The 101796-nt window shown below is 36.1% G+C and overlaps 1 protein-coding gene across 2 annotated transcripts; it reads left to right on the top strand.

Moving 5' to 3' along the window:
- Nucleotides 1-252: 252 nt before the first annotated feature.
- LOC145677706 (major facilitator superfamily domain-containing protein 12-like) lies at nucleotides 253-89604 on the top strand. 2 transcript variants are annotated; one of them, XM_081748119.1, is made up of 9 exons: nucleotides 253-341; nucleotides 35303-35714; nucleotides 52637-52844; nucleotides 61226-61340; nucleotides 70110-70481; nucleotides 71654-71765; nucleotides 85073-85223; nucleotides 85680-85810; nucleotides 89164-89604. In XM_081748119.1, exons 2-9 carry the CDS (start codon nucleotides 35405-35407, stop codon nucleotides 89178-89180), a joined length of 1416 nt encoding a protein of 471 aa, XP_081604245.1. In that variant the 5' UTR covers nucleotides 253-341; nucleotides 35303-35404; the 3' UTR covers nucleotides 89181-89604. The 2 variants fall into 2 exon arrangements, with proteins under 2 accessions (XP_081604245.1, XP_081604244.1); XM_081748118.1 differs by lacking the exon at nucleotides 253-341 and adding an exon at nucleotides 17278-17447.
- The last annotated feature ends 12192 nt before the right edge of the window (nucleotides 89605-101796 follow it).

Raw genomic sequence — 101796 nt, 5'->3', positions numbered from 1 at the left:
ATGGACCTATAGCATGATATAATTCATTTTAAGTGAGAGCGAGAAGCTTCAGTGTGGTAATCTTAAATCACAGTTGATCTAATATCCGCTTGAACCTTCTCTCACATTGAGAAAAGTTTAGTGAGCTCTCAAGTTTTTCGCATCTTCTTTTTTTACTCCCTCGATTACAGTATATTTGTCTTCTTCCTTTCTCATATACAAATTTTCCCTCTCTTCTGCTATTTTGAGGGAAGAAGAATACACATGGCGGACATCGTTGACTTTGTACGGCTTCTGCCGTAGGCTATAAACAGATTAAAATACGTTTGCATGCAGACGGAGTAGCACTGACTTTGCCTCAGGTATGTTTTCTTGTTTTCGACTCGTAGTTTGTTCTATGGTGATTTTTGTCCTTTCTGTGTTACTTAGCTGTCTTCTGTTCCTGCATTATACAGAGTAGTTTGTATAAAGTAATTGACTTAGTTTTGAGTTAAGAGATCTACTGTGAACACCTGTAAAAGTAGGGTTAGATCTTTTTCAGTTGCATTTGATCAGTTGATCATTTTTTTTCTTCTTTTATACATCTAGGTTTTTAAAAGTAACGTTTCATTTGAGTGACTATTAAAACAAAGTAACTCGAGTAATTTCCTCTAAAATTCCACTGTTTGAATAGATAGTATTAAGCTGTATGTAATGATCAGGTCGACTGATTTTAAACGAGTTTCTTCAAGATCTAGCATACCCAGACATCTTTGTAACCATATCCTGTTGATCTATTTTTAAGCTGTAAAACAAAGGGGTAACTGATGTCTCATTGGACGCCCATTATATATAGGCCTATAATAGCTACTGTGTGCATCCAGTTAGGTAAATGAGAGTAAGAAAGTTGATTTTATTAATCAGTATCAATGGCGTACGCAGAAGGCTGCATGACTCTGCTGAAAACCTTCCTCCTTTAGCACAGTCATACAACTGTAATGGATTCTGCTTTCATGTAATTCCGTTTGTGACTCTTTTATATAGACATGTTACGAGTCTTTTATATTGATATTTTGTCACGAGAAACAAGCTTTACTAAGACATGTTTCAAGAAAAACATTTCCCATAAGCTCAAGTTATAACCCTATACAAGATTTCAGCAAATTAGTGTACTGTATTCTTAATCTTTTTCAACTCTTCTTTCGTTACCATATGCATCAAAATTTACCATCTGTGGGTGTGAATAGAGATCATTGAAAACGAAAGTTGATGTTTAAATGTATTATTATTATTATTATTATTATTATTTAGCTCCGGTATTAGCATATCTGACCTCGATGTCCATGCTCCCTGATTCTGTTCTCGCTGAGAGCACTAAAAATTTTCTGGTATAGATCCAACATCGTGAGGCAATTGGGTAGTGAACTCCGGTTCAGAAAGCCAGAAATAGTTGTGCCTGGGAACTGATGCATTGGCCACTGATCACACAGTTGAACGTGAGCCGTCTGGCTGGTCATAGTCTTTCATGGCTGTAGCGGCAGAAAACTTAATTTATTACTTCTTAACAACTTTCATCAGTATTTCAATACTGTGTAATTGAAGAAAACTGAAAATTCTTTAACTTCTGTCATATCTGTCTCACCTGCAATTCGCCTCACTCTATGTACTGAAATAAAATATTAAATTTAGTGTCACCACAAAAACCCATTGGCGACCACTCTGGCGACCATATGGTCCACATTTCACCCGGCGGCACCACGTAATGCCCATTGCTGTATGTATATATGTAAGAGCATTTCTTCGTTATGCAAATTATTAGTGCTCTCCATGATATATTTCTAGCTACGCCCTTGATCAGTATTGCACTAATTATTGCATCTAGAAAGTTCATAAATATTATCTGTTGACGTTGTTTAGAAATGTTTTCCTTTAATATCCATACTATTAAAAGTGACTTACTCATCAACACAGTGGCGTAACTACAATGGAGCGAGTGGACAGTTGCCCCAGGGCGCACAGTAAAAGGGTGCAAGGAAAAAAAAAGAATACGGAAAACTGTTCCTTATGCAAAGAACGTTTGAAAACATTTCAAAAGTTACGCTATGACTATTAGCAGTTAATTGACAACAGCCGATACCGGGGGCGGATCCAGGAATTTTTAGCGGGGGTGCGCAGGTCTGAAAAACAAACTTGAGACATTTTTCGAAATTTGGTTCGCTAACTAAAAATGTGGACTGCAGTGCTTCATAATACGTATTTATCTCCGCCTCTCTGGAGGCGGCATTGAGGAAAGCCATGTTGTTCTACACGAGAGAATCGCGGATAGGGATGCATTCGAGTCGAGTCGAGTCGAGATTTAAGCCTGTCTCGACTCGTCTCGAGAAAATGTTGTCTCGACTCGAAAATATGTTTCTGTCTCGACTCGTGTCTCGACTCGACAGTCTCTGTATCGACTCGACACGAATTCGAGTCGAGACGTCTCGAAATTCGAGTCGAGACAAAATGTACGAGTTAAAATATACGCACACATCAGCCAGACCATCATGACTACCTACCTAATTGTCAGTATGTCGACTTTTGGCATGGATAAAAACGGCGACACGTCTTGGCATACACGCAATGATCCTTGATAGGTCGCTGGAGAGAGTTGGCACCACCTGTGCTCACTCAGGTCACCTAATTCCCGTAAATTCCGGGAAGGGGGGCGATGTGCTCTGACGTCACGTTCAATCACATCCCACAAGGGACATCACTCAAATGTCCGGCTCCAATTTCAATGAAACTTTTTTTGCTGATAGAAGGCATGTATGCATCATTACTTGTGATGAGAAATTTTTGCCATGGTGCATGTTTTCTATTTTTTTAATAACTTTTAAGAGTTGTGATGTGATTATTAGAGATTACTACAGAAGTCCCTTACTAACCTTTGTAAACGGAGCGTTAATGAAGAAAAGTGAAGAAAAACCATGTGGATACATATAAGTCCTGGGGGGAAGTCGTATGGTAGATATGACCTTGATGGCAGCCATCTTGAAATCCACCATTTTGAATTAAGGTCAAGTTTTCAAAATGGGAATAGGGTAATATGATACATAATTTCGGGCTAGAATTTAATTAGAAAAAATAATGGTGAGGTTAGTTTTAAGATACACCCATTTGGGGGAAAGTTACAGGCATATTAATTGTTTTTACTTACTGTTTGCGTAAGTCCCTTCTTACTTTCGTCTCAAGATCTGTAAATCGATCGCAACGGCAGAGCCCGGTTTCGTACTAGTGTTTAGAAATCTTTAAACTCACTTGAGGCAATATTTGTGGATTATTGTATTGTATTTTGCCTTTAATTAAATTTGAACCCACTTCATGATCTTGTGTAAAGTATCACTAAAAGAGAATTTCTGTTTTTACGGAGGACGTAAGCATGGCAATTATAAAAGGTGAGTAACGTGCGTATGTATTTATAAGAAAGTCTTTTCTGGTTCCGCCAACCTATTCTTTAGTTGTTTTTTTTAAATACTCATATATCATAAATAAAAGAGCTATTATAAAATTTCTTACCACTATTCTTTAATACTTATAAAATTTTATTTATTGTAGAAGCACTGGCGAGATATTTCTTAACGCCCACTAAAATTATGGTGGAGCTCCTTTGTGACTAACGGTTAGCATACTTGCCTTTGGCGTGGGAAACTTGGGCTTGATTCCCGGTGGGAGTTCATGTGGTTCGGAATTCACGTTAATCAGTAGGTCCACGTCTCACATAGCCTCGCTGCTGAACGGGACGTTAAACTCAGAATCAGTTCAACTCAAAATTATGGTTTTGACTTTATTATGATGTCATTAGTTTAAACGCCCAACTGCCCAGTAATTATAAACATTGACTACATTATAAAATTGTAATTTGTGACGACTAAAATATCAGAAATTAAAGATTATTCTTTGGGTTTTGGAACATTTTGAAAAACGTGAGAAACTGGTACTGCACCGATACAACACACCTTTTGGATTTGTCATAACATGTCTTACATAGCTTTGGTTCGATTCTCAACACGGACTGCAACTACCCGTTAAATTGTGCATCCGAAAGGCACTCTTTGTTAAACCTCGCTTATCACCGCTCATCTTAATAATATATATAACTTCACCGCGAAGCAAATGTTGCATTTCTCTCTTTCATCCTAACACAAAACAAAACTAACCACAGCTGTGACACGAAGGAGCTATTTCGGAAAGAAACAAGCTGTGCTTCATAGAGATGTGTACAAAATGATAGAAGTATAAAGTATTGTTTTCTTTCCTGTTTATTGATATCAGTTGGTGTTCTTAATGAGTTTACTCATTAGTTTAGAAAGAGTATATATGGAATTTGGACATATGTTGTACGTATTCTCCTGAGAAATTGATGAGACCAGAAAAGTTATAAGGACAGATGGAATAGGTTTAAGCGCATCTACGTGACTTTATCAAATATTTATTCTCCGTAATGGTACCACGCGGAAAACTTGGTATAGGCCTACTTTTATCTTTGCCTCCCTCTGTTAGCTGTTTCGTATCATATATATCGGATGGTTTTGATATTTCTTCTGATCATTAAAACAACAATGGTACCTGTGTGCGTGCAGAAATGCAAAAGCACAAGGTAACTTCCTATTTGTTTTGGAAACAACAAACCCATTTCACGTGTGCGAGAGAAATTGAGCACAGCGAGATCGGGTGTTTACTCACGGTCAGTTCGCAGCAGGAGTCCATGGTAAAAGATTTGGCTATCTCGAAAACACTCACAAAACCTTACAAATACAAACGACTGCGCTTCAAAGAAAGTTTAGACACAGATGTTTCAATTTTCTTTTAACATCTTTCTTCAGCAAAAGAGTCGGTTCATTGTATTCGAAAAAGGAAAGGGAGAAAGGGTGAATTTATATTTTATGTGGGGGGTAACGTTGTAAGTAGTATAAACAATACATACCGCTTCCGACTCTGTACTGAAGCACTTCCTTTAGCGGTATATCACTAGATCTATCCTGACCCTCATCCCACCTCAAGTTGTAAAGTAGAAAGGGACAGAAGTATTCAACATGACTGCGCACTTGAGTTTCAGTTCACAATACGAAAACCAGTGAGCAAGTAAACCGTCTTTTGTAGGATCGTGTTTTACTTCTTGAATTTATTTTTGAACATTTCTGTGAATTCAACAACAGAACGCAGTAGAAATACGGACTAGTTTTTACTCCAACCATTACTTTCGCTCCAACCCAGGGATGCCACATTTATGATTTCGTACTAGATTTAGTGATTTTACTATTGAACTAGTGATCTAGTACGTACTTTGGGTAAATAGGCACATTCTAGTGATTTTTTTGCATTTTTTTTCTGATGCAGACAAATGAGAAGGAAATGGTTCTTAAAATAAAAGGAAGAAGTATATTGCAGTTTAAAACAAATGTAGAAACCTTAAATTATTTTTTCTTTTCCCTCTGACTGAATGAAAGCCCTGCTGTGTAACGACCTTAGGTAAACAACGGCTATCTTTGGTCCGCTACCTCCTTTTGTTAGCCGACATGAGATGGGTTACTTTTTTTTCTGGAAGAAAGTGAAGAAATAATTATCCAGTACATTTACGTTTTGTCAGGCACACAGGCGCAGTCTGTACTTGTTTCCTAACGAATTTTAGCAACATAACATAAATGAAACATATGTACCAGAAAATAGAGGCAGTACAAACGGAAATTTTCATCTGTGACACATTTGATGAGAAATATAGTTAGATGTCACGTGCAAGCAATCTAAACATGTCCTATCCTGTAATTCTATTCGTATGTTTATGTAGGTGAAACTGAGAAATCAAGAAACAATAATAACTGGTTTTCTTCCAGGGGAAAAATCTAAATGTGAAGGGGTGTTACACTGGGACTTTAATTGCGTCCTTTGTACAAGATTAACAAGTAATAGCAATTTTTTAATTTATTTTAGTTCTTGGGGAGAGGAAGATGGAAGCGAACCCTCGTAAGGACCTCTGCAAGGAAACATGAATACTATCCGCCACTGTTTGTTACATTACACAAAATAGTTTTATATATATATTGAGTTTTAGTCAGGGTTTTCATTCTGCAGGAGAGGGGGGATAGTAATACCTGACGAACATTTTCTATTCTCAGAGTGTTGCAATGATAGCATTTCCTCCATTATAACTTGGCCAAGCTAGTTGCATTATATGTAAGGATTAAGTTAGCCTAAAATGCTTAAATTTCTATGGCTGTTTTACTCTGTACCCATGTTTCTCATTTTCGGTCTACGGGACTCTGTGTCCGGAAATTTTCGATGGCTTTCAAGTCGAAAAATAAGTGTATCAAAGGCATATATATTATATCTATGGTTATATGAGGCATGGATCTACAGTTTAAAGTGGGATACCGGTAACAACTTCATGAGCTTCCACCGTAAATCGAACCAGAGTCTCCCGCAATCAAGGCGTATGTGTTAACCATACAGCCACGAGGAAATTCACATAAGCACACACACATATATATTGTTGAGTTGATTTTGACTTTACCGTCTCTTTCAGCAGCGAGGATATATGAAATGTAGACCTACTGATTAACGTGGAATCCGAACTACATGAGCTCGCGCCGGGAATTGAACCCGAGTCTTCCACGGCAAAGACGCGTACACTAGCCGCGGAGTTCACACACACACACACAGAATCAGAGTCCTCACACACCAAGGGTGAGAGCTGTGCCACTGAGTCACAGCGGCCACGGGGCTAGGTCGAGTCCACTTTACGTTCATAGTTTCTTAGTACATAAATGTTACGATTATGAAATAGATTTTCCTTAATGAGCTGCATAAAAACAAAAGCTTTCGAAATGCATTAAACAATGAGCTCGATTTGAGTGTGAACTTAAAGTTATATCAGAGTGTAAATACGGATACGCACCAAAGCTCGAAAACTTAATACACTATTTCTCCTATATAGTCAGCATGTATCAAGCAATCGTTCAGCTTTCATTTGAGAGGATGGAAATCGAAGGCCCCTGAACAGCTATGTTACTAATGTGCGGAATGTATTTATCTTACAGTGAACTGCTTTGATGCCAAGTGGCCTAACTCCAAAATTGAAATTTTCCAGGAGTGAAAGTTGAAGTTTAATATCTCATGAACAATCCATATTTCTTTTATGTTGGGAACCAAAACCATAACTACTGTATGTAGTTCATTGTTTTATAACTTAGTGTTTACAAAAATCCTTTTAAAAAATACCTATTCATAGAAGTGAATGGTACTTATCTGTACTAGTTCTTGGCATCCAAGCAGTCCATTTATTGTAATACTAGCTTAAAATACACATTCTTCGCATGGGGGCTGTATTTGGAAGTCAACACCTGTGGAAGTATCACCATTCATTTCAGTGACCGCGAAAACTATGGATTTGACACTAGTATCAATCAATATGGGCTATTTATACATGTCTCGGTATTCCTCACCCGCTGACACCCGGCTTGCATACAGTAGTAGCTGAATTTGCAAGTCATCGCTGATGGAAGTGTCACCATTGATCTCAGCGACCGTGAAAACTATAGATTTGACACTAATGTCGATCAATTTGGATTACTTTTACTACATGTCTCGCTAAACGCCCCCCTGAGACACCCTGGTTCCAATTTTGACAAAAACGCTTCGCCTTAGACTGGACCTGGACCAAGGTATCCGTGACCAAGATTTGGTAACTCTCGGTCAACTTGTCTGGTCCCCAGGTCGGTCCCAGTAAACGTCCCCCCCGAGACCCCCCTGGTTCGCAATTTAAAAAAACGCTTCGGCTTGATCTGGGGCCTGGACTAAGGTACCCGTGAACAAATTTTGGGAACTCTCCGTCCACTCGTCTGGTCCCCAGGTCGCACACAGACAGACAAACACACAAACAAACTCTTTATTTATTTATATTAGATAAGATATACTATGTAAAATATTCTCGTATCATAATATGTGATTTACAACAAATGTTACATTATATATTATCCGTAGCTCGTGATATGCTGCAACATATTAAAGCCTCAGAATAGTTGGGCAAGCGAATAATCCAGAAGTTACGTAACCCTATTGCGTTCATGGGAACGAAAACACAATAATTATAACTATGCTAAATTACTATAGACTACCAACTGCTCATTCAGAGAATTTATGAAGTTCACTTTATCGCAATAGTTTTATACAAACTAGATTTAGACTACGGATAATAGTTTTATACAAACTAGATAATCAATTATTATTATTATTATCATTATATTTGCAGTACAACCAAATACAACGACATTAACTATTAGTTCTAATTAACTGAATTGAGCTGAAAATTAAATCTTGATCTTTAAAGATTAACAATTAATTTTATGCGTTCTGTACCTTTCTGAAGGAATAAAAGCTGGAATTGGTTTCAAGGCTGTTTCTGAGTGAATACTTTCTTCAAAATAATATTAAAAATTATAGAAAGATTTTCGAGACATTCGAGTCGAGTCGAGATTTTTAAGAGCCGTCTCGACTCGACTCGTGTCTCGACTGGAAAATTCGAGTCGAGAAATACGTTTGTCTCGACTCGTCTCGAATTTTACAAAGTGTGTCTCGACTCGAATCTCGACTCGAATTCGAGTCGAGTCGAGTCGAGATTCGAGACATGTCTCGACTCGAGCGCATCCCTAATCGCGGATTACCATGAACTGGAAACTCATACATTATCTGCAATGAGTGGAGAACGGGGTACGAGTAAATCAATGATCGATCGATCCAGGGCGCAGTACAATTAGTTACGCCGCTACATCAACATAAAGGTAATTGAGCTACTAAACTAAAAGTAAAGTGCTTTTAGTTTTGTTTTCTTTCCTTTGTAAGTTGGTGTTCTGCTATGATCCACAGAAAACAGAAAAACTATATCAGGTGTAGGTAAATTTAGGTTCTTTCTGCACCTTCTGGTCAATAGAGTTCTATTGTAAACAACAGATTATGAATTTAGTATCTGAATTTCGTTTCCTTCTTACGACAATTAAAACGTATATTGCGATAAGTAAAATTAATATAGTATTTATTTCTTGTTTATCATAGAACTTGAAAAATACCTTTAATATTTTTTTCCGCGAGTAAACAGGTTGTTAATACACAATATTACAGACTATATTTTCTTTAGTTTATGTAAGCTTACGAATGCAGTTTACATGAGAATTTCTCTTGGTTTATAGCAATATACTGTATATATATGGGGCCGCGGTGGCTCAGTGGTAGAGCGTCCACCCCTGGCGCTTGGGGTCCCGGGTTCGATCCCAGCCCCCGCCAAGTGAACTTTGTGGTGGACAAACACGGTGTGCGTGGGTTTTCCCGCGGTTCTCCCGTTTCCTCCCACTTTCTTCATTCCACCATTTCATTCATCACTCATCATCACCGTCTCCTTTAGCCTAACCGGCATAACCATGGGACGTAAAACTAAAAGATTTCACTTCATTTTTGTATATATATATATATATATATATATATATATATATATATATATATATATATATATATATATATATACAAAAATGAAATGAAATCTTTTAATATAATATTGTACAGTGACAATATCTGCCAACAAATTATTAACAAGTTAGAACAACCTACCCTCTCAGAAGAGCTGTCATAAAAGAAAAAAAATACGCTGAGTTTGATTTAAGATGCGTTTGGCTTAAACTAAAAATATCATTAGCGTTTAAATTTTACTTTTTGTTCAACTAAACTATTATCTAAAGTTAAGATATATAGAATACATCAATCGATAGATCAGATCAAGCTGAACAAAATAGCATGCTTTAGAGTAAATTTTCATGCATAGTTTTTGATCAAATCGAAAAATGACCTTTTGTGATACTAAATAGTGTATCATTCATTTTCCAATAATAATCGACAGTTTTTATTTTGCTGGAAGACATTATTATTTCATTTCGTACTGTATATGTATCAAATTACACTCTTAACTAGCAGATTGTAGATGTTGATGTTTGTCGTATGCTAACGATGACATATATGCTCCTTTACGCATATATTACTTCCAAATAACCAAAAAATTACTAAGTAATCTTTTACGGTTTCTAATTTCATTTCAAATTAGCAATAGTCTTATCTAAATGCTAATGATTTTTATGCGAAACGAAAAAAAAAATGTGCAAAATACAACCGGCAATTATTTCCTCCTCTTCAGTTTCGCATCCTATATTCAATCGGAAAGAACAAGGAAATATAGCAAAATAATTTCTTTTTTCGTTTTCTTCAGTTGCTAATAAACCAAACAAGTTTTTTGAAGGACGACGCATTCCGTGCTAAAATGAGCAATGAAAAATACGAAAAGAACATGGTTGCCAACTAAAAACTCTAAGACACTATTTCCAAAATAGTATCTTCTCGAGCGCGAGGCATCAAGATTCAGTTCACGTTAGGAGCTTACGTGGTCCACATACGCTTGCTGCTGAAAGGGACACAAAACTTTAATTAAAACAATTATTATCCTCTGATTCCTAACATAAAATCATTTCGTAATGTTTTCTTAACGAATAGAATAGTTCATTTGTTCCTTTTAATGCATTTTGAAATGTAAAATCACAACTTTTGTTGAAATGTCTGAAGAAATACAGTATTTACGTTGTTGTTATAATTGTCGTGTATAATACTGATTTCCGCGGAAGTGTTTTGTATTGCGCTTTAAAGTTCACTCTTATATAAAAATAGTGCTGGAAATTGACATTAAATCGCAATTAATTAATTAACCAGCTTAATATAGTAACAAATATAGCACAATGAGTCGTAGAAAAATAAGTGTAATATCAAGTATAGGTAAATTAGGATTTGGTCGTATCAGACTGTCTAAAAAGTATTGAATATTTGAAGGTCAAAATTAAGGGGACATTTATTGTCATTTAAAAATAACATTAGAAACCACATATACACCATTTTAATCGATGAAATTCTGCCATTGTTCCGGCAGTACCGTAATCCTGTTGCTATAGAACTTGCTGTTTCTGTTTATTTATTTACTGTATTTATTTATTTATTTATTTATTTATTTATTTATTTATTTATGTGATTCGTGATTTTTAATTACTTTGTTTCAAACTAATTTTCACCAGCCAAATAATTCTGGAGAGGCCTAAACAAATGATAGTCTGATGGTGCAAGATTTGGGGTATACGGTGGATATATTAATACCTCCCGCCAAGTTCTCGCAACTTCTGATGAATCGTAAAAGATGTATGGGGTCTTGCATTGTCAGCGTGATATATGACACACCTGTTGACTAGTTTCAGGTGTTTCTTTCAAATTGCTAGGTGCACTCAAGCTAGTTGCCCGAGTGCATCATTCTGCCCGTAATGATGCACGATAACCTTCCAATCCACCAATGCAATCAAGTTCTATAGTGACAGAATTATGGTATTGCCAGAACTATGTTGTTTTGTGTAAAATAGTTTTCTGTTCCACTTTACGTTTTTTTTTTTAAAAATCACACACGACTGAGTTTGCCACGTATAATTATTAGTTACGTTTCTTGTAATGTATAAGTATATTTTTTGCACAAGACATATTTTCTTATACGTGACTATAGAATAACTGGTGTAAAATAGATTGAATTTGTGAAATTATGGAGTTGGGTTGGTCGAAAGCAATAATAGAATGACAACAAATGAGTTTGGTTACACAGTGTCAAACTACACTAAATTTCTAAACTATGGGAATTCAATACTCGAACTTGAAGCAGTATATCTATAATTACTGGTTGCAATAGATTAATAAGATCAAAGGTAGAGCCTGTTCCTCCGAGAAGCTGAACCCATATCAAAAACCCATTACTCGCTATGCCTTGCTGTTTTTGTTTTATAGCATAAATATTAAAAGTAAAAACAGTTAATTTTAACCACTTCCGGATGCAATAGATGGTTAAAGGAGGAGGTGGAACCTACTCTTGGGAAGCTGAATCGATTCAGAAAACAGCATCTCGATATCCCTTGCCGTTTTCGTTCTATGAAAATCAGTATTGAAATCAGAAGTAGTAGCAAATTTCAACTACTTACGGTTTTGATAGAGTGTTCTAGTTTGTAGTGGTAAGTTCTCTTGAGACTCTGAATAGTTTGCATAAAAGCACTTGCTGCTATCTAATGTCGTTTTGTTACATGGTGATTAATGTTGAAATCGGAATTGTTAATTTGAACCACTTCTGGTTTGGATAGAGGTTTAACAGAGGATAAGAAACCTATTCTTGGGACGCTGAATCAATTCCAAAAATACGTATCTCAATCTCTCTTACCGTTTATCCTCTACGGAAATCAGTATTGAAACGGAAGTAATAATAAATTTCAACCACTTCCGGTTTTAATAAAGTGTTGCGGGTGTTGATAGTATATTCTCTCGAAACCCTAAATCGTTTGCAGAAAACCGATTGCCGCTAGTTATTACCATTTTTTTTTCTATGGCGATAAGTGTTGAAATCGGAAATGACTAATTTGAACCATTTGCGGTTTGAATAGAGAGTTAACGGAGCAGATGGAACGTATCCTTGGGACTCTGAATTGATTATTTAAAAAACGTATCTAGAGATCTCTTACCGTTTTCCTCTGATACCTATCGACGGACGGACAAAGCCGTGCTATAAGACTTTCATCACTTCTGCACAACAGTTTGGAAGTCTAATAACAATTACCGTAACAATAAATTTTGATGAAAAAAATTAATTAACTCGATTAATGATCGTGTCTTCAGACAGGCCTTACATGAAAAGTTTAGCTAACAGTTTCTGTAGAACATCAAGTAAGTGATCGGCATAGGTAAGTGGTTAACGCATTTGATTTCTATCAATGACAGGGTCGGGTTCATTTTCCCGTAGGTCCAAATATGCTTCAATTTCAATTTCAGTTTATCCTCAGTGTGATAAACAGGAGATTAAAAGTTACGAGAATGAGGGAAATTGGAGTAGAAGCATGAATAGACACAGAGATTTACAAACGTATTTGATTCAGTGTTCCGGAAGTGATATTTTCAGTTAATTTCAACCATTTTCCAACTCATGTTCAATCAGCGTTATTTTCATTCTTCTTACATGCAATATGTAGTGAAATAAAACATTATACAAATAACGAAATATAATATCTTTGATATATAGCACTCATTGGACAACACAGTCCAAAGAACAGATGAATCTTAAAATGGAGAAAATTCTCCGTGCATCAACTCCACAGCAAAAGTCTGTTTCAGCATTCCATATTCTTATCAACTGTGGTCTCCTGGTTCAAATGTTAGGGGTAAAGTTGGAATGCATCTGTCCAGGCATTTGTGAAAGCAGCAGAATTACTGGACCCAACCTAATGGAGTTAATAGCAGTCAGAAAGAATATACTTTTGCTGTTGACTGCATATTCAAAGAGTAAATTAGTAACCAAGGGCGCCCATCAAGGGGAACAAGGTAGGCGCTCGCCCCCCTCTAGAGGAAATTGTACTTCGGAAGATCGAAAACCCAATAGATTTTTTTAGAATAGGTATCGCAAAATTTGAGACTACATTTGAAATGTCGCTTATACTTGAAATCTGAGTTTGACGTCCCACGATTATGCCGGTTAGGCTAAAGGAGACGGTGATGATGAGAGATGAGTGAAATGGTGGAATGAAGAAAGTGGGAGGAAACGGGAGCACCCCGAGAAAACCCACGCACACGGTGTTTGTCCACCACAAAGTTCACTTGGCGGGGGCTGGGATCGAACCAAGGACCCCAAGCACCAGAGGGGGGGACGCGGTGGCTCAGTGGTAGAGCGTTCACCTCTGGTGCTTGGGATCCCGGGTTCGATCCCAGCCCCGCCAAGTGAGCTTTGTGATGGACAAACACCGTGTGCGTGGATTTTCTCGGGGTGCTCCCGTTTCCTCCCACTTTCTTCATTCCACCATTTCACTCATCTCTCATCATCACCGTCTCCTTTAGCCTAACCGGCATAACCGTGGGACGTAAAACTCAAAGATTTCATTTCATTTCTTTCAAGCACCAGAGGTGAACGCTCTATCACTGAGCCACCGCGCCCCCTCGCTTATACTTGCTCCCCGTGGAAACCACAATATGGGCGCCCTTGTTAGTAACTATTATCACTCTTTTACATCATTTTTCAGTATTTACTAAATTTATTTTCTAATCGATATAATCTTTGTGTAATATATTTAGATTTCATCTTGTAAACTCGTGCACTGTAGAGTACAGGGGCGCACTCACAGGGGAATCAACCGATCCGGACTGCCCCAAAACTTCCTAATTCAATATACATTTGTACTCTTTCTCAATAAAACTATACTTGTTTAACAGCGAAATGATTGAAGTTGCATGAAAATTTGATCCTACAGTTTATCTGTACTGCTTTTCTTATAGACAATTTTGATCTATCATTTTTTCCTAAAAATATAGGTAAAAGTATTTTACAATTACTTATCGTCTTTTCTGGGTCAGAAGAATAATACCCATTCAATACTATATAGATGTAGTGATTTGTAGTATTGGACCTCTGGAAGCTTGGACCCTTCGCAACAAAAATTTCTGGGTGCGCGCTTGGTACACGTGGTAGTAATTAACAAATAAACTTGTTTATTCAATAGTATATCATTACTCCTATCAATACTGCATACAAGTTTAAACATTGATAAGTTAATCCTGTTTTGTTTCAAGTAACGTTATATACAAAAATTATTGAACTCGGTTTTTTGACATATGGCTTGGTTTAATGTCCCCTTTCTGCAATCAAATTATATGAGACATGAATTTAGAGATTAAGGTGAAATCCCCAACCATCGTAATTCGTTCAAATTTCTTTGCTCTCCCGCCGAGAATTGTCCCCGGGACCCCATGCAACAAAAGCGCGTGTTGGCCACTATACCTGTGAAGGAAGCGTGTGATTTCGAGATTGATAATTGAATTGGAGTTTAGAATCCCTTTCTACACAGAGGCTGTGTGAAACCGGGATCTACAGTTTAAGATGTAGAGCTAATCGAACCACTGTAATGCCTTCATACTTCCTTGATCTTCCACCGAGAATCGAATTCGGGACCCATGTACCAAAGGCACACATGCTAGCGACTAGACTAGCGGAGAAGCCATGATATGCAGAGAAAAGGTGAATTATATATATAGTCAGAGAGAAGGCAGAATGTTCTTCTAGCAGCTATACTTCTATAAAAAATGTTAGCCTAAAAGCAAGCATGTGTACTACTACGGGCGCAGATTGTCTCAAATCTTTATTATGCTTACGCTTTACCAAATCATTCAAAGAACTCTTTATTGTCAAGAGTTCCATTCTTGATTGAGATTATTGCATATAAGTACTGTTTACTTTTCATTACCTATTTTGATTCCAGTTTTAATTTTAATTGTCATTTATTTCAAGACTTTGTTTGCCTTTAGAAATGAATGAGAAGCAAATCGAACATTTTATAGCAAATTATGACTTCTTTTACAGAAATTTTATTTTGTTGCATTAATTCTATTGCATTATCCTATTAATAGTTCAAGGAAATAATTTACAGTGATGCTCACCTCGCTGATCTAGTAACTAGCACCCACGCCATTGATGCACGATGTCCTGGAATTAAGTTCTTAGAGAGAGAGCATTGACATTTGAACGTATTAACGGTAGTTTAGATTCCACTCCAAACTGTAGGTTCATCTCTCCTATAGCGTCGATGTTGCAAAGGGACGCTAAATCCGAAGAACCAAATTACAGTGATTAACAAATTTTGGATACACATCAGGTCTGGCCTTTGACTTTATTGGTCCCCAGACAAAAGTTTCTGTAAAGGACCCCAAACTTGCAAAAAATACAGTTGAATGAAACAAACTTTAAAAGAAAAATTACTTCCACGAGCCTCTTATGGGTAACCCTGCTCCTAGTCGAATTGAGAAATTGCAGAAGATGTAAGAAACTGGACAATTTGTATATTACAGACTGAATAAGGTGGAGAAAATCATTATTCAGTGTATTGTCTCTTGAAATCAATATCCGGAATCATCCACACGAGAGACGTGTATCTATTCCCTAGCCTTGGTCTAGTGGCCAATTTGAGTCGTTGATGCATGTGGTCCCGGATTCGATTCTCGGTGGAAAAATGCATTACAGTGGTTCAGAATCCATTTTAAACTGTAGATTCATCTCTTATGCTGAAAGGCCTCAATGCCGAATAGGGACCCTATAACTTCAACAACAACAACAACAAATGCATATGCGGTAAACTGCTCAACTCAAACGATGACAGATGATGGAATGTGCAGGCTTTACAGAAAGCGGATCCAGGTAAACATTTATATACATGAGCATCCATAGAATTTGTCTCAGGAGAGAACGAAGTTCTTATTAAAAATATTGATAGTCTTTTAATATTTGGTACCACCGCAGTGGCTCAGTGGTAGAGCGTTCACCTCTGCATGGGGTCTTTGGTTCGATCCCAGCTCACGCCAAGTGAACTTTATAGTGGACAAACACCGTGTGCATGGGTTTCCTTGGGGTTCTTTCGTTTCCTCTCACTTTCTTCATTCCACCATGTCATTCATTTCTCATATTCACCGTCTCCTCTAGCCTCGCCGGCATATTCATGGGGCGTAAAACTCAAAAAATTCATTTCATTTTCATATATAAGATGGTCGTAACTTGGGATGCAGAAAGAGAAAGGAGGCGGAAAGGAGTCGCCCAGAGCCTGATTTGCGTAGTAATATAATCAAGATATTCATGGCATAGTATTCAGCAAAAAATATAAATACTTGAAATTTCGTAGACTACCCAGTACCATTCTAACAGACACAGTACCCAAGGGCGCCGATTTCTCTGTAAATTTGTGGGGGCGGCATTCAGATGCAGAAGGCATAAATGAGGATTTGAAGACAAATTGCATTCAAATTACGCCAAATATTGTACATTATTAAATACAATATTGGACCCACATCAGCTTTGGGGGACCGGGAGCCCTCGGCCCCCTAGGATCGGCGCCGTTGACAGTACCTTTACAACACAAGTTGCAAACTCAAAGAAACAAAACATTGGAGAATTAAATTTAAAAATATTCCTCACACGCGAAAAAATTCAAATTATTCGTTCACTTGATTTCCAGGGAGAGATTACAACCTCCCCTTTCCCCTTCTGGACGTCCATGATAATGTTATATAAGAAAAATATTGCGAACATGTAAGAGAGAATAACAGCAAGAATGAGTTCAATAAGACTTGAAGAGTAGAACAAAAATCAAGACTTAAATGAAACCGCTGTTGTTGGCAACCTTGATAGAGAGGTTATGTTACTCGTCATTGACCTTGAGATGAAGAACCTGCACGTGGATCACCGCATTCGTGAATAGATCAGACCCTATTAAGCTATAAGGTGGTGCATTCTTTCATGGCCTTTAATCGTTTATTTATTTGTTTGTTTCAATTGTTGACTTCTATGTGCGTAAGAAAATGAATTAAGTGAGCTTTATTTGGTAAGTACTAGTTTTTATAATTTGAAATTGCTTTTTTTTTTCATCATTTAAAATTAAGAAATAGTTATTTAAAAAAGAAACAATATTTTACAGCGTAAAAAAAGTAGTTCCCAAGTAGATAGGAAAATGTAGGTGAATGCTAATATATTCATTAAAGACGTAGATTAAAATCTAAAATACTCGTATGTATGCAGATAGAGCAATGGTTCCCAACCGGAGTGACGCTCAGTGCCACAGGGTGTGTTGAAATATTTGAATTTAAAAATATTGAAGCATTTAATAGTTAAAATCAACTCTGGGGCAGACTATAGGGCCTACCAATCAACGCCTCCAGCTTCAGCACTACTTTATAGAAAAGCTCAAACAGGTATATCACGACGTCCTAGACGTTCAGTAAAATGGCATGTGAGACAAAAATGGTTGGGAACCACTAAAGTAGTGAGTGGATAGTCGGTTTGGAGTTTAATGTCCCTTTACGCCACCAAGACTATATAAAACGTGGATTAACAGCTTAACATAGGATCTCAACATACTACGTATGAAGTCCCACTGTAATCCAAGGAGGTTCTTCCAAGAAATTCATTTTCTATTATTGTTTGTTTGTTTGTTTGTTTAAGTTCAGCGTCCTTTCTCACCGCCTAGGTTAAATGTAGGAAAGTGAAATAAAATCCTTCAGTTTTACATCCCACGACTATGCCGAGTAGGCTTAAGAAGACGGCGATGATGGAATGAAGAAAGTGGGAGGATGAAGAACCCTAAGAGAACCCACGCATACGGTGTTTGTCCACCACAAAGCTCCATTCGGCATGAGCTGGGATCGAAGCAGACACCTCATGCACCAGAGCTGAGTGCTAAATCACTGAGTCACCGTGGCCCTGCTATCGTATATGAAGGGTTACTATCTCCAAATTGTCGAAATGACGGACATCCTTTCATAAGAAAATTCGGGGCTGAACAGAACTTGGAAAAATTAGTAGATGTATGTAATCAGTACTTAATTTAGGATTTTTATATTTCTGGGCTTTCGGCATTTAGCTCGTCATGTATGAGAGATGATGTCCCTCAGCAAGCACACTATCTGGGGAAAGGGAAGGAAGAAAGGATTGGGGAAGGAAGGAAGCGGCCTGGGACCTATAAGTTAGGTACCATCCTGGCATTTGCCTGGTATGAATGAGGAAAACCTGATTCAGGATGGTTGGCCTGGAAAAGCTTTTCACACTTTTTCGACCGAGTGCCCCGCCGGGAATCGAACCCGGGACCGCTCGCACCGAAGGCGAGAGCGTTAGCAACCACACTACACGGGGCCAATTCAGTACTTAATGAAATACATTGGCAACATGAAAACATCATCCTTTGAAAACATGTTTATACCATTATAGGCATGATGTATCTTGTGTAATTTGTCATGGAAATACTAGCTGATTGTGGCTTTATTTACAGGAGTATACATAAAAGGGAATGAGAACTAGATATCTGTCTGCTACTGAGTCTATAATGTTTTTCCATCCTACATAAGTTCTTTTGAACAACACACAACTTTATATACGCAATAACTTTTGTTTTTTGGAATGACTTAAAAAGAATGCTTCCCAGGTGTAAAATGCCTTTTTAAAAATCAGAAAAGGAATTTAGATACCCCCCGATGATAAAACATCATATTCTAGATTTGCAGTAGCAATGAACATAAATTATAATATTATGGCGATTGGCTTACATAAAAAATTGAGGATCATGAACCCAGACAATGGTAGTGATGAGCAAATGCAAGACCAAGACCAAGACCCGGGTGGTCTTGGTCTTGGTCTTGGTCTTGCACATGCGGTCTTGGTCTTGGTCTTGGTCTTGCAGTGGAACCCTCGGTCTTGGTCTTGGTCTTGGTCTTGGTCTTGCACACCTAGTCTTGGTCTTGGTCTTGGTCTTGCACACCCAGTCTTGGTCTTGCTTGCAAGAGTCTTGCAAGTTTTGCTTTTAAGAAATCTATGATTTTCATAAGTAAATTTTACTCTGGATATAAGGGATAATAAATCCTACATTGCGTCAATAGTGAGGGAAATACAATGTATATTTCTAAATGTAATATAGGGCCTATTTTACCTTCGTGTACGTGTGATGATACTGTACAACATAGGCGATGACCTTTACTTTTTTTTCAATGGGTGATCACGCTTCACTACTTATAAGATAAATCACAACATTTCGTAATATTTTTATATGTTTTAACAGATCCAATACTCCACTGGTTCCCAAACTGGGGAGGCTATCCCTGACACTGAGACGCATGAAAGAAAACCAAGACGGCACAGATTTCTGAAATACCATAAACTGCAAAATTATTTTTACACTCTAAAGGCGTCAGATTTTTTCTTTCCAACCACGATTAGCTTATCTTTGTATTGAACAAACTCCCAATTAAATATTGAAATTTTGTTTTACTGATTCTAATATGTACTGTATGGGACAGAAATAAGAACATACACAAAAACGATAAAACAGTTAGACTTTCGAAATGTGGGCATGGAGAAAAAAGGAGAGAATCAGCTGGGTTGAACGGAAAACGAATGCGAAGGTTTTAGAAATAGTAGCAGTAGGGGAGAAAAGAAGAATTTTAGATGTAATGAAGAGGAGGACATTAGCTGAGGAGGAACTGTATTATGAGGGACGTGCTAGAGGGACGAGGCGAAGGAGATTGTAGTTGAAGAAAGATATTACGACAGAAAATTGCTACGTTAAGACGAAGAGACTAGCTGAGGACCACAGTCATCGAAGCTTCTCAGCTGCAGCAAGTGACCTGCCAATAATGGCAGAATAGCTATTATTATGACGATGATGATATGTTTTGCAATATTGACCAAAAAAGAGAGAGAAAATTAAAATAATAATAATTAAACCTCTTAATATTTTAGAATATGAAATGAAATTAAATTTGTGAGTTTTACGTCCTACGATTATGCCGGCTAGGCTAAAGGAGACGGTGATGATGAAAAATGAATGAAAATGGTAGAAAGAAGAAAGAGGGAGGAAACGGGAGAACCCCGAGGAAACCCACGCACACGGTGTTTGTCCACCTCAAAGTTCACTTGGCGGGGGCTGGGTCGAACGTGGGAAACCAAACACCAGAGCTGAACGCTCTACCACTGAGCCACCGCGGCCCCAATATTTTAGAATAATTTGAGTGAAAACTGAAAACGACTCAACTGTCTGTCTTTTTTATATAAGCTCAATTTATATAAATACTTTTGACTACATTAGAAATACATAACAACGGCATCAAACTTCAAGTTATTTGAAATAAGTACGAAATCACTCTCAGTTGTGAATATAGATTATTTATTGTTGTATAATGTTATATCGTTGAATCCTAGATATGCCGTATACCTAAGGGGGCTATAAGTTATATTGATAAACAATTATTCAACGTATAAGCATCCACCTATGAAATCAAACTTGCGGTCACATGCGCTAAGTTTTTTGTCAATGTCATGAAAATGTTATTTCAATATTAATTTTATAAGTACACATTAAAAATTTCCAACGGATGCTTGAACCTCAGAGCCAAGGCCTCGGCACCTATGGTGTACGGAATTGCCGATGTTCAATGCTACATTTCCCGTTAGTTTTGGAAGAAGAACACCGTTAATATGTTTTTGAAATGAAATTAAATATCTACTTTAACGTCCCACGATTATAACATTGAGGCTAAGGGAAACAGTGATGATGAGAAATGGAGGAATGAAGAAAGTACGAGGAAACGGGAAAACCCACGCACAGGGTGTTTGTTCACCAAAAAAGCTCACATAGCGCAAGCTGCGATCGAACCAGGACCCCATGTACCAGAGGTGAACGCTCTGCCACTGAGCTACCGTGTCTATAACATGCTCTAGTTTATTTTTGCTTATCCACTTCTTATGGACACAACTATTCTTCATATGATTTCCCAAAATCCAATCATGGGCCGTCGTGAATGATCAAATGATGACCAAAGTAAATCAGACACTGAAGTTATTATAGTTTGTAACAATTCATAGAATTATGCTGTCGGTCGTCTCGTGAACAACCGATTCAAAAAACGACATACTGTAGCTATATGTTACAGGAGCAGATCGACTCACATGGATTGCATAAACTACTGGGAGCACATTCACTCCGGCGGTATTTTACTGGAGCCAAGAAGTTCACGTGAAAGATGTAATGATTTTTCCCCTTCCTTTTTACATTCTACAAAAAATTCAAGTAGTGTTGGTACTTGTGCAAGACTCTTGCGCAAGAGTCTTGGTCTTGGTCTTGGTCTTGCAGGTATGGTCTTGGTCTTGGTCTTGGTCTTGCACCCCTTGGTCTTGGTCTTGGTCTTGCATCAGGATTCCTGGTCTTGGTCTTGGTCTTGGTCTTGGTCTTGCATGCAAGACTCTTGCAAAAACTGCAAGACCAAGACTCTTGCGCTCTTCACTAGACAATGGTAAAATTTTCAAATTAAAATATCTTCAAATGTACTTAAACAATCTTTAAGCAGCGTGTACAAACTTCCAAAAGCGTTGTCATCATTGCCGAAAGTAATCCAGTACTGTCATCTTGGAATAAACTTAAAAAAATAAAAAAAAAAAATAAAAATAGGTACGGTACGTAAAGTTATGTATACAAAATGAAGCGATAACGGCAAACAAAATTATACGTGTAATACTTAGTATTGTTCCAAACTTTCAGTAGTTTGTAGGGCTCACTGGGCACTGCTCCAGCCTTATCCATAGACTGAAAAATTCATTAGAAGAATTTATGTTTTCTGATTAAATTAGTTCCAAAAATGACTATTTTTTACGACCCTTTTGGGAGAGTAATACAGCCGGGTCTTTTTTCGCGCGCTACCCTAGTCAAATGTTTTAAATTGGTCACAAGGAAGCAGCTGATGTTAAATTTATATCACGGGGTCAAAGTAGAACAAGACGAGCCCTGCGGGGCTCTAACCCGTTCCTACTACTACTACTACTGCTACTGCTACTACTACCTCTGCTATATGTATGATACACTACATAGCGAGAAATGGGTAACGTCAACCAATCAGAACCGTGTATTTAGTTCCTACTTCCGGGAGCATTACTTCTCTGAAGGAGTCTTCTATTTTTAACTCCAAGTACAAAAATATGTACACTTAGTAAACAGATTGGCAGAATATAAAATTATGTTTTAGTGGTTTTCTTTTAAAAAAATGTTCCGAACAGAACTGTTTCAAAACTAACACTGGTTGACACTCAAAAACCCAGCAACCTGTGAACATTATTTTCAACGAACTTAAAAAGTTCATTAGTGAATTCTCTGTGTCTGTTATATATATCGGGTGTTGCAAAATAAGTGTTACAACTCTTGGGAGGTGATTCCTGCCAATGAGACAAGAAAAAAAGTTCTTTTGAACTTTCGGCTATCGGACATAGTTTCAGATCTACAAGGTGCCGAAAGCGTGGGAAAATGACTTTCGGACGCCAATAGTTCGGAAACTATCCAACGTAAAGAGGGCGGGTAAAAAATTTACTGAAGAAGTCGTACCAGCTCTATTGAATTTTGCATATTTCACAATCCTACCACGCACGCGCAAGGGATTCCCTAAAGGAACGTAGGGATTCCCGGATAATCTGCCAAATGAAAATTGCTGTAAATGATATGAATTGATAGGATTTCTACCAGGTAACAATAATTCGTTTGTATCAAGTCGATATCTGGAACGAATACAAAATGGCGGACAACTTCATGCCCGTTGTGTGTGGTTGCATAATCGCCAGGTACGGATGTTGGCCAACAGTGACGTTCTGAGTATTAAGTGTAGTGAATTTGTATTCAAATGCTCTAGAAAGACATCTGGAGTGTCGGTAGAGCGTAACAGATGAAGGAAGGTGATTCACATGTGTGGAAACACGTAACGAAAAATGACCAGAAATATACTCTATAAACGTGAGTTCAAAGAGTCGGAAATGTAAGGAATACAACAAGAACATGAAAGTCATTGCCAATTCACCAATAATATTCCCTCAAACCGATGCAATATAATGTGTACGGTTGCATACCAATAAGGATGCAACAACTGAGGCCAAGGAGACTCACAAAGAAACTGGGGAAACTAAAGGAATGTGACTAGTGGGATCGCATGATCGATATTGAAATGTGGCAAATGTGTATGTTGATATCGACATATAGCTAATGGAAAAATGTTAACATGTCCTACTGCCGTTGAGAAACCGTCCCATGTGGGAAAAATAAGAAACTAACTTTGTACATGCTGCTATTACACTTGGTTCGTATTGTAGTGCAACGTAAAAAGAACACAATTATATCCATGTCCCACCTATACTGGAACATTGTCCCACACTCGAAACATAGGAGAATAACTCTAATATGTTCTAGTACACATAAGTCACATTCTGGTACAACGTAAGTAGAACACAATTGAATCCACGACCCCCTTCGTCTGGAACATTGTCCCACACTCGAAACATGGGAAATAACTCTCTAAATGACATGGTTCAAATTCTGATACAGCTTGAAAGTAACTATACGTTAGCATGTCCCACTTCTTCTGGGACAATATTACGCACTCAAAATATAGAAAAAGTAAAGCCTCAAATTTGTGCACATTTCAACGAAGAATAAATAAAACAAATCGGCACAGGTCCCACTAAAGCTAGAATAGCATCAGAAAGAAAAGAAAATGAGCTGAAGAAAGGGGGACACAGAACAATTAACAATTAGAAAAAAAATTAACAATAAGCTTCAGGATCTGCACTATTTGTATCTTGTACCATGCACTTTAAGAAACTATGTAGTACGAAGAAAGCCTCACAAACACTATAATATTCAGAGACGTTGTTGGAAGTGTTCGCCATTGACGTCAATACAAAGATGACACCGGCGAAGCACAGCTTGTCTGGTAGGCGCAAATCCATGTGGCATATCACTAATGGTCCCAGCAGCGGCATTGATGCGAGCAACGAGGTCCTCAGCACTTTCCACGGGGGTGTCATACACAAGCCGTTTTATTTCCCCCCACAAAAAGAAATCCACCGGTGTGAGGTCGGGTGACCGAGGTGGCCACGGATGAGGTCCACCCCTGCCAATCCAGTGATCGCCAAAAATGTTGTTGAGTACGACCCTGGTTTCCCGGTCAAAATGTGCGAAGACACCGTCGTGCTGAAACCAAATACGTTGTCTATCTGCAAGCGGCACGTTTTCTAAAAGTTCTGGCAATACGTCCTGAAGAAACACACGATAATTCCCACCATTTAAGGTAGTAGGAAAAATGTACGGACCTATCAAATGGTCACCTACGATTCCACACCACACATTCACTGCGAACCTGTGTTGATGATGGCGCACAAGTATTGCGTGTGGATTGTCCATATCCCAGACGTGACTGTTGTGGCTATTCAAGATGCCATCTCTAGTAAACATTGACTCATCCGTCCACAACACTGTTGTTGGAAAATCTGGAATGGTATGTGTTTGTTGCAGATACCATTGACAAAAATCCATCCGCTTGGGAAAGTCCGTAGGTAGTATGTGCTGCACCTTCTGCAATTTGTATGGGTACAAACCCTCTTCCTGAAGAACGCGGAACGCATTAGTATGATGGGTTTGTCTCGGCTGAGCAATAGCACGTGTGCTAGTGTCAGGATCGTCCCATATTGCATCCAACACCTCCTCTTCAAACTGCACAGTGCGCACAGTGCGAGGTCTTCCACAATCCCACTTACGAAGTAGTAGCGAGCCAGTTTCACGCAGTCGAGCATCAAGTCGTGCAAAAAGTGTATGTGCTGGTAGCTGCCTATTTGGAAAGCGTTCCTGATACATACGGCATGCTTGACGGCTGTTTTGGTGTGCCTCCCCGTAGATGAGGTGCATATCGGTGAGCTCGTGGGTAGAGTATTCCTCCATTATCCTGTTCCAGTGCTGATGAACACGGGAGGGGGAAAATTTACGTCCCAGTGACAAATGACAACTATTTCGATTCGCACCCACGTAATGTCACATAGGTGTTCACGCACAAACCCAAAAGGAACACCGAAATACGCACTGAAGGTAGAATACTCCTTGGCGCAATTCAATGACACATACAAGCCAGACTAAACTCAGAACAGCAAAGCGAAGGACGTACAAGACAATCAACTGTCGACTAAAAACAGTTGCTGGGTGTATTCACCAACGCTAATACGTCACAGCAGACATAGGTACACATCCCATGCCTCTAGTGGCGCTTTCTGTATTACATAGCTGAAATCGTTATCAACTTATTCTGACTACATAGCGTCATTTTCAGATGTAGTTATTCAAACATCCTATTATGATTATTATGATTATGTTTAGTTTATTATTATTATTATTATTATTATTATTATTATTATTATTATTATTATTATTATTATTATTATTATTATTATTATTATTTGCCTTTGTGGTCGTGCCTTTCATGGTAGCAATTTCACACCAAGCTGTCATTGAGCCATACGGAACCATTAGAAAGGATGGCTTTTATTCTTTCACTTGTTTGTGGAATGACTTTCCTCGGCAAATCACAACAGATGGTGCTGAAGCTGATGTGGAGTTCTGGATGGAAGTAAGTGTTCGATTCGAAGATTTTTGTGCAAGGTAAAGCTGATGGTTAGCCATTGCCTTCAATGGGATGATCATGACTTTCTACAGTTTAACATAGGATCCGAACCACTTGTGTCTCCACCCCGGACTACTTGGTTACAAACAAGAAATATCCCTGTAAATGCCTCGATGCGTTACCTGTCATCGTGCGTGTTTACTCCACTTTCTCCTTTTGCTTATGTTATGGCGTTTAGTATCTCTTTCAACGACAGGGCTAGGCACAGGTGGGACCTACAGTTTAAAGTGGGATCCGAACCACTACTCCGGTTTTGAATCTGAGACCGTGGGTTCCAAGCAGGATTTGAAACTGCGACCACGCGCGCGAGAGCGAGCTCTCAAGCCCTGAGACTACGAGGGAGCATCACTTTCTTTGTATTCATTTCTTTGAGTAGTACCCACTTTCTTTGGCAAGTACTCTTGTCAGCATCCCGATATGCATGTGTGTTTCATTTTGTTATTCTTATTGCACAGTTGTAAACAATCAGAGCTTTCAGACTTTTTTTTCTTTTGTTTCTCATGTCGATTTATTTTCCATTTGTATGCTGTTCAAGCAGTAGTGATACATGTGCCAAATTGCTTCATTTTCCTCTTTGTCCTGGTATGTACACTGTGTGCAAGATACGAATTTCTGGAGGTATTTTCCTATATTTCGAGTACGTCATATTACCCGAAAACGGAGGGCAAGATACAAGTTTCCTACTTTCACGTTCTATCAGAATTTGAACCATGAATTAAGAGATTTCTTTTCATATGTGTCGAGTGTGGGACAACATCTTAGAAAAGAGGAGACATTGATACATTCGGGTTCTAGTTACGGTTTACCAGAAAGTGCACCAGATGTAATAGCAGAGTTTAGAACGTTAGTTTCCTATTTTTCCCCACGTGGGACGGTTTCTCAACGGCAGTAGGACATGTTAACATTTTTCCATTCGATATCAACATACACATTTGCCACATTTCAATATCGATCATGCGATCCCACTAGTCACATTCCTTTAGTTTCCCCAGTTTCTTTGTGAGTCTCCTTGGCCTCAGTTGTTGCATCCTTATTGGTATGCAACCGTACACATTATATTGCATCGGTTTGAGGGAATATTATTGGTGAATTGGCAATGACTTTCATGTTCTTGTTGTATTCCTTACATTTCCGACTCTTTGAACTCACGTTTATAGAGTATATTTCTGGTCATTTTTCGTTACGTGTTTCCACACATGTGAATCACCTTCCTTCATCTGTTACGCTCTACCGACACTCCAGATGTCTTTCTAGAGCATTTGAATACAAATTCACTACACTTAATACTCAGAACGTCACTGTTGGCCAACATCCGTACCTGGCGATTATGCAACCACACACAACGGGCATGAAGTTGTCCGCCATTTTGTATTCGTTCCAGATATCGACTTGATACAAACGAATTATTGTTACCTGGTAGAAATCCTATCAATTCATATCATTTACAGCAATTTTCATTTGGCAGATTATCCGGGAATCCCTACGTTCCTTTAGGGAATCCCTTGCGCGTGCGTGGTAGGATTGTGAAATATGCAAAATTCAATAGAGCTGGTACGACTTCTTCAGTAAATTTTTTACCCGCCCTCTTTACGATGGATAGTTTCCGAACTATTGGCGTCCGAAAGTCATTTTCCCACGCTTTCGGCACCTTGTAGATCTGAAACTATGTCCGATAGCCGAAAGTTCAAGAGAACTTTTTTTCTTGTCTCATTGGCAGGAATCACCTCCCAAGAGATGTAACACTTATTTTGCAACACCCGATATATATATATATATATATATATATATATATATATATATATATATATATATATATATATATATATATATATATATATATATATATATCAATGGCTTATTTAGGAGTGCTTCCGGGCTTCAACCCCCCGAAACAAAATCGTAAATACGCCACTGATATATATATATATATATATATATATATATATATATATATATATATATATATATATATATATATATATATATATATATATATATATATATATATATAAAATATGTGTGTGTGTGTGTTTGTTTATCTGTTAATTTCGAATATTTCAATTTTGAGCCCTTCATTCAATAGAGTATCAAAAACTATCTGAGAAAATGGTGGCATTTTTCGTGTCTCACTTACCGTTCCCGAGATATTGGTCAAAAAATTTCCGATTTCGGGAGATTTAAGTAGCCGTATCTCGGGAACCGTAAATCATAAAGAGAGATATTTTACGATTTTGTCAATTTTGAGCCCTCCATTTTGAGCATGTGTCTTCGTAAAACAACATATCGTAGAACGCTTTACCTGAACTCTTAAACAAAACATGTGGAAAAAATTTGGTACTCAAGGAAATTGTAAATGGATAAAAATGTTACAAGAATTGTTTAATGGGTATAATAATAAAATACATGAAATACTTGGTATAAAGCCTGTAGAAGTTAATAATAAGAAAATTATTTCTTTTTTAGTTCGTTCTGGCACTCCTCTTGGAGCATTCTCAACTGGTTTAAAATTAGATTAGTTTGTCTCTTTCAGCAGCAACAGAGGAGCTACAGATGTGGAGCTACAGCTTAAGGTGAGATCCAAATCACATGAGCTACCGCCAGAAATCGAACTCGGGTCTCCAGCATCTAAGACGCGTATGCTAACCATATAGCCACAAAGGTAGCTTCTGGGGACTTAGGAGTGGCAGATTGTCGAAAATGAGGGATCTTGTGGTTGTATCGCTCTCCTATACGAAGTGACGTAACTGGTAAAAAGCCAACTTTACAAACAAACAAAACAAAAATGAATTTATGTTTAAATCGTAAAAATGTCTTACAAAATAAAAATGTCTTACGTCTCAGAAACAGTTAGGAATTCCGTTTCGCCGCTTCGTGATATGATCAAGCACGTTAATATATGCCTTATCCAGCGTATCTTGAACTCATAATTCCTTCAGTTACTTCGTGTTTGGAGAGTCGATATACGCTGTATACATTTCACAGAAAATGACTACCTGTACAGTCCTTTAAGGGAAGAAAATTAAACCCTAAATGGAAAGCACATGAAATTTTAATGTTCGACATTTAAATAAACTGTTCTGCAAAATTTTAAAACTATTAAGATAAATTAAATATTTCTTCAAAGCTACAGAACCAACAGAACATCCCCTCCTTGTGTTCGCCATATATTTGTTCTTCCACGCTTTTTTGGGTGGAACTTTCGAAATTACCCTCGAAAAATCTGATATTCGTATTCCGTATATCAAGAAGATCCGAAACGCTAAGTTAGTGTTTACACCCAACAGATCTAAGGAAGGGGAAAAATGGATTTCGTTTCATTGAAAATTGCGAATAAATTAATCGCTGAGCAAAGCAAACCGATTTTTATTATGAAAATATATGTAGCAATTTCGCCAACTAAACACTTTGGCTTCATGAGAAACTACCAGATAGAAGGAATGGGAATAGGAATTAGATTTTTGTGCTTTTGGCAACCATGGCAATGTTTGCCCGTTACGTATGCTATGTACTGATTTCTGTAGTAAGCAAGAGGATTCCGTATATTTGTACAATACACTGCTGTCCGGAGAACAGATTTTTCTCAGCGTAGACTCTTTCCCGCGGAAGTTGAAACCGGAAGAGGTAGTTAATGTCTACTGCTTCCAGTTGTAATAGGGTGATTTCGAACCTTGTTTATCTGCCCCCTTTGTACACCTTGTATTACTTTACGCCTCTCCCTTCACCCCCTTCCTCAGTTGGTGGCATATAGTTTTCTAAAATTATGTTTGCACAACGCGAATTTTTTGTTGTTTGCCACAGTATTTTCATTGCGGATATATCAGATTTCAATATCGTAAAGATTAATACATACCTCACGTAACAGCTAAGGGTTGCCAGGCACTTCTATATTTCATTTCCTGTGAATAAGTGGTAAGTGCTCTCGCCTTCGTAATGAGAGAAGTCTCTTATAGTCTCGCTGCTGAAAAAGAATGTTAAGCTTCAAACATTACGAACACAGAACATCCCTAATTTCACGAAATCTTGATGAATTAACAAAATTCCATTTTCTCTTTTAACACAATTCATATTACCTCCTGTTACCTAATCTATTTTCCCGTTATGGTATGCTATTAAAGAACCAGGTTTAATATACTTAAGAAGTCGCAAGAATAGGAAAAATTACATGTAAAGTGTAAATTACATGTGTATCACCACTACACATGTTAACTTACGAACATCAAAGCTGATCTAATGTAATGTTTCTGCTAATTTTAACTTGTTCTACTCGTCTACAATATTTAATATCGTCATTATTTAGCAAAAAAGGGAATAACTGACAAATTATAAATTTCTCAGGAGAAGGCAAAATGGGTTGATTTCTGTACAACACAGTCTACTTTTGTGTCAGTTATACCGCTAGTTATCTCTGGATTGGTTGGGTTGTAGTTATAACCGTTTCGCATGATGATGGAGTCTTTTATTTCAAGTTCAAAATTTCACCAAAAAAGTCAGTTACCCCCTTTTTGCAAAATACCAACGATATCTATATAGAACACAGTGAAAAAGAGCCTGGCATTTGAGTAGGAGGTGAAATGATTAGGTGTATATAGTTTGCGGATGATGTGGCGCTTGTTTCTGAATCTGAAGAGCAAATCAATAAGATGTTTAAAAGAACTTGAGGAAGGCTTGAAGAATATGGGACGAAAATAAATGTGAGAAAGACAAAAACCAGGATGATTGGAACGAAGCAGTCCGTGTCAAATATAGGAGGGAAACGAATGGAACAGGTGACTAGTTTTCGATACCTAGGTAGTATTATTAGCAATGATATGAAGTGTGAGCGTATAGGGATAGGAATGACGAAAGAAGTCTTTAGGAGGAAGAAAAGTCTATTTTGTGGGACCTTCAATAAAGAATTGGAAAAAAAATCGTAAAATGCTTCGTGTTGAGTATCGTACTGTATGGGTCAGAAACATAGACATTAGGAAAAAATGATAAAGCTTACGAAATGTGGGTGTGGAGAAGAATTGAGAGAATTAGGTGGGTCGAACGGAAAACGAATAAGAGGCTGTTAGAAATGGTGGGGGAGAAAAGAACAATTTTAGGTATTATTAAGAAGAGGAAGAGAAACTGGTTGGGACATTGACTATAAGAAGGAACTGTGTCATGAGGGACGTGCTAGAGGATATGATGTCATGAAAGAAAGAGAGCGAGCGAAAGAAACTGCAATTAATTGATAATATCAAAGCAGAAAAATCGTACGTGAAGACAAAGAGGTTAGCGGAAGAGCGTGGAGCATGGAAACTTCTCAGATGCAGCAAGTGACCTACCAATAATGACAGAAATACCTATGATGATGATGATGATGAATATATTCTAAATCATTTATAACACTTGGATACATTTCTAATTGCGCTTTTCATAAGTAATTTGAGGAGGATGAATCCAATGGAACTGCTTTGGAACCTATCTATTTATACAGTTATAAGAAAAATGACCTCAAATTTGGCCTCTTTGAACTGGCGCTTATGACAATAGTAAAAGTACCCATGCCTGGACATATTTCTCATTGGATGGGACCCAGGTGGCTCAGTGGTAGAGCATTCACCTCTGTTGCATGGGGTCCTTGGTTCGATCCCAGCGCACGCCAAGTGAGCTTTGTGGTGGACAAACACCGTGTACGTGGGTTTTCTCGGAGTTTTCCCGTTTCCTGCCACTTTCTTCATCCCACGATTTTCATTTATTCCTCATCATCATCGTGTCCTTTAATCTCACCGCCATAATCGTGGGACGTAAAACAAAGATTTCATTTCATTTTTTCATTTCTCATTGGGCTTTTTATATCAGTTTCAGGATGCCGAACCTAATGGGACTATTTTAAAACATGTTTGTCCATGGCATCATGAGAAAAGTGGCCTCTAAGTTGAGGTCTTTGATCTCAAATCGTTTCTGATTAACGATAGTTTACTAAACTCTCCCTCGCCTGAAGCAACAGTCACTAGCAGGGTAATGAAAATTCCTAGTGCAATGCAAAGTTCAGGAAATACAAATTGTACATGTAACTTCAACTCATGTCTCACTGAAAATAAGAAATGTAGGACGTTTATTTCCTGTTTACTTGGTCAGATCTGAAAAAAGTAGCTGCATACACTAGCTTACACATTTGTTTTTCATTGGCAAGATTGTCACTAATATCTTCAGAATACATTGCAATTAATTTCTTGATTGTATCACTACCACCTAGAGTGTTTGTTCTAAGAATAGCTTCAAAAGTATCACAAGTATTTCTCATTTCTTCACACCGAGAATCCATCCATCTTAGGTATGATCTTGTGTACGATTATCTCAAAAACCAATATTTTAAATTGTTCTTTAGTTTCTTCTTAAGTGCTTCAGATGTTCCACTGCTATTACAATCAGAGTCATCAAAGAAAATCTTCCTTTTCCTTGCCATCATTTAAAAAAACTGCGTTATTCCTAATATTAGATTTTTTTAGCACTACTTAATACATTAGATCATATACGTCTTACATTCTTATCTATGGTAACTTTAAGACATTTAAAGTTGTCCATTCGGTATCAAGGGAGTTATATTTTGACTGCAGAATCTAACTTCCTTACATTTATGATTGTCTAAACTTTTCCTCCAAATATTCAAGGAAATCAATGGTTCAAACTTTACTTCAGTATTTCCATCATAAGACAAACTGCATTAATTTTGTGTTTTCTATAGCTTTCATATCTTTGGTAGTTTTCTGCTATATAAGTTACTTCATTGCCTCAATTTATTCATACTCCATTTTGTTTTAGAAAGGCTGTTAAGGGATCGTCCATCAATGTATTTTAACAATCTCCGTGAGCTTCAAAATTGCTAAGTAACAATACAAAAGTTACGAAATTCTTGTGTAATTAATGAACAAAATTTTATTCTTGTTACCAAAGGGTGTTTAAAAGATCATTCAATCTAGCTTTGCATCTAAATTTAATATTGTTTAATTTAATCTCTATTAAAATTATGAAAAAATAAAAGATAACTTTTAACACATCTCCCTCCCAAAGGTCTAAACCCCCAAGATTTGCCGGGATTGTTCCATCCCCCTTATGGATGGTCCTGATGATATATCTAGATTCAACGTTGGCTACACATTCAAACACATGCAAACTGTACGTAATATTAATTTGGAAATGCATTTGGTAAGGTTCTAAGCACACAAATGATTACCTCGGAAGCTTGAACTTACTTGAACTTAACTATGACGTTAAAAGCCGATAGCACAATAGCACAATAATAAGAAAACTGGTTGGTGTCGTCTGTATGTATTCCGTTTATAAATACACAATGGATTTGATTGTTTTAATATAGTTATCTGGCAACCGCTAACTTGTGAATGGATTTTGTATCAATCCTCACAATTTACAAGATGAGGTAAATCAACAATAACAACACCAAGGCAAACAAAACCAAAATAAAAAAAAAAAAAATGAAATGAAATCTTAAGTTTTACGTCCAATAGTTATGCCGGTTAGGCTAAAGGAGACGGTGATTATGAGAAATAAATGAAATGGTGGAATGAATAAAGTGGGATGAAACGAAAGAACCCCGAGAAAACCCACGAGCACGGTGTTTGTCCACCACAAAGTCCACACGACGCGAGCTGGTATCGAACGAGGAACTCCAAGCACCGGAGGTGACCGCTCTACCACTGAACCACCGCGCCCCCAAAACCAAAATCGAGTTGTAGCAAACAGGGTTGGCTGGTTTAAACCAGCTGATTTTTTCAAACAGCCGGGATAATAAATCGAAATGCCGTACTCTTTGGGAGGAGGATCATACAAACCCCACGAGAGGCATTTATTGAAATCAGAAGTATCTTTGGTATCTATTTATGTATAAATGGGTCAGAGCCAAAGTGGACTCAAATAATTCGTATCTTCATTCACTTTTCTTACTCATATGCAAATTAAGTCGTCGTATTTCTTTAACTTGGATAATGAAAATCTTCTTGAAATCAAAAACACATGGAACAGAGTACTTGTAGCGTCAGCTTGTTGTCAGTTAGTTGAACTGAAGTTATCAACCATTGAATTAGTCAAAATATAACGTGGGGCCGCGGTGGCTCAGTGCTAGAGCGTTCACCTCTGGTGCTTAAGGTCCCAGGTTCGATCCCAGCCACCGCCAAGTGAACTTTGTGGTAGACAAACACCGTGTGCGTGGGTTTTCTCGGGGTTCTCCCGTTTCCTCCCACTTTCTTCATTCCAACATTTCATTCATTACTCATCATCACCGTCTCCTTTAGCCTAACCGGCATAACCGTGGGACGTAAAACTCAAGGATTTCATTTCTTTTTTCTTTTTTTCAAAATATAACGTCGGCGATAATATCACTGCTACAAAACGAAAATTTTAGCGATGGAACTGTATCGATATGAACTTTGTAAATGTCACTAATAATTTCTGTCGCATATTTTGTAGGTTTTTTTTGGGGGAGGGAGGGAGGGGGTAATTTGACATACTGCCATATAATGTGTCCCTCTTAGACATAATTCCGGACGCCAAAAATTTTGTTAAAGTTCGAGACAGGTTAAAGTTCGAGACCCTAATACCGCTGTAAACAAAACGAAGATCAAAAAGTGTTCGCCAATTACTACAGTATTTTCTCACGTTTATTCTTGACGACTATCGTCACTGGGTGCACTGCTGCTACTAGTTGAATATTCAATCTGCTGTAAAATATTCCTTGTATTATTATTTTTGTTATTTGGAAATCATATGCTGCAAACCATCCTGTAACACTATTACAATTATACAATTGTGGATAATTAAACGCTCAAGGCTTATCGATAAAGCTACAGTCCCTATTGTTGCATAGGTTTAAACAGAAGTATCTCCAACGCACCACAGGTTCAGTTCAACTCTTAGAAACTAGCTTTCCTTAACCACATAATAATAGGATTCAGTCGTTCTTTCAGAAAAAAAAAATGTTCCGGGGAGGAGGCACTGCTGGTACTATTCTATTTATTATTATATTATAGACGTATTATTTTGGTCTCCTGCGGCGGGCACTCTCAGAGCTCCGGGGGGCAGTACCCCCAAAAAACATGTCTGGAAGAAGCACTGATAGGATGTCACCAAACATTGGCCTTCGCTGACGAGTTGAAAAAAAATCATTCAAGTGAATCATGAAAAGTTATTAATTTTGTTTTCTTTCTTTCTTTTTTTTTTTTTTTTTCAGATTGTGTAGCTCGAGTTTGATGAAATCCATATCTTTCGGGAAATAGCCATGGGATGAGCCTTTGTTTCTGAGAAATTTTCAGTTCTCTGAATTCCAAGCACAATGCACAATGGCCTGTCGCTAGAGGATCAGTTAATTGATACGTCGTCACGAAGATACATCCCACTATACGTATCATTTGCTTATGGTGTGGGACATATTCTTAATGACATATGCGCAGCAATATGGTTTACATATCTTCTTTTGTTCTTCGAAGTCGTACTAAAATTCGACAAATCTCTCTCAGCAGCCTTATTACTTATTGGTCAAGTAACTGATGCTTTAGTTACACCATTTATTGGAATACATTCTGATAAAACCACTGGTTGCTACTCACAGAAGTATGGTCGGAGAAAAATATGGCATCTTACAGGTAAGATTTTTAAAATTTAAATTTCTTCTTTAGTTCTCTCACAAACACTATTCTTTTTACTTTACAAGTCAAGGTAAGGTAAAAATAGGCATAAAAGAAATAACTGTCTTTGTATCAATTAAATAGATTCCTTGACAGTAAACACAATTAGGGTCTAGGTTACTTCGATTCAGTTTTTCTAAAAGTTAGAAATACTTAATTGTAATAAAATAGGAAGGTTATATTCTAAAAACAAAACTAGTAGTTTGTATTTGGAAAATTCTCTAGTATTATCAATATGACACTAAATTTATCATTAAGTATTAATGCAAGTAATTACCAGGTGTGTCCAGAAAGTAAGTTTCAATAAGGCGATAAATACAAAGAGGGTACAATGATCTTGAAATATTTATTGCCACAAACGCAGCACAGGTGACTGATGTCATAACAGTTAGCCGTCTGGGAGTAAAACAAGTGTAGTACAGGCATCTGATGTGTCCATCACTACAGAACAGGAGTTTCTAAAGTATAAGAAGACATGAAAATCGCTCTATGGAGCAAGATCCGAGCAATACGACGAGTGACAACCGATTTTCTACAGTCGTTCCACTGGAGCGAGCTTGACCACCCATTGCATAGTCCAAATCTTGATCGGAGTGATTTACTATCGTACTACTCATTGGAAATAAAGGACGAATCAGTATTCCTGTCCGAAATAGACTATGACAGTTAAAATAAAATTGGAGAAATAAGAACACCAGAAATAAGGATTCTTGCAAATTTCTTCATTGCATATATTTACATTAATTACAGTACTGTATCAACACTTCGCTGACCAACCAGTCGCAGATTGTGTTTGAAATGTGTAAACAACTTTTTCCAAAATTGGGAGCGAGCCTTTTAGAAATTGCAATCCACAGACGTTTGAATGCTATCATATCGGTATAGGTCGTACCCAATTTCATGTATTCTAGTTTGTAGTGCTCAGAATTTCTCAATTGGTATGCACTGAAGCACATTTCGAGAATTGTCTTTTCGCTTCACAAACTCAATTTTCTGGCTTAACAAATGTGCCTGGTGTAATGACTTGTAGCCAAGTCTGGTCAGAAGAGTAATTTACGTCTATCAACATATGACTTCACAAATTATAGAAAGAGCTCCTTTAAGATATTGTTTGAGTAGATATCCACATTCAAATTTTTCTTCATAACAACAGGTTCACTGATGAAACCATTTTTATCAATTGCTTGACAGATCAAGAATGTCGCTGGAAATTATTTCTGAACGCTTTACTTTGGGGTCGTCTGGGACGTTCACTCCAGGAACATCATTTCAGAACTGTCTGCAGGGGATCAGACTGGAATCACATGGAACATATGCTTTGTCATCCATGATAAGAATTTTTCACCATAGATTTCACAATATATTTTGTACAGTTTTTTGCAGACCTCTTTACCCTTGAAGCTTGATTATTTTTGCATAATGGGACAATACGCTTTGATCTTGTTACCCTATGAAGTTTTCGTTTCGTTAATTTGTATGAGTGCATGTCAGGGTTGGAAAAAATACAGTTTAAAAAAAAAGAATAAAACATGTGTTTAAAACATGAAAAAGGTGTTCAAAATGTTTTAAACATGTTTTAAAAAACACACACACAAAACATATTTTAAACATTTTGAACAGTTTAAACATGATTTTAAACATATTTCAAAATCGTGTAGTAGCGTATTTATTAAGACTTTATTGCTCTTACAACTGATTTTTTTATTTATTTTATTCTCGTTAAGACTACAGTGTGTTGGGTACAGAATATTTCAGTATACACTAGTAATTCTCAACTTATTTCATATCACAACTCCCTTTTATTACATCCTCTTGCCAGTGACTCTCGTAAGTACTTTCTTGATTGTAATAAGCTTTTTAGGTAGATTTTAAAATCTACCTGCTATAGAGGTTTCATACAATCTATCAATATACATGGCAAAACAAGTCCTCACCATTCTTGTGTATTGAGAACGGGTTGAGGGAGAATGACGAAACTTGGAAGTGGTCTGACACATCAGATGGTGCTATCAAGCATCATGGTGGACATATTTGATTGTTATTCGAAATTTCAAATGCAAAGGGAGTCATGTTACATGTTTCAAGCTAAAATTTTACCATAAATACGGCTGTGCGGTTATTTTAGCCCTAAAGCAAGTCATTTCGGAGTTACCACTACTCAGTTCTCTAGACATGCCTTTAGGGGCTAAGTTTGCGTTTCGTGGAGGTGGTTGAGATTTTTGTTGCAAAATTTGATTACTATTTCAGAACACTGATGCTAATAAAATTATTTTAAAATAATGAATTTTCGAAAAGTAATGTTTGAAGCACACTTCATGTTGTACTAACTTTAGAATATTTTCTGCAAGCATATGTAATTGGTTGTTTCTTAAGTCAATAATTTATTGAAGAAAGGTAATATTTGGGGCGTTCAGAGCACAATGGATCCAAATCCATTTTCATTAAAGTTCAGCTTTGCTCAGCAAATGAATTCTATTTCAAAACGTAATATCTTCCCAGTCAAGACTGCACAAGAAATGTAACTAAAACCATACGAAAGGGCGTGGATAGTTTCATATGACAGCCGCTAGACAGGGGCGTCAGTGGGACAGGAGGCCAACAGTCCCATCCCCACTCTGGATTTCAGATTTTGTGATCAGTAAGGCAGTTTTAGAAATCTTTTGATAAGCGAAGTCCAACAAAACAAGCTTGAGGTCCTTACACCGAATGAATACGGAGAACATACAGATGATTAAAACTGGAAAGTTGCTTAGGCCCGATTTCCAGAATTTTAAGCAGACCCGAAACTCGAAAGTAGAGCCACCTTTGGAATCCTTTCGCCAAAAAATATACAAGAGTACAATATAGGTCTATAGAGCCTTATGGCCAATGGAAATGTTATAACTGATCAAAATCCGCATTTATTCGGTGTAAGGACTTGCTGGACTTTGCTCAAGAAAAGGTTTCTAAATCTGCATTACTGCTCCCAAAATCAGGATAAGGGGCGGATGACCTCTAAACGAACGCTCCTCTCTAACGGCAATTATATAAAATTCTAGATTGCATCTGTCAGGTAATTTTTCTTTCTTTCATCTCGGATTCGTGGTTGTGAAAATATGACGTCTTCTGTCGGTGTACTCTTTTGGACACACCCTGCATTAACTTAACGTAATTATGTATCATTGACTATGGAATTCGGAGCTTGACTTGTTAATCATTCTCACACTGCAGTGTACACAATATAATGTTAATATCTTAAATTTATGAGCAAGGAGGGGGAAATTAACCCTCCTCCCCCAGTCCGTCAACGCTCTCGGCTAATGGTTGTCTATGAAACCCAAGTCCACACCCTTTCACTTGGTTTTTGTTTCATTTATTTCGTACCCTTGACTACGAAGGTACTACGTTCGCTGCAGGCCCGTAGCCAGCCTCGAAATTTAGGGGGGGCTAAATGTAAATTAGGGGGGGCACACACACATATATATAATGTCTGTCTCTGTGTGTGATGATGAATAATTTCTTATGCTCTTAAAACTAAAACTACAGCCTGAAGGAATTACTATTAAAATTTTCCTCTATAGCGTTAGCACAATTGTACCTGAAAGCTAGAATACTGTGTTTCCTTTTTATTTATTTGTTATGGCAACAAAATATTTCTTCCGTTTTCTCATCTTCAAGGAAATAAAGAAATATTAAAAAAATAATAATAATAATAATAATAATAGTTGGCCGAACGAACCAATCATTAAAATTTCCAAAGAATTAGTACAGGAAATACGTTTTTAAATTTTTGATGGACTGAAAAAATATTTGTGAAACTCGAAAACATCTAGAAAGTAATGAGATTTAATACTATCTTCAAAGAGATTCTACAGAGGAGGGCCTCAAAATCTTAAATCAATATTTTGAAATACATGTGGCCTAAACAAATATATGCATATTGGAAAAATGAAATTAACATCTTACCTGTATTACTATTTACATGTCCTTAGATACGAAACTTTACATTTCTTCAAATATTATGGGCTTTATTTTACACTTGTACTTCTAAACATTTTTTGATCAGTTTTTTATGGTGATGTTCGAAAGAAATAATGATATGTTTATGGGTTTTTGCTAGCTACAAATTTATAAATTTTATAAGATTAAGAAACACAAACACAACACGCATATATACACTCCTCGTTGGCACAGTATAGTAGAAACAAGTTGAACATTTGAACAATCACTAACAACACAATCACACTATAAGTCTCCTTGTTTTGGATGCTGCCAATCTTAGAACAATTGTGTCCAGATCGAGATTTCTGGTTATGTCATTGTTGTAACTCAACAAAACAAGATCAACACGGTGCAGTTAATGTACAACTCCTTTTGAGAAAATGCCCTAACAAAGAAGGAAGTAGTCCTACATAACGGTTGACAGGCTTCAGGGCAGAAATTTAGAAAAGAAAATATTCAAATTTACAAACGTAGGTATAATTTCTAATTGCTGTCTTTTTAGTAACTGAAAAAATACATTTTGCATAACAGCTGTGAGTTCCATTTTATCACAACACGTTTCAATTTTTAGACGTCGCGGACCCCGTAGCCAGGTCACGCGGACCCCCGGGGTCCGCGGACTCCAGTTTAAAAACCACTGCTCTACACTCTTTGGAACATACTATCAACAATCATTTAGGACGATTGCTACTAAAGTCATGTTTAAGTAAAAATAATATGTTATGTTTTGGTACTCGAGCATTCAAATAAGAAATAACTCCAAGAAAGTTCCCTGTTCTAGCGCAGTTACCTTCTTTCTCGAAACGAAATTGACAAGAGAAGTAACAATTCATTAAATTTTCTTTGTATAGTGTGATACAATTCATATCAAAGTATACATGAAATTCTTCTTTACATTGTACAAATAAGAATTCGACATCAGTTGCTTTCGTAAGTTTAAGTTAAGAACTAATGATTTAAACAGCTATTTACTTATTTCTATTGAAGATATATCTTCTTCAAAATGAAACTACATTAACAAATTGTTACTTTTGTGGGCTACCCCGTAGCCTCATGGGTACAGCGCTCGCCTTTGGCGCGTCCGGTTTCGGGTTCAAACTGTACTGGGAGTCCTCGGATTCAAACCGATAGTGATTTGGATGTTACTATAAGCTATAGGTCCCGTGTCTACATAGCCTCCCTGCTGAAGAGGGACGCTAAACTCCCCAACGCACCCTGTTTTAAGTCAAAGGTCAAATTTCAAATTTATAAAGCATTATACATATTATCATCCAATAAGGTTCAATTTTTAATTGAAAATTCTGTTTTTCCTATAAGTGCAACTACTACTTCCGTTTAGTTTGCTACATTTTTTGTTTACATACCAGAAGATTGCAAGGTATTCTTTTACAAAATAGTAACTTTGGATGATTAGGTTTACGTCTGATTTGCATGAACATTTGATTCTGGCACCAAAGATTGGCAACAATTATTAAATTATTTTAATAAAGTATCTAATAATTCATCCCCGAGAAAGATTAAGTGAATCGAACTTATCTTTAGTTTAAAGATCTATTAAAAGTATTATTTATCTATTCCAAGTTATTTAACAAATAGTCAAGTTGCTGATACACTACAATTCTCATTCTTCAAGTCAACTTCGGTGCATTTTCAGAAACCTGTATAGATCAACTTTCAATTACAACCATGTTCAACAACACAACAAGAGTAAACACAATTCAGAAAAGGAAACTTTTCTTACTCCGTTATCACGTGACATAAAAATTCCCCCCCTCTCTCTCCATGTCCAATATACACAAAACAAACCCATTCACCTATGTTATGATTAGAACGAAACAGTTGCATCCTCCTGTTGAGGGATGCTGTCTTTTCAATCTCTCGCATATTGACCGAAAGCCAATGACTCACAGCAAAAGGATGTTTTCAGTTGCAAATTCCAAGAAGGACAGGAAGAAGTAAACCATAGCCGTCTTTAGATAGCTATGAGTAGCTATGAGTAAACTCTTCGCCCGCAGATTAAGGTAAAACTATGTTGTTTCTGAACACAAATGCATGTTTGCCGATAGAATAACCATAAATTATTTTTCTCCTGCAGCGAGGGTCGTTTGCACACGAAGCATTAAAAAAAAGATAAATAAACCAGTCTCACGCTCAAAGAAATATAATAATTCAAAGAAGCGTAGCGCATAAATAGGCCAATACTTTAAATGAGGATAATAAAAGTAAATTTTAATTTAGCACTCTAAAGTACATTTGGAAATACAATTTCTTCCAACATTTCAGTCAGGGTTCGAATTAAACTTTCGAACGAGAGGGTTATGTTTATGTATTGTTGCTGTAAATGTAGAAGGCGAAAATTTATCCCAGAAATGGATGTTATGTTACTTCTGTGATACGAGCCGGACATACATTTTTACCGAAGGGGAATTTCCCCGGCATCCCCCGTTAATTCGAACTATGACTTTAGTAGGGGGCTGCAAAAAATTTAGGGGGGGCTGAGCCCGCCCTTGCCCCCCCTTGACTACGGGCCTGGTTCGCTGAACAAAAGTGAACCTTTCTGAAAATGGACTTGAGATCCTTTCTGCTCTGTTCTGAAATATTTTATAAAAACTAAGTTGGAGCTAAATTTATTCTGCAACCCAAGTTTGTTGGAAACGCATAAAATTTGTTTGTTTAGTTGGATTGATTACAATCTTACATTAGCATCAAGGCTATATGAGACAGGGCTTTTTGTTTAAAGTGGGATCCTAACCATTAATTTTGAAATTTTACGTCGGATCGCAGTCAAAATCGTTACAGCAAATTTCGACGTCTCGTGCCTCTAATCTCAAAATTTAATGTTAAAGGATTGAAAGTTGCGCCTTGTAGCGTAGTGCATACAACAGACAGACGAACAAATTGAGATCAAATTGTCCCAGACACTGACTTTCGGCACTGATGTTACTAAAATATCACTCTTTAATGGTTAGTTACGCGGGCGACTGCCATACCTTGCGCTTTCTCGCGTGGTCCGTTCATACAAGCTATGCCAAAGTGTAAAGATTTTAAGAAAATTTAGAACTGAGGTGGGAAAGAGGGACGAAATAAAATTTTCATAATATAATGAAAAAGATATTGGGTTGATACAAAATTAATCTTACCTGAAGTTTCCAGTTGCATCTCAACCATAATCATCAGAAGCAATTTTCGGATCAACACTTTTACCATTTGTTTGGATTTCCAATTTTTTCATAACATTGCATTTTTCATAGTGATTCTTCCTTCTTTGAACTAAACCAACCATTTCTTTCTCACACGTTTCGCAACAAACTCGTATGGTCGTTTTCTTATCTGATGGAGTTTGAGTTACTTTAATAAATTTGCTCCGAATGATGTCCTTTTCTCTTCCCGTAAAACTCATGTTCAACTATTCCAAGTTGTACGGAAACCAGGCCCGTATACACGTGGGGTCTAGGTCCCCTCAAATTTTTACTGACCCCCTAAAATTTTCAGGACAGGCTTGCAAATGAACTATAATATGGTTGAATCGCCCCCTCCTAACTTCTATCGGTTCCCCCTACATTTTTGGTCTGGTTACCGGCCTGACGGAGACTGAGAACCAACATGTACTGAATCAACGAATGCCTGTGATATTTTAATTTAAGAACCGTAATTTAGTAAATAACATTTAGTTTGTTTTCTGAATACAACACGAAAATTTGTTTCTATGATAATTATTTTATTTATTTTTCAATACCAGTTCTACAAGTAGTCCAACCTTCGACTACGACACTTTCTAGCAAGTTAACTGAGAAGCATTTAAATAATACAATATACGTTAAAAATAAGGGAGAAAAGACGAAATGAATTACAGATCACTACATTCACCTGCTGTAGCCACGAGAAATCAAAAATTCACATAAAAAGAAAATAGTCTTCTGAAAGGGGAGCACTTTTGACAATTTTCTTTCTCTGGCAGATTTTTTTACAAAAATAAAATAGAATAAAAATAAACATGTTTAAAACAAATCTTAAAAAAAACACACGTATTTAAAACAAAATGTTTAGAACGTATATACAATTTGTTTTAAACAAAATCAATTATTTAAAACAAGTTTTAGTCATTTGTTTTAAACATTTTGTTTTAAACAAAACAACCCTGGTGCATGTCGACTTCAGAGATATGTATTGTGGATCATCTTCCGCCGTAACTTGTTCAGATTTCTGTTAGTGCTAATGTCAGGTTTTGGACCACACGAGTGTTTTGTGTATAACACTACCAGTCCTCACACGTTTTTGTTAGTGCTCGGTTGATAAATTGTACTTTGAAAACTTTCTAGTTCTGCTGCAGAAAATTATTTCTTTTGGCCTTACGATCCTGAACATGTGCAAGGAAAAAGTGGATGATGAGAGTAATTTTCGTTTAATTCGTTGCTTGTTTTCATTGTTAATAGACTTCAAACGAAGCTTTTCAGTTTGACTTGTATACATGTGTGAATGTAGGTATGTTCGCGATTAAATCGAGAATCATTGGTCATATTTCGATCCGATTTTCACTAACCGAATAAGCTATTCTTACTGAAAGTTCTTACGTATATAATACTTTAAAAATTTTAATAATTAATTTTTACAAAATGAAATTATTATTGCAGTTTGACAAAAAAATCTTATCTTAAAATATTCCGCAACCAGATAATCAATAAAGTTGTGTTGGTTGTATATCACCAAAGGAGTTAAGAACATTTTTATAGTCAACTTTTTCCATATGGTTTAGCTTGTTTCGTGATGGATGTTTAAATCGTTTGCTATGTTATGAATTGCTTATGGGCCAGTCTTACGAGACTTTTACCAGAACATAATCCACTTTTTCAGTGATTGGTCGCCCACTACGAGGACTATCTTGGACGAAAGTGGAAAAATGAAACAAACTTGAAAGAAAAATAACCGACTTCAAAATGCACTCAGGAGCAGAAAATGGACTTTTTTTTAAAGTATGAACTGACTAAAAAACCACTAGAAAATATAAAATAATAAAAGGGCTAGAAAGCAGAAAATAATAATAATAATCCACTTGAAAGCAGAAAATAGTTTCATTTCATTCATTTCTCATCATCACCGTCTCCTTTAGCCTAGCTGGCATAACCGTGGACATAAACCTTAAAGATTTCATTTCAGAGTTCTCGAAATGAATAGTTAAACCTTCCACGTCGTTCAAGTCGAACTTCAGCACCCATCGTTATAAGGGGCATAAAAAGTATCATCAAAAATGAGTGATAATAGTGTCGAATTCATAGTTTTAGGAGTCACTGAGATAGATAATAACACTTCTGACGCCGTTTATGTCCAGCTTTTGCCCCCATCGTCATGAGATTGGGGGAGGGGCGTGAAAAATATGTTCAAAATGACCGAAGTTAGTGTCAAATCCATAGTTTCGGGATCGCTAAACGTATTTGTGACAGTCCAGGTGCCTTTGAGCCCAAGTTTAGGCGAGAAGGTACATGGTTCCCAGTCTGGGAACTGATAGGGACAACGCCGAAGACGTTGCTATTCAGTATGAGTCTCTCAATCCTTTCATCACTTTGTATAACTTCTAGCGTTTCTATTGACAGGGGCAACGCCAAAGGTGTTCCTCTTCCTTATTTATTTCACTGATTTTTTACCTTCAAGTATGATATATTGCATAAATCTTATCGTTCCCGTGCGAAGAACGGAAATTTAAGCTATTATTTAATAATTCGACATTTTCTGTTGATCATTATTATTACTAGAGTCTCCAGATGAAGATAGACTACTTCCTTGTTGATCGCAATTGTCACAGGTCGCAATTTCACTTCACCGTCTGTGCACGTCTCCTCACAGCTCTTTCATTTTCAGAACAGGAATACTGACTCATCCTTTAAATTCCTCGTAACTATAAAAAAAAAAAAAAAAAAAAAAAAAAAAAAGTAAGAAACAAAATTACTTAACTAAAACCTACAAAATATTCTTTGTACAGTAACTACACCGAAAAACATGAATTTATAATAAGAATACTATTGTACAATATATTGGAACAAAAACACCAGAGGTGTAAAAAGTGCAGCCAAGTTCGTCAGCCTTAAAAAGTGTTGAGATGAGGATGGATGAGTCAAGTTCCTTGGCCATGCATCTGAAACGAACACTGAAACTTGGCGCAAGGTGTCTAACACATTTGAATATATTAAGATGCCTGTTCCTAGTTTCACGGTCGGGACATTTCAGCCCTAAGGCTAGTGGTGACCCCCAAATCCACCACACTCACAAACACTATCCCTAAGGCTCGTCAACATCATTTACCTTGATACTTCGTGGAGGAATATAAGTGGACAGATTTTCGCCCATAAAAACTCCCATAGCACATTTCTCACATTTCGGACTTTTTCTATACTCAAGTCATTATAGAGTACCTTTATGCAAAGTTTCACGTCTCTGTCTCATTGGGAAGTACCTAATCAATTTGATGAGTGAGTTAGTGAGCCTGAAAACTGCATATTTTAGGGGTCCAGTACTCGAATACGGTTGAAGGTAGGAATGTGAGATTTGGCATATGAGTACATCTCTTGGATATCTCCTAAAATTCTAAATTTCATGTTTCTACTCTTAATAGAATCGATTTTACAGAGCTTCGAAATCGGTGATTTTACCCAAAACTCTTGTTCGTGTATAATATGCTTAGGGAAGTGCAGGCCAGTTCTCATTTTCTTCGCGGAACTTGGCTGCCATGCACTGCCGTGCATGTTGATTAAGTGGCGTAGTTAAAGGAGGGCTTATGGGGTTGAAGCCTAGTATTATTAGTACTTTGGTAGTGAAAAAGATCATTTTCTTGTGAACCCGAACTAATCGTAAACCCTAGTTACACAATGGTTATATTAGTATACATTTTCTGCGCTGCTGTATGATGTTTACAAGCGCCTGCAACCTCTTTTCTGTTTTGTTGTAACACCATTCTATCATTGAAGGTATTCGAATTGAATGAATTCGTGTCACATCATATTCGTAAATATTTATCCTCATTCTGATTTGTTTTTTGTTATTTACACTTCTTTACTCAACGTAACTGTATGAAAACGTGAATTTACAAGAGTTTACGCACGAAATATATTCTCATCGGAGATCGAATCAGGTATTCCGCACGAAAGACGAGAATATTAAACATTTTACCTGAAGGAACCCTTTTTTCTCTACATAAAAATATTCTAACCTTCTGGGAAATACATTAAAAACAATGTGCCTGTTTATGAGTATTGTAGTTCATGGATAGTACAGAAAAGGGTTTTCTTTCTTCTTTCTGGAATTGAAAGCATGTAGAGATATAAAATACCCACTTCACAATATTTCTACTACCCAGCATATTGGCTTTCAAAAATGAATTATCACGCTTCTATCTTGAACGGATTATGCACAAATATACAGGGTGCTTCAAAACAACACCGACAACGTTTGGAAGGTGATTCCTGACACGAAGATAATACAAAAAGTATAGATCAACCTAGGTGCACAAATGCTTCCTTTCGGAGTTATAGGCTGCCGAAAACATGAAAAAATTAATTTTAAAGGTCCTAGCTCCAAAATTGTGGGACCTATCGTAGTCGGGTGAAGATTTTACTTAGGAATTAATATGTGCACTATCCAAAAATACATGTTTCAGAATCATCAGGTACTCGCGTCACAATTTTTATAGACGGAGTTTTGCTACGGGCATATAATTTGAAGTACTCGCCAACCACCTCTGTAAAAACTGTTACGGAACTACCACAGGATTGTGAAACGTGGATATTTGGATAGTACACAAACTAGTTCCTAAGTGAAGTCTTGAGCCAACTGTCGTAAGTCCCACAGTTTTGGAGCTAGGGACTCTTAAAATTAATTTTTTTCATGTTTTCGGCACCCTATGACTCCAAAAGGAAGCATTTGTGCACCCAGGTTGGTCTGTACTTTCTATCTTATTTTGGTGTCAGGAATCATCTCCCAAACGTTGTCGGTGTTGTTTTGAAACACCCTGTATATTTCTAGACCAGCGTTTTCTCTATTTAAGTGCACAATTTGTAGAATTGTTTAAGCAAAAGCCCAAAAGAAAATATTGCTCACTTAAAGGAAAGAAAAATAGCTTTTTATTTTATTTTTAAATCGTCTACGAGAGCCCTAGGGTCTAATTTTTCCAGTAATATGAAGGTCAAATGTATCATTATAGAAAGCTACGCCATGGCTTATTATGAAACAGTTTCTTGACAATAAGCATAAGAACACTTACGAATTGGAAATAACAATAAGTTCTGTAGTTAAATTATCTTTCTTTAAATCAAAACTATATCAGGGCGCAAAATTTCAAAGGCAGACATACTCGCCAATCCAAATATGATGCTTCCCGGTATCAATCAACGTACAAATTATGAGAGGTACTCCTCCCTCTTCCTTTGGTTTCATAAAAAATGAAATTACATCAGGGCATAAAATTTCAAAATCAGACAATTAGATTCAGGATAATCAATTTTAAACTGGACAGTTCATATACATGTTAAAAAATATCTTATTTCTTTCGATTGAGAGTGGGAAAGCAGGGGCAAATTACAACGTTGTGAAGGCTTCACATTTCGTATTTTCTCCATTATTTTCGTGCGAAACAGAAAATGCGCAGCTCTGTGAGTTTAGGCAGAAACCATTCTCACTGAACACTGGTCGCCAGCTCTAAATTTCTAGTCGCCAATGGCGACTTGGCGACCGGAAATTTTGCACCCTGACTATATTATATACTTTATATACATATTCGGGTAAAAAATGAGTTCAAGAATTACAGTTTAAATGTTAAAAGCAAAGGAAATACAGAAAGGAAAAATGAAATCAGACAAATACTACAAGAAGAGATTTGCAGAGATGCACAGAACCCTTCATTCTTATTTTTATCAGATCATTAATTGTATATAACATTATGTATTAAGATCCGAGTCCATATAACTAAACTAACTCCCTACGGCCTCTCTGATTTTTACAGCTGAAAATTGTGGGGAAAAAATCGTGCCTTTTCCTCCAAAAGCTTCATAGTAAATGTGAAAAATGGTAATCAAAAATAGCAATTACTTCCCTAGAAAAGACGTAGTTAACGCAAGGCTCGTATTGTTCATTCTAAGATGTTGTTATATTGTGTGCATTTTATTCTATTGGTCGAACGCAAAATCATTTTATAATTCCCTCGCAGCTGGGTCATAGAGAGTAACTAGGAAATCAGCTAAATTATCTTTCCCTTGTAAAATGTGCTAAACATCCTACAATACCTAAAAATTCAAAATGCCTATAATATCTAAAAGTGTAGACTAAAGATATTTATCTACTGCAGTACGGTAATAGGCTATGGCACTTTTTCGTAATGTGTTGAACGCGGAGCATGGTACTAAATTATCTAACATCACAGTAGTACGGGAGAAAGTTGAGACGATTTTGTGCCTCTGGCTCATGGGCGTACATAGCACTACCCTTTCTAAATTTTGGCATTAGTACTTTGGTTCTCATCCTTAACTTTAGGACGGATGCACGTGACCAAACTAAAAATGTAAGTTGTCCCATACACCCGTCCCGAAAATTAAGAATATGTGCGAATGGGTTTGGGTACAAAACCTCGCGGCCAGAACCTCGCGGCGACAATCTCGCGGACCAAAACCTCGCTTGGCCAAAACCTCGCCTCCCAAAACCTCGCGGCCTAAAATCTCGCCGGGCCGAAACCTCGCCTAGCCAAAACCTCGCCGCCCAAAACCTCGCGGGACAAAATCTCGCCGGGCCAAAACCCCGCCTGGCCAAAACCTCGCCGCCCAAAACGTCGCGGGCCAAAACCTCGCGGGGCGAAAACCTCGCCACCCAAAACCTCGCGGGCCAAAATCTCGCCGGGCCAAAACCTCGCCTTGCCAAAACCACGTCTTCCAAAACCTCGCGCCCCAAAATATCGCCATACCCAAAATCTCGCCTGACCAAAATGTAAATGTTCCAACAGATGACGGACGATGGTATAAAAGACGCTGTTTCAGAAGAAGTATCACGGGTATTTGACCAAGTCCCGCGATACCATATGAAAATTCTATTTCTGTATTAGAGGATTTCAATGTGAAGGTAGGACGACAGGATGGTTATAGGGAAAGAAAGTCTGCATAAGGAAAGTAATAACAACTAACGGGGTTAGTTTCGTGAACTTTAGAACATCCAAAAACTTAAAATTTTAGCAAAAATCTAATAATATTTATGAAAGTATGAAATAATATATGAATTTTTACGACGTCCCTTGATTATGTCCTGTAGGTTAAAGGAGACGTAGATGACCAGGATGAAGGAAATGCTCGAATAAAGAAAGTGGGAGGAAACGGGAATAACCCGAGAAAGCCCACGCCCACGATGTTTTATATCTTATTATTATTATTATTATTATTATTATTATTATTATTATTATTATTATTATTATTATTATTATTATTATTATTATTATTATTATTTGTAATGTGGAATTGCATATTAAGAAACTCATTGGGTAAATTTTAAAGAAAAGTTTCATTCGCGGCGAGGTTTTGGCCACGCGATGTTTTGGGTGGCGAGGTTTTGGGCGGCGAGGGTTTGGCCACGCGAGGTTTTGGCCCGGCGAGATTTTGGTCGGCGATGTTTCGGCCGCGAGATTTTGTCCGTATCCCGTGCGAATGTACCCATGCTAAAATTTAGACGGGTGGTGGTAGGTATCCCTGAACAATGGCCCCTGAGCCAGGGACCAAGGGCCACAAAATCGTTCCAAACTCTCCCCATAGTACTATCAGTACCATTTATTTATGTATCTAGATCTAGTAAAACAATATATTTGTGGTACAGAACCAACACGGCATAATATTAAATGGTATGGACAATTATAGACAAACCGTACGTCAAGGCCTGTAGTATGTTCAAAGACATTTTTAATATATTTTCTACACAATTTTTGCAAGGAGGCCCGGATTTACTTCTCGGTGATAGGGCCCATAGATGGCGTAGGTCCTTCTGTTAGCAACTCCATTTTTTATGAAAATGATCAAGTTACAATTTGGAAGTTGCTAAATTCCTATATTTATCAATAGACTATAAACTTTATTCCTATCACCAGTGTGCGGATTAGGTTGTTAATATCGGAGGAGATAAAATGAAGCCCAACAGGACACAAGGTCCAAAGGTGAACTAATTTGAAATAAAACAAGACGCTCCCCCTCTCCGCACGCAAATATGATTGATTACCTGACAACAGTAATGAAAAATATTAATAAACTTAGCAACAGTATCTAACTATATATTACCTGAGATACGATACCCATCCCTAACACTCTGAATGCGTTTGAGGATAAGGTTGAAAGTATCTCACATGGTATTTGTGCAACGTAAGACGTTTGCAAGTCTAGATACATGTCAGTTCGTTATACTTAGTATAACACTGACATCCAAAATCATCATCGACGACGGACTGTAGGGTATGAGGATAAGATTTCAAGTGACAACTATCCATAGGCACAATAAAATAGGTAGTTAAACTGGGTGATGGTGAAAAAACAGGGAAACAGATTACCTCTGATGCTTTGGCCCCTGGTTCGATTCCCGGCCAAGGAAGTTTGTAGTGGACAGCATCGTACTCGTGGGTACTCCCGTTTCCTCCTACATTATATTTCCACTAATTCTTCCATAATCATGCACTTGCCTTAATTATCCGTTTCCCTTATCCTACAGAACATAATCGTAGTACGTTAAACTGAAAGTTTTCATTTCATTTTTTCAACAGGGGAAAACAATACACGTATTAGAAAATTAGAAACTAAATATAAGTTGTTTATATCTTTCATTTCGGAATTCAGCTATCAGATTAAAATTCCATAAAAGGGCAAGAAGCAGTGGAATTTGACAATATACGTACTCAAATCTTTTATCGCTAAACATGTTTTGTTGGGGAGGAAACAATCATTTCCGACAGAGGTGCTTCAGTTGGTTTCTTTAAAGGGATTAAAATGTGATTGAAGAGAAAAATTACTTTAATCACTCCGTTAACTTGCACCCTACCTGTCGCCAAAGGGAGTTTAGAAAACTGCCAAATCCATATCTTTTTTAAATCTAATTTTATTTAATTTGCAGTATTTCCTAGGAAACTTACTATTATTTTCCTGTTGTCGGCAATTTCAAATTTGCGAGATCACAATTGATTGAGATTTTTTTTCATGGGACCCTCAAAGGCAGGCCTACGAGCCCTCGGAATTGCCCCCCCCCTTTTTTTTATAGGCAGCCCTGTCAGTGGAAATATGATCTATCTTATGTTAAACTGTAGGTTTACTATAGGAGAAATGATAGCTCAGTGGGAGACCTGGGTTCGACTCCCGGCAGTAGCACATGTGGTTCGGATCACACGGTTAAGGTGAAGATCCACGTCTGCAGCCTTGCTGCTGAAAAGGGATGCTAAACTGAATATCAAATCAAATCAAATCAAACGATGGCTCAAAGGTAGAGCGCTCACCTCTTGTGTGAGGAATGTCTTTCGATCCCCGGCCACGTGAGTTGGTGGTGAATAACATTGTGCCGGCGGGTTTTCTCGTGCTTCTGCCATTTCCTTCCACATTCTTACACCATCAATTATTTTATAATCATTGCTTTTCATCCGTCTTCTTTAACATACAGAATATAAGCGCAGAACGTAAACCTAGAAATTTAATTTTATTTCGATATAGGTCCTATCTTATATAGCCTCAGTATTGAAGAGGCATTAAACTACAGTAATCAAGCGCAATGTAGATGTAGTATTAAAGTAGAAAGCCATGTTTAATCTAAAACAAATAATAATAAATTTGCATATTTCAATCATGTCTAGTAGGTAATAAATTTTATAGCAAAACAATTCCATATTTTCCTTTTTTATTTAAATTTTACAGGTACGCTATTAGTGCTAGTGAGTTTTCCTTTCATCTTTATTCCTTGTATCAACTGCACAGACAGCTCGGAAACATTGCAGTTCTCATATTACGCATTTTTTGTAATAGTATTTCAAACTGGTTGGGCATGTGTTCAGATTTCCCACCTGGCTCTTATACCAGATCTCACACCACGAGAAGACGAAAGGACAGAACTAACAGCCATAAGGTAAGTGGAAGAGGTTTTTTTCTTTAAAATCACCATGTGTTCTACATATGTACGTAATCCCACAACATAAATTTAACATTGAAGACTAGTCTTGCAAGCTACCTAATATGTAGTACATTGATCATTGAACTGAAAGCAATCAATGTTGCCAACAGTTTATCACATTTTCTCACTAGATCAGTCTTCAAACCAGCAGAATACCGTTAAAAATGTTTAAAAGTCACTAATAATCTCATTAGATGTGGAAATAGAAAGCGAAAACCGTAAAGTCCTTCAATAAATTCTTGGTTTGTTTAAGCTTCCTTTACAGTGTAAACAGTACGGTATACATCTCTTGGCGTGATGCAAACCACAAAAACCAAGTACAGATTCATTTAAATAACTAAAATATCCAAGTTTAGTTGTTTGGTAGACATTTACTTGCTGCAGCAGAAGCCAGAAACCCAATAGACTGACAAACAAATTTTACAAGAACCAGAACTAAGACCAGTTTTATTTTAATATTTCATATGCACCATTATTGATGACAATTCCCATAATTACTCTCGCATTGTCAGTACAACACCCTCCAACTTGATTAAGTCTAGATTGCATCCATTAAGGTTAAGTGTTTATTTTACAGCTGCCACGATCGTAGGAATCGGCATTTCTTCCAGAATACAGTATTTTGTTCCGTGATGGGAAGCTCAAAACGTGAGGTAGTTTCATTAGACACTATTTGATAAAGAAAGTGGCATACACAAGAGAGGCATGTAATAGCAATTTAATCTATTTTAGCTCCAAGAACGAGGGAAAATACAGGGTGGCCCAAAAGTAGGTATATATTCTCGTACTAATCAACTCATTGCTTTTTATATCATTTCTTATTGTTATCCATCAGGTAGACAGTTTCTTTCTTATTTTTCTCAATGTAGTTTTACTTATATCTTAAGCTCGGAACAGCCGGAGCAAATAAACCTGTAAACTATTAGTTATTAATTTCCTAAAACTGCGTATTTTCACCCCAAAATAAATAAAATTTCCTCCCTGATCTGTTCGGATTACCGGAACTCGACTGTATCTTATTTTGCTTGGATCGTTCTGTCGCGGAAAATATTATTTCACGAAAAAGAGTTAGTTTCTTCTGTTTGACATGCGAAACCCCTTGGAAGAATAGAGTGGGTAATGATTCAAATCAAAAGTTTTAAATCTATTTTCAGAAATAGCGATACGAGTGGGAACATGAGTGGGTAGTTACTCGTATGATCGCTAACAACTAATTCCAGAAAAGCGTGTATCATAAATGCATTGCAACGATAGCCACAAAACAGAGCTTTATTGTATTATAATACACGCAGGGTTCGTCACTAGTCATGCTGTGTCTAGTAGCATCTTTAAATCCCTTATGCATGATTCAATTTATACAGGCTGTATGTTCTCTGTTTTCCAAAACAATGTAAATATTTATTTGTAAAAATGAAAAGAACTGAATAAAATTATTTGTTTAAAAGATTGTATATAAACCTGAGAATAAAAACTAAGATTACAGAAAAAAACACGTTGCGTAACGAAAACGTTAAAATCCTCCTCCCTCGTGTCATACTTCGTAACGCAAGGTCAAGCCCCTCTTCCCCTTTGCCGCGTTACGTAATATGTGCACGACCCCCTAGATACGTATCACATTCATTACACTCACAGATCCCAGTATCCCGGAATTCATATTCAAATTTCTATCTGCCCATTCAATTTTTGTCTCCACATTGAATTGAAACAATTGAAAGTTATTTGTTTTCACAACAATACAAGCGGGCGGGAAAAGTAAAGAGGTGCTTTCTAATTGGTTTGCTTCTTTCTTTCACTCTTGGTTAAGTCATGCGTGTGTGTGTATTTATGTCTTGCTATAACAAACGGTTCTGCGAACTCGAAATATTTCAACAACCGGTTCTAGCGAACCGGTGCGAACCGGCTGAATAGCACCACTGTAAAAATGTGTTTCATCTCCGTTTACCCTCTATGGTCAAACCAGAAGTGATAGAAATCAATCATTTCCGGTTACAACGTTGATCGCCATAGTAAAGAAACTGCAATAGATTGCGAGAAAAGATTTTTGATATAAATTCAACACATCAAGAATAAATTCCGTCTCTTGCTTTATTATTGTATTTCTACCAGAAGGAGTAGAAATTTACTACCACTTCACAAAGCTAAGCTAGTAATAGGAGGCGACAAATTATTTTTGGTATGGATTCCTGATCCTAAGAAGATATTTCATCTCGGCTTTATTCTTCTACAGAAGCCGGAAATAGTAACAACTGGTATAACTTCCAGTTACTGATGCTTGTGTAGTAATAATTGTAAGAGATAGTGAAAAACTATTTCTATATGGATTCAACTTCCAATGAATTGTTTCTGTCTCACACATTATTCTTCTATGGCAGCCGTAGGCTATAGATCTACTGCTTCCAGTTTTAATATTTAATTCGTATAGTTTGGAAGTTATGTAGTTTCACAATATGAAACGGAAATCAGTCGTTTAATTGTTTATACATGTGTTTCAGCTCCAACAAGCACACAGTTTCATTAACCGTCTGGTCATAAGTCACAAGTAGTGATGAACGCAAGAGTCTTGGTCTTGCAGTTTGTGCAAGAGTTTTGCATGCAAGACCAAGACCGAGACCAGGAATCCCGATGCAAGACTAAGACCAAGACCAATGGGTGCAAGACCAAGACCAAGATCAAGGCCAAGACCAACACTCTTGATCAATAGCCTTGCACAAGTACCGGTACTACTTGAATTTTTTTTATATAGAATGTAAAAAGGAAGGGGGTAATCATTATATCTTTCACTTCAATTTCTTGGCTTCAGTAAAAATGCCGCTGGAGTGAATGTGTTCCCAGTAGTTTATGCAATCCGTGTGAGTCGATCTGCCTTTGTAGCATATAGCTATAGTATGTCATTTTCTGAGTCGGTTGTTTGCGTTTTCTGTAGTTATTACTCGTTTTCAAGTAACACATGTGTCATCATGTACCATGTGAGCTTTTTTGGTGGACAAACACCGTGTGCGTGAGTTTTCTCGGGCCTTTCCCGTTTTCTCCTGCTTTCTTCGGTCTACCATTTCATTCATTTCTCATCATCACGGTCTCCCTTAGCCTTGGTGAATAATAGAGGGACGTTAAACAAGATATTTCATTTCATTTAAAAACATATTGGTTTTTTCATGCGGCGGTCCCGTGTTCAACTCCCGGTTGGGACACTCGGTCGAAAATGTGCGCGGTGGCTCAGTGGTAGAGCGTTCACCTCCGGTGCTTGGGATCCCTGGTTCGATCCCAGCTCGCGCCGTGTGGACTTCGTGGTGGACAAACACCGTGCTCGTGGGTTTTCTCAGGGTTCTCCCACTTTCTTCATTCCACCATTTCATTCATTTCTCATAATCACCGTCTCCTTTAGCCTAACCGGCATAACCGTGGGACGTAAAACTCAAAGATTTCATTTCATTTTTCATTTTTTCGGTCGAAAATGTGTGAAAGCTTTTTCAAGCCAGTCGTTCTGAGTGAGATATCCACTCATTCACACCAGGCAAATGCCGGGATGGTACCTAACACAATGATATCAGGCTGCTTCCTTTCTTCCTCGTTTCTTTCTTCCTTTCCAATTCCCCGGGTTATGTGATCGCCGAAGGACGTCATTCCTCATACGTGACGAACTAACATGACCATTGATACCGAAAGTCTAGAAATCTAATTCATAATCCTAATCGTAAACGTTCTTGGCGATAAGCAAGGTCAGGAGTAATTGTACGGAAGGAACGCAGAGTAGTATATCAACCTTCATCAATTTGTTGATTAGGGTTCGTGCTTTCACCGAGTTATGTTTGGGAAATTATGGGGCTTTGGTTGCACTGGCGGTAGCCGTCCTGCCAGTTAAGACGGCTCGAATAATCTTTTCTAAGAGCATTTCAGTACCTGAAGAGAGCACGTCAACTATGGGAATTCTCTGCCTCCCATCGCGAACACCACCAATGAACTACTGACACAACATGAGATGCGAGCAGCAAATCAACAGAACAACCATCCCATCTCTCTCTGCCTTAGTGTACAAGCCACTCTTGAAGATAACTTAATTGTACAATAGACGTTCGTTGGATTGCAGACATACACTTTGATCCACACTCAACCTTAGTCTTACTGTCGATATTCTTCAAACTACTAGCAGAATGCCATCTACAGACACATATTTTGGGGTGTAAATTTCGTTCAAATTGAGCGATGTACTGCATATTAAGAAACCCAAAATGTTTTTCCACCGGCGTCTTAGTTTCATATCGAGCGCAGTAGGATGTCACCTTCGGATATGAAAGAGAATATATGAACGAAAAAATAAGGAATTTAAGTAGTTTTGATTTTGAAGGAGATATAGCACAATTAGCTAGTATTGATTAAAGTAGGTGAAAGGTTTTCAGTCAAAGGGAAGCAAGTATATGTGGTATTTATTTATTTAGAAAAGTATTTTAACTGCTTGAACTAAGTAATATGAAGGATAATTAGGATGAAAGACTAGACTGGAAATAAACTTTCATATGAACTAACCACTAAAGATAGGAACACAAGAATTGGTATAGCATAGTAAAGTTGAAAGAGGTGTTCGAGGAAAACATGCTTTCTAGCAGGGTCGTACTGATCAGACAGGAAGCCAGGAAATTTCCCGGTGGGCTCTGGACGGTGAATATTTTAGTGGGCCCTCTACCTCGTATCGTAAATAGCGGTATATGAACCAAAAGGCACACGACACGCACTCCTCGCATGCGGGAGTACAGAAAAGAACGACGATAGCACGTCGAGTACCGGCAATACAGTCAGCTAATCCCAGACCAGCATCGACAGCCCATGTTGTTGCGAAAACAGACGTTTACATTTTTCGTAATTCAACCCTTGATAGGTTCCTGATTTCCCACTCTGCTTTATAGTTTTGCTAATATTGAAGTATTAAGCTAAATTGAAATCTCAAATAATGCCATAACTTGAAATTAAATAATTTACATTTTACAGCACCTTGTTCTCCGTATAGAAAATATACAGGGTCAGATTAAGACCATTGAGGGCCTTGGAGCAGAAAATACATGAGGGCCTCACCAAAACTTTTATGACGGGCCCTTTCTCAACATGTTTAAAAGGGTCCATGAATTAACGTTATATAGGAGTGACTCATATCATGTTTTAGTAAGTTTTTTAAATTTTGGGGGGCCCCTTGGTCGCTGTCAGTTAGAGCCGTAGCTAGACTTCGGCGCCCGGGATGAAGTAGAATGTGCCCGGGAAGAAGTAGAATTCGGCGCTTCCCTCCCCTACACTTACCTCACCAAGCTTTTTTTATATACATATAAGAGAAGCAGTTTTTGTCGTTATACTACGATAATTTTTTATCAAGCTGCTTGGACAGACCATTGCAACAGCCAAAGGCGATCATTAGTATTCTTTTACAAATAAGAGTTTTTTTCAAGAGGCTTATATTAGTTTTGTTAAAGACAAAACTACCTTTTGTTGTATACAAATCCAATTGCAGAACAGGTATAGAAATTTACAACTATTTACAATCTTTCATACTATCGATAAGAAATGAAATTTCAATGCATTAGAAACAATGTGCTTTTAAAGTGTTCGAAATGGGCGACAGCATTAATTTCCAGTAATAATTGTAAACTCTTCAAATTTTATTCCGTATATGACCACACAAATAGCATCTTAATTTCGATTGTTTTGCGGCAAAATTATATTGTTAAATGTAACGGAAATTCAGAAGGAGCCTTCTTTGCGAATTTGTCAATATTGATTATGGAGATGAAGAATATGCTTAATGTTTCTTTTTAAAATGCAAATGTAGTTTGGCTACTACATATGTTTGAAATTATAGTAATTACTTAATTTCTTAATGAATGGAAGTTCTGAATTTAAGGCTACTTATTATTAATTAACATATTGAAAATACACTAACACACACACACACATACACATGTTAATATATATTTATATGTATATGAGTGTATAACTTGTATGTGTGCATATGATTGTATGTATGTAGGTAGATAAAAATATCACACAACTTGATACATATGCACAAAAAAAAATATATCCTGGCGATACAAGTAGTTGATGGTGAAATTATCCCAATAAATTCCTTCAAATTGGAAGCATTTCATGTCAATGGAATAAAAAAAGATCACTGGTAGTGATCAGTTTTTGAAAAAGACGAAATTCGTTAGGTTAAGTTCTGATCCCTGAAGCCCCTATTCTACCGCTGCTTCAAGTTAGAAAATGTTATTATTCCCCTTGTTTACCTTCATTTATAATATTCTCGCGCAAACAGCAGCCTGTGGCATTCTATATTACATCATCATTAACTAATCATATATAATAATTTTCTGTGAGTAGTAAGTAAAAGCTTGTTATGACTTACTGAAACTTGGGTTGGTAGCGAAGCAAGGAAGACTTTTAAAAAACAAAACTATTCCTTTGCAATCCCACAACAATATTGATTTAATAGGGCGCCAATACTTTTTTCGGGGTGACGCGTCGTTTATTCATTTCCAAAACTTTTTCTTTCTTCTTGCTCTTCGGCACCCTTTTGCTATCAGCGCCAAGGCCACGGCCTCGCCCCCACCCCCACCAGCTACGATTCTGCTGTTAATACAGGACAATGCAGAAGTGGTTCATTTGTATAAAGTATAAATTATTTCTGATGCTTCATATATGTATTTGTATATGCACCAGGGACGCCTATAAAAGGTTTATGGCACAAGTGTGGCATTGTTATTTTAGGGGGAAGATATGAAGTAATCGAGCTTGTGCAGATGATTGTACAGTTGCAAAAGAAGAATAGAGGATTGGGCATTACGTCAGATCAGTTAGTGTCAGGGGAGAAATTACTGCTTTAAAAAAGTTTTAAATCTGCATTTTAAGACTTTTCAGCATATTTGATCCGAGTGACACTCCGGGACTCCTTTTATTATCGGGGGAGGGGGCAGTACGTACATGTGAGTGCGTAGAAAGTACTTTCCCGGTGGGCCCCTTGGTTGCAGTACGACCCTGCTTTCTAGTGATAATTATTATTTAATATCTAGAAGAATTCTATTAGAGAACTATAGTTAATTTGATAGAAATTCGAAAGACCAGAATACTTGCTTTTAAGATGATTTGGCTGCTGTTGTGGATTGTGAATCAAAAATTAATATGATTTCAGAAGAGAGAAACAAAATCTGTGAAAATACTTTGAAATGAAAATAAATATGAAAAAGATGAAAACAATGGTGGCTTGTATGATTGAGTGTGTGGCAATTATAGAAGATTGAGCAAAGAACGCAGAATAAGTGACTAGTTTTTAATACCTAGGTAATGTTATAATGAATACATGAAATATAAACGATAAATAAAAAGGTCTGCATGAAAAATCAGGAAATATCTTTAAGATGATTGTAGTGATAACAATGATAAGCATACTATGAGAATCACTGAATGAAGAGTTTCAAACAGGACTCAAATGTAAAGTACGGAACAGAAACATAGATATTACGAACAGACGACAAACATTTTGTACTTGAATTCGCTGACATTTATATGCTGAGGAAAATGTGAAAACTTAGCTAATAGGAACGATAAACCGATGAAGTGAATTATAAATAATAGGATAAAAGTATAAAATGTGAAATGATCTTAAAGATGTTAGGACATTGTTGGAAAAGAAATTGTATTCTTAGTAACGTGGTAGAAGGTATGATGGAAGAAAAATAAGGAAGATAGAGAAATATATAATTAATTTATATTATTCATGGTATAATTCCTACACCAACACGAAGTTTCCTAAAAATTATAGTATGCAGAAACTTCTAAATATGTACCAAGTGGCCTTACCAATGATGGAAGAATATTTTACGATTTATTGTACTGATAGAGGTAGAAGATTCGCTAGCTCTTAATTCAAATAGTTTCACATTTACCCCACAGTTTTGACGTAAAATTTTTAAAGCATTTTTTGTTCCAGTCGTCTTCCACAACTTTTACATGCCTAATTCCCCCCACCCCCTTCGCCATACTTCAACTACCATAAATTAATCAAAATAAGTTACTATTTACTTTTGCCAACAGGAACCAAGTGTTTCCCGATAGCGTAAAAAAGATGGGGATTCTAGAACCAACGTGAACTCATGAAAGATATTTTGGATATTGCATTATTTTTTTAATAACTTTCCTTGTGTATTAGTTATCGAGATGCTTGAGTGCGAGAGTGGTAGATTGGAGAGAGGTACGTTGAGCTGGGATCAAATGAAAGTTCACGAAAATTTATTTATCACTTTGTATAATATAATTTATGGATTGTTTCGACTATCACAATGAACATTTGTTTTCTTTTTCAGATACGCTTTCACAGTAGCATCTAACATATTCGTGTACAGTACAACATGGATAGTCTTTCAAGTTAGCGAAGATGAACATGACAGAATTGATCCCAGTGATGCAACAAAATTCAGGGTAAAATCCTACTTTATGTCTAGCTTTTAGACCAAATATTCGTTTCCTTCTTTTCCAGTCGAGAATTTTAGACCAAATATTCGTTTCCAGTCATTTATTACTTTTATATGGTCATACGATTTTCAGAACATAACGTTAACATACGTGCACTTGCTTTGCATATCGTCGTCGTTGTGGGAGAAAACACTAACTCTCTGAATCCGAGTTTTCGTACGCTAATACAGAAAACAGAACAGTGAAATTATGTGTAGAAGTAAGAACACAACGTATGACTAGAAAGAATATAATATATATATATATATATATATATATATATATATATATATAGGCATTAATTAATATTGCCCAACTAATTTTAGCAATGATTTTCTAACTTTGAAAAGGCTATATCTCAAAAATAATATTTTGACTTGGTGACTTCTCCCATAACGATGACGATATATGATTATAGCCTTTTTAATATTTCGATTTTAGGAACATTTATGTCTAACTTTATTTCATATTTCGTTACAATTAACTGTGTCAAATATAGTCTAAGGAGTGTGAGAATGTCTTCGTAATGCCCTGCAAATATCACGTTTCAATGTGAAGCTCTCTTGTCGTTAAATTGTTACCATTCCCGCATTTTGAGTGGAAAAACATTCATCATATGTATACACGTACATAGGGGTGAGTCCGAATAAAGGAGTTGGGAGATATAACCCTCCGAAATACGGAGACATTCAAAATATTGATTATAATATGAAAATCATATTCCCTTACCCCCCAAAATAAATCATAGTTTTGCCGTTATAAGTACGTACAAACTCCAAGGTCTACCACAACAAGTTTACAAATTTTTCAGTTATTTTACCTGAAAAGATAAAAGAAATGTTATTCATGTCAAAATGATTATTTAATACAAAAGTGTCACTTAATTTGCCGAAAGATCAAACGGCAGTTGTCTAACGTAAGTTGTCAATCTCATTTCTCAGTGGCTAGTTAAATGAATTTTTTATATAATACCTAAGCTATATGAATATTTCAATCATAAGAATATGAATTTTCTCCCTTTCACTCAAGGTGGTGCTTGATTTTGTTTACAACATAGTAGTAGGTCTGCTGCATAGTATTTCATTCGAAATTTACTCCTTTTATTTGCGAATACAAGATTAAACAAAGTCCGTGCATACATAAAGGATGCAGAAAACGTCCCGGAACGGTCCAATATCTCGCGAAATACACAGATCAGCAAAAGTAACACGTGTTAAATAGTTTTGAAAAAGCTATCCAATGATACAAACGCAACCCCCTATCCCCACTCCCTTCGGGGTTACCGGGGATAACTTTAAAATTTTAAATGGGAACCCCCATTTCTTATTGTACATTTGGATTCTCCCAAAAAAAAAAAAAAAGTGACACTGATTTGACCCAAAATTGAAAACAGTGCCTTCACGGATGTCGCTTGAATCGACACATACACAAACACAAAAAAGGAAGAGGCAAAACGTTACGAAAATATTGCTTCTCAGTATCATACTCTGTGGCCATACGGTTAGCGAACTGGACTGCCGAATCAGAGGTCGTGAGTTCGATTCTCACGCAGAGTAACATTTCTTATGTGAATTTTTTATACCCAAATAATGAATTCATACATTTTAACTTCAATAAAAATAATGCATTTGTTCATATTATTGATTTATAAGAAAATACAAATGGCGACAAAAATGGTTTATTTTTATTGTAAATAACCCTATGAACTCTAACCCTATTATTAAGAACTACTTCATAAAGCTAGTTTGCAAAACAGTTATCAAAATTTGTGTTCTATGTCAGTGGTGCTCCCCCTTATGTCCATGACGCACCCCCAATTGTCTATCCGTAGGTTTTCTTCCATGAAAAAAAAAATCTTTTCGATTAATTTTTACACCCCCTCAAACATATTTATATAGACTTTTACCCCCACACACATATTTCAATGACGCAGTTTGCGTCATAGCCCTCCTTTGTGGGCACCCCTGTCTATGTAACTTCCAAAAATTACTAATTGAAGTTAAAACATATGAAATTATTTGGGAAAATAAAAGAGATTGCCTTAAATGGGGATCGAACTCAGAATCACTGACTACGCAATCCAATACGCTAACCGTACGGCCACAGAGCACGGGACTGACAATTCGTATTTTTGTAATGTTTTCGTGCACCGCTGTTTTCTGTGTGTCGATTCAAGCGCCATCTGTAAAGACATTGTTTTCAATTTTCGGTCAAATCACTGTCAATTTTTCTGGAGAATCCAAATATGCAATAAGAAATAGGGGTTCCCATTTAAACTTTTAAAGTTACTCACCGTACCCCCGAAGGGGTGCGGATAGGGGGGTTGCATTTGGTATAATTGGATAGCTTTTTCAAAACTATTTAACACGTGCTATTTTTGTTTTGCTGATTTTTATACTTCGCGAGATACTGAACCGTTCCGGGACTTTTCCCGCATCCTGTATACATTTACATTAAACTCAGAACTATTACAACTTACCACTCAACATTGCCGTATAATAAAGTGTTGTAACAAATCTAGAACGTAAGCTAGTATATCAGTAAATACCAGTTGATATGAGACATGACTAGCGTTGTCAACTTTGGAAAATGAAATTGCCAATATATCCACACAAATATCTATAGACCAGCTTTAATCAAACTAGCAGCATTATCTCCGGCTATACTGGTAAAATACCGGCCAGTTGGCAACCTTAGTCAAAATTCTTGGAGGGGGACATATCCTACCTATCGCCCTCTAACGATGCACATGGCTGCAAATGTCTTAGATGTATCGAGACCAACAGTATCAAGAAGATAACTGCAGACAACATTATAAAAATAGATCAGTTTGGATTTTTTTTTTTTATTTTTAGAAATGACTTTTGGTCATTGTTTATCATGTCCAAAAATGTCCTGAAGTGTTCTACCATTGGACAAAAAAAAAAAAAAAAAAAAAAAAAAACTTAAATGCCTCCTAACAGTGATTAATACGGTAGGAACAGCTCTAATAGTGTTCAAACGTACCTAAACTTCTGATATGTTCAATGAGGTAGGCCTATACGAGCAGAAACGACTTGGAAATGTGTAAATTGTCCGAACACCGTTTAAAGTCGTTTCTGTACCCATATGCTCATTGGACACATAAGAAACTCAAGTACATTTTGAACACCCTTTACAGAGCAATTACTATTAACAACTGTTAGGAGTCATTTTAGACATTTTTGTTGATTGATAGAACACTTTAGGATATTCTTGGACACGTTCAGCAAAGACTAAAAGTTGTCTCTTTAAAAAAAATCCAAATCATGTTGAAACACTTACTTTTTGCAGTGAAAACGTGTGACAATATCAGAGAAGAGGAATAACGAATGAAAACCAAGGGACCGCCAAACATTGCAGAAGATTGCCTCAAAGAATAGGAAGGAAATGAAAATATTGTTTATTTGTTGAGACGTGCAAACTGAATTTTAATAATAAGTGTTTATACACCAATGCTCTTGTGTAGCAGAGTTTGAAGACATGCGGTTCGTGTGATTACTGATCCTGCTTTCTAATGATGGGCATAGGCAAATTGGAGCGAGTTTTATTGGAAACTTGACTCCAAGGACTTTACGGGACTTTACGGATACGGGACTTTAATCCACTGCGCTTCAATTATACCAATAATAATAATAAGAAGAATAAGAATAAGAATAAGAAGAATTAGGAGAAGAAATTGAAAAGATTTGCCCGGATATCGATATTCGTGGGGCTAGATATAGGGGCTTCCCTAAGACCTGCGATGGAGGAAGAAATAAAACATAACTTTTACAATAATCTCATGAAATAAAACTTAATTTTTATAATGATGTCTTCTAATGACAATGTCTTTATTACCACAAATTGCAATGTAAATAAGTCCACTTGCAAATTTGCAATATATACTGTAATTTCTTAGCCGCCAGAACTTTTCTGTTCCCGGGTTAAAAAAAGCACCTGTCAAAAGCAAGTACTTCGAACTTTGACCTAGAATTTATCATAAGAAAGTTTTCTTGTTCCTCTTCTTTGGAGATTTCCATCTTTTTTGAGTTTGGGGACCGCTCATTGACAAAAAGTGCACTCATGACTGCTATATGCAGACATATTCTTAGGCAGTCAGGGATTTTAAAAGGGAAAGGAATTATTATTATTATTATTATTATTATTATTATTATTATTATTATTATTATTATTATTATTATTATTATTATTATTATTATTATTATTATTATTATAACAATAATTGGGTTTACAACTAGGACTCCATCTCTCTATCTTGCGTGGGAGGCTTGGACGTTAAACTCAAAATCATCTCATCCCGCAAGTGTGCTACGCCACTGGTGACCCTTATTCTGTATTTGTCTCTCTTTCCGTTTCGTGTGGATGTTTGTTTTTGTGCTGTTAGGCTTTTATATTAAACGTTTACATTATGTAACCTCTTTCTTTTTTTATGATTTTTTGGGGGGAAGGAGAGAAACTGATTTTCTCTTATATCTATTTCCTACCGTTCATTTTGTTTGAACTGCTTAAGTAAGATCATTTTGTAACTTTTGATGTCATCCAACTCCATCACGATAATAAAATCGTCATTCTTAACAATGTATTTTATTCTCCTATTTTCAATTTGCCACACTGATGTATTTGTAACAAAATTGACGTTTGGTCCAACGCCTTTCTAATTCTCAACCGCCCCAACGACCCTGTTTTTTGGATTGCCTACTCTTGCAGGAAAGGGAGAATTGCAGTTGGGAATGCACTTAGGAGTTGTTCATACACTCCAAAGAGAAGTAAGGTTTGGACTGCCTGCTTCTTACCGTTAAATATAAGCACGCTGATACTGATGTAAACCGCAGTTTTAAAGTATTTCGTTAGTCCTAGTGTTGCCAGTGATTAAGTGCATCCTACGGTGCAGATTTATTCCCTAACAACGATGCAGTCTTCAAAGATGGCAATGTGCCAATACGCACAGACATACCTGTCCATGCATGATTGAGGAACATTAGGATAAACTTAAACACGTTCCCCGACCTACTTAATTTCACTACTTCAACATTATTGAACATCTATGGTCAGTTTTAGAACAGAGCAGACTTCGTTCTAAATCATATGAAGAATGGTCCACTATTCCACTGGAAATGATTTAAGAGTTATACATGTCTCAATTCCGCGATTACTATCAAGAAACTAATTACAACATGGCATTTAGGCGAAGTTCCCATGTTATTTGATACCTCCATATGACTCTACTGCCATTTACAAGATGTGAAGTAGAGCCAATATAGCGGATTTCAAGAAGGCAGCCATTACAGGGAGTACCCTAAAACATAGATCCTTTTATTTCAAAGGTACTATGTCTAATCCTATTTGGCGTGAGGAAATAAACTATATGTGGCATACAATAGGGAACTGTGAGGCTACTTGCAACATTTTTCAGGTCTGATTTTTTTACTCGAATACTATTATAGATACACAAACTACGTATATTGAATGGACTAAAAGGTGCATGTCTTAGCTACATACGAAAAAAAACAGAAGTGCAAAACATCGAACGGTACATTTGATAGCATCAACTTTTTTAAAACTAAGTTCGGTTGTTGACACTTGTCCCACCCATGGGATAAGTTGCAACAATCGAACTTGGTTCAAAAACTTAATGCTATCAAATCTACAGTTTCAACATCGTTTAACACACTATCGCTGTGGAATTCAATGCTATCAAATCTACAGTTTCAACATCGCTTCACTCACTTTCACTGTGCCAGTCAATGTCTTTACAATCTATACAGATGTAGTACGGATTTCTCTCGGCACACGACCAATGAGACCACCTCTCACAACATAAACACTGTGCCCAGTCTTCTGCATCCTGTTCTTCGTACGGTTCTTCACAAACCAAACAGATGCAGTCTTCTGTGGAACGACTTGAGAATAAATTCTTCTTTGCTACTGATTTCACCTTTCCACCTATTTTTAAACTCTTCTTTTTCATTTCGATAGCACTCTTTTCTGGAGTGTGTATGAGAATAGCACATCATCTCCTTTTTCGAGCTGTCAGTTTTAAAGGTTCCAGCTTTTGGATAGGACCGTACATGTTCAGGAGAGAAGTCATGTTTGTCTGGAAGTCCACTTGGCCTGGTATTTGACCATTTGAAGGATTCTGCACTATCTTGTTAGATTCATTTGCAGGTGATCCATGAAACAATCTGCAGTCTGAAGTTCTAACTGAGGAGATGAAAGGAAACAACTACTACTTGACATTGCAACCAATAAGCCATCACTGATGTAATATTATTATTATTATTATTATTATTATTAATAATAATAATAATAATAATAATAATAATAATGACAATAATAACAAGTCATAATACTCTTTGTTTTATAACCAACAACAATTGTCATATAACAATGCTTCACCGACAAAAATATCTTTCTCAATGACATGGGGCATGTTGCGACAGATGTTGCAAGTTTCCCCATCGACATGTTTGTATATAAAAGCTTTCCTCGCCACCAAATAGCAGGTAACATGGGACCAGATATATAATGTAATTATACTTCAATTGTTATACTGTTTGGATACTATATGTTAGTTACTGTTGTTACACATGTGTAAGGTGTAGTAAAGAAAGACTAAAGTTTTTAAAAAAATACCTATACTAAAAGCAAATTTTCACCTGCTATGTCTACAGCACCTTTCGACGTCAGTTGTTGAACCGATCACGAGAGACATCTTCCGTTTCGTGTTCAAACACATCACAGTGCAACACAGTGGAACAACCCTAAACCAGAAAATGCGCTGTTGCAGCGTACCCCCTGTTGTAACGTGCCCCACCTTTCCCTACGCATTATTGTAATTAATAATAACAAATTGTACAATTACGATTAATCCATTGTACCTTTGAGGCGAAGTAATTCCAGGTCAGATAACCTATTAGCATCAAATATGAATCGTGAAACACCTTTAACATGATGTCTCATGATTCAGACATCAATATTGCCTTTCACAGTCAGCCTGCGCATAATTCACTCCAATATTTTATTTATTAGTTTGTGTGTCTTATTCGCAATATTTACCTCAATCTGCACGAAATGTTTGCCCTTTTCTTTTACTTATAGAAAGGTTAAATTTCTATATTTGATGAACTTTGTCATATTTGAGGCATCCATTGCAAAGATTCATTGATTGAATAAATTAATGTTAATGGTTTCTGTATACACTGATGTGCAAAACTTAAGGACGAAAGTAAGTTTCGCATGTTGCATCTCTCCCAAGTGGCATAGATCAGTGAAACTTAAACCACACAGAGAAAGTTGTGTCATAGTATGATACAGAGAACAGAAGGAAATACATACGATTAGAAGAGTGTCGCATTTATACAGAAATAATAACTTACATTGAAGTCATTTCGACCCGTGATGTCCTCCTGACATTACAGAAGTAAAATGGTCCTTAAAAATTGTGTGATCAATACGAACATGCTCTGTAACTTGCTCCCATTTTGCTCACAAAGTTAGCAAGAATTCTTGTGGTTTGAAGTTCGACTCTACCATCACTGTTAACAACTGATGAATGGTCCTTGGTGCATCTGGATCTGCTGCAAGACGTCTCTCCTATAGCAATCGACACGTGCTCGATGGGATTCTAGTCAGTCTAGTCCATTTACCGAATACCCTCTCGTTCCAAAAGCTTCACCACCTGCGCTGTTCGATAAGGTCATGCGTTATCATCCATCAAAATGAAGTCGGGACCGATTTAACCTCTGAAAAAACGAATGTGGGGAAGGAGTACAGTGTCACAATAACGTTGACCAGTAAATATACGACATAAAAAATTTGGTAGTCTGTATAGCAGGTAACATGGGTTCGTGGGTTCATTGCATGTTCTCACCTCTCGGCAGATGAATGAACATCCAGAATCACTAGTCACTGTCAGACTGTATTTATTCCTATCTGAGAAGAGAACACGACCCCACTTCAGTCCAGTCCTTACATTTTTGGCACCACCGCAAAAGGTGTCGCCGATATTCGGTTGTCAATGGAACACAACATAATGGCCGTCGGGCAGAGAGAGAGCAACTCCCATGCAGTCGACATGCCACCGTAAAGCGTGAGATTGGGCTCCTTCCAGTTCTGTGCTTGCAATTGGATCTACTGTTTGACGCCGGTCCCTTCTTACCTGTTGCTCAACGTATCAGTAGTCCGCTGCTATAGTTGAACATGATTGACCACCACCTCTTCTTTTCACAGCGTAGCCTGTGGTTTAGAACGCTCCTCCATGCACGTGAAACAATGTTGTGGGCAATACCAAACTCCTGGCGACATTCGTCACACTTCGTTCTTCTTTCAGTTTCCCGATGATTCTTCCCCATTTGGAGTAATCCAAATGTTATCTCTGAGCCATGTTGTTGTGAGTAACACCATTACAATGCACCTTAACAGTTGTCTGGCTCACGTACAGTGTCTCGTTCCTTTCATTGAGTTGCTTCGTGTTAGGGAGCAGATTCATTGGGCACTACAGTCACGCTGACGTCACGCCATACAACGCCTATCTTCGTGTGCACTTGTAGGAGACCTCTCGCAACACGCTGCCGTACTTTCATTCATCCACGAATACGCAATATTTTATGTTACTTTATCCATCTAGCCTTTAAGTTTTGCACATGAGTGTAGAAATGCTTGATTGGTATAATATTTAATATTTTGTTCTAAAATGCTTACTTTCTTCTCTTTCAGAACATTGTCCTTATGGGAGTATCCATTGGATTTATCTTCTCGGTTGTATTTCATGCATTACTGAAAGAGCCAAAATGTATTACGAAAAGTTCTGAAGCAAAACAACCATGTTGTTTAGAAGAACAAACTGCTTCTTTGCGTCTTGATAGCTGGTTTAATATTATCCAAAACATTCAATTTTGGCAAGTAGCCAGTATATACATGGCTACACGCTTATTTTCAAATTTAATGCAAGTGTATATTCCATTATATCTACATGAGACGCTAAATATGAGATCTGAGAGCTTGGCGTATATTCCACTCTTAATGTTCATCAGTTGCTTCATAGCTAACTTTGCCATCAAATCCATCAGCAGCTTTTGTGGAAGATCGGTAAGATAGTAATTATTTATTTTTTGTTACATTTTACTTTTAACCTCCGTGGGAAAATATGGATTTTAAAAGTTAAGAAAAACAAATTAAAATTTATGGTGCATTGCAACGAACAAACGCATACGTTTAACAGTGATTCACTTTTATCCAGTATCGTATTAGAGTGTAAGAATTGTAATCAAGTGTATAAAGGTTACTTGTGTCTCTCTCTGTGTGTGTAGAGAGGGGGGGGGGGTATGTGTGTGAGAGTGGGCGCTAGCAGAAGCTTTCCAGAGAAATTAAAAATGGAGGTAGTAGGTAGACATTATATTAAATATTCTTTTTAACCATCATTGATACGAGAAAATCTAAATTATGAAAATAGTAGACCAATCTTTGGGTTAAATCTCAAATTATCCATTAATGTAAAATTTGAATTTTGAGTCTTTGTCCTTATGTAACACCGAGATTATGAACGACAGGACCTACTATTAACATGGGCTCTGATCATGACTGGGGCTTAATCCGATGCATTTAGTGGATACACAGACTATAACGTATGACAGTATATATAGGCTGTCCTCCACCACATTATATCTCCACCAAAAAAGGTGGACTATATTACCACTCCATCCAAATAGAGAAACTGGAACAGTGAAGAAATTCAGCAAAGAAAAATCACATATGGCTCAGCCAAAGCTCATATGCCCTTAAGCATAAGCATTAGTATCTTGAATGTTAGAGAACATATGAGTTAACCTGAAATTTAAACATGGACTACATCAACGTAGATATTAACCCCACAATGCATGAATTTTTGAAATTATTCTTTCTTTTTATATGATATTTGCATTCGCATTTAATATTTATGCGCTACCAAAATTCAAGTACATGAGATCTATGTGGGGAAAAACTACAATTGGAACCACAGCAGAGCATAGTAAAAGCATCATAGAGGCGATTGGAGTTGTACTATTGCGCCTATAGCAAGATGTATAAAACGTAGCCAAATGGCAATAACATGCATTGGAGTGTTAAAGCGTTTCGGTGTCATGATTCTTTATTACTTTTAACTCTTTTTGTAAGAATTTAAATTATAGTGTGTAGCACTAAGACAATTTATATACAATTATTTTGTACTGCAATTTATTCTACACATGAGTAGTTTTAATTGTGATTTTTTTTTTTTCAAGTGGACATACTTCGTTGGAGGATTCATTGGAATAATTGCCTGTTTTTGGATCCGATTTGGAACAGGAGACAGCTATACGTTGTACGAGATCTACGTAGTAGCTATATTAGTAGGTGAGATCACTTTTAGTTAATTGATTATTTAGGTCGCTTTACACTTGATTCTTTTTAATCGTTTTAACTTTAGGGTAACTATATACAGGTCTACAGTATATCATACTCAAATATGGTTATTACTATATTTTACTAATTAAATGTGCTATGCATATAGCATAATGAAAGAAATATTACTTAAGGTAGTATTAGTAGAGTAGTATGATTCTTATTTTGTCTTGGCTCTCAGTGCATTATACACTGACCATCACTACTTTTTCTTTTCCAAACACATAAAACCAACTGTTTCTAGTTTCTTGGTGGAAATAGAGTCATTCCTATTTCTTGTAAGTTTAAGCTCATTACATGACTCATATTAAGAATCAACGTACGGAAATTACTATATACTACTTTGGAGGAAATTGCAGCAGGAGAGGGTTCGTTTTTTAAAAAAAACCTGGGGCTGAACTATTTTCCACTGTTAACAATAAAACAATGAACAGTTATTTTATAAAATGCTACAATCATGGTTGGCAAGGTAATTTACTTGTTACGTATTTTACGTAAATTACGCGTAATTTACTAGTAATATACATCATGTAGAAAACCAGTTTTTTACGCAGACGTAGAAAACTATATTTCTTTCATTAAAACTAAGATCATTCTGAATAGTCGGTTATATTGTAAGCTTAGTTTTCTTATTTAAGCATTAAAACATTATTATCTTCTAAACATTATATTTAAAAGCAATGATTTCATGCCAAATCATAGTAATAAAAGATAATTTTGGATAGCCCCTCTCCGGCCCATACTACTTTCCACCTATTAGCGCACACCCAAGCACAACCACCCAACATAAAAGCGCACACATTAAAAATATGTGTTGGTTCGGATATGTTTGAAAGTATCAAGTAACCTTTTGATTATAACAATTTATTGTTATACCTATGCAGCTTTTAATATAAAACTCGAAACATTTCAGTATACTTTGAAACTTCTATTAGAAAAGAAAAAGAGATTGACTGTTAGGCTCATTTCACCTTCATATTACACACTAACACACACATAACTGATACGAAAAGTACTGATCAGAATATTGAAATAATGAAATTTTAGAATAAACTGATTTGTTTTTCTTCCACATCTGAACGATACTATATATACCACTTCACTTAGCACTGGGACATATTGAATTTTCGATGTAAAAGTTATTAGATTCTCATTTTAAACACACACAACTGAAAAAATATAAAAGCATCCAACAGAACATTATACTAAATTTTTCGGAATGAACTTATTTATTTTGCTCTTTTCTTCCAAGTCCAACAACACTAAATATATTACTTCCCTTAACACTTGACTATATTTGAACATTTAATGTAGACATTTTTCATGCTCATAATAAATAGACAAAACTGAAGAAAATACTCAACAGAATATTGAACTACTTGTTTCTTCGTTTTTTTTTTTTTTTTTTTTTTTTTTTTTGAAAGAAACAATCTGTCTTTTTTCCTAGTTCGAATACTGAATATATTTCACTTGGTTCCAATAAAACTGCGTATATCATTTCATTTAAAACAGCCATTATTTTAATTCTAAAAAAAAAAAAAAAAAAAAAATGTTACATGCCATTTCCATTATTGTTTAGTACAATTCGAACACAATACTTTTAATCACACTAATATTCATAACTTGAGTGGTCTTGTAATTTGAGGGTGTAGTATATTTGAAGTAGTTTCTTCGAACGTTCGAAGCTGAGCCGGTTTCTTGTGACGTTATGGACAAAGAACCAATTTGAGAAAAAGTCTTTCAATTTGCGCTGAAGATGCTAGGATGTTCAGTAACTTCATAGCAAATTCAGACAACTCTTTATGTTACCGAGTAGCGAAATACCAGAATGTGCGTGGTGTTGTAATTCCCTTCTTCATAAGTTCTTCAAAATTTCCACATTTTCCCCGATATTGCTGGTAGCTAGTTATTCCTGAAGAGCCGAGGTTTTCCAACAGAAACTCCTCTACTTGTTCGTGATGCTTTTCTCAGACATTGCAGAAAGTCGTCACAAATGGAGACCACGAAGGGTTACCATTGTTGTTATATTGCACAATAGTTTCTTCCATGGCTTCTCTGGCATAAAATTTTTTCTCGATTACAGAGGGTTTAAAACATGAAACATGAAATGGGTTTTGAACAGTCACGCGTGCAAACCGTATTATACAATGCTACTTTACAAAGCCAATACAAAATTCTCAGTTTATGCTTACGAATTAAGTTTTGCAAAATCCAGCTAGATTCCATACAATTTTAGGAAGAATATTTTTAAAGCTCAGCGCGTAGAACGTTTTCTTTTAATTTGTAGACCTGTTTCTAATTTTTTACGTACTTTACGTATTTTACGTAAATTCTGCGTTTTTTACGCGTATTTTACACGTCACGTAGAAAACCTTTTTTACGCGTAATTACCCAACCCTGGCTACAATAGAAGCACGTGTACAAGACATTATTTTACAAAATGATTTTATAGAAGCACATATACAAGACAATGATATAATTATAGACTTATACATAAATAAAATCAATTATTCCTCATAGATCATGACTTAAGGTGAATATAGTTTAAAAGAGCAGGTTGGTTTCTTTTAGACCTCCTGGTATGATAACGGTAAGTGACTAACTCTTTGTAACGGCAGCAAGATTCGATTCATTAAGTGTCAAGTGGCCGCTAAGCTCTCTCAAGCCAGAGTTGGAAAAAATAGCTTTTCTTTCCTTTTTTTAAAAAATATATTTTTAGAACATGAAAAAGATGTTCAAAATGTTTTAAACATGTTTTAAAACACAGAGAGAAAAACGTTTTAAACATTTTGAACAGTCTAAAACATGAATTTAAACATATTCAAAATCGTGTAATAACTTATTTAAGACTTTTGCTCTTTACTTGCAACCGACATTTTTCATTATTTTATTCTGGTTAAGACTACACTGTGTTGGGTACAGAATATTTCAGTATGGATTAGTAATTCTCAACTTATTTCATATCACGACCCCTTTTTATTACACCCTCTTGCCAGTGACTCTCATACACACTTTCTTGGTTCTAATAACCTTTTTAGGTAGATTTTAAAATTCCCTACTATGGACATTTCACACAATCTATCAATATACATGGTCAAACAAAAGTCCTCACTACTTTTTATACGAGAGAACGGGTTAAAGGAGAATGATGAATTTGGAAGTAGTCTGACACATCAGATGGTGTTACTAAGCATCATAGCGGCCATCTTTGATTGGTATTCGAAATATCAAATGCAAAGGGAGTCATGTTACATGTTTTAAGGCTAGAAGTTTGCCAGAAATACATTTGTACGGTTATTTTAGCCCTAAAGCAAGTCATTTCAAAGTTACTGATTCTGAAAGTTTCCTAATTATGCCCTTAGGGGCTAAGCTCGTGCTAGTTGCAAAATTTGATTACTATTTCAGAACATTGATGCTATTAAAATTATTTTAAAATAATAAATTTTTGAAAAGTAATGTTTGAAGCACACTTCATTTTCTGCTAACTTTAGAATATTTTCTGCAAGCCTGCGTAATTGGTTGTTTTCTAAAACAATAATTTACTGAAGAAAAGTAATATTTGAGGCGTTCAGAGCACAATAGATCCGAGTGCATTTTCAATGAAGTTCAGTTTTGCTCAGCAAATGAATTCTATTTCAAAATGTAATATCTTTGCAGTCAATAGTCCGAAATAACGTAACTAAAACCACGTGAAAGGGCATGAGATAGTTTCATATTACAGCCGCTAGACAGGGACGTCAGTGGGGAAGGAGGGCATCCGCCCTCACCCCCACCACGAATTTCAGATTTTAGGGACAAGAAGGCAGTTTTAGAAATATTTTCATAAGCAAAGACCAACAGAACAGCTTGAGGTCCTTACACCGAATAAATACAGATGAAATACCAGTGGTTGAAGTGAGACGGTATGCGGTGGTATGGTATACCGCCTCTGGTTTTCAGTGATGAAGGCACACCATCTCTGGTTTTTTAATGATTAAAACATACCGTCACTGGAAAGTAGATGCCAAATACCTTTAATAAATCCATTTTTATAGAAAGTACAGGGGTGTAGCCAGCAGGTTTGTGTAGGAGGGGCCCGTCGTTTTTGAGGGGGTCCAGCTACAATGTACAAAGTAAAAAAAAAAGTGTGTTGCTGCTAGTGTTTTCGAGGCCTGAAAGAAAGGAAAATTTTGGTTTTCTTCTGGAAAACTAAAAACAACACTATTTTAGCTTATTATTATTATTATTATTATTATTATTATTATTATTATTATTATTATTATTATTATTATTATTATTATTATTATTATTATTATTATTATTTTCTCCATAAAATATATTTAAGATAGTTTTTATTATGCTTAATCAAGAACTACTGCCCGGGACCAAACGCTATACTTTTGTGCAGAACTATAAAGGTAACCAAGAAAGTTCTGTCCCTTTTCATGGAGGTCTGTGTTCAATTGGACCTCACGCCGTGAGTTGAATGCGAGTGGAGATAAGGCGAACGTCAGTTGTTGGTGTGGGTATATCCAACATACTAGCTGGTTGTGGCAATTCAGATACACCGTGAACTTGCGTAATGACAGAGGGAACATGGGACATCCACAGAGCGTCATAAGAGCATGTATGCTGAACGACTTCATATGGAGGTCAAACGCCGCTGTAGCGGGACAGAAGATATGCCAAACCTTTGGTGAGGGTGTCGTGACGACGCGGACATTGCAGCGATGGTTTAACAAGTTTAAGGACGATGGTGAAACACCCGAAAACACCACGTGCCGGAAGACCAACACATGTACAAAGAGGAAATGGGACTACAATTCAGTGTGTGGAGAAACCAGTCGGCAGCACATCCATCAACTTGAGAAGCACTAGAAGTTGGGTCGATGGGTCTCACATGTTTTGACCCCGGGCCAGAAGGCAACGCGGCAGTCGCCTGTGTTTATTTACCGTTTCGGAGCCATTTCTGGACAGGGTGTTGACATGTGATAAAAAGTGGGTCCTATACGAAGCTGCACGGCGCCGTCATCATTGGTTAGCATCCCATGAACCGATTTCAAAACAGCCGAAACCAGCACTGTACCAGAAGAAGGTCCCAGAAACAGAATGTGTGTTTGTGCATCGGGAACTGCTACCAGCTAGTCAGAGTATCAATGCAACTGTGTAGTGTCAGCAGTTGAGCTGTGCTCAAGAAAAACTCAAAACTCTGGAGCCATCACTTCTGAATTGCAAATGGGTCCTCGTTTACCGAACAACGCTAAGTCTCACGTGGCTAGGATGACTTAGGACACCATTCTCCGCCTTGGATGGGAAACAATATTGCAATCACTATATTCTCCGGGTATTGCACCGTCCGATTATCACCTGTTCCATTCGTTGGACAATCACCTTAGAGGACGCCAGTTCACATCCCTAGTAAACGTCCAAAATGCACCTGATACCTTCTTCGTTTCACGGCCCACCAAGTTCTACCGCGATGGATTCCATGGCCTTCCAGAACTTTTTCAGATGGTCGTCGATGCTGATGGGGACTATTTTTGATCTTCCAGGTTAGGTGACATATCGATGTTCGAAGGTGGTGGGTGAAAAAGCAACAAAACTTTTCTTGGTTATCTTTATATTTCAATTTAAGACGTTGTATACAGAACCTATTTACACGAGATTGATTTTCTTTGAAATTTCATTTAATTTCTTTACGGTTTCCTGACAAAAATATTTATTTATTATTCGTGACTAAAAAACATAATTATTTTATTACACTGAGTAGAAATAAAAGAGAGAGCGAATGAAATCCAAATTGAATAAAAACACTGTTTCTCACCAAATTTTCCATCCTCTATGTCTTTTAAGACACTTGTTCAAGCATATAAAAATATACTGTACTTACAAATCAGTTTAGTGCCTTTGTTTTATGGCTGTATTTGTAGTACCCTGTTAAAACGTTTGTCTTCAAACTGTCAAATATAAGTCGCAGTAAATTGTGTAATCTGCTGTCACAAAAAAGTATCCTATTTTTCGATTGGTATAAGGAAGAGATACCATACTATTTTTTCGATCGGTATGGAAAAACAATATTTCTCCATACTATTTTATCGTAAATTATTAATTGTCAATAAACTTTGTTACTTTTAAATGAATAAAGCGAGATAATTTTACTATAATGTTTTAAAAGCTGGTCATTTTGGGGGGCCAGGAAACCATTTGGGAGGGCCTTGTCCCGATGGGCCCCCCTTGGCTACACCCCTGAGAAAGTAATTGACGAATAGCTTTGCATTTTTATCCCCCCCTACATTTTGTTTATAAAATGAGGTGTCTTCTAAGAAGTTCACCTAGCTTATACCCAGGGGCGTCATTTAGGGGGGCAGGGAGGGGCAATTGCCCCCCCTGAGTTTGAGATTTATATAGATTTTATCAAAAGAGTAGTAGTAAATGAGTGAAAAACGCGAAATTTTACTTATATCAAGGGGTTTCCCCCCCCAAGCAAAATCTGAAATGACGCTCCTGCTTATACCAGGTTATCATAAAATAAGTATCGCTGTTCAGAAAACTATGGAGACGTAACCACTTGACAGAATGCAACCAAACCTGGTAGGAGTACATTTGGGAATATGCAGAAGCGACTGGTATAGAAAACAAAATTAGTTCCAATTTTCGCCACCAGAGGTAATTGTGGCGCTGTACAGCACCAAGTAAGTGCAGCGTGGAAGAAAACGACAATAGTGGTGCTAAATGATAAGAAAGGCTGTAATTACCACTCTTGTGGGTCTCGTGGCATTGATTGCTAATGTTATTAATACCCCGTGGTCAGTGGCAGATTTACGGGGAAGGGGTCTTTTGAACTGGAGCGTCTCTTTAAAATTCTTGGATATCTTACAAAAACGAACTTAAATGTTAGTCTTTCCTGTGGTCCCTAAAACTCAAGCTCCCTTCAAAATTCCAGGAAAAGATCAGTGTCAAATCTCGCCTCCAGAGGCTATTCTGTTTCTGTTCAGTGTTAAGTACGGTGAGTGTGGTATGGAAGACAAATAATATTATTGATATTCAATGAAAGAAAAGCCGTAATTATGTCCACGTGCGACGCGTGGCATTGATTTGTGCTCCTATTAATAACCCCGTGGTGTAGCGATGTGTTGTTATGAGCGATGGTGATGTGGAGGTCCTTGAGCAACGAAAATGCATGGTGACTAGTACGGTATGAGAGGATGATGGCGTTCTAAAGACGGGACCTACAGGGTAACGTGGGATCCGATTGACATGTGTCTTCACCGGAAATCGAACCCGAGACTCTTGAACACAACGCAAAGAGTGTGGGAAGAAAAAGAAGCTTACATTGGATGACCATCATTTCACTTCTGGCACATAGTGGCCCTCAAACCCATATCACTGAAACACATGCAGGCGTGAGTAAGAACCTGGGTAGGTAATTACAGTCTTTCTTATCATTTAGCGTCACTAGTGTCGTTTTTCTTCCACGCGGCATTTACATGGCGTTGTACAGTGCCACAATTGCCTCTGGTGGCGAAAATTGGAACTAATTTTGTTTTCTACACCAATCGCTTCTGCATGTTTCCAAATATGCTCCTACCAAGTTTGGTTGTATTCTGTCGCGTGGTTACGTTTCCATAGATTTCTGAACAGCGATACTTATTTTATGATAACCTGGTATTTTGATGTGCCATATTGAATTATTTCTTTGTTATGTATGTGTGTATATCTTCTTTCCTAAATGCATATAAATGCCGAGTTTTGAACATGGGTGCATTTAGGGGTTGTCTGCCGTGGGGGGAGAGTGGACTTTCCGGGGGTTTGGAATAACCCACAGTCGAGTGGGGAGACCAAACGTTTCCCCACAGGAAATTGTTAGTGATATCCTCATTCGGTTTTCTGTGTATTTTCGTGTATAATTATCTATAATATTTTTTATATATTATAATAAAGGGAATATTTTTTTATATTTTTTTCAGAAAGTTGTTGGCGGGGGATCAAAGTATATCCATATTTCCCCTCGTTATTTACAGAGAAGTTCTCCAATGGGTTTGAGTCTTTATGTAAATAGAAATGCAATTTTTTAGGCGACATACCCTCACTGTATTTCAACATTTAGATAGCCGGTATGTCAAGACAAAATCGTAAATAAACATACTGCCTCTGCTTTTTTTCACTTCGAACACTGGGAAATACAGATGATCAAAGCTGGAAATTTGCTTCGGCCCAATTTCCAGAATTTTAAGCAATCCCGAAACTTGAAAGTAGAGCCACCTTTGGAATCCTTGGGCCAAAAAATATACAAAAGATCAATATATGCCTACAGCTCCTTACGGCCAATAGAAATGAATTATAACTGATCAAAATCCGTTTTTATTCGGTGTAAAGACTTCAATTTGTTTCTGTTGGACTTTGATCAGTAAAACGTTTCTAAAGCTGCATTACTGCCCCCACCATATGGAATTCAAGTTAGGGAGCAGATGATCTATAGACGGAAGCCTCTCTCTAGCGGCAATCATATAAAACTCTATAGATTGCACCTTGTCACGTAGTTTTCCTTTCTTTCATTTCAGATTCGTGGTTGCAAAGAATGACGTTTTCCGTCGGTGTATTCTTTTTGACACACCCTGCAATTATTTAACGTAATTATGCACCATTGATTATGGCATTCGGAGCTTGACTTGTTAATCATTCCCACGCTGCAGTGTACACAATATAAAATTAATATCTTAAATTTATGAGCAAGGAGGGGAAAAATTAGCCCTCCTGTTCCATCTTGTCTATCAGTTGCCCTATGAAACTCTAGAACACTCTTTCACATGGTTTTTGTTAATTTATTTCGTACTCTTGGCTACAAAGATACAACGTTTGCTGAGCAAAAGTGAACCTTTCTGAAAAAGGACTTCGATCCCCTTTGCTCTGAAGGCCCTATATCTAAAAATATTTAAAAAAAAAAAAAAAAAATGGAGCCAAATTTATCCTGCAACCCAAGTTTGTTCGAAACCCATAAACTTAGTTTGTTTAGTTTGACTGATTACAGTTTTGCATCAGTAGCAAGGCTTTTTGAGACAGGGCTTATTGTTTAAAGTGGGAACCGAACCACTAATTTTGAAATTTTACGTCGGATCATACTCAAAATCTATAGGCCTACAGCAAGTTCCGGAGATCTCGTGCCTCTACCCTCAAAGTTTAATGTTAAAAGACCAAAAATTGCATCCTATAGCGTACTGCATACATAAAGACACGAACAAATGTAGATCAAATCATCCCAGGAGCCCCACTGACGTTCGACAATGGTGTGACAATAAGTATCACGCTTTGATGGTTAATTAAGCGGGTGACTGCCATACCTTGCCCTTTCACGCCTGGTCCCTTCATACAAACTTCACGATATAAAGTTTTTAGGAAAATTTAGAGCGAAGGTGGGGAGAGGGGCAAAATAAAATTTTCATAATATAATGAAAAAGATATTGGTGATGATAAAAAAAAATAAATAAAAAATCTTACCTAAAGTTCCTAGCAGCATCTCAACCACATCACTGACGTTAGAATCATTAGAAGCAATTTTCGGATCAACACTTCCACCATCTGTTTGGGTTTCCAGTTTTTTCTTCTTCTTTCTTTCTTCACAGCATTGCATTTTTTGTAATGATTCTTCATTCTGTGGAATTAAATCAACTATTTCTTTCTTACACGTTTTGTAACGAGTTCGGTCGTTTTCTTTTCTGATGGTGTTTGAGTTACTTTAATAAATTAGCTCCAAATGATGTTCATTTTTTCTTCCCGTAAAACTCATGTTAAACGATTCCAAGTTGTACGGAGACTGAGAACCAACATGTACTGTATAAACGAATGCCTGCGATATTTTAATTTCAAAACCACAATTTAGCAAAGAACCCTTTGTTTGTTTTCTGAATACAACACAAAAACTTGTTTCTATGATAATTCTTTTATTTATTTTTAAATATAATTTCTACAAGCCGTCCAACCTTCGACCACGAGAATTTCTCGCAAGTTTACTGATAAACATTTAAACAATACAATAAACGCTAAAAGCAAGTGGGAAAAAGAGACAAAATAAATTGTATATCACCACATTGACCGGCTGAAGCCATGAGAAATCAAAACATTCGCACGGGAACAAAATAGTTTTCTGTATGGCAGAGGTGCCCACAAGGGGGGTCAATGACGCAAACTGCGTCATTGAAATATTTGGGGGGGCTAAAAATCTATATAAATATGTTTGAAGGGGGGTGTAAAATTTAATCGGAAAGAATATTGCATTTTCATGGAAGAACACCTACGGATAACACAATGCATATTTTTTTTCTTCTGTCCTTTATACCACGATACTGACCATTTTGGTTAATGGTTGAAACGGTTTCAAGGTTTTCGGTTGCATTCCTTACCTGAAAATCATCATGTCTACGCCACTTCAATCTGCATTTTTTCTGAACTTATTACATTAGGGGATATTTACTTGGGATATTTACGATTTTTTTTTTTAATTAGCTGATAGTTTAATTTCGATGTCGAAAGCCCTGTTAATTAAGTAACTAATCATCCAACTTTAACTTGAAGTTAACGTGTGTTTTGTCCACAGTTTAGAATTTGGAAAGTGGTATTTTGATAGCAGATCCTTGACCAGTCATTACTATTGTCCATGTTTAAGCAGAGTCATCAATCCTCTTTGATTAAAGCGTTGTTTTGATTTATATTTTATATGCGTTATAATTTGTTGCATCAAACCAGAATGATATAGAATTAGTCGGTTATAGAAGTTTTTTTTATGTAACAGCATTTTAAGTGTTTTATAGTGACGACAACTTCCACGTATCAGTAGCCTCAGATAAGATATTTGTTATCCTGGGCCGCTATCTTGAAACTGTTTCAGGATTTCTTTTTTACTTTTGGCATACTGTAGTTGAGTCTGAATTTTAGCCATGTTCTTTGGATTTTGCTTGCTGAGAACTGTTTGTGGTTCGCAGGAAGAATTTTGTATTTGAACTTAAAATTATGGATAGTAGAACAGACGATTTGGCAAGAGAAAGTGTTTGTATATACATAACATTTAAATTTGAATTGTCATAATTATACGATCAGGCTGGGAGGGAGGGTGTCAGACAGTTGGGGGGTGCGTCATGAACATAAGGGGGATGGGCATCACTGTGTATGGGAAGCACTTTTTGACCATTTTCTTTCTCTGGCAGATTTTTTTTTTTTACAAAAATAAAATAAAATAAAATAAAAATATATTTAAAACAAGTCTTTAAAAATACATGTGTTTAAAACAAAATGTTTAAAAGGTATATAAAATTTGTTTTAAATAAAATCAATTGTTTGAAACAAGTTTTAATCATTTGTTTTAAACATTTTGTTTTAAACAAAACAACCCTGCTTTCAACAGTTTAATTGCTAATAAGAAAAAGTTTGTTTACTTTATAATTCCATTAATTCATTATTTTACAATATTTTGTTCAAATACAGCAAATAAATTTTATAAAAACCTCAAAACATGCTCAATATTTGAAGAAAAAAATTGTGTGCATCCAGAGATAAATTATGACATCGTCAGGTACATATGTTGAAAATGAATATCTCTATTGTATTGTATTTCCTATAACATATTCTTTGTTTTGAGTGGCAGGTGAAGGAACTCAAATCAGTAAAATTTAAAATTTTATCGTAACAAGCTAAGTAAAGAAGATACTGTTCTAATTGAAATGAAATCTTTAGTTTTACGTCCTACGGTTATGCCGGTTAAACTAAAGGAAACGGTGATGAGAAATGAATGAAATGGTGGAATGAAGAAAGTGGGAAGAAACGGAAGAACCCCGAGAAAACCCACGAGCACGGTGTTTGTCCACCACAAAGTCCACACGGCGCGAGCTGGGATCGAACCAGGGACCCCAAGCACCGGAGGTGAACGCTCTACCACTGAGCCACCGCGCCCCCTACTGTTCTAATTGTCGTATATAGGGGATCTACAAGAATTAGAACATTGGGTTAATTTTCTTTCTTTAATTTTTACCGATGTGACTCTCCTCAAGAGCCGCCGCTGTTTGTTTTATTGTTATCACTTCATAAAAATCATTTCAGCGCCATACTTAAAATTTACCCTTTTCTGCTGCAATTTTCTCTAAAATAAACGATGTTGAATTCCTGTGCCATCTTTGTTTATAGCTCTTTGATATTGGGAAATATTCTTTTCTTGTTTAAGAAATGAGCTAGAATTTTAACAGTTTAATTTTACTGACTTGAAGTGTAGGTAAAAATTCTTGCTTTTTAAAAATCGTTTTGCATTACATGTAAATTTAACATTCCTTAAATTTGATATATGTAAACACAGATTTTTTTAAACGAAGAAATAAATTTAAATAGATCTGAAGAAGAAATCAACAAAACTGAAGCATGAAAACCCAGTTCATTGAGAAGAAGATGGAAAAAATTCACCATATAAATCAATAGCTTTAAAAAAAATAAATAAATAAATAAAATAAATAAAGATACCGTAGCGGAAGTGATGTAACAGCTTTGTAACAAATCTAGTGGCTTCGCCTTTAGTACGAGAGATCCGATTTGGACCTTATGGGATTACGATTCCATAGCGCTACGTCTCACAAGCTGTGTTGATTTCAGACAATTTCCCTCAACGGAGGATTTTAATATTCAGGAGCAGGCCGGTAGCCAGCCCAAAAATGTAGGGGGGCCGGCTGAAGTTAGGAGGGCCGATCCAAATATATTATAGTTCATTTGGAAGCCTACCGTGAAAATTTTAGGGGGACCCGCAAAAATTTAGGGGGCCCCCTAGACCCCCCTGGATACGGGCCTGCTCAAGAGGTCAAACTAAAATTGCAAAGATACTGATAACGCTTACTGAGCATGATCAGAGATTTGCCCGGGGGGAGGGGAATTTCGCAGCTCTAAGGGCAAAATTCAACCTTAACCCATGAAATCATCACTGCTTACAAGAGATTCCATGCTGAAAGGAGACATTAAACTCCAAAAACGCGGTGCCACAGTGGTGCAGCTTTCACCTCTGGTGTATGGGGTCCTTTGTTCGATCCCAGCTTACGCCAAGTGAACTTGGTGGTAGACAAATACCGTGTGCGTGAGTTTTCTCGGGGTTCTGTTTCCTTCCACTTTCTTCATTCCATCATTTCCTTTATTTCTCATCATTACCGTCTCTTTTAGACTAGCCGGCATAAATGTGAGACGTAAAACATAAACATTTCATTTTTTCCAAATTAATACGATATAACATAATATGTATTTATTTTTCTTACTTTTAGGATTCTCTAGTGCTATAATGCTTGTTACCAGTTTAGGATTAGCTGCTGATTTGATTGGTACAAATACAGAAAACGGAGCCTTTGTCTTTGGGACCATGAGTTTCTTTGACAAGCTCTCAAATGGAATTCTTGTAACTGTGATCGAAGCAAGGTATGTTCTTGTTTATTTTAAAATATTGAATTTAATGTAAACACTAGGGTCTTATATCAAGTTAAGAATTCAAAAATGAAACATCGTTTAATACTAAATAAACAACAAAATGGCAAGTAAGCAAAATAAATTTACTTGAGAGGAACAACACTTTGTTCGAATTATCTTTTATCAAGGTTTATAAATGAGAATATTAAGTTCTTGGGTTGAGAATAGTTAGTACAATAAATATTGTGAGTTAAGAACTAAATATTGACTATTACCTAGATATAAACAAATATTACCAAAAAATAGTAAAAATATTCGAAGTGTTAAAAGAAATAGGCTATTTTGATTTTTGCGAAATGTTTCGATGATTTTCACCAACTTAGTATATAGTCTATACAGAAATTCAGTATGGTCAATGAACGTTTTTACAATTTGCTTAATTTTGCTTACTCTTTTCTTTATTACCAGCAAGTGTGAAACTTACTGCCCATTATATTATCGTGACGTCTTAGCATTTATCTGCGGTGCAGCGATTGTATTTGCCTTCATTATTCTATTGACGATATGTTTCCCTATACTTACAGGATTTAGACGAACAGGTAAGAAATTTACTTCAGAACACACCACATAATTTGTGCTACTCTAGTAAGAGCAATGTAAAATTTTAATAAGGAATGAACTTCTGTAATCTGTATAACTCACAAGATAAATTTTTAGAGAAAAAAATTAAATTCAGTTGTTCAAAACAAATTTAAAGTAGTGTTTATAAAACTAACACTATCGGCTGCCATAATTAAAAAAAAAAAAACATAAGGAAGATAAGAAATAAAGGGTATATATATATATATATGGGCCCTTAGGGGCAATACCGCTTTTTCTTGGTAAATTTGGAAAGTGCCCTATATTCATAAATTTTTTTAACTTTAAAAATATTTAAAATATACTAGTTGAAATGCTCCTTCTTCATACGGACACAATAGGGTTATGAAAAGTATTTGAACACCTCCCCCACTTAGGATATGCATTTCAATAAAAGTATAATTACAGAAATCCGTATCACCCCTTTCCCATCTCATCACCAAGACGATGGGGACTAAACTTGCAGTTAAACGACAACGGCACTGTTACTATTCATCTCAGCGAGTCCGAAAGCTACGGATTGGACACTAATATGTATCGATTGTTTTCGATTAATTTTAAGAGGGTACACGGTGGCTACTGGTAGACCATGTATCTCTAATGCATAGGGTTCCTGGTTTGATCCACGGTCAAGTAAGTTTGTGTTGGACATCGTGTCCGTGAGTTTTCTCGAGGTTCTCCCATTTCCTCTCACATTCTCATTCCACGAATTGCATCATCATTCACTTGCTTTAATTATCCGTCTCCCTTAGCCTAAAGGGTATAATCATGGTAGGGGTTTCCATACGCTAGGATTACTAGGATCTTCCACAAATGTCTCCGTTTTGAGGTTAAGAATTACTTATTTTAGTTTCGTCGATCAATTGCAACCTTCTTCCTTTCTTGTTTACCTTGTATCATATTCCATTAAATATTTCCTCTCAAATTATTTTACTTTCTATTTTTAAAAAGAGTTCAAAAAACATGTTGTGTCTTATGTTGACGCATAACTTCGATATATGTGCACTGATTTTGAAGGTTCTTTTTAATTTTAAAGAGTGTACTTTCTCACAGGCTCCATATAAATATCAGGATGTGGTGACAGTCTTTGAAGTTAGACCATGAAACTCCTCAACAGCTGACACTGTTAATACCGTGTATAATTTCACATATAATTCCGTAACACGTAGACCAATTACAATAGGTTATCACCCATGTTTCGAAAGCCGACTCATTTTATAGGAAGTCAGTATCCTATCTTTAGTTTAGGCATCTAGCTAAATTACTGGAGTGACGAAAAAGTGAAAACTTAAATCAGCTTAAAAGCAAAATAACCATTTTCTAAAATGCACTAAAAAGAAAAATAATATTAATAAAGAGTTAAAACCAGAAAAAATTCAATTGTTTGTTTGGCTCGGACAGACTTTATATATGTATATATATATAAGATATGTACTAGCCTTTGGCTAGCTGGGGGCTCCGCCCCCAGGCCCTCAAGTTTGCTCGGCCTACGGCCTCGCATTTCTTATCTATCCGCATTTGCATTAACATTGAATTTCGTGAACTTGCACCTCATATTTCCTGAATTTGCCTATGCGAAGGCTTCGCCCCTACACACTGTCTTTGCTCAGCCTACGGCCTCTCACCTCTTGAACCCACAATTCTCTCGTTTCTTTTCCTATTTTCAACTATGTAAAAGATAATATTTTCTATCCCAAGAAAACGCCCATTTAAATAGCATGGGAATGTTTTTATCCTCCTTTAGACCCCCACCCAAAATTAAAAATATTCACTTTTGGCAATTTTCTTGAGAGTCCCGGAAGGCTACAATCATGCCAAATTTCATCACTCTAATCCTGCCGGAAGTACCTAGACATTTTCGGGTGTAGAAGACGTCCCATGTAAATAACATGGGGAAGATTTTTCAGTTCCCCCATAAAACCACTCTAGGATTGGAAATTTTTATTTCTGATGATTCACTTAGGGAACGCTAACAAAAACGTACAAGCATACCGAATTTCAAATTTTTATTCCAATTCTAAGTACCTAAAACATGAGATTATAGGTAAAAAAAAAAAAAAAAAAAAAAGCCCATTTAAATAACATGGAGAAATTTTTCATCCTTTCTTTAGACCCCCTACATATTAAATATATTCACTTTTGAGAATTTTCCTGTGGGTTTGTCCCGAAAAGCTCCAATCATGTCAAATTTAATCATTGTAGCCCTAGAGGAAGTGCTCAATAATTCGGGGCTGTAAAAGGTGTTCCATATAAATAACATGGGAAAGATTTTTCAGTTCCCTATAAAACCACTCTAAAGTTGGATTTTTTTTATTTTTACTGATTTACTTAGGTAGTACTAACGAAAACGTACAAGCGTACAGAATTTCAAGTTTTTATTCCAATTCTAAGTACCTAAAACATGAGATTATAGGTCCAAAAAAAGGCCCATTTAAATAACATGCGGAAATTCATCCTCTCCTCTTTAGACGACCTAAAAATTACAAATATTCACTTTTGGTAATTTTCCTGTCGGTTAGTTCCGGAAAGCTACAATCATGCCAAATTTAATCATTGTAGCCCTAGAGGAAGTGCTCAATAATTTATGTGAGCTCATGTAATTTTATATATAGTTAAGATATTAGTAATTAGTTATTTTCTGGTTTTAAGAACTTTATTATTCCTATTATTATCTGCTTTTTAGCACTTTTGTTGAAGTCGATTGCTTTTGAAAGGAGTTTTTATACTCAACTCTCTCCAGTATTATTCTTTTCTTCCTAACCTGTGGTTAACTTTTAAACTGTTTAACAATGATACAATGTCAACTTCCTCATCCTCACTGTTGAAATTTCAATAACCTTACTTTTAAATTCACGGTAAGCAATTAACAGATCATGAACATTTTCAACACAAAACACAGTCAACGATTTAAACAACAGTTCAGTTTTGCTGATGTCTACATTTTTATTAAGTGAAACAGTTTCTGGACCAAATAACTCGCAAAGCTTTTTCGTAAATGCAACGTTTTTTAAGTTAAATATTATCGGAAATGCGTTTTTAGTTATTATTAGCAATAATTAACAAGAATTCCACTTTTTCGTTTTCATTCGCATTTATCGCAGTGCCGAATTTCGTAAAAATTCGCGATAATACAAACGTGATTTCTGGCTCTGAAACGAAAAGTTTGTTTGCTGAAATACATACGCATTTTTTTTAACGTTTCGCACATATCGCATTAACGAAAAAGTTTCGTCTCTATATATATTGCAATAATCAGATAAAAACAAAATTTTCGTTTTTCTGTTATTCTTTACTTGTTCTAATCTACTTTCAGGTTACGAAAGGATTTAGTGCTCTATACAAGTACAAGTAGAGAACCATCGAAAATCCATTCATTTCCACTTCATTCTCAACTACACTGTCACTTTCGCTGGATTACGTGCTATAGAATAACGCTTCATGGTTGACTTGTAGTGCCCAGGTAACTCTGCTTATATGAAGGATATGAGTTGAGCTGTATAAGAGTTGTGAATAACTGCAAAAATAGTAGAATGCGTAACTTTCGATGAAAAAATTGTAATGCATTAGCGCTGTAAGATATTTAAGTATTTAAATCAACTAACCGTTATATCTTGTATATATCTCAAGAAAAATTAATGTCACAATGCCATTCTTTCAATATTGTATTTACATTTTAATACATTATTCAATGATATCATAGTCTTCCTTTTCTTGATTAAAATAAAAGTATACTTTACAATTTTATTTGAACCAACTTCTTAATACCCTTAAAAGATTAGTATGGTAAGCTAGTGGAATCTTTGAGTGACACTTCACATACTATAGAACTGTAAATACACAATATATTGTGTGCAATGTATTATTTTTGACTATGTCTTTCGTACGCTTTCATCTCCGTAACAATATCCATAAAATAAATGAACAATTCACCTTTTCAAAGATGTAAAGTAATGGGCTTGCTGTTCTTAAGCTGCTGGATATATATATATATATATATATATATATATATATATATATATATATATATATATATATATATATATATATATATATATAGAGAGAGAGAGAGAGAGAGAGAGAAATCTCCATTTGTGTCAAGGTGAATCGATTTGTTGCTTCAATCTGAAGATAACTGCTGTTTTCTTCATTTTTCTTTTTGCTTTTTAATCAACTTTCGTTTCTCAGTTACCGGAAGAACTTGAGAGTGCATATTTGAAGACTCTCTGTAGGAAACAACGTAAGTGCCAAAAACAATAGTTACTGTAAAAGTGGAGACAAGAGCTACTAAACTGTTCTCAAGCACCACAAAATAGAAAATACTATTGCTTAGAAATAGAACCTTAGCATACGTATAACGAAGTAAAGCTATGTATGAAAATCTAACTAAGGCATAAACGTATTAAAAAAATAAAATAAGTGAAACAGTTTCAAGGTGGCACTTACATTGTTTTCTATAGTGAGTTTTCATTTAAGATTCTATTACGTATGTGGAATGTGTTCCATAACTTTGTGTAACGATATACGTACTGCTGAACTTTGTATAACATGCTAGGTACGATACGAATAACTTTTTTTTTTTTTTTTTTTTTTTTAATCGGTGCAGAAGTTGGTAGCTTTTGGTAAATCAACATACGTTTACAGTACTACTAATTGGCATAACAGGCATTTAATGAAACATTACATACGACTCAATACAACATTCACTCAGTAATGGACGTACTACTCTCCTCTCTTTTGTCAATGACCATGAGAATCTGAACCTCATTGAGCACTTGTGAGATGCCATGGAACGCCAAATCAACCTCTAGAGCAGCGTTTCCCAACCTTTTTCAACTTGCGGCACACTACAGGTGTAACTTGAATTCTCGCGGCACACCCATATATATATATATATATAATTACCGTGGTATTTTAATGTGATTACTAATTTCCTTCTTACAGAGAAGAAAGCTCGATCACTGATTTTCCCCCGTGCTAAATCATTATACTTATTTTTCATTCTAATTTTAAAATAGAAAACAATAGCAATGAAATATAGGACTCGGGTTTTTAAAAATCCACTTTCTCTTTCGAAAACTGTATCTAACCTCTAACTAAAAGGGAGGATCACTAAATAACGAACAAATAAACAAATCTCCTATACTTTTAAAACACAAATGTAGGTAATTTGTATGCATGCTTGCTTTGTTGAATTTATTGAATACTAGCAGCGTTCACCCCGCTTCGCTGCGGTCACCCCGGAACGCAATAAACTTTGTTACTTAGATAATTTTTACTTTTTCGCTTTCAAGTGATATGATAAAAACCATAGAAGATTGCACTAATGTTAACATTATATCGCCTGTCATTTATGTTAACCCGCCCCGCTTCGCTGCGGTCACCCCAACCCGCCCCGCTTCGCTGCGGTCATCCCGGAACGCAATAAACTTTGTTACTTAGATAATTTTTACTTTTTCGCTTTCAAGTGATTTATAGCGCCTGTCAGTTATGTTAACCCGCCGAGTCACAGGGTCATGCGGGTTGCATATAAATACGTTTATTTTTATACCTATGATGAACTAATAACAAAGGATTTGTACGTATGGACACCTGAATGGTCAATTATCTCAAGACACTGGTAATTGAAAATTAAAGTGATATGATAAAAACCATCTAGGGTCCACATCCTAACAACCCCCCAAAAATGAAAGAAATCGGTTCAGCCGTATTAGCGTGATGAGCGGACAAAGGATTTTTTGTACGTATTGACACCTGATTGGTCAATTATCTCAAGACACTGGTAATTGAAAATTAAAGTGATATGATAAAAACCATCTAGGGTCCAAATCCTAACAACCCCCCAAAAATGAAAGAAATCGGTTCAGCCGTATTAGCGTGATGAGCGGACAAAGGATTTTGTGCGTTCTCTTTTATATATATAGATGTTAAAATTTCAAGTTACGAAATAGTCTGCAACAATAAAGAAGTAATAATGGTCATGACAATGATAAATACGTTTTTCAACATTAAAAATGTACAGAAAATTAACACAGTATGAAATTTAAAATTGTAGATTTATAGTAGAGGTTCATAGTAATGTGAAATATAAATATACATTTTCCCCTGTCTTGCAATTTAGTTCGTATAGAATTAATAATTTGTTTCGATATTTTCGCGGCACACCAGCGGCCCATTCGCGGCACACCGGTTGGGAATCGCTGCTCTAGAGATACTTCAATCTTTATTTCGGTATTAAAGACCACATAACACTCAATTTGATTCGACATATCAGCGGACGACTACCGTTATCTCACTGCATCCCTTCTATATATACACACAGGAATACGTTATGTAACACGGTTTTGAACCACAGGGTTTTCCTGTAACGTAGTTGTTATTATTATTATTATTATTATTATTATTATTATTATTATTATTATTATTATTACACATATTTACGAATTAACAATAGGTTTGCCATTCAAATTTTTACAAATAATAATTTTTATTAGCGTTTAGTATTCTTGATTTTTATGATAAATTCAATTTAAGAAATTGGTTAAATTGACGTCGACTAACAGTTTTGCAAAGCGCGGAACCAATTAACCGCATAATACAAGGTATCCCTGTATGTTGTTGCAGATGATGTGCCAAATAATGAGCACATTATACAGTATATGTGAGGCCAAAGAAAGAACACAATATATGCGTGGTCTGGGAGGCTCCTACTTATTTCAATAGTTTCTGAATGGAAATTAGCGGGCAGGAGGGCTCAGTGGTAGAGTGCTGTAGAATCCCTGTTTAAGTAAGTTTCTGGTAAACATCGTGTCCGTGGGTTTTATCGGGGATACTCCCTTTCCTCCCACATTCTCATTCTACCAATTTTTCCATCTACATTCAGTTACCTTAATCATTCCTCTTCCTTAGCCTATAGGATATAATCATGGGACGTTAAGCTGAAAGATTTCATTTTGAATTAAAATTACTTTATTTTCTTCAGATTTGTTACATTTATACCATTTTTTTTAAATAACAGTTTTGCTGGGGTCTTATAGACCTCAAGCAATTATACTGTATAAGGATAATTGTTGTCTCTTGTGAAACATTGAATACAAGGATAATCTCTTGGTAGTCATATGTCAGTATCACCTTCATAAAAAAAAAAAAAAAAAAAAAAAAAAAAACATTTAATTGCTGTTTCAATTTTCGTAGAAATATAAGTCACGTTTCAATTGCAATAATATGAAGAAGAAATGCTTAATCATATTTTTAACAAGGTTCCAGGTGAGTGCTGCCAGTCTTGCACTCGGTACGGTGATGCGGCACCCATTTCAACAATTTCTGTATGCATGCCTAGGTCTTTTATTAACATCTTATACGCGGCTGATGGTGAAATGTTCAATGCAACTCCTAACTCTTTACATGGCCATTTACGGTCATTTTTCAGCAACATGCCAAAATATCTAGGTTATGTGGATACGTTGTGATACAAGAGTACTCTCTGCCATGTTTGCCGTATTTCATTCAAGGATATTTTGAAATGCTCTTGAACACCTGTCCACGGCACAGTACGTAGAGCTGGGTCATTACACAAGCCTACTGCAATCCCTTGTGAATTTACAATGCGGTTTTTCCACATTCAGCTTAAAACTTTGACTATTAGCTACTCTTGACGCGTAAACGTTTACGGGGCATATTAAACAAACACATCACATTATTTACTCCTTTTAATTTACAAATACCGAATAATAATCTGCAGCCATTAAGTAAACACACTCACAAAACTCTCTATCACTAAACATTATGATTTATTTAGAGAGGCGCGTCGGGGGGGGGGGGGGTAACATTCATAAACAAACGATCCCCAAACGAAAAGGCCAACGATAACTTATTATATTTTAATATAAGTAATAATAAGAATACTAAAATTAAAATGTAGCTGCGCAAATACCATTTTCCGATCCAGCATGTGCATGAAAAAATGTTATTTTGATATCTACATTAACGCAGACCTGCAAATTCGTGCAATTTGTATTTAGCGACTTCTAAAATATTATTTTTATAATTTTGGCCTTTTTTATGGCTATATACAGGAACAGCAGGAATAATACAAAAATATTTTTTTAAAATTACAAGTGATTCAGGGCAACTTTTAATAATAGCATGAAAACGTGAGTACTATAATTTTTGACCGACAGGCATATGGAATCTAAACGAATGGCCAATTCAGTTCTTTAAGCATAGTCACTTGAATCAATAAACTTTTTTTTTATTATTTTTATTTTTTTTTTTTACTTTTTTTTTATTGGTTACTCAGCTTACCTTTAGTACGGGAGAGACAGATGCACGCTCGGATTCGGATTACACGTTAGAATGTAGGTCTGCTTGTCACACATCAAGTGCTAGACAGGACGTTAAACTTCATACAAACAAAGCAGAATAGACTTTAATAAACAGACTGTTAACGAGACTCACTAGAACACGATGTTCCATCAAATGAGGAAAACAATAACACGAATACGGCATATTCACAGCATTAAACTTCGAAACTCCAGTGATCTTTAAAAATGTCAAACTAATTATAGGTGGAATGCTATCGGAAGTACAATCTTCTGTGAAATAATAAGATTACAGTAACACCCCTTAGTGCATTTGAATTTTATTATACGGGGATCATTTAGATATTCTGCAAATCCACTGAGGTCTTCGTCAAGGCTAACAGTGTCTTGAAGATTGTACACTGAGTTGCTAAATTTTTACATGTATAGTCTTGTAAATCTTCCTCCTTTTAAAAACTTTAGTAACTTCCAGAACTTGCGAATCACTGAAAACACACAGATGTATCAAAAATTAAGGCAAATTTTCTATTTATTAAGGAACTTGCAGAGATAAATATCCGAAACCGTATCATGTTTGACATGTAGTATCACATTAACATTCGACATAGGAACCATTGCGGTTGAAACATACGTTCCAACTTAACACCAATCTCCCATGCTCTTTGTAAAGAAACGTTGTTCCAGGTTCCTAACCAGGTAACCGTAGTCTGTTGTGCCTCTTCCAGTGTATCGAAACGTCGCCTACGGAGATGTTTCTTTACAGGTTTAACAAATGGTAGTCGGAAGGAGTTAAATCAGGGCTATACGGAGGATGGTCAAGAATTTTCCAGTTGAAATTCGTATGTCTATATGAAACGTTGCTGGTGTGCCACTTCTTTCATTATCTGTCACCGTCCTCCTACATTTGCGAATGCGCTGCACCACACATATACTTGTTTCTGCGACATAATATTCTCTCCATAGACCTCCACCAATTCTCGATGAATGTCAGACGGTTTCTGCCCCTTGGCCCATTAAAAACGAATAACACCGCGCACCTCCTCCTTGGACTAATGTTCAAGTTGATCCGTCGTCCTTAAATTGCTCTAAGGTACCAGACTGTTTGACGTAGAAGGCTGTATGTGCAACATAATAATAATAATAATAATAATCATAATCATAATAATAATAATAACTAGGTTGTAGAGACAAATTCACCTTACTTTTTCATAACTTTGTACATTAACAGAAAGTTCATGATAAAAATACACACTATTAACTTTTAACGAACTTTGTTTTTTTCAAAAGCATGTCACCATAATGACTCAGTTGTCAATCACTATATCCGTTAGATTCACAAGTATGAAAAATCGCTGAAAAATTCTTACATGTCCAGTACGAAAAAAAAAAAAAATGTATCTAGATTGGTTAGTAATTTTTCGAAGTGTTACGAAGCTTAATAATATAATCCCAATTTTTGACCAGTGAACCATGATCCAGATTGAATTTATGCTCCCTAGTTCTAATAAAGTAAGATTCGTAAGCAGATGTTTCAATTTCCGAAGTAGTTTTACGAAGCAAGTAAATCTTTCTGGTAAGTGTTTTGAAATAGATAAATATTTCGATAAACCTGATACTGCGAGGTCATAATCCTTGGAGTCTCTTAAATGTTCTTTCATCCTAGTTGGAATTCTTTTCTGCCATTCTAATATAAGCTTTTAGACATTGAGAAATTTTCATTGTCCACATAATAATTTTTGTATTCATTTAAGTTACTTTCTAAAGTCATAGGAGATTTAACAGCTAATTGAAAACTATATCTATTTGCATTGTGTGAAGTGACAGTTCTGAGAATAATATAAAGGAAATCGACTTTACAGAGCTAATGTTATTGTCGCAGATACTTTTACTGTGTTGTTTGTAGATTTTTGATGTCTATAATTTTCATTTATCCAACGTACATTCAGAATATCCATTTAAGAAGCCTAAATTATGAACTTTTTTTTTTTTTTTTTTTTTAATTATTCCTCTACTTTATCTTCTACGCACACTAATCTATAATATACTCTGAGGAAGTAGATCATTCGAACGTTTATCTTGGTCCTGGACGGGTCTGCTGACCTTTTGTGAATGTAAAAATTATAGATACTAGGTTTCCTGAAAATATACGTATAGAATTAATACTATTTCCTAAGAATGGTGATATCTAAGAAATTCAGCTCACCCGTTCAAGAGAAGGATAAACGTTTGATAAACTTTCTCCTCAGAGTAAATAAATTAGTTTGTTTTTTAAAAGGTCAAGTAGAGAAACAATTTAACCAATTTATAATTTAGGCTTCTTAAATGGATATTTTAAATTTATGTTGGATAAATAAAAATATCAGGCGTTAAAAATTACTAATGCTATTACTAATCATCAATCTGGACATAGAAAAATTCACATAAAATTTTCATACTTGACATGTGAATTTTTCATCCATTTGTCATACTTATAACGGATATACTGATTGTCAACTCTGAATCATTATAGAACTTGATTTTTTTTTTTTAAAAAAAAAGGTTCGTTGTAAGTTAATACATTAGTGTATTTTTATCAGTAATTTTATGTTAGTGTATTTTTAGTGATTTCCAAATTCTCCAAAAGTACTGCTGGCTAGAGATGCAAAAAAGCCGGCTTTTTTGAATCGATGGTTTTTTTCACATAAAAAGCCGGCTTTTTTGGGAAAAAAACGAGAATTTTGGAAATTTTGGCTTTTTTCAACTTCATGATTTTTCTATCTAAATAGCTTTCTTATAGTATATTCTATAGTTAGATAAAAATTCCATGACCTGAATGTGATATTTCGCTCTGAAATTCACCATCAAGATGGATGGAGCACATGTTTTACGAATTAAAGCTAACATGAAGAATGTAGTATTTGAGGGCAATTTTAGAGGCTATTTAACTTTATTTTCACTTTTGAGTTATCGACATCTTTTTTCTTCTCTAGTTTGTCATCCGTGTTTCATTTCTAAGAGCTTTTAGTACTCTAGCTTCTAGCGCAAAAGTTAAACTTGCCCGTTTTTCTATTTATCCGTCAAAGCGTACGTTTTTCAATATATCCGTCAAACCGTACTTCCACATTTCTGTTATACTGTAGCTGTGAAGTGATTTAGCAATAATTTTCCGGACACAACCTTGAATACCAATTTATACAAATAATCAGTAGCGGATTTAGAAAAGTACTTTAGGAGGGGTTTTTCTGATTGTTTCGTTTCTTAAAAAGTCCTAATTTTATTTGGGAAGTGCTTGAAGTTTATGAGTACAGGCATAACTAATATTTCGTTTCGTTTATATGCTTAGCAATAATCTTCCGGATACAACTTTAAAAATCATTTTATACTGAGAATCAGTGGCGGATTTAGAAAAGTATTTTGGGAAGGGTTTCTTACTAATGTTTAGTTTTTTTAAACATTCGTAATTTTTATTTGACGGGAGCTTAAAGTTTATGAGTAAAGGCATAAATAATAGATATTTCGTTTGTTGCAGACATTCCGTAACTTTGGGGAACGGGCTTCAGTCCGAAAGACCGCCCCCCTAACCTTCGCAAAACCGTCACTGCTGGTAATTAGTAATAATAACGATTTAAAAACAATAAAAAAGGAAGTCGCCCAACTCACAGTACACGCACTATTTCTACATTCACAGATGGAATGAAGAAAAGCTTTGTCAGAATGGTCGAATGCTGGTTGAATCCCGGACTTCCCGATAGAAGCGCAAAAGCTAATCACTCAGTCATGTTTGTTGTGCAGTTGTATTTAGCTTAACTTAAATATATTCCGTAGTCTTTTTTTTTTTTGGGGGGGGGGGGGGGGAGTTCCGTAATGATATGTTGAATCCCTCTTGTTAAAAATTCAGAAAACTTTAGGATTGGGTAAACTGTGATGGTGGTTCTATAAAACTTAACTGTAGAATTTCAAGAATATACAGAACCAAAAGCTCTAGATGTGCAGCCTTTAAGTGTATCATATAAATCTAAGTATTTCTCTTATGTTTTATTTTAATTTTATTTTGTTTCGAAAAGAGGGTATGGAATATTTTGAAGTAAAAATACTACATACTATTTTGCTAGTTATTTGTGTATTCTTTAAAAAGAAGTGTTTACTTTTAGGGTTGGCTGATTTACACCAACTTTTTTTTTTTTAATAACTGGTTTAAACCACAAAAATAAAAAGAATGAAAAATGCGAATCGTGTGAACTTCATGGTAACGTTTCCAGATATCAAACTACCTACAATAGTTTTATTTCCCTTTCACCTTTTAATCAAGGTGTCCCATGTTCAATTCTCGGTCGAACCACAATCCTTCTTTCATGCGTAACCCAAGTTACAACGTAATCGTTGAGCCCTAGTTCAAATAAGTGAGTTGCACACGTATTAAATTAGCACAAAAACTGCAAATGTTGCTTTGTTCGAATGCATTTATTGTATAGTTAAATCTAGGCTGCTTACAGCCATCATACCACCATATGTTATATCGTTGCTATCGTTACAGAATCAACATTCTAAGATACAAAACATTTTTATAATTATAACTTCTTAAAATAAAATATAACTTCTTCTTCTAACCTATATAAAATAATTAAATAGTTGGCTAGTTTATAACACCTTTGATTAAAATATCTAAATGGTGCAGGTAAAGAATAACACATGCATGCCGAATAATACATGCTGTCGTTCTAAAGTAGCGGTTCGGATGTCAGTTTAAGCGAAAGTCTTCTCCTTGATAACCTCGGCATTTCGTAAGGATGTTAAGCCTAAATATACGAAACAAACCAAATTGTATATTTCTACATGCCTAAATGCGTGTTGTTTTATAAAGAAGCCAAGATTGCTTAAATATATTGATAGAAATTGGCAAAATTTATCGATTGCCTACGTAGCTTCCAACATTAGCTTGGATTGGACTTTCAATGATATCTACGTACCGGTACTAAATTTGTAATTTAATACCTCAGTTTTAGCGTACTGATTATGGTACGTTGACCTTTAAATTTTACATGCAAAGCAATAACAGGATTTTCCCGTTATTGTCTTACATTTCAAGTAATGACGGGATTTTCCCAATGGCTAGGGCGGGAGATTCTCAACTTAAGAAATTTACTGACCGCACTTCTTTAAGCTTATGGGAGTTCTTCCGGCATAACCCCGCTGTTGCATAATAACATCAAGGCGAAACAAACTTAGGCTATTTCTGTGAATATGCAATATAAATACATAAAGCAAAAAATCTAAGTCAAAAAAGCCTGGTTTAAACCAAAAAAGCCTGGTTTAAACATTCCCCAAAAAACGGGTTTTTGGCATTTTCAAAAACAAGCACGGTTCTTGCCAACTCTGCTTACTTTTGTATATAGGAGGTTAAAAAATTCTTATTATATACATTGGTTAATCCTGTGGAATTCATAATGTAAATATGTTGAAGAAAAATTGTTTGAAATATTTTTTCGAAATTCATAGTTTATTTTCGATGTTTTATATTATTATTAGCATCAACCACTAATTAAATGATTTTTTGTGTTATAGAGAAGCGATACAAAGTCTGTTTTATCAATTTAAAGCTATATTTTGAAAAAAGCCCAAAATTTCCGAAGCAAAAAAGCAAAGCAGAAAAAACCGAGTTTTTTTCCAAAAAAGCCGGTTTTTTTCCGAGCCCTTGCATCTCTACTGCTGGCCTCGAAAAGGAATCACTGGATTTGCGATATCGAAATAGTCCCCATACAATAAAATTTAAATACACTAAGGTATGTTACTATAGTTTTCTTATTATTTTACATTGTACAAAAAAGTAAAACTTCAGAGAAACAGTTTAAAGTTTGAGGTTTCTTTCTTTTTTCCTCCTTTTTTTCTTTTTCTAATTATTTGGTTGCAATCGTTAAGTTCACCGAAATGCCTTCCTAAAATCTTCCGAATGTAATATTACTGTGAAAGTAATATTACTCCCCATCTTTCCTCGTTGATCAAAACATTCGTCAAGTCTTGTGTTGTTCTTTTACTAAATCAGTATTGTTATTAGTAATTCAATGTTGTTCAATATAAACTAAAATTCATTATTTTGAATGAAATTTTCATCATGAAAATAGCTCTAAAAACTTCAAGGAACGGTAGAAATTATAGAGGACGGATCAATAGGTAACATACAAAATTTTTCACATATTACTATACTGATCTGTAGCCGCACACACGGCCGTTTTGGGAAGGGTGAAAAAAACACGAAAACTAAAAAGTAATAAAAGTAATTGTTTTAAACAATTTTTGAAGGCAAATTCACATATAAATGTTACTATTAGATAGTCTAATTTTTTATAAATAATTGTTAAAAACAACTTGTAAATTGTATCTTTTAAAACATTCCTTGAAAGAACAATAAAGTAAGGTATTGTAATGGTTTCATCCCACCAGACGTAAACGTATGGGTTCCTTTACAGTCATCGGCAAACTTTTCTAAAAGAGGGCCAAAGAAAATATATTTAGACCGGAAAGAATAACTTATTAAAAAGAATACTGGTACATTTTACAAAATTTTTGTTGTTTCCCAAAATTTGACTGAAACTGGAATGTACTGATACTCAGAAACTGAAGTTAAAGCCTGTTTGTAATACAGCTCTTTCGATGTAACCCTATTCCTCCTTTCATTGTCAGATTAGAATTCATATCGCAAGACAGATAGAATCTTTCAGGGGACCACATGTGGTCCGCGAGCCATAGTTTACTCATAACTGCTTAAAGAGTTCTACTGACTCCCAATGTCCTTGGCTCCTGCTGAAAGAGGTGTCTCTAAGTTGGAACTGATTAAGAATTATCTTAGATCAATTCTGTCACAAGAAAGGCTGAATGACCTTGCAATATTACCTATTGAAAATGACGTTTCATTATTACTAGATTATAACAAAATTGAGATATTTTCTGCTGCTAAAGCAAGAAAAGTTCATATATAAACGAAATTTTCTGCATTTTTCAGAAACTAATTGGAAAAAGTAAATTGTTTTACTGAAAATCGGATCTGAGAAGGAAAAGTAGTATTCTCAAAGCGTCTTATTTCAATTATTAAAAATTAACATATACTTAACATTTAATAATAGTAAAAAAATCTCAAAGCGTCTTATTTCAATTATTAAAAATTAACATATACTTAACCTTTAATAAAAGTAAAAAAAATTATACAGGTGAAATTATCCTTTTCACTTTCTTAAACAAACACTTCATTGTTTTTTAAATTGATTTTCTCAGTTATTACGTATTTATATTACTTGGAACTAAATGTGTTAATGTAAGATTTTACTTTGGAAATATTCTTGATGTGCTATCTATTACACTTTTTTCTAGATAAACTGTTGCGCGATACTTATTGATCCGCCCTTGTATTTTATGTTTAACAAACTGTCGGAAGTTTATATAAATATAAAATGTAATTTCATTTATTTAATCCATTTTCTAAAAAAAAAAAAAAAAAAAAAAAATAACTATTACAACACATGTCATCTACAAAGATGATTACATATATGGAATGAATAAATACGGCGGGTATACTAAATAAACCTTCTAATCAATAACAAATAGTATACATTAAATCTCAAAACAAAAGAACAGAAACAAACACACAACTAATGATT

The sequence above is a fragment of the Thermobia domestica genome, chromosome 2 (assembly GCF_964235325.1).
Source record: "Thermobia domestica chromosome 2, izTheDome1.hap1.1, whole genome shotgun sequence".
In the NCBI taxonomy this organism is placed as follows: Eukaryota; Metazoa; Arthropoda; class Insecta; order Zygentoma; family Lepismatidae; genus Thermobia; species Thermobia domestica.
This window is presented reverse-complemented; position numbering and strand designations above follow the sequence as displayed.

What these genes read in the sequence shown, in the direction of transcription:
- LOC145677706 (XM_081748119.1), top strand. Translation starts at nt 35,405, where the DNA reads ATGCACAATGGCCTGTCGCTAGAGGATCAGTTAATTGATACGTCGTCA. An exon ending in AAAAATATGGCATCTTACAG is followed by an intron (nt 35,715 to 52,636) that starts GTAAGATTTTTA and finishes TAAATTTTACAG; the next exon opens with GTACGCTATTAGTGCTAGTG. An exon ending in CGTAGTAGCTATATTAGTAG is followed by an intron (nt 71,766 to 85,072) that starts GTGAGATCACTT and finishes TCTTACTTTTAG; the next exon opens with GATTCTCTAGTGCTATAATG.